We start from the raw sequence: 123,381 nt of genomic DNA on the forward strand, positions 1-123,381 counted from the left end.
GCACGGACATCTTCCACAGCACTGTACAGAGTATATAGTCTTGTCAGAAACTGTCCCTCAGAGGAGTTCACAATAATCCCTACCATAGTCGTGAATAGTCTAGGGCCAATTTAGGGGGCAGCCTATTAACTTATCTGTATGTTTTTGCAACGTGGGAGGAAACCGGAGATCCCGAAGGAAACCCATGCAGACACAGGAAGAACATAAAGGATACAGAATCCAACCCTGAATTGTACACATGGCAGTGGCAGTACATAGAAAGACAAGGCATAGCACTCACAGGTGAGGTGATTAGTGTTGCAGCTGACCTCTGTGGATTTCTACAAAACATGCACTGTTGGTAGGCCTTGAGGACACTGCAGGGGACACTGGAGTACACTATAGAGGCACTGGATAGCTGGAACCCACTACAGGCACACTGGAAACCCAGGTTACATTATAGAGGGCATTGGGGAGTGGACAGTGGAAAACTAGGGCACATTATGGAGATACTGGGCAGGTGAGACACACTATAGGGGACACATTATAAGGACACTGGGAAGCTGTGTTACAACATGTGCACACTAAGATAGGGCATACTATGGAGGCATTGAAAAGCAAGTACCAGTGGCGTAGCTAAGGAGCTGAGGGCCCCGATGCAAGTTTTACAGTGGGGCCCCCCCAAGCACTCTATACATAATAGATACGGCGCACCAAAACCTGCCAATGGCAACTACAGTGTCAGAGGTGCAAGAAGGGGATGGGGAGCAGCTGTTAATGATTACCACTTTTCAATGCATCTATAGAAGTGATTATTATGAGCACAAGACCAATAGAGAGCTAATACTGTAGTTAAAGGGAGGGCCCTTTGGGGGCCCCTTTGGCCCAAGGGCCCCGATGCGGTCACTACCTCTGCACCCCCTATTGCTACGCCCCTGGCAAGTACACAGTAAGTGGGGCATGGAATGCCTGGACACATTATAGAGTGCATTGGGGAGGGGACAGTGGGAATATACAGCACACTACGGAGACACTGTGGTACACACATCAGGCACACATCTGGGACACAACATAAACACACAGAGGCTGGAACACACCATGGGTACACTGGAAAGTTGGGACACACTATGGAGGCATCAAAAATCTAGAACACACTATATGGACACTGGAAAGCTCAGACCCACCATGGACACACTATGGGCACACTGGGACACGTTATAGGCACACTGGGAAACACTATGGCCACTCTGGGAAGCCAGGACACACTATTAATACACCCTCTGTGCACACTGGAAAGCTGTGACAGCGTATGGGCACGCTGGAACGTGCTATGGGCACACCGGGAAGCTGGGACACAATATGGGCACACTGAGAAGCTCTGACACCTTTTAGAGGCAATAAAAAAAATCTGGGAATTTCAGATGCCTGCTATTGGTGTAAATTTGGGCACCGGGGCGCACAAAAATTAGTTTTTCCAGATTTTTCAGCGGGTTGGTGCAGGGGAACGACGGTTAAGGTTAGTTGTGGGGTGGGTGGTTAAGATTAGCCGTGGGGGGGTTAAGGATAACCGAAGAAGGTGGTTAAGGATAGCCGTGGGGGCGGGGGGGTGTCAAGGAGAACCGTGGTGGGGTATCATTAGGAGACACACACAGTGATATTTGAGAAGTGAAATGAAGTTTATTTGATTTACAGAAAGTGCGCAATAACTGTCTAAACAAAATTAGGCAGGTGCATAAATTTGGGCACCACAAAAAAAGAAATAAATTCAATATTTAGTAGATCCTCCTTTTGCAGAAATTACAGCTCCTAATCACTTCCTGTAGGTTCCAATGAGAGTCTGGATTCTGGTTGAAGGTATTTTGGACCATTCCGCTTTACAAAACATCTCTAGTTCATTCTGGTTTGATGACTTCCAAACATGGTCAGCTCTCTTTAAAGAGAATCTGTACTCTAATATTCTTACAATAAAAAGCATACCATTCTATTCATTATTTTCTCCTGTGCCCCTCTGTGCTGTTTCTGCCACTCTCTGCTGCAATCCTGGCTTGTAATTAACAGTTTTAGGCAGTGTTTACAAACAAACTAACCAGCTTCTAATAGGCTCAGCTAAGCATAGTGTGTGAGTCATTCAGAGTGTGCAGGGGGCCTGCAGAGGGTGTGTATCGCTTCTACCAATCACAAGCAGCCCTGCACATTCCACACAATCAAGCCTTAGCCCGACAAACAGGACAGAGGAAAGATACATTGATTTATTACAGAGACAGTGCAGTTAGGAAAGACTGCAGTAAGCCAGAGCAGATTAGAACAGGCATAGGAACTTATAGGATAGAAGAACTAAGGCTGAAAAATTTGTTACAGAGTCTCTTTAACCACTTGCCGACCGCCTACTTCATATTGGCGGCGGCAAAGTGGCAGCCCCAGGACCACGTAACGCAGAATGGCGTCAGGTCCTGGGGCACTCTTTGGCCGGGGATCGCGCGCTGGGATGCGCGCTCATCCGCCGGCAATAGGCTCCGCCCACCCGCGACGTCAACCCGCCGGCCAATCGGAAGCGCCGGCGGGTTGTTAACCCGACGATCGCCGGATAGGAAGCGTATAATACGCTTTGTAATGTTTACAAAGTGTATTATACAGGCTGCCTCCTGCCCTGGTGGTCCCAGTGTCCGAGGGACCACCAGGGCAGGCTGCAGCCACCCTAGTCTGCACCCAAACAAACTGATCTGCCCCCCCCGCCCACTGATCGCCCACAGCACCCCTCAGACCCCCCCCTGCCCACCCCCCAGACCCCTGTTTGCACCCAATCACCCCCCTAATAACCCATCAATCACTCCATGTCACTATCTGTCAACGCTATTTTTTTTTTATCTCCCCCCCTGCCCCCTGTGCCATCCTGATCACCCCCCCACCCCTCAGATTCTCCCCAGGACCCCCCCCCAGACCCCCTCCCCCTGTGTACTGTATGCATCTATCCCCCCTGATAACCTGTCAATCACCCATCAATCACCCCCTGTCACTGCCACCCAACAATCAGCCCCTAACCTGCCCCTTGCGGGCAATCTGATCACCCACCCACACCAATAGATCGCCCGCAGATCCGACATCAGATCACCTCCCAAATCCATTGTTTACATCTATTCTCTCCTCTAAACACCCACTAATTACCCATCAATCACCCCCTATCACCACCTGTCACTGTTACCTATCAGATCAGACCCTAATCTGCCCCTTGCGGGCACCCAATCACCCGCCCACACGCTCAGATTGCCCTCAGACCCCCCCTCCCCCCCTTATCAATTCACCAGTGCATTAATTAAATCTGTTCTTCCCTGTAATAACCCACTGATCACCTGTCAATCACCTATCACCCATCAATCACCCCCTGTCACCCCCTGTCACTGCCACCCATCAATCAGCCCCTAACCTGCCCCTTGCGGGCAATCTGATCACCCACCCACACCAATAGATCGCCCGCAGATCCGACATCAGATCACCTCCCAAATCCATTGTTTACATCTATTCTCTCCTCTAAACACCCACTAATTACCCATCAATCACCCACTATCACCACCTGTCACTTTTACCTATCAGATCAGACCCTAATCTGCCCCTTGCGGGCACCCAATCACCCGCCAACACGCTCAGATTGCCCTCTGACCCCCCCTTAGCAATTCGCCAGTGCATTAATTACATCTGTTCTTCCCTGTAATAACCCACTGATCACCTGTCAATCACCTGCCAATCACCTATCACCCATCAATCACCCCCTGTCACTGCCACCCATCAATCAGCCCCTAACCTGCCCCTTGCGGGCAATCTGATCACCCACCCACACCATCCGATCGCCTGCAGACCCGCAGTCAGATCACCTCCCAAGTGCATTGCATCTGTTCTCTCCTCTAAACACCCACTAATTACCCATCAATCACCCCCTGTCACTGCTACCCATCAGATTAGACCCCCATCTGCCCCTAGGGCACCCAATCACCCGCCCACACCCTCAGACCCCAGCCCTGATCACCTCGCCATTGCATTACTTGCATCTATTCCCCCCACTAATCACACCTTGAGACACCCATCAATCACCTCCTGTCACTACCTGTCACCCCCTAGCACACCTACCCATCAGATCAGGCCCTAATTTGCTCCGTGTGGGCTCCTGATCACTCGGCCAAACCCTCAGATCCCCCTCAGACCCCCTTCCGATCACCTCCCCAATGCATTGAGTGCATCTATTTTCCCCTCTAATCACCCCCTGAGAAGAGCTCTTCGTCTCTGGTTCTCTTTAACTCACACCACAGATTTTCAATTATATCAGGTCTGGGGACTGAGATGGCCATTCCAGAACGGTGTACTTGTTCCTCTGCATGAACGCCTTAGTGGATCTTGAGCAGTGTTTAGGGTCGTTGTCTTGTTGAAAGATCCAGCCCTGGCGCAGCTTCAGCTTTGTCACTGACTCCTGGACATTGGTCTCCAGAATCTGCTGATACTGAATGGAATCCATGCGTCCCTCAACTTGTCCCTGACAAGATTCCCAGTCCCTGCATTGGCCACACAGCCCCACAGCATGATGGAACCACCACCATATTTTACTGTAGGTAGCAGGTGTTTTTCTTGGAATGCTGTGTTCTTTTTCCTCCATGCAGAACGCCCCTTGTTATTGTTATTTATGCACCTGCCTAATTTTATTTAAACAACTATTGCACACTTTCTGTAAATCCAATAAACTTTATTTCACTTCTCAAATATCACTATGTGCGTCTCCAATATGATATATTTAACTGACATTTTTTATTGTAACAACCAACGATTTATACAGGAAAATCATGACGATTAACAAGCAGTGTTCTCCCCAGAATTTTTTTCCAGCCGGGTGGCATGAAAAAGTAGCCGGGTGGCAAGAAAAAGTAGCCGGGTGGGGCGTGATAACAGAATGCAGGGCCGGCGCTTCTCTGCATACAGCAGAGGAGAAGATGAGCCGATGACAGCCGGGTGGTCACCAAAACTAGCCGGGTGGAGCACCCGGCTAAAAGAGCCTGGGGAGAACACTGACAAGGTTGCCCAAACTTTCGCATCCCACAGTACATACCGCAGAAAAATGAAATTCACAATGAAAAAGTGCAAATTGTTTTATCGCTACAGATTTTTAATCTCCTAAAAGTACCTGGTGCTATTTTCACATCACATCAGATGTAGTATAGTATGACAGAGCAGTGTTGGCTGGTTTTTGGAATTTTTCTGCAAAGAAAAAAATGTATTTTTTACACATTTATTCCAAATTTTTATCAGACATTTGTTGAACTTTGTTCATTGTAAACACAATTCTACGGCACTCTTTTACCAAACTTCGCTCACAAAAAAAATGTGACTACCAATGGTGGTAATTTTTCAAACTATATACACTTCATTACCGCACAGGCAGGGGCATAACTAGAGGGGATTGCAGGGGAGCCTAGAGCTGTTTTGGGGCCCAACTACTCACCTTCCCTTCCTCTGATACAGGGGTCCATTCTTGCAATCAGGTGTTTTTGTGGCTACACATGTTATGGGTGTGAAGATCATGATGGCCACGCTTGTTGTAGGACCCTTGTGAGATGGGCCCCAAGGCCATGAAGGGCACCAACGGGAGGCAAGGGAAGGGGTGTGACCATTAGGGGACCCCATGAATTTTAGTTGGAAAGCGCGAACACACCTTAGACACACTGAGAAGCTGGTAGACGTTGGGCATGGTCCACAAAGCTTTTTCACCTTATCTATGTTACTTTTTTAAGCTCCTTAGGGCTGATTCACACGGGCGTTTTTGTGGCATTTAAGACGCAGCGTTTTTGGGATCTACCGCCGTCCCATTTAAGTGAATGGGAGCGTTTAGAGCTGGCTTTTGCAGGCTTTCATGAAAGCCTGGCGGTAGATCCCGGCGTTGCGTCTAGTCTCAAAAGCAACATGTTGCTTTCAGAGGCGGTAAACGCCAGGAGACAATAGCAGAGACCAGAACTGCTAGCCTCAAACGCTTCCCAAAAAGCCTTCAAAAGCTAGCGTCTAAACGCTGGCGTTTGAACGTGGCGCCGAGCGAAACCGTGTGAACCAGCCCTAAGTGCACCAGAGACCTCTAAAGTAAAGATTTGATACTTACTTGGGGCTTCCTCCAGCCCCATAAACCCGTCTGAGTCCCTCGCCGTCCTCCTGCAGTCTGCCATTGAGCCGTGATCAGCCCCGGTAACTGGCTTAGTCTGGGCTTTCTGCGCATGCGCAGTAGACCCGTACTGACGCGACTGAGCAAGTTACCGGAGCTGATTGCGGCTAAACAGCAGACTGCGGGAGGATGACGTGTGACTCAGACGGGTTTATGGGGCGGGAGGAAGACCTCTAAATCTTTACTTGAGGTCTCTGGTGCACTTTAAGAGCAAAAATACAATATAATTACAGTAAGCAAAATAATATTAAAATTAAGTTTAATCAGGAACCACTTACTTTGAGTGATGTTTTTGCTTGTAAATGTGCTGAAAGGTTATTTATATCAATTAGGTGATAAATAAGTCATTCATGAGAAATTTTGTGAATAGAGCCCATTATAAGGGTTATTGATCCACTACAGATTTTGGGCATATAAACATTATGTAGAGCAGTTGGAGCACTGGGAAATGGATAGTGGAATACTAGGGCACACACACTATGGAGAAGCTGAGGAGATAAGACATCAGGAATGTAGAGGGCGCTGGAATGTTGCCACTTTCATCACACCCACCGTATCTTCTTCCATCGCATTTGCTTACGCCCTTACATCATTCAGCATTGCATACACCACTGACTGACTGTACTGCGCAATATTCTATCGTGCCTCCTCCTCCTCCTCCAGCTCTTCTCAGCATTCCCACATAGGAACCTTTCCCGCCCTCTCCCATACCACGCCCTCTGCTCTCTCCGATTGGTGCAGATCATTGATGGACAGAGCAGAGGTAGTGGGCAGTTCTCGACGGGCGTTGATCGAATCAGATCTAGGGGCGTGTCTGTAACCAGGAAGTGTGCGCTGCTGGTGGAACAGGAGCAGCAGGACGCGAGGAAGAGGGGTGAACATCATGAGTTCCCCGGTAAGTGGCCCTCTGTTGTACTGTGTAACTTTGTTTTCAGTTTAGCATACGCATATTAGAGCTACAAGTGCCAGCGTGCCCTGCTGACTGCCTGTGGGGGCATCACCCCCCCCCCCCCCCCTGACTTACTCATTTCAGCTTCATTATTATTATGTTATCATAGATGTATAGAACGTTTCCACATTTTACTTGTAATGTCAAGATCTGATGGTTTGTTGTCCTCCGCTTAAGGTGGCTACTAACGGTCCAATTTCTAGCGAAAAATCTGTCGAGCGACCAGAAATTCTGATCGGATTGGTTGTAAATAATCTCCATTGATGGACACAATCGATTACGAACGATTTAAAAATAATTGTACGATTTTGGTCAAACCAAAATTTGGATTTTCTTGTTGGTTGTGATAGATCGGAAGCAAAGATTGGTTAGTTGGTGATGTAGTGAACGATTTTTCTTCCGATCAGAATTATCTGATCGCTCGAACGATTTTTCGCATGAAATTGGATCGTTAGTGGCCACCTTTAGGGCCCTTTTCCACCAGCGCAAATCGCAAAACCGCAAACCGCTAGCGATTTTACAATCGCTACGGTTTGCTTTTTAACATAGGAATCGCGGTAGGTCATTTCCACTACCGCGATTCGCTTTTGTTGGGAACGCGAACGCGCGGCGGAGCGATAATTGCCGCGATTTTGCTATGCAGTGCATAGCATAGCAAAATCGCGGCCGCAAACGGGGGAATCGCCGGTTTTGCGATTCAGCAATCGCTAGCGTTCAGCATGAACGCTAGCGATTGCAGGTGGAAAAGGGCCCTTACAGTCTGAAGGTGGCCACTAACTGCACTAAATCGTTTGAGCGATCAGAAATTCTGATTGTATTGGTTGTAAACAATCTCCATTGATGGGCACAATACATTACAAACGATTAAAAAATAATGATTGTATTTTGGTCAAACCAAAATTTTGGTTTTCTTGTTGATTGTAATAGGAAGCAAAGATTGGTTCTCTGGTGGCGTAGTGAATGATTTTTGTTCTGATCATAATTATCTGATTGCTTGAACGATTTTTCACTAGAAACGGGATCTTTAGCGACCACCTTAATGGTGCCTGTACACAACGATAATGGCTAGATTTGACCAAGAGAAATCTCCCTCTGATTGGAGAAAGATCTATTGGCTAACCATACACTGCAGGCTGATTCCTGATGATTTCAGCAAATCTTTCAGGAATCTGCTTCATGACGCCACCTCTGCTGCTGTCCCCCTAATTGTTTTATGTGCCGCCCAGAGAGCCCATGCCATTTATACTTTACCTTTCTGCTGTTCTCAAGTGTCGTCCGTTCTGTATTGGTGACTACCGGCGTATTGCGCGTGGGGCACGTGTGGCGGCACACACGCGCCCCACATGTATTATGCCGGTAGTCAAGTGGGGTGCCAATGCAGAGGCACGGCAGACACTTGGAACAGTGTGATAGATAAAGTATAAATTCACGGGCTCCAAGGGGGCACATAAAACATTTGGGGATACAGCGGCCTGGAGTTTCTCATTGCGTTCGTCCACAATTAACACCACACACCCGATCGATCACGCCGGTTGAGATTTCCCGGCATGTTCATTTCGCGCGATACATTTGACCAATTTTGGTTGAATAGTTGAATATTAGGCATGCTCCGGGCAGCACTGATTTTCATTTGATAATAATCATCAAATCGGGTGGTCGATTAGCCGCCAAATCGACAAATGTATGGCCATATTAACACCCTACTACAATCTGTGATTAATTTTGGTGAGAAGCCATTTAGCCCATCAGTATACTTTTAGGTTTTGGGCATACATTTACACAAAAACAAGGAATCTTCTGGATAGTCTGGAGGCTTCTTCTGCCTACATCAAGCCAATTTCAGTGCTAGGACCTTCTGAACCTATTCGGGGAGGGCTTGACCAATAGGTTCGAGAGGCCGCACTCCCGTCTGTGAATGTGTGGCCACGCTGCAAGTGCAACACTGCCTGCTCAGGAGCTTGGAGCTGCTGGTGCACTGCTTTTTCCTCTGTGCGTGAGTGGCTCTGTGCTACTGCGCAGGTGTGGGGCATCAGTGAACCTGCGCAGTGCTGCCACGCTTGTTCACAAACAAGAGTGCAGCTGCAAAGAAGAGGAGGGACCTGGTGATCAGCAGTGGGCTCAAAAAGGACTGGAGAGGCCTCTGGGGGATCCACAGGCTTCCCTCTACTGAACAAAGTATCTAACGTTTTATTTTTTAAGGCTACTTGTAATTAAAAGAAAAAAATGGCCCAAATGGGTATGTACCTAGGTAGCGGGAAGCCTCTGGATAATCCAGAGTTTCCCCAGTCTTCCTCCTCCTCCATTCCATTTCTGAGACACCCCCCCCCCCCTGCAACAACAAGGGCTTGTCAACGGAATTCACTCGCACTACACAGGCGTCAGGACAATAGCAAGGAGCTTAACGGGCTTGGCTTCTTCCGCCAAGCATTAGTGACACCTCCGTGCCCATCGTTTCAGGCTCGGTTCCCACTTGACCAGATGCAAAATGGACACGGGAAGTACATAAACATTTTGCGTGTTCCAGGCGTCTGAAGCAGTCGCCGCTCACGTGTTCCGCTGCTGCTTGGTGCCACTCTTTCCCTCTATATTAACCATGGAGGCCAGCAGGAGCATGGGGCTCTCCATAGGCTGCATTAGGCCAGTTCTCCCTAGCAACAGGGAGAATTTTCATTGGTCCACCTTGAACTCTGTTGCTGAGGATTCCCATTAGTCTTTTGCAGCCCAGTGGGGATTCCCATGCTTCTTCTCTGTGTACAGGGAGCAGTGGGCAGCGAGACGTAGCACGGAGCAGACGCATCCGCCTCCCTGGGACTATCGCGGACTGCACAGACGTGTGGTCCACTTACTGCAACAGATCCTGCAGATCCATTGCAGATTGACAAATGTGAACAGCTCCTATTTATAAAATAGGAGCTGTTCCCTGTCCATTTAGCAATGAACAGAGAATGGACAAAAAAATGTCTGGTCTCTGCTCACGTGGGAACAGAGTATCAATTCAGCTCTTCCTTACTCCTTGAGCAGCCTTGGGAGCTACTCGCCTCCTAGAGTAGTTCTGAAGATAAGCGCATCAGTTCTGTGCACAGTATGGATGTGCTCTTCTTTGGAACTTCCTGGGGACACAAGTCGTTCCAAAGGTTGTCCAAGGAGTACCGAAGATCTATTCCTTCACTGCTAGCTTCACATGCAATTTTGTTTTAAAGTTTTTATTGCTTTGTTTTACAACAGTGTAACATGACAACCCTAATTAATGTTATCATCAAATATCCTCATATACATTAGTCACGGGTAATAACAATATAACACCTATGAACGTAAATAATAATTGAAACAATGCTGCCAATGTGAGCTTAGTTTTTTGCTCCGGAGGACTATAGCCTACTTTCTGGAGCATATATTAACTTGGATAGGTAAACTGGTCCAGTGGAACAAAGGACCAGAAAGTCATAAGACCTTGGTGATATGCCGTTTGCAGAATACCTAGAGGAGGTGGGTCGAATCTGTTAATAGAGAGGAGGAAGGAGTGAAAGGTTAGAAGCGAAGATAGGGAGTCCATCTCACAGCCTCATTATCAAAGTGCCATCCAATGAGGGGTGTTCCAGTTTAAGCCAGGGATCCCAAATTTACTCAATCTTCTTATGGGTGTCCTTCAGGATGCTGGTCAGTTTTTCATTGATCATTAAGGAATTTATCCTAGATTTGACTTCCCCGAAATTAACCAAGGGTTTTTACCAGCTTCTTGCATGGTCATAGTAGCTACCGAGAAGACCACAGTGGCCAGTTTGTTCGGTGTTTCTGTTAGTATCTCTATTTTCTCGTGTAACAGTGCTTGCCAGGTATCTTTAGCAATTGTTTTGCGAAAAAGGGAAGGTAGCAATTTGTGTACCTGATTCCAATACCTGATGTGGCGAGAACAAGTCCACCAATTGTGTAGCATATCGCCTATTACCATACAGCCTCTAAAGCAGAAGGGGTTGGATGTGGGGAAAGGAATAGACTGTAGAAATGAGTCCCCGGGTGTTGGGGCAGGGAAAGCAGTTGTTTCTTCACATGCAATTTTGATTGGCCAATCACTGACCAATTTGACCCCCTCCCATGTAGTATGAAGGGGCAACAAATGTTGAATACTATGAACACATTGTGTAAGTATACACTCATGCTACATGGCAGTGATAAAAATGGTCAATCCTTGGCTAGTAAAAATTGAATGTGTGTACCAGACTTGGATGTGTTTACCAGGTACGTACCTTTTACGGATGTCACCTGCCGGGGATCAGGACCTGATCTCCTTGGGCAACATCGCTGGGGCAGGCTGCACACACGCGAAGCTGATGACGCGCTGTATTGCTGTGCGGGGGGGAGATGGAGGGACGACAAGCGGGCAAAAGATCCGCTGTGCAGATCACTTATGGGTCGGGGGCTGCTGTACACACGCCTGATTATAAGCTGCGGCAATCAATTTCAGCCGACTTAAGTCAGGCGTGTGTACGGGCCTTGAGCGTTATCTTTCGGCTACACAACTTTATCTTCCAGCTATCTGCTGTGCCTCTGAAAAGTCCTTGGAACATCTGATTGTATACACATGCAGGGACCGGGACTCAATGCCTTGGGCGACAATGCCTTGGGGGGAGGGGCAGCTGCATGCTGCACTACGGAGAGGCTTCCAGAAGGAGGGGAACACTAGGCTTGGCCAAGATGAAATGGCACTCTGGATCTATTGCTGTTGCAGCGGGGAAGCTGTTTTTCATATTGGAGTGGAAACTGCGGCCCATGAGCCATGCCTTTTGAATCCAGCCCGCCGATAGCGTGCGGGATTACTCTCCTCTCTCCCTGCAGAGTTGCAAGCGATACATATTGATGGGTTTAACTCGCCCGATCGCAGCTTCCAGCCAGTCTCCATGACTACAGCGACATCATGTGACCTGCTGTCAATACTTGCCAACGTGTCGCTTAATGCCACTGTGGCCATGAAGATCGGTGCTGTAAGATGCGATTGGCTGAGTTAAATCTATCAACACAGAAACTTTCTGCAAGCAGGGAGGAGAAGAGAGTAGAGGAATGTGAAAAACTTTGCCCACCCCTGCACTTGATTTTGTGCAGACAGCCCCACCTCTGCAGAGAACACTCTAGCCTGTGTATCAGCCTTTAGTAACAATTGTTGTAAGTTGTAATTTTCCTAACTCCTTTCATTTATTTTGTACATGTTCAGTGTAAACTGCCCCATGGCCACAGCCATCAGCATAGCCACATCCATTCAGGAGGCCAACACGGCAGACCCAGGCAAAATGAAGAGGCAACCGACTCAAAACCAGTGGAGGATTACAGCAGCTGGGATGTTGTCAAGGCCACACAGTAAGTATAAGGGGAACTTAGTGGGAAGGGATTGAGGATGCGTTACTTGTAGTGTTCCTGAGATATAAATCATTAAGTCAGCCATCGTGTAGGCTAAATTAACCTTTTGCGGACCGGGCAGATCTGGCTTTTTTTAAGATCTGAGCCGTCCGTGCCCGTTTAAGCCATGTGATTGCTGGGATTGGCTCACAGCAATCATGAGCTCAGGAGCCAATGAAATTGTCCAAGACACGAAAGCTCTGCTGTTGTCAGCGTGACAGCAGAGCGAGCGGGTGCATTGACACGGACAACGGCGGGCACAGTGAAAGCACGCAGCGGCGGGGATGAGTGAGATCTATGCCCTGGCAGGAATAACAGCTCCCAAACACGGCATAGATTTCAATCATCAAGGTCCGGAAGTGGTTAATGAATAACTAGGGGAAATAAGGGAATGAATAAAATTGCTTATTTTTAAAGGACAACCGAGGTGACACGTGACATGATGAGATAGACATGTGTATGTAGAGTGCCCAGCACACAAATAACTAGGCTGTGTACCTTTTTTTTAATTTTGTATTTTTTTTTTCTCTGACTGAAATAGTTAAAAATGAGGTATGCAAGTGTCAGTTTCTGTCTGGGTCAGGACTGGGTCAGACTATAGTATAACCCTCGCTGATAAAGAATTACAGCCATAAAACACTTACCAGTCAATAAATGGCTTCTGAAAGCAGAAAAGAGATAAAAAGGGTCAGTCGTTCATAGATTTGAGCTCTGGCATACATCAGTGAAGGTGTCATTGAGCAAAGACAATGAAACAAATAAAAACTTAGAAACCAAATTTGAATATAAAATAAAACTGGGGTATCTAAAGTGATTTTTAGGAGGCAGAGGATAGATACAATTGTTTTTCTCATCAGTTTATTTTCACCTTCGGATGTCCTTTAACAATATACAATATTAATTTATACATTATTTAGTCAGTGGTTACCCATTGTAAAATCTTTCCTCGCTCCAAATTTATCACATTTATTCTGAAATTTATCACAGGTGGTGGCAACTTTAATCCTGTCAGGTTATCTCTGCGGAATGTTTGTTTACGGAGAGTTCTAAAGCCAGTGAAATTAATGCCTGGTCTCCCAGAATGCTCTTGGAGAATAATTCTGCATTGCTAAGTATAACTGTCAGGGCTGGATACTAGCATACAGCTATACATAGATATAGGAAATGTTTCTGATGCTGAAACCAGGATAATTACCTTTTTAAAAATGGGTTTCCTGAATAATTTACTACATTCTGCTATATGTCACTACATGCTTCCTGCGTTCCGTTAGATGTGCATGCATTCCATTATGCCTGGTACACACAGTGAGATTTTCTGGCAGATTTACTGCCAGACCGATTATTTCCAACATGTTCGATCTGATTTCCATTTGATTTTTCCATAAAAGTTAACGGAAAATAGATCAGAAATCAGATCAGACATGTTGGAAATAATTGATCTGGCAGTAAATCTCATTGTCTGTACCAGGCATAAGAGGGCTCTCTTCTGTGTATCACTATACAGATATACGCATCTAAAGGGATACAGGAAAGCCTCTTTGAGGCCTAGTGCACACCGGAGCGTTTCCGCTGCGTTTTGCGATCTGCTTGCGGGTGCGGATCCGCTAGGGTAATGTATTTCAATGGGCTGGTGCACACCAGAGCGGGAGGTGTTTTGCAGAAACGCATACTCCCGGGCTGCTGCAGATTTTGGATTGCGGATGCGTTTCTGCCTCAATGTTAAGTATAGGAAAACCGCAAACCGCTCTGAAAAACGGCACTTCAGAGCTGTTTTGCAGGCGTTTTTTGTTACGGTAGCTGTTCAGTAACGGCTTTACTGTAACAATACATGAAATGTACTATACCAAAACCGCTACACAAAACCGCAAAACGCTAGCTGAAACGCTGCAGAAAAATAAGAAAAAGCGTTTCAAAATCTGCTAGCATTTTGCGGATCTGCTAGCGGGTTTTGGTGTGCACCAGGCCAGAATGCTTATTTCTCCTGCTCTGTGGATCTCATGGGACATGGGCCTGGCATTGCATTGCATCAAATGGGGAGAGTAGCAGGAGGAGGAAGAGGCTCTTGCTATTGGCTGTCTGCTTTGTCTGTAACTTTGCATGCTGATTGTTAGTTACCAACAGCTCCAGGGTGGTCTCATAGAGTACCCTAGCCAAAGCTTGGGTACAAAATCAGATACTTATCTTAAGAGAGGGAACCCTCGGGATCCTATGAAGGTTTCCCTCATGATTCTGTTGTATCCTGTTGAGGAGCGCGGCCCCCCAAAAGTTTAGCAACAAGGCATTGTGGCTAATCACATCGGGGCTGCGAAGCTCCCCTTTCTGTATTATGGCTGCGCTATAGCCAACTGAGCCCACCCATGCATGCGCAGTAAGCCAGGGTCGCGGGTTCTGTGCAAGTGCGCATGCGCGGGTGGGCTCACACAGCTTCTGCGCGGCCATAATTTAGGAAGAGGAGCTGCGCGGCTCTGATGTGGGGGGCTTCAGAAGAGTGAAGGAAGCCTCAATAAGATCCTGAGGCTTCCCTCTCTTAAGGGTAAGTATCTCACTTTGAACCCGAGGGGAAAAGAGGACTTATGCTGCATACACACTTGAGATAAAAGTCTTTGGAAAATGAAAGATCACAGACCAATCTTACCCCCTTTCATGTAGTATGAGAGCCATACTCTACACAGTCTATTCTATGGAGCTGAACTCCCCATCAGACAGAAATCTTTGCAAGATGCTGCACACACAGATGCTGTACAGACACAAAAGATCAGTATCTGCAAAAGATCTGTTCCTGCCAAAAATCCATTCCTGCAAATTGCAATGATAGTCTATGAGATCTGCAGATCAGCATACACACATGATTTAACTGACATTCATCTGCAGATCAGATCCACCAGGATGGATTTTCAGATCTGCAGATCTGCAGATGAATGTCAGTTAAATCATGTGTGTATGATGATCTGCAGATCTCATAGACTATCATTGCAATTTGCAGGAATGGATTTTTGGCAGGAACAGATCTTTCGCAGATACTGATCTTTTGTGTCTGTACACCATCTGTGTGTGCAGCAGGCTGCAGAGATTTTTTCCTGATGTGGAGTTCAGCTCCATAGAAAAGACTGAGTAGAGTATGGCTCTTATACTACATGAAGGGTGGTAAGATTGGTCTGTGATCTTTCATTTTCCAAAGACTATGGTCTGATGTCTGTATGTGGCCATAGTCTATGAGATCTGCAGATCATCATACACACCTTGTTTAACTGACATTCATCTGCAGATCAGATCCACCAGAATGGATTTTCAGATCTGCAGATGATTGCCAGATATGCAGATGAAGTCTGTTAAACAAGGTGTGTATGAGGATCTGCAGATCTCATAGACTATGAATGCAATTTGCAGGAATGGATCTTTTGCAGGAACAGATCTTTTGCAGATAATGATCTTTTGAATGTCTACAGCATCTTTGTGTGCAGCATCTTGCAAAGATTTTATTTGATGGGGAGTGCAGCTCCATGGAATAGACTGTGTAGGTATGGCTCTCGTACTACATGGAAGGGGGTAAAATTGGTCTGTGATCTTTCAATTTTCCAAAGACTTTTATCTCAAGTGTGTATGAAGCATTAGCAGGGGGGAGGGAAACAGTTTAATTACAACTATTCAAGGCACCTAGGGGGATCATTCTCACTACACTACCAATGGAGAGCTAATCCTGCAGCGAAAGGAGGGACTAGGTGGGGGCACGTCTTGTCCTGGGGCAATCCCATTCTCTGTACCCCCTATTGCTGCTCCACTCCTTGGGTGTATGTGAAAATGAATTTAATTTATCGTGAAAAAAAGACTCTTGCTCATCTCTTTATATTGAATTCATGTGACGAGGAGGTGTACAACTGGATCTATAATTATTTTAGTATTTATATTGCGCCGGCATCATCCACAGCGATGTACAGAGTATATAGTCTTGAGCTTGCAATCTAATCTCTACCGTAGTCATGTCTATGTATACATCGTGTAGTTTTAGTTGGTTGATACTGCTGGTTAGCTGACTTTCTCTACTGTACTTAAACAGTGATCATTGCACATCTGTATGAAATTTTAGGTCTTTGTCCTCTTAAAGTAAACCAGAGATCACGATATGTACAGATTTGATACTTACCCGGGGCTTTCACAAGCCCCATAAACACGTGTGAGTCCCACGCTGGCCTCCGCGGTCTGCTGCTCAGCCGCAATCTGCCCCGTTAATTGCTCAGCTGCAAGGGGCTGGAGGAAGCCCTGAATAAGTAAAGCGGGGGGAGGGAGTATTTTGCTTGATGATTTAAAGATCTGCTGTGCCGGATTTTTAAAGAGACTATACAGCTAAAATTATACATTATATGGTTCCCCTTCTGGCAAAAAGCTATATTGACTTGCTGTGTCTTTAGCTTTCAAATCTCCCCCCTGATCCCTGGAAGCCGGTGCGTAGCCCCATCCCCTTGCAGCAAAACAGTGTTCTCTGTGTCAGAGATACAGAGTACCACAGCGCATGACTGCAAGGAAGCGGGGTTATGCGCTGGCTTCTGGGGCTCAGTGAGGGGGAGATTTAAAGATTAAAGACCCGGCAAGTCAATATAGCTTCTTACCAGAAGGGGATCCATGTCATGTATAGTCTCCTTAAAGGAATACTGTAGGGGGGTCGGAAGAAAATGAGTTGAACTTACCCGGGGCTTCTAATGGTCCCCCGCAGACATCCTGTGCCCGTGCAGCCACTCACCTTTGCTCCGGCCCCACCTCCGGTTCACTTCTGGAATTTCAGACTTTAAAGTCTAAAAACCACTGCGCCTGCGGTGCCGTGTTCTCGCTCCCGTTGATGTCACCAGGAGCGTACTGCGCAGGGTGGGGCCAAAGCATCGGTGAGTGGCTGTGCGGGCACAGGAGTCGATGGTGTGGTGGCCATCGACTGGCCAGTCAGATGAAATCGATACTTAGCCGCGGCGGAGGATCATAAGTACCGGCGTGGGCACAGAGGGCAAGATTTATCAAGAGTGTCTGAGACAAAATATTAGTAGGTTTTTAGAAATCCATGCAGAACTGTCTTAAGAAATCATTAGATTGTGCAGATTCCTTCTTAAACTGTTAGGAATCGGAGGCGTTAGGAAGGTCTCTCAGACAGTGCAGTGTGTGAGGGGAATTGCTGTTACTGAGGTAACCAACACACCTGCTGTATTGATAGCAGCAGGCTCTGTGAGGAATTCAGCAGGGGGGAGGAGCACCTCACAAATCATGTCTAGCCTGCACTCTGCAATCATGTCTAGCCTGCAGTTCTGCATCTGTAGATCTGCTCTCAAGCACTTCTCTTAACTGTAGTGCAGCTCTAGAAATTCATGCTAAACTGCCACTATTACCTAGGATTTAAGAAGGTTCTTATCATGCAGAACTGTTCTCCCTGCTGGTTAGAACAGATTAAGAAGAAAAAACTGTCGGTAATGTGTTGATAAATCTCCCCCAACGAGACTGCAGGGAGCCAGTAGAAGCCCCAGATAAGTAAAAGTGCCTCGTTTTTACTAGATTTTAGGTTCCCTTTAAAGGAATACTGTAGGTGGGTCGGGGGGGGGGGGGGAATGAGTTGAACTTCTAATGGTCCCCCGCAGACATCCTGTGCCCGCGCAGTCACTCACAGATGCTCCAGCCCCGCCTCCAGTTCACTTCTGGAATTTCAGACTTTAAAGTCTGAAAACCACTGAGCCTGCATTGCTTCCGCTGATGTCACCAAGAGTGTGTTGTACAGGCCCAGTATGGTCTGTGCCTACGCAGTATGCTCCTGGTGACATCTGCGGGAGCGAGGACATAGCAACGCAGGCGCAGTGGTTTTCAGACTTTAAAGTCTGAAATTCCAGAAGTGAACCGGAGGCGGGGCCAGAGCATCGGTCAGTGGCTGCGCAGGCACAGGATGTCTGCGGGGGACCATTAGAAGCCCCGGGTAAGTTCAACTCATTTTCCCCCGAAACCCCCCTCCCCCCCACAGTATGTGAGGGTAAACCTATACACACACTAGATTGTCAGTTGAAACATCCCCTAATGGCTGCGTTCTTATTGCTGTACCCAGGTTTATACAGTGGTGTGATCAGTATTCTCAGTATTCTTCTGTGTACACATTACTGTTTACTTTGCAGTATTAGCAGGGCATGTGTTCTTTCACAGGCTGCCATTCCCTGTGCTAGTACAATACATGTGCACTTCCTGGTCTCAATTATGCACTCAATGGGAACATCAGCTGTTTAAATGATTGTTTTCAACAATAAACAAGACCTGGTAGGCTTGGAGTTGTTGGTTGCTCTGTGCGACCTGGAGCCATGCTTTCCACAACACAAATAAAGTGGATCTCCATTGAACTGAAAAATGGCAAGGTTTTAAAGGCAAATTCCACATTTGTTTTAAAAATGGCCATACACATAGACAATACACTGAAGTAGGGTAGAGAGAAGATAGATGGGCACCAGGTGCTTCCAACAGACTGACACTATGGATAGCCTACCACTGATGGTCGTGCTCACGTTCCACACATATGTAACATCCAGTAAGACAGCCGGAGCACCAACTCATGCAATTTGGGTTTTTAGCGCGGCCACGACCGCTTCCGGGGTATTCCCCGCCCCCTTCCGGGGTCGCTTACCGCACAGACTAATCGGCGCTCAGGAAGGTCAACCTATCCGGCGCTGCGCTGGAACAGATGCTGCGAGTGCGTCCCTGGTTACACTGTAACCAAGATAGCGTAGGCAGTGGGGGCTTGGTTCTGTAAAAGAGAAACACAAGAAGAAGAATACCCCGGAAGCGTTCGTGGCCGCGCTAATGGCGGCGAGGAACTGCTAGCGGCGTTTAGACCTGGGGAGTGGTAAGTGTTTATGTTTATCCTATATAAATGTATGCATTACTGTTGCACTTTTGATACTTCTGGTCTCTGAAGAAGCGGCAGTTGCCGTGAAACGGCTGTAAGGCCGGTATCTCTCTCTCCCTATCACCTTTGCTGGATTGCCTGTATGCCTATGTGACTGCCATTAAACCCAAATTGCATGAGTTGGTGCTCCGGCTGTCTTTCTTACTGGATGTTACATAAACAATACATGTCAAACTCTGGCCTGCGGACCTGATTATGACCCGCAGAGCCATCAAAGTTGGCCCACCAGTGGTCTTCCACTTTGCATTATGTTTGGCCCACTCTAGACCACCAGGAAAGCTATATTGGACATGAAGCCCTAGAACACCAGGGAAGCCATATCAGGGGTGGGAGGGGAAAAGCATAAGACACCAGGGAACTGTAAAGGGAGGGAAGGGGCCATTAGATTCCAGGGAACTGTATGGGGTAGTGAGTGGGCCACTAGATACCAGGGAACTATATAGGGTGAAGGAGGACCACTAAACTCCAGGGAACTGTATAGGGGAGGGAGGATGCACTAGACACCAGGGAACTGTATAGAGGAGTGAGGGTGCTGGAGCACTTCTGCTCTGTACAGCCTAGCGCATATCACAATCTAGTCTACTATAATTATTCTCATTATTCCCTGTAATATACAGTACATGTATGGGCACTTCCTACTTACAAACGGGTTCTATTCTGGGAGGTTGAATTCATTTATAAGTCGAGCCATGTGTTGTACTCTGTTAAGTAGATAAACTTTTGGCCTACTCTGGATTTGGACAAATAGTAAAAACCTTTTTTTGGTTTTGTTTTCAATGTGTTTTTATTTAATGTACTTACAACAGTTTATAGAATACTGTAACATGTAACAACAATATGCCATAACAAAAACTGTACTGATGTGTGTACATAAAGACCCCTTTGTTTGTATGCAAGAAACGTTGGTACTCAAGTCATTTCTTAGTAGGGGATTGTCTGTATATTTTTATCAGCCGGAGTGGATATTCCTTTTAAAGTGGGATTCTGCAGAAGTTTTGAATAAAGTGGGGGAGGGGTCAAGAGCACCTGTCAATGTGTTTACTTTTCCCCTTTTTGCTTTTCCAGTTTTTGTACTCTTTGTTGTTGTTCTCTTCCTTTTCATACCATGTCACTGAATACAGGAATTCAGAATATTTCTCTAACGCCAGTGATTGCGTTTCTTATTTCATCAGAGAAGCGTAGGAGGGGTGAATCCTCTTACATGTTCTCTTTGTTGTAATGCTAGTCATAAGCCACATACACGTGCTGGATTGAACTTGGCCAAGACAACTTATAACGAGTACATATTATTTTGGCGCCGCTCAGTTCGTCGCAGACAGAGCCGAATGACTGCTCTCCCTTCTGCCGCTAAACTCGGAGGCGGCATTCAATACTATTCCCTCCAAGTTGTAGAAACTCGGAGGGAGTTGTAATTCGGGGTCCAGCAGCCGCCAGAGCCCTGAATTATCGCTACACAGGGTGCGCTGCATAGCATTGCTGCTATTACGGTGCCCATCGATGCGCGCCGAGATAACCTGCTTCACTTATAACGACTGCCTCTGGCGAGAATCTAGCGTGTGTACAGTGGCCCTGATTAGCAGCTGCCACTGTGCCACCAGCAGTAACAGCCACTCATTAGCAGCCACCATTGTGCCACCAGCAGGAACAGCCACTCATTAGCAGCCACCATCATTGTGCCACCAGCAGGAACAGCCACTCATTAGCAGCCGTCACTGTGCCAGCAGCAATAACTGCCACTCATTAGCAGCCGCCACCGTGCCAGCAGCAGTAACAGCCACTCATTAGCAGCCACCACTGTGCCAGCAACAGTAACAGCTACTCATTAGCAGCCGCCACTATGCCACCAGCAGTAACAGCCACTCATTAGCAGCTGCCACTGTGCCACCAGCAGGAACAGCCACTCATTACCAGCCGCCACTGTGCCAGCAGCAATAACAGCCACTCATTAGCATCTGCCACTGTGCCACCAGCAGGAACAGCCACTCATTAGCAGCCACCACTGTGCCACCAGTAGGAACAGCACTCATTAGCAGCTGCCACTGTCCCACCAGCAGTAACAGCCACTCATTAGCAGCTGCCACTGTCCCACCAGCAGTAACAGCCACTCATTAGCAGCCACCACTATGCCAGCAGCAGTAACAGCCACTCATTAGCAGCCACCAGCAGGAACTGCCACTTGTTAGCAGCCACCACTGTGCCACCAGCAGGAACAGCCACTCATTAGCAGCCACCACTGTGCTACCAGTAGGAACAGTCACTCATTAGCAGCTGCCACTGTGCCACCAGCAGGAACAGCCACTCATTACCAGCCGCCACTGTGCCAGCAGCAATTACAGCCACTCATTAGCACCTGCCACTGTGCCACCAGCAGGAATAGCCACTCATTAGCAGCCACCACTGTGCCACCAGTAGGAACAGCCACTCACTAGCAGCTGCCACTGTGCCACCAGCAGGAACAGCCACTCATTAGCAGCCACCACTGTGCTACCAGTAGGAACAACCACTCAATAGCAGCTGCCACTGTGCCACCAGCAGGAACAGCCACTCATTAGCAGCTGCCACTGTGCCACCAGCAGGAACAGCCACTCATTAGCAGCTGCCACTGTGCCAGCAGCAGAATCAGCCACTCATTAGCAGCCTCCACTGTGCCACCAGCAGTAACAGCCACTCACTAGCAACTGCCACTATGCCACCAGCAGTAACAGCCACTCACTAGCAGCTGCCACTGTGCCACCAGCAGTAACAGCCACTCATTAGCAGCCACCATCATTGTGCCACCAGCAGGAACAGCCACTCATTAGCAGCCGTCACTGTGCCAGCAGCAATTACAGCCACTCATTAGCACCTGCCACTGTGCCACCAGCAGGAATAGCCACTCATTAGCAGCTGCCACTGTGCCACCAGCAGGAACAGCCACTCATTACCAGCCGCCACTGTGCCAGCAGCAATAACAGCCACTCATTAGCATCTGCCACTGTGCCACCAGCAGGAACAGCCACTCATTAGCAGCCATCACTGTGCCACCAGTAGGAACAGGACTCATTAGCAGCTGCCACTGTCCCACCAGCAGTAACGGCCACTCATTAGCAGCCACCACTATGCCAGCAGCAGTAACAGCCACTCATTAGCAGCCACCAGCAGGAACTGCCACTCGTTAGCAGCCACCACTGTGCCAGCAGCAGTAACAGCCACTCATTAGCAGCTGCCACTGTGCCACCAGCAGGAACAGCCACTCATTAGCAGCTGCCACTGTGCCAGCAGCAGTAACAGCCACTCATTAGCAGCCACCACTGTGCCAGCAGCAGTAACAGCTACTCATTAGCAGCCACCACTGTGCCAGCAGCAATAACAGCCACTCATTAGCACCTGCCACTGTGCCACCAGCAGGAACAGCCACTCATTAGCAGCTACCACTGTGCCACCAGTAGGAACAGCACTCATTAGCAGCTGCCACTGTCCCACCAGCAGTAACAGCCACTCATTAGCAGCCACCACTATGCCAGCAGCAGTAACAGCCACTCATTAGCAGCCACCAGCAGGAACTGCCACTTGTTAGCAGCCACCACTGTGCCACCAGCAGGAACAGCCACTCATTAGCAGCCACCACTGTGCTACCAGTAGGAACAGCCACTCATTAGCAGCTGCCACTGTGCCACCAGCAGGAACAGCCACTCATTACCAGCCGCCACTGTGCCAGCAGCAATTACAGCCACTCATTAGCACCTGCCACTGTGCCACCAGCAGGAATAGCCACTCATTAGCAGCCACCACTGTGCCACCAGTAGGAACAGCCACTCACTAGCAGCTGCCACTGTGCCACCAGCAGGAACAGCCACTCATTAGCAGCCACCACTGTGCTACCAGTAGGAACAACCACTCAATAGCAGCTGCCACTGTGCCACCAGCAGGAACAGCCACTCATTAGCAGCTGCCACTGTGCCAGCAGCAGAATCAGCCACTCATTAGCAGCCTCCACTGTGCCACCAGCAGGAACAGCCACTCATTACCACCCGCCACTGTGCCACTAGCAGAAACAGCCACTCATTTGCAGCCACCACTGTGCCACCAGCAGTAACAGCCACTTACTAGCAACTGCCACTATGCCACCAGCAGTAACAGCCACTCACTAGCAGCTGCCACTGTGCCACCAGCAGTAACAGCCACTCATTAGCAGCCGCCACCATGCCAGCAACAATAACAGCCACTCATTAGCACCTGCCACTGTGCCACCAGTAGGAACAGCCACTCATTAGCAGCCACCACTGTGCCACCAGTAGGAACAGCACTCATTAGCAGCTGCCACTGTGCCACCAGCAGTAACAGCCACTCATTAGCAGCCACCAGCAGGAACTGCCACTCATTAGCAGCCACCACTGTGCCACCAGCAGAAACAGCCACTCATTAGCAGCCGCCACTGTGCCACCAGCAGGAACAGCCACTTATTAGCACCCGCCACTGTGCCACCAGCAGGAACAGCCACTCATTAGCAGCCACCACTGTGCCACCAGCAGGATCAGCCACTCATTAACAGCTGCCACTGTGCCACCAGCAGTAACAGCCACTCACTAGCAGCTGCCACTGTGCCACCAGCAGTAACAGCCACTCATTAGCAGCCGCCACTGTGCCACCAGCAGCAACAGCCACTCATTAGCAGCCGCCACTGTGCCACCAGCAGCAACAGCCACTCATTAGCAGCTGCCACTGTGCCAGCAGCAGTAACAGCCACTCATTAGCAGCCGCCACTGTGCCACCAGCAGCAACAGCCACTCATTAGCAGCTGCCACTGTGCTACCAGCAGTAACAGCCACTCAGCAGCTTCCACTGTGCCACCAGCAGTAACAGCCACTCAGCAGCTTCCACTGTGCCACCAGCAGTAACAGCCACTTATTTTTTAGCTGCCACTATGCCAGCAGCAGTAACAGTCACTCATTATTAGCAGGCCCCCAAGCTGCCTTCTAAAATGCTGCATGCAGCGTGCTTACAATTTACACAATTCATTGCAGCGAGAATGGTCTATGGGGATGCATCTGTCGCAGCACTTTGATCAGCGAGCCCTTACTGTTCCTGCTTCACATTTCCAACTACCTTTGGGCTCCTGTTTTCTCTGTCTGCAGTAATCTAGTCTGCCTCTAGGGGTGCTGTAGTTGGATGAGAGCTGTCAGTACTGTGACTGCTTTGCTGGAATTTATAGACACATTTTGTGCATTGAGAAGACCTGCTGACAGGGAGGTTGTCACAGCGCAGACATTCACATCTCTCTGCTGCTGCAGCCCTAGGAACCAGAACACTGACCTCAGTCAGGTGGGAGGCTTCAGCAAAACTATGTATACAAATTGTAATGTTATTGTGATGAGCTGATTCATACACTTGGGGCTGTTTAGTGTTGCGTATGTAATGTATGTCTAGCTTTAGTAGATGAACTAGATGTATGGCATAGTAATGCTTAACATAGCAACCTTAACCTCTAGTGAGATTAGTGTGTTTGTGTTAGAAAGCAGGCTGGGAAAGAGTTGTGCTGGGAGTGGAGAGGGGAGATGCTAAAGGGAACCTGAGGTGAGAGGGATATGGAGGCTGCCATATTTATTTCCTTGTAGACAATGCCAGTTGTCTGGCAGCCCTGTTGATCTTCTGGCATAACCCTTGAACAAGCATATAGCTAAACCAGTAAAACCAGTCAGCTGAGTCGGCGTACCGGATCTGCTGGATGCTAGTTCAGCGTGTATGGCTAAGTCTTAAGGTACATACACACGGCGGATTTCTCCAAACGACCAGTCGTTTGGACGTCAAATCGGGCATGTGTCAAATCGAGCATGTGGATTTGACCGATCCGTCAAAACCAGCGTTATCAGCTGAACGACCGTTTGTGCACACCCGATTTGTCAGCTACGTTGCAGGGAATGTTTCCAAATGGGTTATAAAAATTACACTGTAATGATACTTGTCCTTTAAGGCAGTCTTCACACTTGTGATTTTTGGCTTTGTTCCTCCATGTTTTTTAATATATTTTCCATTCTGCGGTTTGCTTGTACATTGGCTAAAAAATCCATACATACTGGTCAAATTATTGCAGCTGTAAGTCAAATGCCAAACGCAAATTCTGTTACGTCTGAAAGGGGCCTAAAAGGCAACGCCTATACCTGCAATGTTTGGCGTTGTTTTTCTTGTTTATTCATATTAGCAATTCTGCAATTTCTGCCAAAAAATTGTAATCATATGCATAGCGCTGCACACCTTTTCGCTGCCTCTTGCCCAGTGGCGTATTTCCTGCTGCACTGGGATACATCACTGGGATTCCCGGCTTCCCTGACGTATTTGCGTCGTTCCGCGCAAGCAATGCCGCTACTAAAGTATTTAAAGTTTCTGCTTTACCCAGTGATTGCAATTTACCAGTTTTTAATCTTTTGTTTGCCTTTTTCTGGAGAAGAATTGCCCACAGCTCAAGTCAGATGTAATGACATTAGATGTGTGGCAAACACAAATTTGCAAAAAACGCAAATTGCATGCAAATTCTATTATGTGTGAAAGGGGCCTACATCACTGTCGCAGAATGAGCAGCAGATCAGACGCTGTGACTCCACTGGCTGCAGGCTTTTTGCAGGTGTGTGACTCGAACACTACTAAAGCCAAAAGCTCAGCATGACAGCCAGGAAATGTTTATAAGGGAATGAAGATGGCAGCCCCTCCGTATTCCTTTCACTTCAAGTTCTCTTTAACCGCGGTACACATGCTAGATCGCGGTTGTCAGAAATTAACGATAAATGATGAATCGTTTAAAAGTGTCCCAACAACAGTAAGAGACAACGATTATCGTCCACATAGGACGATCTGTCCTGGTGGATTGGTTTAGAAGATAATCATATTTGATCCATTCAAAGTACTTTTGTGTGGTAAATTTTGCACTTTCGGTAACAATCTGTTTGGCAGAACATTGTTTTGCTATCGCTTAATTCAAATGTGCACCAATGTCAGCTTGACACTAACTGTCGGATCACTTGTTTTCAAATGACACCAGTCTAGCTTCAAAGGTGCCGTAGATCTAGCGGTATATGGGCTGATAGATTAAGCGACAGATATCTCGCTGATAGAATCTCTCAAACCCCCCCATGTGCCCCCCAGTGCCCGTTCATAGCAATATCTCCCCTGTCTGGCTGCCGCGAGTCCACCTGCTCTCTTTCCGTATTTGCGCTCCACGTGGCTGACACGCATAGCATGTGCTGTGTGTGTCGTTACATACACCAGTGCTGTATGCAGAAGCTACGTGGGTCCAATATGCGGAAGAAAAGCTGGTGGACTCGCGGTGGCCAGACAGGGAAGATATTTTAATGCACAGGCACCAGGGGGCACAAATATAACATTTAGGGGGACAGGAGTTCCATTGTCGCTTGTCCCAATATCGCACGCGGTTACTGCCACCTACCCAATCGACTAAGTCAGCCTGAGATTTTTCATAATGTCCGATTGATGCATTTGACTGAAACCGGTCGAATTGTCGAACGGGCATGCTTGTCGCAGCACGTGTTTCATCCAATTTGGTAATTATCTAATCAGATGGTCTATTGGCCACAAAATCGCCAGATGTATGACAACCTTAAAGTGCATCCGAGATTAACTTTTACTCATTGCATAATTGTTCCTTTCCTATTGTTTATAGGGCATTCCTCAAGCCAAATACTTTTTTTGTTTTTGTATTAATACTCTAATTCCCTAGAGACTAAACAAGCCTCGCCCACAGATTTTCAGAGAGCCTTGGCATTTTCAGACAGCAAGGGTTTATGGTAGCTCAGTCTGGGCAGGAGGAGGGGGAGGTATTACTAGCCAGAGATTTCAGAGGCAGAGGTGAGGAGGAGGGGGGATTCGTTTTTTTTTCAGTCTGAGTGCTGATGATGCAGATAAGTTTGGTATGTGTAATGTTTACAAACAACATGGCTGCTGTCATTGTATCACAGGAAGAAATAATCCTATTCTATTGAGGCTGTTTGCAGCTAGATTTGCTGTGTAACCTATATAAACTCTAGATAAGTTATATAGACAAGTTACTTGTTATAGTTAGTTTTTCGTCTTGGATCCGCTTTAAAGCCGCATCTACATGCGTAGATGCGGCTCCGATGTTCCTTATCAATCGAGCCGCTGATGCGGCTCGATTGATAAGATCCGACAGGACGGATCTCCGCACCGCCGATTTCCTGCTCGCTCCCCGCGAGGGGCCAATGGCAGGGAATCGAGCGGAAGATAAGCGGGGACGAGCAGGGAATCGGATCCGGGGACGCGGCGGGCACGCGCGGGGACACGGAAGAGGCGATCCGGCGGCTAATCGAGCCGCCTCTACGCGTGTAGATGCGGCTTTAGGCTGCTGTACACTGACATCTTCAATAGATTAGATATTGGCTAGATAAAACCTAGAATCAAATGAAAATGGATTGAAGGTAGTTGACATTGATTGATATTTGGTTGTTTTGGTGATTGAACACTGATGGGGAAAGGCCATTATTTATTTATGAAGCAGGAAGATGTGCGGAGGGCCATATATGTTAGGAAATGCATTCGATTTTAATCATAATAAGATCAAAAATAGGACCATTCACTAAAAATTGCACCCTTAATGGGCACCTTTTAGGTTGTCATCTGATCAGAGCGTAGGAGAGTCAATTAGCCCCAATCCGTGTGACACCCACTGCCTCTAATGTACTTGCCAACTAGGATGGACGGGGGCATGAGAATAGCCCCCGCTGTGCGGCGTGGAATTGTACCAAAGAAAGAAGTGAGGAGAAGGACTAGTAGCGCCATCACAAGCAAGTAAATTATCACGCTTTGCTGCTCTGCTCTATCTGATGGCGGGAAACTGTTATACTGTGTTTTGGAGGTGGGGGCGTGTCTTCAGGGTTTTGTTGGGGGGGGGGGGGGGGGGCATTAGTGTTGTTGGTGGGCCTGGCAGGTTATAGTTGAGGATGGAATAGATGAATGGAGGTGGTTATATCCAGGATCCAGAGCCCTTCTTCTCTTTACACTAGTCCACTTGTCAGATCTGACTTTAACCTCCTTGCCGGTTATCCCGAGCTCAGCTCGGGGTAACCTGCGCAGGAGGATTTCTCAGGCCCCGCTGGGCCGATTTTTCTAATTTTTTTTTTCCTACACGCAGCTAGCACTTTGCTAGCTGCGTGTGGTACGCGATCGCCGCCGATTCGCCGCTACCCGCCGTGCCATGGCGACCGGGGAAGCCCAGCAGGAAATATCGTTCTGAACGGGATTTCCTGCTTACTCTGATCGCCGGAGGCGATCGGAGTGGGTGGGGGGATGCCGCTGCTTAGCGGCTATCATGATTTAAAAAAATAAATAAATAAAAAGTGCTGCGCTGCCCCATTGCCGTGGGAATTGGACCGGCAAGGGGGTTAAAGTCTGAAACACCTGATCTGCTGCATGCTTGTTCAGGGGCTATGGCTACTAATATTAGAGGCAGAGGATCAGCAGGGCTGCCAGGCAACTGGTATTGATTAAAAGGAAATAAATATGGCAGCCTCCGTATACCTCTTACTTCAGTTCCCCTTTAATACTGTATAACACTATATGTATACACCATATTAGTGATTAATCTATCATTTCTGTTCACCTACCCAGCTCTGTTAAACCAAACACAATGCCAGAAGATGATTCAGATCTAAATAGACTGTGAAATGTACATGGTCTCATTATGAACTCGTTATGCTAATGTTCATTTATCATGTGTTAATATGCCTTTGTACTAGATTTATCTGGGCAGGTGTTTCATAGAGGTTTAATATTTACTGCTGAATGATTATAGATGACAATAGGCAGTCCATAGCAACAGGCTACACACCAGTTACTTTCTGTGCAAAATGAGTTTGTTCCTAAAAGTGAGTTTTGTGTACTTCCTTGGAGTATATCATATGGTTTAGGGGGCAACAACGTGCATAGCCCCCCCCCCCCCCCCCCCCCCCCCCGTGCATAGCGATCAACAACAGCACCTCAACCAGTGGTGATCAGAGACCTTTCTTCTCAGCTCCCCTAGTGCCGGCTTCTGCTGATTGTGTCATCAGCAGAGGGAAACAGGGAGGGGAGAGGACTCAGATCGCCACTGGAGCCGAGGATTAGGTGTGCCGTGCCGCCGCTACCTATACTTTTCCACAGGCATCCAATCACATTGCAACACGAACGCAGGCTGCTGAAGTGAAACCGGCCTCGGGTGACCCAAGATGAAATTCCATAGGGAAATTCCACTAATGTGATTGGATGGACAGCACCCTCTGTACCACTTTTTGTACCACTTTTATCACCTGAAAATTTTCAAGAACCACCAGTGTGCCTGCACGGCGGATTGGACCCGATCGGGCTCGGCTGTTTCTGCCATAGCCCGAGCGGAGAGCCGCTACTGCGCATGCACGCACGCCAAGGAGATCTTCGGCGAGTCCCAGCACTGGATTCCCTCTACTGAGGAGGAAGGTGGAAGCCTCTTTAGGATCCAGAGGCTTCCCCCTCCTGAGTGAAGTACCCCCCACGAGAACGTTTTCTTACAGGTACACTTTGAATTTAGCGGTAACCTTGCGCTGGACACGGGGTAAGCCGCCGCGGAGGATTCCTCAGGCCCTGCTGTGCCGATTTGCATAATTTTTTTTTTTTTCAAACACGCAGCTAGCACTTTGCTAGCTGTGTGTTTGCTGCGATCGCCACCGATGCGCCGCTACCCGAAGCGATACAGGCCGCCCCCCCCCCCCCCCCCCCCCCCGCATACCCCTTGCGCAGCCTGGCCAATCGCCACCAGGCTGCGCTATGGGGTGGATCGGGATTCCCTGTGACGTCACGACGTCGATGACGTCACTCCGTTCGTCGCCATTGCGACTGGGGAAGCTGTCAAGGAAATCCCGTTCAGAACGGGATTTCCTTATGGGCAAGCGGCGATCGGTGAGTACGAGGGGACGCCGCAGGGAGGAGGGAAGCATGTAGCTAGCGCTAGGCTAGCTACATGCTAGAAAAAAAAAAGGTGAAAAAAAAACCTCCCGCGGCCGCGCAGCCGCACATGTCATACCGCCAGGGAGGTTAAAGGGAACCAGAGAGGAAGCACCCTTGTGTATTTTACCATGTATATCAGTAAGAACATTAGAGAAAACACTTACCATGCTCTCTGTTTCCTCCTCACTGCTAAAAGTGTCTGTTAACAGCAGTCACAAGAATCCCAGACTGAGCAATTAAATCTGGCTTTGCTGGGAATGATTATTGCTGAGTCATTATAGCAGAGCCACAAGGGGGCAGGCTTGGGCTTGAAATAACACCACAAAAGACAGACTTAGCTATAATCTTTCTGCAGCAAAGCTAGACGGACCAGCCTGACTTCTCAGTCGGGGATTCTTATCAGACGTGATAACAGTCAGATTACACAGAGAACAATGAAACAAAGGGCAGATTAGGTGTTTACTGTCATGTTCCCACTGATTTATAAGGTAAAATACAAGAGGGTGCTTCATCTCTGGTTCTCTTTAAGGAAATTAGATTGCCATTATTAGCAATCTGTAGGTAGATTGCCAATATACTGTAGGTAGCCTTTTCAGTTTCTCCATCCCCCCTGCTTAAATATAGGTAGCCTCCCCTCACCACCATAGAGCTGGGCAGTGACTCACCACAAAGTTCGGCTCCCCCTCACTTGCTCCTCACGCTGTGCTGCCCTGCGGAATAGTTCAGATATCAGATCATCGGAAACCCGGCCGCAGTGAAGGTGTGTGTGTGTGTGTGTGTGTGTGTGTGTGTGTGTGTGTGTGTGTGTGTGTGTGTGTGTGTGTGTGTGTGTGTGTGTGTGTGTGTGTGTGTGTGTGTGTGTGTGTGTGTGTGTGTGTGTGTGTGTGTGTGTGTGTGTGTGTGTGTGTGTGTGTGTGTGTGTGTGTGTGTGTGTGTGTGTGTGTGTGTGTGTGTGTGTGTGTGTGCTTGCACGCTTACATGCATCGGTTATAGGTGAGTTGTGAGGGACTACAGCCCATTATATTAACGGACTTGGTCCACCTAGTATCTATATATTGCTGTATATTCGTATGTAGCCCGCCTTCCCAAGTGATGCTTAGCTTAGGCTGTTTAGCAATGCAAGAAAATATAATTCCAGAGCATTCTGGGAGACCAGGTATTTTTTCTACTGGCTTTGGAACACTGAGTATACAAACATTCCATAGAACTGCACCTGTTAGAACTAAAGATGTCATCACCAGTGATAAATTTCAGAATGTAAATCAAGGAGAGGAAAGCTTTTACAACAGGCAAACAGTGATAAAATAATCTTGTAAAATAGCATGCAATGTTATTCCTTGTGTTATTTTCAGTACAGTTCCTCTGTAAGTAATGCTAGCATCATTTTACATGTCCATATTTATACAGCACTTATCTATTACCATTTGCATTAAAGGACATCCGAGGTGAAAATAAACTGATGAGATGAACAATTGTATATATCCTCCTATTCCTAAAAATGACTTTTTCAGATATCCAACAGCTTTACTTTATATTTAAATCTAGTTTTTAAGTTTTTACTGTTCCATTGTCTCTGCGCAATGACATCTTCGTTGACATATGCTAGAGCTCAAATCTATGAAATATTGACCCTTTTTATCTCTTTCCTGCTCTCAGAATCCATTTACTGAAAGGAAAGTGTTTTATGGTTGTAATTACTTATCACTGAGGGTTATGCTGTAGTCTGACCCAGTCCGACCCGAACAGAAACTGTCACTTGCATACCTGATGTTTAATTCTTTCAGGCAGCGAAAGAAAAATAGGAAGTAGGATCCCAGCCTAGCTATTTGTGTGCTAGGCACTGTACATACACATGTCTATATCATCATGTCCACATGTCACCTCGGTTGTCCTTTAAGCTGCATACATTTGCTCATTTTTTTCGCCATCAAAAAATGTTTCTTGCCTGGCTATCATGCTAATCCTTTACTTCCAATTACTTTACTGCCAGAACGAGTATGCAGATCCGGTGTTCTGACGCCACCTGCTGGCTGAATGTATTTTAGGTGTGACTGACTCTGCTGAAGCCAAAAGATGCACTGCTCCCTTTTGCAGGCATGGCATCTTCTACACTCTTCGGTGTATGTTGATAAAGTTTACTAATTTGGACCGACCTTTTTTCTTTTTCCTTCTGTCTGGGTATGGCCATCAAAGATTTTAATTTTAATTTTTTATTTTTTTTAAGCCAAAAGATGATCATGATGGCCACACATTTAACAAAATAGAGAGAGAGGGGCGAATAATAATGGCAGCTTCCATGTTTCTCTCACTGCAGTTCCCCTTAATGTTAGAAATTATACAGTGTCTTTGTGTTTCAGGCACGGCTTGGCTGATCGATGCAGAGAGCTGGTTGAGGCTGGCTATGATGTCCGACAACCCGATGCTGAGAACGTTACCCTGCTGCACTGGGCTTCCATTAACAACAGGCTGGACCTTATCAGGTGGGTACTGGGAGGGGGAGTTTGTGGTATACAGTATCTGTGTATATAAGTAGGGAGGAAAGGTGGACCTGTACTCTTAAGCTGTGTTCCCACAAGAGTAGAGAACGGGCATTGTTTGTCCTCTGCTCATCACTAAACCGACTGTGGAAACGTAGCCTGAACGGCTTTCTGGGAGACTGGCCTGGAGCAAAGCTGCAGCAAGGGCCATATAGGCTTCCAGGGGTTGGAGGAAGCCCCAGGTAAGTAAATATTATTTTTTTTTTTTTTTTAATAATTCTCAGCTGTATCCTTTAAAATGGTAAGTAACCCCTAGTTACACATACCATAATGCATTCAGAAGCAAAATACATATTGTAGATGAAGGTCAAATTTGGAGGGAGCCAATTTGTCTGTTTTGGTGATGTGGTAAGAAACCGGACTGCCCAGAGGGAACCCACGCAGACAGAGGCCTAGTGCACACCAGAGCGGTTCGGCTGCGTTTTGCGATGCGGCTGCGGATACGCTTGGTCAATGTATCTCAATGGGGTGGTTCACACCAGAGCGGGAGGCGGTTTGCAGAAACGCATACTCCCGGGGTGAGGCATTTTTTGGATTGTGGATGCGTTTCTGCCTCAATGTTAAGTATAGGAAAAACGCAAACCGCTCTGAAAAACGCCTGTTCAGAGTGGTTTTGCTGGCGTTTTTGTTACAGAAGCTGTTCAGTAACAGCTTTACTGTAACAATATATGAAATCTACTACACCAAAACCGCTACACAAAACCGCAAAACGCTAGCTGAAACGCTGCAGAAAAAGAAGAAAAAGCGTTTCAAAATCTGCTAGCATTTTGTGGATCTGCTAGCGGGTTTTGGTGTGCACCAGGCCAGAAAGAACATATAAACTCTGCAGATAGCATCCTGGGGAAGACTTATACCGGGGACTCCCAGGACTGCAAGCGAAGGTCGAAAGGGAACCGGGTGTAAAGCATGATCTGTGCACTGCAATGCCCAGTAATTGGCACAGTATAATGAGTAAATATGGCCGCCCCTTGCTTTATTGATCTGTGTGTATGTGTAGTATACAATGATATAATGTAAATGACTGGTGTATACAGGGTGCTGATGGTTTTTCTTTCATACACAGGTATTTTATCTCCAAGGGGGCTGTCGTGGATCAGCTGGGAGGTACATTAAATTCTACCCCTCTTCACTGGGCTGTCAGGTAAGTGGCGCTCTCCTGTTCATATTAGTGATTGTGTTGCCAGCAGAGCTGTGGAGTCAGAGCAAATTTTGGGTACCTCGAGTCTTAAAAAAATGTGATGACTCCTAATAAATGTAAAGGGATTCCGAGGTAAGAGACCTACGGAGGCTAACATATTTTTATTTTCTTTTTAAGCAATTTCAATTGCCTAACTGTCCTGCTGATCCTCTGCCTCTAATGCTTTTAGCTATAGACCCTGAACAAGCATGCAGCAAATCAGGTGTTTGTGACATGTCAGATCTGACAAGATTAGCTTCATGTTTGTTTCTGGTGTTATTCAGACACTACTGCAGCCAAATAGATCAGCAGGGCTCCAAGGCAACTGGTATTGTTTAAAAGGAAAGAAATATGGCAGCCTCCATATCACTCTCACCTCTGGTTCACTTTAGCTTCTTAACCACCGCATCACGCTGATGGGCGTGAACGCGGAGGCTCCCCGGGGACCGCGTAACACCAATTGGCGTTAAGTCCTGGGGACGGAGATTGCAGGGGATGGCTGGTGCCGATGCACACTCATCCCCGCTTGAATGATGGAGCTCTGCTCCGTCATCAGTCTTCCAGCAGATCGCCGTTAGGAAACTGTTAGACAGCGAAACTGCCGTCTAGGAGGATCCAGGCAGCGTGGGAAGATGGCAAGGGACCCATTGGCCTGAAGGGGGCTGGAGGAAGCCCCTGCTATGTAGTTAACTTTTTTTTTTTTTTTTTTTTTTTACTCATTTCAGGTACACTGTCTTTTTCAGATGGACGGCAAAAGATCACATTTAACACGCCGATTAGCTACTCAATTGCCAGTAGTAAGCACTTTCTGGCTGCAAAATAATGCAACTGAATAGCAGTGTTTGTAATCACAAGCGTGTCAACCTAGCTTAGCCAGACCTAGATGAAATCCTCTTCCCTCGTTCAGCCTTTCCTTCCCTGGACAGTTTTACCTCTCTGGTTACAAAACTAAAAATTTAGCAATTTCTGGTTTTCTCATTTTAGTTTTAAGTCTTTCCCCATCCTTTCATTCCCCACTTGTGTTTCAGGTGACTAAAGCCTAAATATAGTTGCAGCTTCCTCCTAATAGCTGCCTCGCCCTATGAGCTTTCTGTTCAATCGTTACACAATCAGTCAGTAGTAGACATACAAGATTTCCTCACTAGACCGGCTTCTGTGCTGCATTTCCTGTAAGATGAGCTGATGAGCCCTGCTTATCTCCTATCAGCCATCAAGTAATGTAATTACCAGCTGCTGTTGCTTCTGCTGTGTGCATGGAAGCCAGAAACCTGTACCTGCTGTACTTTCACAATAGAGTAAGCCATTGCATAGAAATTATTAGCCAATCAGATTGTATGGAAGGCAGAAACCTGTACTTGCTGCACTTTCACAAGAGGAAGCCATTGCATAGATCATTATTAGCCAATCAGATCGTATGGAAGCCAGAAACCTGTACCTGCTGTACTTTCACAATAGAGTAAGCCATTGCATAGACATTATTAGCCAATCAGATTGTATGGAAGGCAGAAACCTGTACCTGCTGCACTGTCACAATAGAGGAAGCCATTGCATAGACATTATTAGCCAATCAGATTGTATGGAAGGCAGAAACCTGTACCTGCTGCACTGTCACAATAGAGTAAGCCATTGCATAGACATTATTAGCCAATCAGATTGTACGGAAGGCAGAAACCTGTACTTGCTGCACTTTCACAAGAGGCAGCCATTGCATAGACATTATTAGCCAATCAGATCGTATGAAAGGCAGAAACCTGCACCTGCTGCACTTTCACAATAGAGGAAGCCATTGCATAGACATTAGCCAATCAGATTGTATGGAAGCCAGAAACCTGCACCTGCTGCACTTTCACAATAGAGGAAGCCATTGCATAGATCATTATTAGCCAATCAGATCGTATGGAAGCCAGAAACCTGTACCTGCTGTACTTTCACAATAGTGGCAGCCATTGCATAGACATTATTAGCCAATCAGATTGTATGGAAGGCAGAAACCTGTACCTGCTGCACTGTCACAATAGAGTAAGCCATTGCATAGAAATTATTAGCCAATCAGATTGTATGGAAGGCAGAAACCTGTACTTGCTGCACTTTCACAAGAGGCAGCCATTGCATAGACATTATTAGCCAATCAGATTGTATGGAAGGCAGAAACCTGCACCTGCTGCACTTTCACAATAGAGTAAGAGATTGCATAGACATTATTAGCCAATCAGATTGTATGGAAGGCAGAAACCTGTACCTGCTGCACTGTCACAATAGAGTAAGCCATTGCATAGAAATTATTAGCCAATCAGATTGTATGGAAGGCAGAAACCTGTACTTGCTGCACTTTCACAAGAGGCAGCCATTGCATAGACATTATTAGCCAATCAGATTGTATGGAAGGCAGAAACCTGCACCTGCTGCACTTTCACAATAGAGTAAGCCATTGCATAGACATTATTAGCCAATCAGATTGTATGGAAGGCAGAAACCTGTACCTGCTGCACTGTCACAATAGAGTAAGCCATTGCATAGAAATTATTAGCCAATCAGATTGTATGGAAGGCAGAAACCTGTACTTGCTGCACTTTCACAAGAGGCAGCCATTGCATAGATCATTATTAGCCAATCAGATTGTATGGAAGGCAGAAACCTGTACCTGCTGCACTTTCACAATAGAGGCAGCCATTGCATAGACATTATTCAATCAGATTGTATGGAAGGCAGAAACCTGCACCTGCTGCACTTTCACAAGAGGCAGCCATTGCATAGATCATTATTAGCCAATCAGATTGTATGGAAGGCAGAAACCTGTACCTGCTGTACTTTCACAATAGAGTAAGCCATTGCATAGACATTATTAGCCAATCAGATTGTATGGAAGGCAGAAACCTGTACCTGCTGCACTGTCACAATAGAGTAAGCCATTGCATAGACATTATTAGCCAATCAGATTGTATGGAAGGCAGAAACCTGTACCTGCTGCACTGTCACAATAGAGGCAGCCATTGCAAAGACATTATTAGCCAATCAGATCGTATGGAAGGCAGAAACCTGTACCTGCTGCACTGTCACAATAGAGTAAGCCATTGCATAGAAATTATTAGCCAATCAGATTGTATGGAAGGCAGAAACCTGTACTTGCTGCACTTTCACAAGAGGCAGCCATTGCATAGATCATTATTAGCCAATCAGATTGTATGGAAGGCAGAAACCTGTACCTGCTGCACTGTCACAATAGAGTAAGCCATTGCATAGACATTATTCAATCAGATCGTATGGAAGGCAGAAACCTGTACCTGCTGCACTGTCACAATAGAGGAAGCCATTGCATAGACATTATTAGCCAATCAGATTGTATGGAAGGCAGAAACCTGTACCTGCTGCACTGTCACAAGAGGCAGCCATTGCATAGAAATTATTAGCCAATCAGATTGTATGGAAGGCAGAAACCTGTACTTGCTGCACTTTCACAAGAGGCAGCCATTGCATAGATCATTATTAGCCAATCAGATTGTTTGGAAGGCAGAAACCTGTACCTGCTGCACTTTCACAATAGAGGCAGCGATTGCATAGATCATTATTAGCCAATCAGATTGTATGGAAGCCAGAAACCTGTACCTGCTGCACTTTCACAATAGAGGCAGCCATTGCATAGATCATTATTAGCCAATCAGATTGTATGGAAGCCAGAAACCTGTACCTGCTGCACTTTCACAATAGAGGAAGCCATTGCATAGACATTATTGTCAATCAGATTGTATGGAAGCCAGAAACCTGTACCTGCTGCATTGTCACAATAGAGGCAGCCGTTGCATAGACATTATTAGCCAATCAGATTGTATGGAATCCAGAAACCTGTACCTGCTTCCCTTTCACAATAGTGGCAGCCATTGCATAGACATTATTAGCAATCAGATCAGTTATGTATGTGAATACTGTATGGAAATTGCACCACAAACATCTGCTGTAATCCTGTGGTGTAAGCATTGTACAGACACTAGTGGGAACTCAGTCGAGGCATTCCAGATTTTTAAAGTCTCATACACACATATGAGGCAAGTTGTGCAGCCGGTATCGGTACTCTATCCCTAGGCAGAGCCGACACTATACAGACTCGTTGCTATGTGGGGTGGGAGGCCGATGGAGCAGTGCACAAGGAGTGTCACACTGTGGGAGGGGGTGAGTGGAGAGAACGAATTGATCCTTGAGGCTGATTGTAGGCCGGGCCATCGAGGTGGATCGGGAGCTGCTCTACAAATGCTATACTACCAGAGGCGGTCGTTATTGGCCATCTTATCATCCAAGTTTCATCTGCTTTGTACCATTAAATGAGGAGGCTGCCAGCTTCATTCTCTAATAAACTATGCCAGTTGTCTGACCTCTGCGCTGATGCTCTGCCTGTGATACTATAAGTAGCTGGCTTAGAATGAGCATGCGGATCAGATGCTGCGACTCTCTTGTGACTCAGCTGACTGCATGCTTGTTACAGGTGTGTGACTCAAACACAACTAAAGCCAAAAGCTCAGCATAAAAGTCGGGCAACTGGCATTGTTTATAAGGGAATAAAGATGGCAGCCTCTGTGTTGCCCTCACTTAAGCTTACCTTTTAAAGGACAACTACCAGTTGCCTGGCAGCCCTGCTGATCTGTTGGGCTGCAGTAATGTCGGAACACCAGAAACAAGCATGCAGCTAATCTTGCCAGATCTGACAATCATGTCAGAAACGCCTGATCTGCGGCATGCTTGTTCAGGGTCTATGGCTGAAAGTATTAGAGGCAGAGGATCAGCAGGATAGCCAGGCACCTGGTATTGCTTAACAGGAAAAACATTAAATATGGCAGCCTCCATATCCCTCTTGCTTCAGTTTTCCTTTAAAGGAACGCTTTCAGGCAGGTGTAAAGAAGGCAATAAAATTCATATTTGTCCTACCCTAAATTCAACCAGATAATAGACGCTGAGGTGTAGAACAAGGAGACAAGACTCCCCTCCCTTTATGCATGGACAGATTCATTTGGGAATGTATTGCGAGCAATGCTAGGTACACGCAATGCAATTTCCCATTAGATCGACTGGTTGAAAAGATAATTTCTTTTCCCGATTTGATAAGGGTATCGATTTTGTGCAGTAGTGATCTGAATATCCATCCCGCTATCGTTTGGGAGGTGATAGGACATTTCAGAAATAATCGTGTTAATACATTGATCTGATGGAAAATTTCATCGTGTGTACCTAGCATAAAGGTTTTCCACAATTTGGTTAATGACGCTATGACTGATTACATAGAACAGAACATGCTGCAGCCAAGCTGTGTGTCTGTACAGAAATCATCCCTAAAACTATTACCCAGAGCTACTACCAGTGATCATTTTAGTTAAGTCAGTACAGGATGTTAGTCGACTATATAAAAAGAAAGCACTTCACATGGTGCTCCATTTATGAACATCATACCAGAAAGTGCATATATCCTATATTTTCATGTGTGTATATTGTACTTGCACTTATATCTTACTTGCACTTGGAGCACGGTGTCATATTAAAGTGGGATAAAACTCTGACATAACATTCAATAAAAATGTGTTTCCCTACTTTGTATTACCCATACAGTTATATTTGCTTTTGTTCAGAAGTGATGTTGTGTGTTTACAAATTCCCAAAGTACAGTTTATATGCTCTGAAAGCTGCCATTGCATTTTATTGCATAGCTGCTGCATTTATACAGTATATGAAAATCTATCTAGTGATCACTTCTCAGCTCTTTGTTTCTCAGCACAGCTCAGTTACGACTGTTTGCTAATGTTCACTTAATGTATCTGACGAAGGAATGTAAACAAAAGATAATTTTATCACCTCTTGGGATGGGGCCAGAAGTTTTCCACTGAAGAACAAAATGCTGTGTTTAACTGTTTGAATGCTGCTCTGCTACAATATTTTTTTTTTTTTTTTTTTTTTTGTGGTAGTAGATTTTATGCTGTAATTCAGGGGTGCCCAATAGGTCGATCGCGATCTACCGGTTGATCGCGACCGCCTATTTGGAACGGCCGCGTCATGCAAAATTTTGCGGCTGGCAGCTGTCAGAATCTGCTGCCAGCCGCTGGTCAATCGGAACAAGAGGTGGAGAGGAGAGGGGCGGTACAGCGGGAGAGGAGGACGCCTGGCTAACTATACTGAAGGTCCCTGCACCTAACTACACTATACCTGGCTAACTATACTGAAGCCACCCACACCTAACTACACTATACCTGGCTAACTATACTGAAGGTCCCTGCACCTAACTACACTATACCTGGCTAACTATACTGAAGGCCCCTGCACCTAACTACACTATACCTGACTAACTATACTGAAGGTCCCTGCACCTAACTACACTATACCTGACTAACTATACTGAAGGTTCCTGCACCTAACTACACTATACCAGCTAACTATACTGAAGCCACCTGCACCTAACTACACTATACCTGGCTACCTATACTGAAGGCCCCTGCACCTAACTACACTATATCTGGCTAACTATACTGAAGCCACCCACACCAACTACACTATACCTGGCTAACTATACTGAAGGTCCCTGCACCTAACTACACTATACCTGGCTACCTATAATGAAGGCACCCACACCTAACTACACTATACCTGGCTACCTATACTGAAGGCCCCTATACCTATCTACCTATACTGAAGGCATGTATACCTAGCTACCTAAATGTTGGTAGATCTCCTGGACTCGGCAAATTTTAAAGTAGCTCACGAGCCGAAAAAGTGTGGGCACCCCTGCTGTAAATAGTCTTTTTGAACAAGGAGGAAATGCTGACTTTGACACCACTTTAAATATTTGTATTTTTGCTCTGCAGGCAGGGAAACCTACAGACAGTTATCCTGCTGATGAAATGTGGAGCTGACCCAGGTCTGATTGATGGAGAAGGTTACAATGGTCTCCATCTGGCTGTCCTGTTCCAGCATATGCCGATCATAGCCTACCTGACTGCAAAGGGCATGGTATGTATAGCTTTTTCCTGCACCGTAGCGATCCCACAACTGCCTCTAGCACAACCGTAATGTCATAGGACGGATTCTGTAACTGGCGATTATTCTGGGGTGGGGCATAGTGCAGACGTGACATCACTTCCTGGGAATCTATACTCAGTAATGACAGGCTCTCTCTTTGCTCGTACATTTGGAGTTTAAGGCTACTTACACAGTAGGATGTTGCGTTTGATGCGACGTTAAAGTCGCACAACGCGGCCCTAACGCAACGCATATACACTTTCACAGTGCGACTTTAAAGTCGCACGTTATAAAATGTATTTACTATGGAACAAAAACGGGGCATGCGGAACATTTTAAAAAAGTGAAAAAAAAAAACATTACTGAGCATGTGCAACACGGGTAACGCAGCAGATTAATTGCTAAAAGCACAGCATGCAGCACATTTTAATAACTCTACACGTTACACACTAACGCAACATGTGCACTGTGAATGTCGCACAGGCTTTGCATTGCTGTGCGTTACTCTGAGTTAAAGTATTTGATAACGTGCGGCTTTAACGTCGCACTGTGAAAGAGCCCTTAAACTATTTGAGTACACAGGTAAAAGCGTGTTTGTCTTTTGTTTTTTGTTTTTTTTGACGAGTGCTCAGCTTGGTTAAATGTCTTCCAAGATTTAGTAGATTTCAGTTTGAAGCAAAGAGAGGAGAAAAGTGTGTGTGTTTTTTTTTTTTTTTTTTAAGGAAAACTTTTTGTGCTCATACCTAATGGTTGATGCACACTGGCTGCATTTTGTGCTGCGTTTGCATTCAGAAAAATGCATTCTCCTTCACTTGAATGAGAATGGCGGAAAAATCTCCACAATGGATTCACAATGAATTATGCCTTGATTCTCCTTCACGTGAATGAGAATACGTTTTTCAAAACCAAAACGCTAACGCAGCCAGTGTGTATCCACCCTAAGTGCAGCTTTTTAAGTGCATTCTACAAGAGGTTATATTGAATATGTTTCAAAAGGTGGCGGACCACCATCCACGGCAGTGTCCACAGCGCTCAGGAGTGGCTCATATCATTCTATGACAAAACGGCTTATGTACGAAAAAGTCATGCAGGTGGGGTTTGTGCATTGTGGTAATGCATACCACAAACCCAGACCTGGTGGAAACAGGCATAGGATAACAGGCCCATACTTGCCCATATGAAAAAGCATGTGCATGTCCATTGGTCTGCTGCCATTCACTACAGAAAGGGCTCCTGCAGTGCAACTAGTGTGAACTGACCCCTAGACCTTGGACCCACTAGAGTGCTTTCAACAGCGATGTGGAATCAACGATCAGTGGCGATTCCGAAAATTGCTATAGGAAAAATCGCAGTAGCTCTGCCTGCAGCATTTTGCTAGCAATTGGGATTCAATGTTTAAGCGGACCTGAACTCAGAACTTCCTCTCTGCTCTAAAAGATAAGCAACAGCATAATAACCTTTAAGGAAACACATTTTTGTTACAGCTAATATAAATCTGCAGTCTGTCTATTTCCTGCTTTCATTGAAGCAGACATAGGGTTAACATACTGTGTTAACAAATTAGCTACTCTGCCCTGGCAGAGGAGATTCTTGAATCCTGAGCTGACACAGCTGAGAGATCAAATTACAGTTATATTAGTCACAGATAAGGGGGAATTGGACCATCTAAATTCTCTAAATACATCCAATGTGGATTTCTCTGTTTTCCTTCTATCCTGTGCAAGAGCTCCGGTCCACTTTAAGTAGAGCATCACTTCAAAACCGCTTTTCATTCGTTGTACAAAAGCGATTTTGCTACCTGAACCCAAAGAAAAGAAAAAAAAATGAAAGCACAAATCGCAATCAGTTTTGAAGTCACTAGCACAAAATAAAAATCACTATACAAAAAAACCTGGAATTGCTGCTGAAACCACTTTACAAACACTGAGCGATTGCAATCTGTAGTGGGTCCCAGGCCTCAGAAAGCAGTACCTGCCCACTCAGTTCAGGATTATAAAAAAAAAAAATTCACAGGATTTTCTCTTCATTCCAAACACTAAAATGTATGTTGTTCCTTCTGCTAATCCATAATGTGATCTTCTTTTAGAGCATTGATATCCAGGATATGAATGGGATGACCCCGCTCATGCTGGCTGCACAGAAGATTATTGGGTAATGACTACATTTCATTGGCTTATTTGAGGCAGGTTTATGTTTACTTCCATGACTGATCTGATTTGGACAGTGTTTGTTTTTTCCCCCAAAATTGTTCATGAGGAATTTAAAGGCTTGGTTCCAACTTCAGCGGATACAAAATGGACACGGTTCATTTTGCATCTGCGTCCGCCTGTTCGAAGCCATCACCGTTCACGTGTCCCACCGCCGATCTTTCCCTCTGTACTCGGCCGGGAGGCCAGCAGGGGCATGGGGCTTTCCATAGGCTGCATTAGACCAATTCTCCCTAGCAACAAGGGGAATTTTCATTGGTCCACCATGAACCAATGAGAATTCTTCCTGTTGCTGAGGATTTACATTGGTCTTTTGCAACCCAGTGGAGAGCCCCATGTTTTTGCCGGCCACCGGGCTGTTCGGAAGGGACTGAGTGGTCGCGGGACACGTGGACTGTAGCCCAGGGATGATTTGTTCCCCCGCAGGCTATATGGTGGAACAAATCCGCCTGGCCCTAGATTATGGCGGACTGCACAGAAGTGTGGCCGCTTACTGCAAAGGATCCCATCAGATCTGTGGCAGAGTGACAAGTGTGAACGCCTTCTATTTATAAAATAGGAGCTAGTCACTGTCAGTTTTACGTTGAATGGAAGAAGGACACAAAATGTCTGTTCTCTTCTCAAGTGGGTACACAGCCTTAGGGGTGCGTACACACGCCGCCCGTCGGGGATTGGGATCCGAAGCCATTGGGCAACATCGCTGGCTGGCCTTTAGACGCGTGTCAGCTATGTAGCTAATGATGCGTTCTGTTGCTATGCAGGGTTTGGTAGAAGCTGTACATGCTTGTGTACCGGTCTAAAGGGCCCATTCACACGTTTATCACTAATCGCCAAATCAACGGCGATTGCTAGTGCTTTTAAAAGCGCTAGTTCAATTAACCACCCTGGCGTTCAGTTTCCCCAGGATTTCCGTGCAAAAAGTGTTTCAATTAATTTCCAATAATTTGCAACCATTTTTTTTTTTTGCAACCAATTTTTTTTAATATTAAATTTAATACAGATTATTGTATTGAATTCAATAAAAAAAAAAAGTGTTTTCTGCAAGATGTTGACGCTGTGTGACCCTGGTGTCATCAACGCCGATCAACGGGGGACATGATCGCTGAGGAAGAAGCAAAATCCGCCAAGGGACATGGAAGAAGACACTGGGGAAGCCATCAGAGGTACGCGACGAGGGATGAGCATGCCAATGGTGAGTATAAGACCCAGATGTATAGGTAGAAGATGTGCAGCCAGGTATAGTTAGCCAGATGTGCAGCCAGGTATAGTTAGCCAGATGTGCAGCCAGGTATAGTTAGCCAGATGTGCAGCCAGGTATAGTTAGCCAGGTATATAGTGAGCCAGGTTTTTAGCCAGGTATATAGCGAGCCAGATGTTTAGCCAGGTATATAGCGAGCCAGATGTTTAGCCAGGTATATAGCGAGCCAGATGTTTAGCCAGGTATATAGCGAGCCAGATGTTTAGCCAGGTATATAGCGAGCCAGATGTTTAGCCAGGTATATAGCGAGCCAGATGTTTAGCCAGGTATATAGCGAGCCAGATGTTTAGCCAGATTTATAGGTAGCCAGATGTCCCCCTCCCGATCCTCCCCCCCCCCCCCCCCCCCAGCACGCTGTGGGTAGCGATCTGTGCTACCCACAGCGTGCAGAACAAGCATCCAGCCACCCTAGGGAATCCCTGGGCAGCCAGCGGGGCAGAGAATGTGCGGGGGATCCCCCTTGTATGTGGAGGCTGTGCTGGCGGGGGATCCCCCTCTGTGCGGGCGGGGGGAACCCCTTTATATGGTGGCTGTTGCGGGCAGGGGATCCCCCTCTGTGCGGGTGGGGGGATCCCCCTTCTATTGTGGCTGTTGCGGGCGGGGGATCCCCCTCTGTGCGGGTGGGGGGATCCCCCTTCTATTGTGGCTTTTGCGGGCGGGGGGATCCCCCTCTGTGCGGGTGGGGGGGATCCCCCTTCTATTGTGGCTGTTGCGGGCGGCCTATCGGGGGGGGGGGGGGGGAGGAGATCGGGAGGGGGGACATCGGGAGGGAGGGGGAGGAGGGGGATAGGCTGCCCGCAACAGCCACAATAGAAGGGGGATCCCCCCACCCGCACAGAGGGGGATCCCCTCGCCCGCAAAAGCCACAATAGAAGGGGGATCCCCCCACCCGCACAGAAGGGGATCCCCTGCCCGCAACAGCCACCATATAAAGGGGTTCCCCCCGCCCGCACAGAGGGGGATCCCCCGCCAGCACAGCCTCCACATACAAGGGGGATCCCCCGCACATTCTCTGCCCGCTGGCTGCCCAGGGATTCCCTAGGGTGGCTGGATGCTTGTTCTGCACGCTGTGGGTAGCACAGATCGCTACCCACAGCGTGCAGTCAGGCATCCAGCCATCCTGGGGAATCCCTCTGATAAGAAAAAAATGCAGCCGGCGGGGCAGAGAAACAGGAAATCTCCCTGTCGGCATGGACGAGCTCAGCTCGTCATTAACGTTTTTTGCAAGTTTTTGCTGGACGAACTCAGCTCGTCCATACCGCCAGGGAGGTTAAAAGTATATGGCAGTGATCTCACTGCTGATATGGCTGGCGATTCGCGGTAAACACAAACAGTGCAGGCATCGCCTTTTCATAATTTTTGCGTGATCACGATTAAAATGTTAAAGAAACGTGAATCGCCATCACTTAAAAAGTGCAGTGAAAAATTTGCATTTATCACGTAAAATCACTGTGGCAAATCGCTACCACTAATTGCTAGCGGTTTGCAATCCCCAGTGTGAATAGACCCTAACAGTATACCTGAACTCAGGAACACTTTACCAAATAATATTATTCTACTTTGTTTATATAGTGATAACATAGTCTACGGTACATAGTCATGTCACAAACTGAGACCTTCAGAGGTGCTCACTGCCTAAACGTGGCCTAATCTATAATCTGATTCGATACATTTATTTAATTGGGATTTGACCGGGAGAAGATGCTGGAAAATCTCGCCCCGACATGGTCAATCAGTAACAATGTGCGATATCGTGGCAACCGACGAATGGGACAGACCCCTGGCCGCTGTCCCCCAAATGTAAATGTGCCAGCGCATTCAAATCTCACCTGCTCCAGCTGCTGCGACCGTCCAGCAGCTCCCAGTCTCCTTAGCTGATCCTCTCGAGCGCTGCCAGGTGCATGTGTGTGATGTCACACAAGCACCAAGTGCTATACCTAGCCACCACATGGTGGGAAGCAGCAGACGAGTCCAGGAGCAGCTGGAGTAGGTGAGATTTGAATGCACTGGGGTGGGGGGGAGGGACGGGATCACATAAACATTTTGGGGGACTGCTCTTTAGAATCAGAAAAAAGTACAAGCTACTGCAGCAGAGTCCCCGTTATCAGTAATCCAGGCAACCGGAAGTCTCAACTAACCGACATGCCTGAAGAGATATCAGGGATTTTTGGATTTGCTGGCAGGCTGTAAACTGCTTACCGAGCCTCCTGCGACGTCTGGCAGCCTTTCTGTACCTCTTCGCAGCCTCCTCCATTCGTGCTCGTAAGTCGGAGTGTCCCCTGAACTGATGTCAGATGACATGCTGGCTTGTGTGCACGGGGGAAGCCAGAAAGCTGCTCGGAGCCCATGAGGAGATACAGGAAAGCAGCTAGATGTTGCTGGAGGCTTGATAAGTACTTCAGGTGGGAGACTTGTGCTATTTCGACCAGCAAGCACATGTATCCAGCATCAGGCGATCACTGCTGGTGCCGGATACTGGGGATGTGCTGTACAAAGGAAAGGATACACATAAGCAGCCATGGCCTTGTGTATTTCTTCAGGGCAGCAAAATCTGTCATGCCTTCTAATTGGACCTGGAAGCAATTTTGGACTGATTACATTTTATTGATGTTGTAAATTCAGTCTAGTACATGTGGTTAAACTGGCTGGCCACTCCCATCTTTTTACTGCACAAACTGTTTCTGTAGCAGTTACGGTATTACTTAGTCCTCAGTATGCTGATTTTGATTGGCTCAATTTCAAGCATCATACAATTTGCATACAGGCTGGAATTATTTGCATCTCATTGACCAACTGACAGCCTATGTTAACCACTTGAGGACCTAGGGCCACTTTTTTTCCATTCAGACCACTGCAGCTTTCACGGTTTATTGCTCGCTCATACAACCTACCACCTAAATGAATTTTGGCTCCTTGTCACTAATAAAGCTTTCTTTTGGTGCTATTTGATTGCTCCTGTGGAAAGTGTCTACTTTCCAAAATGGGGTCATTTGTGGGGTGTGTTTACTGTCCTCGCATTTTGGGGAGTGCTAATTTGTAAGCACCCCTGTAAAGCCTAAAGGTGCTCATTGGACTTTGGGCCCCTTAGCGCAGTTAGGCTGCAAAAAAGTGCCACACATGTGGTATTGCCGTACTCAGGAGAAGTAGTATAATGTGTTTTGGGGTGTATTTTTACACATACCGATGCTGGGTGGGAGAAATATCTCTGTAAATGACAATTTTTTAATTTTTTTTTTACACACAATTGTCCATTTACAGAGATCTTTCTCCCACTCAGCATGGGTATGTGTACAAATACACCCCAAAACACATTATACTACTTCTCCTGAGTACGGCGATACCACATGTGTGGCACTTTTTTGCACGTTAACTGCGCTAAGGGGCCCAAAGTCCAATGAGTACCTTTAGGATTTCACAGGTCATTTTGAGAAATTTCGTTTCAAGACTACTCCTCACGGTTTAGGGCCCCTAAAATGCCAGGACAGTATAGGAACCCCACAAATGACCCCATTTTAGAAAGAAGACACCCAAAGGTATTCAGTTAGTAGTACGGTGAGTTCATAGAAGATTTTATTTTTTGTCACAAGTTAGCGGAAAATGACACTTTGTGAAAAAAAACCAATAAAAATCAATTTCCGCTAACTTGTGACAAAAAATAAAATCTTCTATGAACTCACCGTACTACTAACAGAATACCTTGGGGTGTCTTCTTTCTAAAATGGTGTCACTTGTGGGGTTCCTATACTGTCCTGGCATTTTAGGGGCCCTAAACCGTGAGGAGTAGTCTTGAAACAAAATTTCTCAAAATGACCTGTGAAATCCTAAAGGTACTCATTGGACTTTGGGCCCCTTAGCGCAGTTAGGGTGCAAAAAAGTGCCACACATGTGGTATCGCCGTACTCGGGAGAAGTAGTACAATGTGTTTTGGGGTGTATTTTTACACATACCCATGCTGGGTGGGAGAAATAACTCTGTAAATGGACAATTGTGTGTAAAAAAAAATCAAAAGATTGTCATTTACAGAGGTATTTCTCCCACCCAGCATGGGTATGTGTAAAAATACACCTCAAAACACATTGTACTACTTCCCCCGAGTACGGCGATACCACATGTGTGGCACTTGTTTGCAGCCTAACTGCACTAAGGGGCCCAAAGTCCAATGAGTACCTTTAGGATTTCACAGGTCATTTTTGTTTCAAGACTACTCCTCACGGTTTAGGGCCCCTAAAATGCCAGGGCAGTATAGGAACCCCACTAATGACCCCATTTTAGAAAGAAGACACCCCAAGGTATTCTGTTAGTAGTACGGTGAGTTCATAGAATTTATTTCTTTGTCACAAGTTAGCGGAAATTGATTTTGTTTTTTTTCACAAAGTGTCATTTTCCGCTAACTTGTGACAAAAAATAAAATCTTCTATGAACTCACCATACTCCGTACGGAATACCTTTGGGTGTCTTCTTTCTAGAATGGGGTCATTTGTGGGGTTCCTATACTGCCCTGGCATTTTAGGGGCCCTAAACCGTGAGGAGTAGTCTTGAAACCAAATGTCGCAAAATGACCTGTGAAATCCTAAAGGTACTCATTGGACTTTGGGCCCCTTTGCGTACTTAGGGTGTAAAAAAGTGCCACACATGTGGTACCGCCGTACTCAGGAGAAGTAGTATAATGTGTTTTGGGGTGTATTTTTACACATACCCATGCTAAGTGGGAGAAATATCTCTGTAAATGACAATTGTTTGATTTTTTTTTTACGCACAATTGTCCATTTACATAGAAATTTCTCCCACCCAGCATGGGTATGTGTAAAAATACACCCCAAAACACATTATACTACTTCTCCTGAGTACGGCGGTACCACAGGTGTGACACTTTTTTGCAGCCTAGGTGCGCTAAGGGGCCCAACGTCCTATTCACAGGTCATTTTGAGGCATTTGTTTTCTAGACTGCTCCTCGCGGTTTTAGGGCCCCTAAAATGCCAGGGCAGTATAGGAACCCCACAAGTGACCCCATTTTAGAAAGAAGACACCCCAAGGTATTCCGTTAGGTGTATGGCGAGTTCATAGAAGATTTTATTTTTTGTCACAAGTTAGTGAAAAATGACACTTTGTGAAAAAAAAAAACAATAAAAATCAATTTCCGCTAACTTTTGACAAAAAATAAAATCTTCTATGAACTCGTCATACATCTAACAGAATACCTTGGTGTCTTTTTTTCTAAAATGGGGTCACTTGTGGGGTTCCTATACCGCCCTGGCATTTTACGGGCCCAAAACCGTGAGTAGTCTGGAAACCAAATGTCTCAAAATGACTGTTCAGGGGTATAAGCATCTGCAAATTTTGATGACAGGTGGTCTATGAAGGGGCGAATTTTGTGGAACCGGTCATAAGCAGGGTGGCCTTTTAGATGACAGGTTGTATTGGGCCTGATCTGATGGATAGGAGTGCTAGGGGGGTGACAGGAGGTGATTGATGGGTGTCTCAGGGGGTGGTTAGAGGTGAAAATAGATGCAATCAATGCACTGGGGAGGTGATCGGAAGGGGGTCTGAGGGGGATCTGAGGGTTTGGCCGAGTGATCAGGAGCCCACACGGGGCAAATTAGGGCCTGATCTGATGGGTAGGTGTGCTAGGGGGTGACAGGAGGTGATTGATGGGTGTCTCAAGGTGTGATTAGAGGGGGGAATAGATGCAAGCAATGCACTGGCGAGGTGATCAGGGCTGGGGTCTGAGGGTGTGGGCGGGTGATTGAGTGCCCTAGGTGCAGATAGGGGTCTAATCTGATAGGTAGCAGTGACAGGGGGTGATTGATGGGTAATTAGTGGGTGTTTAGGGTAGAGAATAGATGTAAACACTGCGCTTGGGAGGTGATCTGATGTCGGATCTGCGGGCGATCTATTGGTGTGGGTGGGTGATCAGTTTGCCCGCAAGGGGCAGGTTAGGGGCTGATTGATGGGTGGTAGTGACAGGGGTGATTGATGGGTGATTGACAGGTGATCAGTGGGTTATTACAGGGAAGGACAGATGTAAATAATGCCCTGGTGAATTGATAAGGGGGGGTCTGAGGGCAATCTGAGCGTGTAGGCGGGTGATTGGGTGCCCGCAAGGGGCAGATTAGGGTCTGATCTGATGGGTAACAGTGACAGGTGGTGATAGGGGGTGATTGATGGGTAATTAGTGGGTGTTTAGGGTAGAGAATAGATGTAAACACTGCGCTTGGGTGGTGATCTGATGTCGGATCTGCGGGCGATCTATTGGTGTGTACAATTTCTCCACTAACTGCGCTCCTGGGATTCGCACTACAATAGGATCTATTAACGTGGTGCGCTCTTAAATATCCGATGTAAGATAATTAGGAAACAAAAAGCATGCAAGTAGCGCTCCAGATCTCAAAGAAGTCCACAATCAAACCAATTCAATGTCCATTACGTGTCTGTCGAAGTCCCTTTAAACACGACACCTTGGATCATCTAGGTCTTCCTGTATAGACTCCGTTTTAGGATCAACACGATATACCACCACCACTTCAATATCCCAATGGACCGTGATGAAAAATAGCCTTAATACACCACTGGCGAGCGCCGTGACACACCCCCTCCGTGTCCACACTCACCCAATGGACCTCCTTAGGTCTCCGGAGGTAAGATTTAAAGCCAGTGGGGGTTAATACACATTATCAGAAATCCGTATGCCTCTCCTCAATCAAGGTACTGCGGGACTAAGAAAGCTCAATAGTATAAAATCATTTATTAAAAAAAAATTCTAAAAGCCAGATTGCACTCACACTTAGGAGACTTGATAACAGCGCTTTATACAGTGTTGGGTCCCCGGGTGACCACTCCGCTGATCATCGCCTCAAACCTCCACGTCCTGAGTAACTTCCCTGGTATTTCCGTGTTCGCCAGCAGCGTCCGACGTAGCTCCGCCCTACGCGTTTCGTCAGAGATCTGACTCATCAGGGGCTGACGTCAGACGCTATGCCGGCATTTTTATCCCTTGGGCATTCCTAAACCAACTTTATTGTACCCTCACTCATGCAAACAGGAAATTCTCCTGCGCATGTGTACAGTCCTCACTGATCTTACTGGGCTCAATCAACCCTCCCCTTCGTACTCACTCACCAAATAGACTCTGATGCCAAGCGTCGTAAAGACGCACCATAACCTCTGCCTATAGAGAGAATGCCGTTCCGGAATTCCGCCGCTATCTTCCAAAATGGAAAATGCAGCGCTACGTTCCACCGCTTGTGGAATCGTCTGAATTACGGTTTTCAGCTATCATCAAACAGAGTGATCACTTACAAATACAACTAATACAGCATTTTTCTATGCCTACCCTAATATGCCCTCCCTCCTATATTAATCATTCCTAATAAAGCAATTTATATCAAATTCCACATTAAGACCTCTTGGAACCAGGGTATCTAGATTAAAAATCCACATCCCTTCTTTTTTAGAAATCTCCCTCGTTTTATTAAAACCCCTCCATGAACCTCTTAATTTCTCCACTCCACAAAAGAACATTCTACTTGGATCACACTGATGTTTCAATTTAAAGTGCATAGACAAACTGTGTTGCTCAAAACCCTTTTTAATATTATTTATGTGTTCTCCAACTCTTTCTTTTAATGTCCTGGTGGTGCGGCCCACATATTGCAAGCCGCAACTACACCATATTACATACACCACCCCCACGGATGCACATGTAATAAATTGCCTGATTTTATATTCTCTCCCATTAGAGTTTGCTTGGATACTTACCTTTCTCCCTCCGTTCGATTCTCTACAACCCTTGCAACTCCTACAAGGAAAAAACCTGGGGTCTGCCACCCCACAAATTCGATCTATTGGTGTGGGTGGGTGATCAGATTGCCCGCAAGGGGCAGGTTAGGGGCTGATTGATGGGTGGCAGTGACAGGGGGTGATTGATGGGTGATTGACAGGTGATTTACAGGTGATCAGGGGGGATAGATGCATACAGTACATGGGGGGGGGGGTCTGGGGAGAATCTGAGGGGTGGTGGGGTGAGCAGGGGGCAGGGGGGGGGGATAAAAAAAAAAATTAGCGTTGACCGATAGTGACAGGGAGTGATTGATGGGTGATTAGGGGGGTGATTGGGTGCAAACAGGGGTCTGGGGGGTGGGCAGGGGGGGGTCTGATGGGTGCTGTGGGCGATCTGGGGCAGGGGGGGGGGTGAAATCGGTGTGCTTGGTGCAGACTAGGGTGGCTGCAGCCTGCCCTGGTGGTCCCTCGGACACTGGGACCACCAGGGCAGGAGGCAGCCTGTATAATACACTTTGTAAACATTACAAAGTGTATTATACACTTTGTATGCGGCGATTGTCGGGTTAACATCCCGCCGGCGCTTCCGTATGGCCTGCGGGATGTTGCGGCGGGTGAGCGGCGCCAGGCGGAGGCAGAGGATCGCGTCACTGATGACGCGATCGCTCCGCCCATGCCCCTACAAGGACCGCCGCCATTTGTCAATACGGCGGTCCTTGCGGGGTCCACTTCCCGGCCGCCAATTGTATATACGGCGGTCGGGAAGTGGTTAATATTAAATGTTAAAATGTAAAGTAAGGCTTACAGACCCTCCAACACAATATAAATGTAAAACTATGGTAGGGCTTAGATTGTGAGCTCCTCTGAGGACAGTCAGTGACATGACCATGTATTCTGTAAAGTGCTGCAGAAGATGTCGGCGCTATATAAATAGACAATAATGACAATTACTATTATTACCACCTGTGTCCTTAAAGGGCAACTTAAGTGAGAAGAATATGGAGGCTGCCATATGATCCTCTGCCTATATTACTTTTAGCTATAGATCCTGAACAAGCATGCAGCAGATCAGGTGTTTCTGACATTATTGTCAGATCTGACAAAATTATCTGCATGCTTATTTCTGGTATGATTCAGACACTAATACACCCAAATAGATCAGCAGGGCTGCCAGGCAACTGGTATTGTTTAAAGTGATCCTGTGCCGAAGCTTGGGATCAAAATGGGATACTCCCCTTAAGAGAGGGAAGCCTTAGGATCCTATTGAGGCTTCACTCCGTGCTCCGATGTCCCCTGTCACTGAGCGCAGCTCCCATTCAGATCGGAGCCCCTCTCTCTTCTCAATTAATTCGTCCTTTAAGGGTCCAGTTAGCTAGTTTGTATAAGAACCTTTAGAGGTATATTCTTTGTCATGAGCATTTACCTAGTCCTATACTGTTCATAGGAATAATCTGTATGTATAGAGCATATGAAGTCAGCAATCTGCCTTGTTCTAATGGTATTTTTTTAATGTTTTTCAGGATGGAGCCCACAAACTTCCTGTTGAAGCTGAACCCCTCCATCAATCTTGCAGATAAAGTCCATCGGAACACGGCACTGCACTGGGCTGTGACCAGCAGTAACATCAATGCTGTGGATCTGCTCCTGGAGGCCGGAGCCAGCATGGATGTAGAGAACGCTAAGGTGAGAAACATTCATCCACACCCATAACACCTAATCCTGCTAACACCCAAATGAGTCCGGACATGAGGGAAGACAGATATCAATCTGCTGCCAAACAAGCCCTGTAATCACTTATGACACAGGCACTGCTTTCCGTTTTCCCAATCGGCCTTGGACGTTCTATAGTACAACATACAAAGATATGTATTATTCATGAACAATGACGCTATAACTGCTTCATACTGCAGAGATGGAAATGAGGATATATATCTGTTATTATGGCAGTGATAATGGCATGTGTGCTTGGTATCGGTTTATCAGCCACTTTTCTGGATTTTGTGAGCATTGTTGATTGCTGATTTTAGGGGTCCTTATGGCTGTAATACACGGGTCGACCGGTGGCTTGATTAGCCGCCGGATCGACCCCAGCCGCGTCCCCGCTCATCCGCGCGGATCGATCCCCGCTGAATATTATCATCTGGCCGGATCAGCTGGTCGATACACGGTACAGAAACGTACCGTGCATCCCCAGCATTAGGGACTCTTTATCATTTCCCAACCCATTTGCTGCCTAACTTAATTTTACTTAAAGAGAAACTGTAAGCAAGAATTGAACTTCATCATCAGTAGCTGATACCCCCTTTCCCATGCAAAATCTTTTCCTTATCTCAAATGGATCATCGGGGGGTTTGTATGGCTAATATTCTGGTGAAACCCCTCCCACATTGTGATGTCTGGACCATGGTCCTGACAGTTTCCTGTTTGTGAACCTCACTGCATTGTGGGAAATTGCTATTTTGGCAGTTGGAAACAGCTGTAAACAGCTAACGGCATCCAATTCCACTGGCATCACCTGCCAGCAGTAAAAATGTCACCATGTGATAAATGTCAGAATGACTAAATCATTTATACGTAACTATTGTAAAAATTAGCTTTTTTTTTTTTCTTTTACATTATTTTCACTGGAGTTCCTCTTAAAACCTTTTTCATATAACTAGGTAAAAATATACATTTATGAAAATCAATTGAAAATAAAGTTGAGTGGACTTGCCTCCAAACAACCACAATATCCTTAAGAAGGCAAAACTCTTATTTCCATAATGTGTTTCACAGACCGATACTCCTGCTTCATCAGGTATATATTGAGCCTAATGGTTGGGAAAAAGAGACTCAGCACCGCCACCTACATTAGTGCCAGTGCTGATTTTAACCACTTGCCGACCGCGCACTCATACCGCGCGTCGGCAAAGTGGCAGCTGCAGGACCAGCGACGCAGTACTGCGTCGCCAGCTGCAGGCTGATTAATTAGGAAGCAGCCGCTCGCGTGAGCGGCTGCTTCCTGTCAAATCACGGCGGGGGGCTCCGTGAATAGCCTGCGGGCCGCCGATGGCGGCTCGCAGGCTAAATGTAAACACAAGCGGAAATAATCCGCTTTGTTTACATTGTACGGCGCTGCTGCGCAGCAGCGCCGTAAGGCAGATCGGCGATCCCCGGCCAATCAGCGGCCGGGGATCGCCTCCATGTGACAGGGGACGTCCTGTCACTGGCTGCACAGGACGGATAGCGTCCTGTGCAGCCCGGATCACCGGGAGGGAGAGGTAGGAGAGGGAGGGGGAGAATGTCGCCGCGGAGGGGGGCTTTGAGGTGCCCCCCCCCCGCAACTAGCCTGCACGCAGGAGCGATCAGACCCCCCCTGCACATCATCCCCATAGGGGGGAAAAAAGGGGGGCGATCTGATCGCTCTGCGTGCCCTCTGATCTGTGCTGGGGGCTGCAGAGCCCACCCAGCACAGATCCCTTCAAACAGCGCTGGTCCTTAAGGGGGGGTAAAGGGTGGGTCCTCAAGTGGTTAATCTATGTTTGCGCTCCTTAAAGTATACCTGTCGGGAGAGGGTGGGACTGGAAATGCCCCATTTTGATATTTAGCTCAGTAGAGGAAAGCCTTGGATAATCTAGAGGCTTACGCCATCCCCCTCGCCTCCACCAATGCAGCGCTGGCACCCCCCCCCCCCCCCCCCCCAACCTCTCCGATGAGCTTGTCAAGTGGTGCGCGAGGCTGCGCTCCTGTTTGTCAATAAGTATGGCCGCACTGCTCAGGATGACTCAGGGCTGCCACGCTCCTTCACATATGGGAGTACGGTCGTAAATTCCCAGAAAGGTCCAGCGCTGGAGCGGTCTCGAGGTGGGCGGGGGAAGGCTCTGGAGGAGGCAAGTCAGGTGTGTACACCAGAAACAAGCACGCAGCTAATCTTTAGATAATGAAGGGCTAAAAGTTTTAAAGGCAGAGGATCAGCCAGGTAACTAGTATTGCTTAAAAGGAAATGAATATGTCAACTTCCATATACCTCTCACTTCAGGTACCCTTTAAGAATCCAGGGCTGCTGCAGTCAGAGGTAATTCTCACTCATAACTAATTATAGTTAATAAGTCATGCAAGGCTGAGAAAACAACATCTGAGTGCAGGAAATAGATAAAGTTAAAGAGAAACCGTAACCAAGAATTGAACTTCATCCCAATCAGTAGCTGATACCCCCTTTCCCATGAGAAATCTTTTCCCTTTCACAAACGGATCATCAAGGGGGCTCTGTATGGCTGATATTGTGGTGACACCCCTCCCACAGGAAACTGAGGATCATGGTCCTGGCAGTTTTCTGTCTGTGAACCTCGTTGCATTGTGGGGAAATAGCTGTTTACAGCTGTTTCCAACTGCCAAACGAACCAAGCGGCAGCTACTTCCAGTGACATCACCTGCCAGCAGTAAAAATGTCACCATGTGATAAATGACAGAATCTAAATCTGAGAGGAAGGATTTGACAATGGGCAAACTCTGACTAAATCATTTATACATAATTATTGTAAAAATGAAGCACTTTTTTATTACATTATTTTCATTGGAGTCCTCTTTAAGTCCAAGATTTGTCTGTATGGGAGCTGAATAAACATTAAAAGACTAAATTTAACGTTGTGACTGTTTCGAGTTCACGAGGGAAGTTTTTCAACCTGCAAGTCCAAAATAAGATTCCAGGAAAATCCTATTGAGAATTAGGACTTTTGATATACAATTGTTTATCCGTTGTTAAGGTTTGCTTTAGTTTAGGCATGTACATTTCGCTTAAGGTTTGCATTGAACTCCTTGTACATTTAAACTATAAGCTGTCATCTCATGTGTACATTTACTGTGACTTTCCGCAGGGAGAGACCCCTCTTGAGCTTGCTCAGCAAAGCCGAAATCGCATCATCCTCCATATTCTGGCAAGCGAGGCCAAAACCAGAGCCAGCCGGAACTCCCGAGTCTTAAAGGTTCTAAGGAAGTACGAGGTCAGTGAGGCTGTAATTGATGTGGGGTTATCTGTTTGAAATGATCAAGATCACCAAGCTTAACCACTTATGCCATTCGCAGTATTATATCTATGCCCCACAGTTCCCGCACAGTAGCATAGATATACGTCCGTCACTGTAAACAGCCGCCACTCGCTCCCATGAGAGTTCTAACCACCGCCCATTAGCCTGGAGATCAGTGAATGGGATCGCAGATTGCAAATCTCTCACTTCTGGCTCCTCATTTTTGCACTTCTGGTAACGATCCAATCAGAAAACCATTGTTATGACCTCACTGAATTCAGATGTGCACCAAGGTCATTCACTCGTCACAGTAGTTGGGGATCGCTCGTTTTATGATGACTGCCGTCTAGCATGAGCATTAGAATTTCAGCCCTGACGAGTTGCAGCAGACGTGAAGAAGAGATTTGTGTTGACCCTTGTGGTCATGAGTCCTTACCTAGTCATATCTTTGTTTCCTGGCAGACCTTGCTGGTGGCGGTGCTCTGCGTTCTCCTCCTGGGGGGCATCGGGTACATCCTGAACTTGCACACCGACTCCTGGCTGCTAAAGGGGACGCTGCTCGCCCTGCTGACAATCGGATCTCAGTTCCTGGCCAGGTTGGTCTTTATTGTTTCTTGAATAGTTTGTGGACAACACCTTCTTCTAAAAATGTGAAATTTGGGCTGCTTCTCGTGTTGTCTGGAGTACAACTGCCTACAGTTACTTATGCCACTGGATCTTTTCTCAGTATTTCATTGCCACCTGTAGACCTCCCGGGTCATATAACAAGTGCAGGTGACATAATCACTCTGCCCCACTATACCATGTGTAGCCTCCTCCCCCCCCCCCCTACTCCACATAACTCCCCCCCCCCCCCCCCTCCTTCCTCCTCATAACAAGCTCAGCCACCTTTTCCCTACCCATGTAACAAGTGTGGCCAGTATATTGTTCCCCTCCCCCTACAGGTGTGACCAACATGAATTTCCCCTCCAGAATAAGTGTGGCCAGGTTATTTTTCACCCCAACAAGTGTGGCATATCACCCCCCATGCCTTCTCCTCCTCAGTCACAAGTTTGGGCAGTATATAGGGATGGATTTACCATAAGGCACTGTAGGCACTTGCCTACAGGCGCCTGATGTTGTAACGGCGGCTCACTTCCCTCCCTGAGTGCCTCTTTTCCTCCTTCCCTATGCAGAGTCCTGGTGAGAGTGTAATGAGAAGTTAATAACTCTGCTCTCGGCACACCACTGATGAGATCTCCCTTCAGTCAGGGGCACCTCTAGCTACTTAATATTAAGGGTACATCTGGCTATCTAAGGGGCACCGGTAGCTACTTAAGACAGGCAAGGAAAGTAAGGGAGAAGTGACAGCTGGGATAGCCAACCCAGTTGTGGTGCAGTTTAGTGGGGGGGGGGGGTGGAGGTTAATGGAGGGTGAAATCTAAGGTGCAAAGACATTTGTGCCTATAGGCTCCTGTGAGGTAAATCCAGGCCTGGCAGTATATCAGTAAAAGTGTGACCTGCTTCTCCACCTCCAACCCCCTATCAAAAAAACAGGCACTTCTACCCCAGACTGACAGCTCATTCACAGGGCTGGATTTCTGGAAAGGCCACAAAGGCTCAGTCCTCTGGCGGCTGCAGCCCAAGGGGCACCTGGGCATGAAGGAGGGGTTGCTACATATGAAAGAGAAGACTTAAATAAGAAGCAACACATGAAAAAGGGATGCTCAAGGGAGCGGTTTATGAAACTGGGGCTGAATACATGGAATGATTCACATGAAATGGGAGGGGCGCTGCTGTAAATGGGGAACCACAAGATACTTGGCCTAGGGACACACAAAGTATAAATCCAGCCTTTCTCACCCAACACAAACCAGCTCATTGGAGCACCAGCTGATTACCTGCTCCAGTGCAGGGTCTTTCACGCTCTTCTGCAGCCACCCGCTGACACACAGCACTGTATAGCTCCGAGGCTATACAGAAGAAACAGCCCAGCGCAGGAGCAGGTACATGGCCTGTGCTCCACTACGCTGCTTTGCATTTGGGAGGTGGATGGCAGTACTGCTAGAAGGGGTGGAAGTGGTCCCTACCCTTCCCCCTCTGGCTTTTGAAGGTTTTCTCACCCAGTAATTATACTGTTGTTTTGAAGTACAAACCATTTTAAAAAAGTTTCCCTACTTAATTCTCAATCCAATGACTCTTCTTGAAGTTGTCCTCTTAACCCATTAGCAATTTCAATAGAAATATCTTGCTAAACTCGAGATAAGTGCCCTGCTTTTGACCTCAGTCGGCAGAACTCGTTGTGCTGTACATTCTTGGAATGCTTTGATCTCTCTCTGCTAGCAGAAAATATAGAAACTGAAAGCAGAAGTCCTCTGTCATTAACTCACACTGCCCCCTAGTGACAAGTGGCCATAAATACACATTACAGCAGTACTAATTAGAAACAAAGGAAATGTAACCCATAAGAAAAAAAGTGCTAAAGTAAATAAGCCTGAAGCACTTGCACGCCACAAAATAAATTGGCTGCTAAAGGGTTAATGGTTTGTACTGTTGACACTTAAATTTGGGCCTCTCCTTTGTTTTCTTTCCTCAGGCGATTTGTGGGACCGACCAGCCAGAAGCACTTTCCTGCAATCCTCCTTGTCAGCTCGGTGTTCTGGATGTTTATGACCTGGTTCATCCTTTTCCTTCCTTATATCCTTTCTAGTGTGTCTAATAATTCATGTTACTATATTCATAGAAAGGACCATCGGGTGTATAAAGCACAAAGTCTCTCAATTCTTGTGGTACAAAAATATCAAAACATCTTTATTGACACAAGTACAAAAATTCATTTTAAAAAAGAGGAAGTCTCTGTAAGGTGCTCCTCATTGGATAGTCGCAGGAATATGCAATAATAGCAAGAGCTTAAATATTCAACAATATATCGATTAGCGGTATATAAATTGGCAACGACACGCTCGTTTCGGGCATGAAATGCCCTTCGTCAGGCCACTGTATAAGCAATTTCTATATATCCTGTTGGCGACATATGGCAGGTATATGAAGAACCATGCGGCTAGAAGCAGGAGTGCTTCTAGCCGCATGGTTCTTTATATACCTGCCGTCAGGATCGTGTGATATGCGTCTGCTAAGCCAGATGCTGTTTTGGTCTCTTGCTCCTGCCATATGTCGCCAACAGGATATATAGAAATTGCTTATACAGTGGCCTGACGAAGGGCATTTCATGCCCGAAACGAGCGTGTCGTTGCCAATTTATATACCGCTAATATATTGTTGAATATTTAAGCTCTTGCTATTATTGCATATTCCTGTGACTATCCAATGAGGAGCACCTTACAGAGACTTCCTCTTTTTTAAAATGAATTTTTTGTACTTGTGTCAATAGATGTTTTGATATTTTTGTACCGCAAGAATTGAGCGACTTTGTGCTTTATACACCCGATGGTCCTTTCTATGAATATAGTGAGTTGTCTGGGGTGAAGTGGATCACACCAAAAGGGACTTTATGGTTTTCTAGTCTTTCTTCCATTTATTAAAAAGACACGCTCCCAATTATAATATTATCATTAATAATTCATGTTGCAAGCAATTTGTATGCTACTTTGAATCGACAGGAAGTTCATTTAATTGTCCCCTTTCCAAGCTGCGTAAAGTTTTCATGCAAGCCATATCTCATTGGCTATAGTGTAAAGGTGATACATTTTTTTTTTTCATATATTTCTTTTCAATTTGAGAATTCTCATTAATTTTTTTCCAGAACGATTTGTAGCCGTTTAAAACTCTGACCATAATATTTCTCCCACTTATGAAAAAAAAAGATTGAAAACTTAAGAAATTGATTTGGTCTTTCAAAAATCTAAAAAAAAAAAAAATTATCCATTTTAAAGAGGAGCTTCAGAGTGAAAATGAAAGTCCGGCAGCCTGCAAGTAAAGGAAAGTTACTGTAGTGAATAGCTTGGCATTTTTCTCTGCGGAGAGAGTGGAGGCGGGGCCAGGTGCCGGGAGTCGGGTGATGCAGGGACTTCGGGACGGCATCGTGAGACGAGGCTTCTCGGGTAAATATAACTTTCCTTTACTAACAGGCTGCAGGTTTTTCATTTTTGCTCTGGAGGTCCTCTTTAACTTATGGCTTTTTGCAGCCCCCTGGAGTCATCCTGTGTGCGCTCCGTCCTTCCACAACCCCCGCAACTCTGGCTGGCCATGCGTTTCCTCATTGCGTCCCTGTGCACAACAGCGTTCTGTGCATTACGCAGTACAGGAAAATTGCTACTGCGTATGCACAGAGTGCTTCCTGCAACGGTAGCGTAATCGGGGTATGTGCGGCTCGGGGCTGCGCATGCGACTGTCCTGTGACCTGCCAGCTCTGAGGGGGTTGCCGCTGCTCGCTTGAGGGAAGGATGGCGTGAGCAATGTATGACTCCAGGGGCTGTAAGAAGCTCCAGGTCAGTTAAACTGATTTTTTTTTTTTTTCAGCTAAAATAACCGTATAAATCAGGAAATTGACAATCTACACTACACCATTCAATTTTCAGAGAAATTCTTTAGAAAAATCATTCACTCAAGTTATAGCGATAAGAATGGGAAATTAGATTTTTTTTCAGTTGAATAGGGAAAATAAAAATTCAGATTTTTCTGTGCAAGCCATCATTTTTATTGAATACAGTAGATTCCGGGTTAACAGGGCTGGTTATAGACTTTTTGCTTCCTAAGCCAAACTTGTGAGGATGCACCCCACCCCGATTTGGAATGATCGCACAGCACCCGACAATTTACTCTGCTGCATTTAATGTTCTCGCATGACATGCTGCAGCTCGACACAATCGCACAGGATGGCTGTGAGTCTGTGACAAACAAACTGCTCACCCTCTGCCACTCCGTTCCTCCTCAGGAAGGTACACACAGTACAAAAATGCTGCCCCTGAAATCTCTGCGTCTGATGCAAATGTTTCACCTTGCTTCATGAGAGAACCGACCCTGCCAGTTAACCGGAATGCAGACAACTGGCAGTCTCAACCGGCATGCCTGGCGGAAGACAATTGGGGCATCCCTAACTGACTGCACAGTAGTGTGCAGTAGAAAATGCTTATGAAACCTCTGGCGGAGTCCTTTTCATGTCTTGCAGTTTGCGGCATCCTCTTACGGCTCCCTGGCATGTCGCCTAACCCGCATCTGGTCACATGATGCATTGGGACCATGCAAGGAGGACACGGCAAAGCAGCCAGGAGCTGCGAAAAGTGACAAGGACGGTGTCGGAGAATTTGTAAGCAGTTTCTGCTGTACTCCACTGTGCGGGGAATCCGGTGAAGGGAGGTGAGTGTTATTTTTTTTTAATGCCGGTTGCTTGAGAAGTCAAGCATGGGCTTTAACATTAAAGAGAAACTCCAACCTAGAATTGAACTTTATCCCAATCAGTAGCTGATACACCCTTTTACATGAGAAATATAATGCTTTTCACAAACAGACCATCAGGGGGCGCTGTATGACTAATTTTGTGCTGAAACCCCTCCCACAAGAAGCTCTGGGACCACGGTACTTTTGGCAGTTTGTTACAATGTAACAAGGTTCACAGACAGGAAATAGCTGTTTACAGCTGTCTCTAACTGCCAAAACAGCTAGGAGCAGCTACATAACCTGCCCAAAGTAAAAATGTCACCATGTAATAAATGTCAGAATGTAAATCGAGGAGAGGAAAGATTTTACAATGAGCAAACACTGACTAAATCATTTATACATAATTATGGTAAAAATAAAGTACTTTTTTTTTTACTACATTATTTTCACTGGAGTTCCTCTTTAAGGCGCGCTGATGTGATAGCAAAGATTAACAGGAGGCTGCTTGCGCTATTTAAAATAACCAGAGACGAAGCACCCTCTTGTATTTTACCATATATATTAATGGGAACATGACAGCAAACGCCTACCCTGCTCTCTGTTTCATTCTTCACTGCTTAATCTGCCTGTTATCAGCCCTGATTAGAATCCCCGACTGAGCATTCAGTCTCTATCTTTTCCCGGAATGATTATAGCTGAGTCAGTCTTCTGTGATGTCTTTTCAAGCCCAAGCCTGCCCCCTTGTGGCTCTGATTTGCTGCTATTTATCCTTGAAGCAGCAAAGCAGAGCCACAAGGGGGCAGACTTGGGCTTGAAAAGACATCACAGAAGACTGACTCAGCTATAATCATTCCGGTGAAAGCTAGACTGAATGCTCAGTCGGGGATTCTTATCAGGGCTGCTAACAGGCAGATTTAGCAGAGACGAATGAAACAGAGAGCAGGGTAGGTGTTTACTGTCATGTTCCCATTGATATATATGGTAAAATACATGAGGGTGCTTCGTCTCTGGTTCCCTTTACCCACAGTATTACTGACCTGTCTAAGGACGAGAATAAGGCTCTAAAACGGGTTGTCTTTTGTGCTTGTGGTTTTTAGTTATTGTGTTTATGACTTTCTGCTGGAAATTGGGATCATCCCTAATGCACATACTAGTTGTATTTATTATCAAACTTTTTATCCTTAAAGAGAACCTGTACTGAGCAAAATTATTTAAAATAAACACATGAGGTAACTTCAAATGAACATTACATAGTTACCTTGCCATCAGTTCCTCTCAGAAGCTCACCATTTTCTTCTTACAGTGATCCCTTCCAGTTCTGACAACATTTTGTCAGAACTGAAATATATCAGTTGCTGTCAGTTATATATCAGTTGCTGTCAGTTACAGCTGAGAGGAGAACTGATGTGTCAATGTTTCCCTATGGCTCAAGTGGGCGATGTTACAGTTTAACTGTGTGCTGACCAGAAAGCTGTTATGGGGTAATAGCCATTTTCAAAATGGAGGACGGAGAATTCCATTGATCACAGTGGACAAACAGGGTGCAGGAGAGGAAAAATAGATTGAGGAGTAGACTACACAGGAGGTAAGTATGACTTGTGTATGTTTATTTTGTCTTTTAATGTTCAGGTTTTCTTTAACTCTTCTCGTTCCTCACATTTGGCCCAAGCGACTGTCCAGGTTCCATTTGTACTGAGCATCTTCCTGCTTTTGTATTATTTCTACAAAACATGGAGGACAGACCCCGGGTTCATCAAAACCTCTGAGGAAGAGAGAAAGCAGGTAAGTCGGGGAAAAATAAACACCTCTCTGATTTTTATTCCTTTGAGCACCAGAATACAGAGATCAGATTTGCCAAAGAGCAGAAGCAATGGTGATCTCGGTGTTGTACAGACGCCACAAGTATTACAGAGCTCCCTTCCCCAACTGAAACCTCCGCTCTGCTGCATACAACCTTCTTCTGTCCTACGCTAGAATCATCTCCTCACACCTGCAAGACTTCTCATATTGTTTCCAGTACAGGAAGAGTAAAAAAACTTCACTTGTTATCTATGCAAAAGAGCTTCTCTGAGCTCTCCAACTGATAAAGATATCTGACTCTTTAGTCAGAGAGCAATGCTATTTTCTGAAGCCCTTATACATCAAAGAAACAGTGAAAGACAACTTCAGATAGGGTTTTACTGCAGAGGAGTTCAAAGGGTCATTATCTCTGCTTGTTTCATAATTTAAAAGGCAGAGTGTAGTTTGTAACTGCAAATATTAGAGAATGAGCCAATGTTATAAAAAAAAGCTACCGGAAAATAAAAATATGAGACTCTCTTCTTTGCTACTAATGTTCTATTAATTTATCTATTCTACACATTTCATGATATAAGTTTGGGGATTTTTTTTCACTTTAGTGGCACTTTAAAGGGAAACTGAAGCGAGAGGGATATGGAGGCTGCCATATTTATTTCCTCCTGGCGGTCCTGCTCATCTCTTATAAAGAGGAACTGTAATGACATATATTAGGATGCAGTAAATGTATTCAGGATACCCAATTTTATGTAAAATATTCTGGTTTCAGTATCAGGAACACTTCCTATAGCTATCTATTGCTGTGTTTTGGTATGTAGCCCACCCTCCTACTGAGGCTTAGCCTAGGCTGTTTATCATGCAAGCCTTTTGGTAGACCAGAGATATTTTCTACTAGCTTTACAGGAACATTCCACAGTGCTGCACCTGCCTGTACTAAAGATGTTGCCACCTGTAATAAATTTCAGAAAGTGGGAGAGGAAAGATTTTACAATGGGCAAACACTGACTAAATTATAAATTAATATTGTAAAAAAAAAATTCTATTCATTATGTTATTTTTTCTACAGATCCTCTTTTATAAGTTTACAGGGGAAAAAAGTTTCTGAAGGATCCACTGTGACTTTGATTTGTGTTTTCAGACAATCATCACGCTGGCGGAGGCTGGGTGTCTGGATGTCCGGCTGTTCTGTAGCTCTTGCCTGGTATGTTCCACCTCAGTATCTCCGAGCTTGTTATTAAACCTAAACTGGCACTATTAAGCATTTATGCTGTGACTGTATGCTGGTTTTGTTTTCCTCTAGTTATCGGTTTAGATCAGGGGTCCCCAAACATTTTGGGTAGAGGACCGGGTCAACATACTTCAGACAACTGGGGGTCCGGAGTATGCATAAAATGATGTAGAAGGCTTTGCAGGCCAGACAATGAAGCATACCCAGGGGTGACAAGCTGCAGTCCAATTGGACAGCAGTGTCACCTGATGTGGAATTTGATTGGAAACCAGCAAATTACTGCTTTCTGGCTTCCATGCGGATAGGTGGTGCCAGCACTGATATTCCTGGGGCTGTGGAGTCGGGAGTCGAGGAGTCAGAGCAATTTTGGGTACCTGGAGTTGGAGACAGTGGTTTAACCCTCCTGGCGGTTAATTTTTTCTGCCAATTAGGCAGAAATCCATTTAAAAAAAATAAAAATTTGTTTCATGTAAAGCTACCAGAGTGGTAGCTACATGAAACACCACTAGAGGGTGCATGTGTCCCTCTAGTGCAATCGTTGCCGGCATCAATAGTAAACAGGGGAACGCGTATAAAACGTGTTCCCGTTTGGCTTCTCCTGTCGCCATGGCGACGATCGGAATGACGTCAGCTGACGTCAGACGCCTCCGATCCAGCCTGTAGTGCTGCCTGGAACTCATTGGTCCGGGCAGCGCAGGGCTCTGGCGGGGGGGGGGGGGGGCCTCTTCCGCCGCTGCGTTGTACGTGCGGCTAGCAAAGTGCTAGCTGCGCGTACAGCACTTTGAATGGTGCGAATCGCCCCAATAGAGGCTGAGATATCCTCCTGCGCGGCATAGCCCGAGCTCAGCTCAGGCTTACCGCCAGGAAGGTTAAGTAAACTGAGGAGTCGGATGATTTTTGAACCAAATCCATACCCTTTGTAAAAATTAGACTAAGCAATTTTGAGTACCTGGAGTCGGTGGTTTCATAAAAAGAAGAGTCGGATGATTTTTGTACCGACTCCACAGCCCTGTGCTATTCTATATGCAGACCACCAATATTTAAAGATGTAGCTGACCGCATCTATATGTAATACTTTGTGTGTGGGGGGCCAGTAAAAAAAGCCCCAGAGGCCACATTCGGCCCGTAGGCCGTAGTTTGAGGACCACTGGTTTAGAGAGTATCCAATAATGGAATAAATTTGTTGTTCCCACTGTCGTAAAAATATCCTTTATTTCAATTATAATCCGGGGGGGGGGGGGGGGGAGCGCTGGGTATGCGCAATTGTGGTTGCCTGCAAGGATCAGGATCCAGTTCCTCAGGTGCCAGTTTGGTACTGTACAGACACATTGCTTGCTTATAGGTTGGTGCCACTTTCTGTTTTTGGAGGGAGGAGGATTGCCAATGCTGCTGGCAGCCGACTTACGTTTTACCCCCAAGTCAGAATGAAGTGGGAGGCTTGTGCAGGATCTAAAGCAGGGGTCAGAGAACTTTTTGGCTGAGAGAGCCATAATTGCCTCATATTTTAAAATGTAATTCCGTGAGAGCCATACGATATGTTTCAAACTGGGACAGTGCGCATGCACAGCAGAGGGCTCACTTCCCTGTTGCCATGGTGGCAGCGGAAGTGTCACACGTCTTCAGCTTCTCTTGGGTTTCAGCAACATCAGCAATTTGCCCGAGAGCCAGTTCGGGTGTTTCAGGTGAGGAGGAAGTGGGAGGCTTCTGCAGGATTGGGGGGGGGGGGGGGGGGGGAGATGTCAGGTAGAAGTGGGAGGCTTGTGCAGTATCGGGGGGGGGGGGGAGATGTCAGGTAGAGGTGGGAGGCTGGTGCAGGATCCAAAGGCTTCCCTCTTCTTGGGTAAGTATCCAGTTTGTTTATTTTCATTATTTTCACCTATGATACAGTTTATTGGTTTATGTTAAAGTTGCATTTGATTTCATTATGACTGATTTCAACTTGCATGCATACATTATATAAGCGATATAAAGTATTGGCTGTGTCCATGTATGTGTTGGAAGCATTGTAGTTACACTGTATGCCTTCCCAGGTGAAGAAACCGCTGAGGTCTATGCACTGCCACTCCTGCGGTTCCTGTGTGGCCAGGTTTGACCAGCACTGTATATGGACCGGACATTGTATTGGTGAGATTATGTGACTGACATAAGTAGCAAGAACTTCTGTGTATATTATATGGTCTCTGTTATCCAGGCCAGCACAAGCAGGGATTGCTAGGTGCCAGATATGTGTAATTTCCGATTGCTTGAGAGTCCAAACAACCGGTGCCTAAATTTAGCACTAACCCCCCCCCCCCCCCCCCCCCACACACACACACACACACCACCACCACCCCCCCCCTCCCCTCCCCTCCCCTGGACACCACTTACCAGAGCTCCGGCCCCCAGTCCTCTTCACTTCCTGCCGGCAGCTTTATTGCATCCTTTGCACGGCTCTTGATGCATCACGTGACCCGAAGCAGGTCAGGTGACACACATCGGAAGCCTATGGAGGATGCAGCAGGCAGCTGTTGAAGTTGTTTGCTTTATTCTTGCTTTCAATAATTGTCAAACTTATGTTATTTGTACTTTTCAGGTGCTGGAAACCACCACTATTTTCTGCTCTTCCTCTGCGCTATGGCATTTTTTGGCCATTGGATGATCTACGCCTCTTCTATATGTAAGTTGCTGTTTTTGTTTAGATTTTTTTATTTTGCACTTCGCTTTGTAAATTGTATAGATTTTTTCATCTGTTTGCATCCTCTTTCAATCAATGAGCTGGGATGCTATCAACTCGAGAAGAACACAGAAAAAAACGCAGCATGCAAGACTGATTCAAAATTGGAATTGCATGTAAAATCACAAATCTGAATCGCATATAGTGTGCAAGAGGCCTTAAACCTGGGTCTCCTGTGTCAAAGGCAGTTAGGCCTCGTTCACATCATATGCGCTTCCATGCGCATTTGGAAGCGGGTATGATGTGGTGAAACGCAAGAACGGCAGAAGGGCATAGACTGCCCTTCTGCCGTTTACATCTACTGCACTGCGCAGCAGTACGATGCGCTATGATGCGCTTGCGTACTGCTGCCTGCATTTTGACCGCAAGCGCAGAGCTGATCCCATCACGGTCAATGGATTGGATCGGCAGCGCAGCGCGTAGCGGCGCAGATGGCGTGCGATCATGCGCGTTGCGTTCTGATCGCATGGCCGTCTGCGTCGAAGAGATGTGAACGAGGCCTTACACTATCCAGTCAACAGACTGTGGACAAGATGAAAAAGAAGAATGAGTGTTAAGGTGGCCACACACGATACAATAAAATGATCTGATTTTACGGCAATTCGATAAATTCAATCAGATTTCCTAAGAAATCAAGTTTTTTGTTTTGTTTTGTTTTGTTTTTTTTTAAATCGAGATCCAACCGGATTTCCCCATTTTTTTTTCTTTTGATATAAGTTGATTGGGAATGGTGAATTTTTCTGATCAGTTTTTATGAAAATTGAAAGGTGTAGGGTATCTTGTCAATTTCTTAATATAGACTAACCTGCAAGCTCAGGGTGAACCAGAACTCCTAGGAGTGTGTAAGGGGCTAGAATGGTCCTAAAAGACCCCTTACTAAAATGCTATGGAAAACAAAAGTTTGCTTTCTTAAAACAGAAAGAATTTGCGATAATTCAGGTTGGAGTGAGCTTGAGATGTCTCCTAGTGCATCATTGCTGAATATATGCAAATCAGCAACACTGGTTAATTTGCATATATTCAGCAGTGATGCATTGTGGGAGACATCTCAAGCTCACTCCAACCTGAATTATCGCAAATTCTTTTTTAAGAAAGCAAACTTTTGTTTTCCATAGCATTTTAGTAAGGGGACTTTTAGGATCATTGTAGCCCCTCACACACTCCAATGAGTTCTGGGTCACCATGAGCTTGCTAGGTTAGTCTGTACCTCTCGGTGTTTCAAGCCCTACTCCATAGAGCCAAATGAATCCATGCCATGCACTGAGGAGGATCAGCCAATCCGAAACAGTCTGTATGCATGTTGGATTATTATGGCTCTGTACAAATTAACAAGCTGACGCATCATTGCATTCCAGCGGTTCTGGAGGTGTGTTTAGCTTCCATGGGCAACAATGGTTAATTTGCATATATTTAGCAGTGATGAATTGTGGGAGACATCTCAAGCTCACTCCTACCTGAATTATCGCAAATTCTTTCTGTTTGAAGAAAGCAAACTTTTGTATTTCTTACACCCAAGCAATTTTCACAGTTTTCAGTCATTTTTTTTCTTCATAAGTCGTGAAAAATTGAACATTGGTCAAATTTTTTTAATGTTACAATCAATCAAAAAAAATGATTGTAATCCTTTAAATGTAAAAAAAAATTGTATGGTGTGTGTCCACCTTTTTAGCCATGAAATTTCTAATTGTCCGTATGCATTTTCTAGTGAACCTGTGTTTGAAGAGGCACTGTAGTGGCTTATAGAGAAGAATGCAGTAAATTATTCAGGATACACAATTTTATGGTTATTTTCCTGGTTTTGGCATCAGAAACACTTACTAGAACTATAGATTGCTGTATATCAGTATGTTGCCCCACCCTCCATGATGTCACAGCCCAGGCTGTTTAGCTATGCTGAAATCTCCTCCCAGATCATTCTGGGCAAACATGCATTATTTTCACTGGCTTCAGAATTCTCAGAAACCAGCATTCCGCAGAGCTGCACCTGACCGGACAAAAGATGTCACCGCCTGTGATAAATTTCAGAATGTAAGGAAAGGAGATATTTTACGATGGGCAAACTCTGAGTAATTTATAAATGAATATTGTAAGAAAACAAGCAGCTACATTATTTTCACTACAGTTCCTCTTAAAATATGTGTAGAGTGAGGCTTCTGATTCTGCCCCTCCTTCTTTTATGGCTTTTTTCTAAAGTGTTCCGCAGCTCTGTGGCTGAAAAACTTCAGAACACTTTGGATAAAGATGGCCGCTGCAGTCTTGCTGCTGTAGGGGCGGAGTATCAGAGCTTTGATTTACTGGCGGTGGGTGGGTTGCTGCTGCTGATACCCTCCAATCCTTGAGCTTTGCATTAGAGAGACCCTGTAACGAAAAAAAGAAAACCCTCTGGGGGTTACTTACCTCAGGAGCGGGAAGCCTCAGGGTCCTAATGAGGTTTCACCGTCCTCTGTAGCTTGGGGGAATCCAGCGATGGCTCCCCCGAAAGCTCCTCGACAAAGGCTGACAAGACAGCGCAAGCAATATTTACCTACCACGATCCTCCGCAGACTCACTAGCAGCTTTTCGTTCGGTAAGGCAGAAATAGCCAAACCCGATTGTGCCCGCTCTACTGCACAGACGCAAAGGCCTCACACCTGCGCAGTAGAGCTGATTTGATCAGATTCGGCTATTTCCGCCTTAACCCGAATAAAGAGCCACTCGTGAGCCTGTGCTGGATCAGTCTGTAAATATTTACCTTGCCGCTGTTCGGGGGGTGCCAGGCTGGATTGCTGGGAAACCGGAGGGTTAGGTAAGCCTCGTTAGGATCCAGAGGCCTCCCGAGGTAAGTATACCCCTGAGGGTTTTTTTTCATTACAGGTTTTCTTTAAAGGGTTTCCACATTATATAAAATAAATACTCTCTATGTGTACATTAACCCTTTCAGGCTAACCTGTGGTATTTTGCCTTCCATGCAGTCTGGGTCAGGGAGTGCTCCACCAGTATACAGAAGGATGGCGCCTGGGGGTTTGTGATGGAGATCATATCGTGCTCTCCGTGGGTCCTGTATATCTTCTTCCTGGTTTGTTCCGTCACCATCTGGTCCTCCCTCATGCTTCTAATGCAGCTCTTCCAGGTAACATAAACCAGCAATAGTACTGTTATCGGTTTATTTTACCCAGCCTATCCTGGCTGAGCGTGTGGTCATCCTGTCTGTTTTGATGCTTCGGTATATGTGTGGTCTGTTCAAACTATCTCTGTGTACATGTCCTGCTTTGATGATGGGGAGGATGTCACTACCCAGAAGGCTAAGCGCACAAGCCTTCATTTATACAGCGGACCAGCATCATGATGGGGAGGGGCTTGAGCTTTAAAGGTGAAATACCAGGAAATGCTAGATTTTAATGTCAGATATACTGGGTTTCCACCGATTAAAGTGAACATAAGCTACCCGCCAGTGTTGAGCTTTTCAGATCATCTTTAAAAGTGTCCAATCTCTTCTAGATCACTTGAGTGTCCAGTTTGAGGCTACCCAATCATTCACTTGGATAATAACTTGTAATAATACAAGTAAAATCTTACATGTTTGTGGAACTCATCACTGCTCCCTGGAGTTGCCTGGCTCTTGCACCACATTGAGATGCGGTCAAAGCTTTATCTCAGATCACTGGTGTGGAGTCTTCCAATGATCCCACCTATTATCTACTGCATAATTCACCCCCCAGAATGGGGAACTATAAAAAAAAATCTTTATCGAAACATCTAATGAATGCAGCTAGAATAATGGTCGCTTCTCGTTGGAAATCTGCACATGTCCCCCCCAGTATGGCTACGTGAAGTTAAACCTGGAATAAGTTGAGGACCTGACAACAATCCATACATAAAAGGAACAAACCATTCAGTTGCTTTGGAGGCCCTGGATGGAATATTTGGAGTCAGAGGATGACAGGAGTCTGGTGGAGCAGGGCTCTAAGGGGGCAGTAGGCCCCTCCTGACATTGACTTAGCGTCTTCCTGTTCGAGGTTAACACCCTCTCTGACTTACTTCTATGGGCACGTCGTGGGGCCCTGTCTCTGCCGCTCTATAGTCTTCTACTCTTTTTCTTTATCATTCTCGTCGTTTTCTTCCCTCTCTCTTCCCTCTCTCAGGCCTAGTGCACACCAAAACCCGCTAGCAGATCCGCAAAATGCTAGCAGATTTTGAAACGCTTTTTCTTTTTCTGTAGCGTTTCAGCTAGCGTTTTGAGGTTTTGTGAAGCGTTTTGGTGTAGTAGATTTCATGTATTGTTACAGTAAAGCCGTTACTGAACAGCTACTGTAACAAAAAACGCCTGGAAAACCGCTCTGAACTGGCGTTTTTCAGAGCGGTTTGCGTTTTTCCTATACTTAACATTGAGGCAGAAACGCCTCCGCAATCCAAAATCTGCAGCAGCTCGGGAGTATTCGTTTCTGCAAAACGCCTCCCGCTCTGGTGTGCACCAGCCCATTGAAATACATTACCCTAGCGGATCCGCACCCGCAAGTGGATCGCAAACCGCAGCAGAACCGCTCTGGTGTGCACTAGGCCTGAGAGCACCTGACCTGCATGCTTGTTCAGGGGCTGTGGCTAATAGTATTAGAGACACAGGATCAGCAGGAGAGTCCGGCAACTGGCATTAAAAAAAAAATCCATATCCTTCTCAGTTTAGGTTCCCTTTAAAGGGGAACTGAAGAGAGAGGTATATGGAGGCTGTCATGTTTATTTCCTTTTAATCAATACCAGTTGCCTGGCAGCCCTGCTGGTCTATTTCTCTGCAGTAGTATCTGATTAAAACCAGAAACAAGCATGCAGCTAGTCTTGTCAGATCAGACTTATAAGTCTGAACCACTGAAACACCTGATCTGCTGCATGCTTGTTCAGGGGCTATGGCTAATAGTATTAGAGGCAGAGGATCAGCAGGGCTGCCAGGCAACTGATATTGTCTAAAAGGAAATAAACATGACAGCCTCCATATACCTCTCTCTTCAGTTCCCCTTTAACAGCCCGCTTATCTGTCTGAACCTATGGTTTCTGCAGCTGTTGGATATTTTATTTTGCTGTTAGGTTGAAGTGTCACCACCTTCCTTTGATCTGGCACTGGTCGCCATTACAGTTTGTGTGCTTATATATATTCTTCTCTTGCCTGTTTGACACACTTTATCACTTTATGATTGGTGCCGAGATGTTTGTATTCTAAAATGTCTTTTGATAAATAATCTTTAGAAAAAATATTCTATGTTCTCTTTGTACAGATCGCATTTCTCGGGTTGACAACACAAGAGAGACTCAACCTTCAAATGCAGAATAGGTGCAGCGCTAACAAAGTGTCACTGCGGAAGTCCATCTACAAGTAAGTGACCCCACAGACAGTATATCGGGGTACATACTGTAAGTTCAATGCAGGCTCCACTTTTGTTGAAAAGGATGAAAGTCTAATTCCACAGAAGTCTTGTGTTTTTTAGTTTTTATTAAAAGTGACCTTCCATTAAAGTTAAGATAAAAAAGGGGATACAGAGAGCCCAATATAGTATAGTAAGTTGTAAAACTAGGGTAAGCACAGCAGAGTATGACAAACCAGGGTTACCACAAAGGCAACCACTGTGATAGCAGGTGCCGCTCTTTGTAGATCAGAAAGATGGGAAAGCACCCCTCCACCAAGGGTGGACGAGGCAATGTACTGAGATATAGAACAGTGGGCGTATGTGGCATACTGTCGCTCAGTTCATTTTGGCGCAGGGTGAGCCAAATACTATTCCCCCTCCGAGTGGTCGTAACTTGGAGGGAGAAGTTATTCAGGGTCTGGCAACCGCCGAATCCCCTAATTACCCGGGCGCAGACAATAGTATTACTGCTATAGCCATGTCAAGCTTTGGCGCTACTTGGCTTGAGGTGGGTGAAGAAAAGCCCTGCATGGCTACTTAGGAGGTAAGTCCTCCAGTACCTCCTCTATTTAAACAGTTTTTAATTGTTTTTACACTCTGTTGCGCATCTCAGTACATTTCCATTACAGTTGACAACCAGCTAGTTTTCTTCTAAAAATTTCCAGCACATTTCGCTTCTTTGCAACCACGGTAACAATATAGTGTTTGGTTTACAGGTAGCATTGTTTGGTGTAGCTTGGCAGGTGAGGTTTTTGTCCCTAGGGTTGTACATGTACAGCGGACAAGGGGACATGATCTGCGTATGGAGGAAAAAAGGTTTTGCCATCTATTTAGAAAGGGGTCCTTCACAGTGAGAGTGGCTAAAATCTGAAACCTCTTACCTCAGGAAGTAGTTATGGCAAACTCTATCTGCATTTAAAGGGAACCTTAACTGAAGGGGTTATGTATGTTTCCTTTTAAACAATACCGGTTGCTTGTCAGTCCTGCTGATCTCTTTGGCTGCAGTAATGGCTGAATCACACACCTGACACAAGCATGCAGCTAATCCAGTCTGACTTCAGTCAGAGCACCTGATCTGCATGCTTGTTGAGGGGCTTTGGCGTCGTCCTGTCTCTGAGGCTGGGTCCGTGCTGTGCACATGCGCAGTAGCAAAAATCACTGACCAGCTACACAGAGACAGCACACGCAGGGACACCGACAGGGGTTTTATTATAGAGGATAAAGACGCTCATTGAAAAATTTATACAAAGATGATGACCAGCCTCCCTGCTCACCGTACACATTTTGACAGTTGGACGGAGCAACTGCCATTCACTAAGTGCAATTTTGAAAATAAAGAAATCCCTGTGATACCTCCCCCCATCCGCCCCCCCCCCCCCCCCCCCCCCATGAGGAGATGGGTTAGTCCAAAACCTGTCGGTTCTGTCAGATTTCTACTACCTACTGTAAATGACAGCAACATAGGAGAAAAGTAACTTATGGCTCATTTTACTCAAGAAGAAACATACTTATTTGTATATGTTTACATGTATTTTAAATGTTAAGATTTTCGCGACAGAGGTCCTTTAACCACTTAACGAACAAGCACGCTGATAGGCGGTGGCTGGTCGCATGTGGGTTTCCTGTCCGTTCACGGCGGGGGGCTCCGTAAACAGCCTGCGAGCCTCCGATCGTGGCTCGCAGGCTAAATGTAAACACGCGGGGAAGTAATCGCCGGTGTTTACAGCGTTCGGCGCTGCTGTCACAGCAGCACCGTAAAGGATATCGTCGATCCCCAGCCTCTGATTGGCCGGGAATCGCCGGCATCTGATAGGCTGAAGCCTATCAAGGGCGGTACAGGATGGATCGCTGTCCTGTACCGCCTATAGTGAGGAGTGGAGAGAGGGAGGCGGTATAGCGCTGCGGAGGGGGGCTTTGAGGAGCGCCCCCCCCCCCCCCGCTACACACAGCAAGCCGGCGGCGATCAGACCCCCCCCCCCCCCCCCAGCAGGACTTCCCCCTAGTGGGAAAAAAGGGGGGGGGGAAGTCTGATCGCCTTGCCTGCCACCTGATCTGTGCTGGGGGCTGAAGAGCCCACGCAGCGCAGATCTCCTAAAAATGCTGCGGTCCTTAAGTGGTTAAAGGGGGCTTGGATGCTTTCCTTGCATTGAAGAGCATCCATGGCTATAATTAGTAGATAATTCCTGTAATAGTTGATCCAGGGATTTATCTGTCTGTCATCTGGAGTTGGGAAGGAATATTTCCCTTTTAAGGCTAATTGGCCCATGTCTTGTGTTTTTGTTTTTTTGGGGGGGGGGGGGGGGGGGATTTTTTTTTTTTTTTTTGCCTTCCCTGGATCAACTGGGATATGTGCGGGCTTAGGATGATTTGTTTTTCTTTCTGGTTGAACTTGGACGGATGTCTTTTCAACCAAACAATGTTACTGTGTATGGGGCACCCTTAGTGTTTGTATGTTCTCCTCATGTCTGAGTACTCCCTCACATCCCAAACACCATGAGCAGCATGTCCATCATACAAATGGACATGCTGCACATAACTTAGTAGTAAGCTTATTTATCTGGGTTTTATCGATCATCAATTTTCATGTTTGGTTGTTTTCTTTCAGTCGAGGCTGCATTAATAACCTGGCCGACTTCTTTCGATGTCAGTGCTTTGGACTGGTAAAAGCCACTCCCATAGACTGGACCAAGCAATTCCATGGCCTCTTCAGCTCGCCCCAGATGAGGAACGCTCAGGCAGTCTGAAAACTCCCCAACAGGGACTCGCAGCTTCCTATTGCTGGCTCTGCAAGTAAACTGGTGCCTTACTGGAAAACATTCAAGTTGCATCATTGTCTTCAAGCGTCCGTCAGTCCCCACCCTGCATTTAGAAGAAGCAAAGCGCCCTCCTGTTGTTTTAAGGACAACTGAAGTGAGAGGAATATGGAGGCTGACATATTTATCTTTCAAACAATTGCCTAGCTGCCCTGCTGAAATTTCAGGCATCGGTTCTGTCTGAATCATACACCTGAAACAAGGGTGAAAACAAATGCGCACACTAAGTACTTCAGCAAAATGCACATTGATAAAATATCTTATTTGCACTAATTAGTGCACACATGCAACGTTTTAAAACCTCCATTTTGCAGGAAGTGGATAAAGTACCCCTCAACCAAGGTTCTTGTTTCTGATTTTGAGTAATGTTTTATCTGCGGTGCTGTGACATATGCTGCACAAGTATTCACAACTATCCCCGGCACACACATGCCATAGCTCTCCTGGGCACTGTGTGCAATATCGGAAACCATAAGCAAGAAGTGTAAGGGGGCGTTCCTGGGGACGGGTGGAGAAGGGAACTACCACTTCCTCCCCACCCATGGCTGAGCAGTGCAGGGGACACTGAAAGGTGAGGATGGTGAAAGCATAGAAAAAGCGTCAAAAACGGGGGAAAAAAAAACTTGTTCAGGGGTACTTTAGAGAATCTAAATTGAAGAATAAAAAAGCAGTTTAACTTACCTGGGATAAGCCCCAGGTAAGTTTAAACTACTTTTTTATTTGGTTTAGGTAGCCTTTGAGTGACAAGAGATAGACGTGTATTTACAGTGGCAAGCATAAACATACCAATGTTGTGCTCCTTTTCATCTTTCCCTGAGTTGATATTGAGCTTTGCAACTGCCAGTTTTTCACCAGTTGGGTGGTCCCAACTGGACTATAGTGTCACTCAGTGATTAGGAATTATGGCCATAAAATACTTTTGTTTTGGCTAAGAACTGGGCCTCTGAGTGTAGGGGATAGGTAAAGAATAAAAAGAACAAGACAATGGCCGGCTGAGAAAGTTCAGAGGTACTGCCCCTGACTTTGAAGCATAAGGTCATAAGTTTGACTCCCGGGTCAGAGGGGGGGAAAAAGGTCAATAGTTTATATATTTGAGATCTCTGAGTCACGGGACAGTGTTTCATTTAGCGGAGTTAATAAGAAATCTACCTTAAGTTTTTAAACATAATATAAAACTGTGGGATATCTAAAAGTCATTTTTAGGAATAGGAGGATACAATTGTATCTGATTTTAAGACACTTGATCTGCATAGTTGTTCAGAGTTTGTGGCTAAGAGTATTAGCGGCAGATGATCTGTAGGACAGCCAGGCAATGTGCATTGTTTAAAAGGAAATCAATATGGCAGCCTCCATGTCCCTCTCACTTCAGTTATACTTCAGTAATACGGAGGAGGGTTGGGTCCAGTGACTCTCTGAATAACACGGGACATACTGAGCATTCTTTTAGGGTTTCACCACTAGAACTTTTTAAACACCTCCAAAACTTTTACGCATTTTGTAGAAAAATAACAAAAGCTATTAAAAAAAAAAAATTGTACAGATGCTGGAATTGCTGTTTTCACAAACAGAGGTTTTGGTCTGGCAGCTACTGAAAATCTGCATGTTCTGGTGTGCCTTGCCAAGTGCAGGCCGAGAGCGCATGCTGAGGTCTGTGGTCAGCTGCCAGGCCTTGTGTTACCAAAACTGTGCTGTATCATATAATAAACCATTCTGTTGATGTCCTTTTCTGTCTCGGTTTTCGTTATGTTATCAGTTAATTAACAGCTTCATGCCATGGGTTGAATGGTTAAAATGCGTGCACATGTGCTTTAGCAGGATAGTTGAACTTTTACAAACACCCAAATTGCACTCAAAATGCACAAATAGGATGTTTTTAAACGCCCATTTTGGAGGAAGTGGTTAAAAATGTCTCAGGAGGACATCAAAAACACATTCCATTTTTGTAAATATTTTTTTTCATGGGACAACACTGAAGAAAGGACACTTTGATAAAATGTAAAGTAGTTCGTATACAGCCTGTATAATGCTCCCTGCACACTGCAGATCCGTATTCAGATTCCGATTTTCCCTGAATACATTCAACAGAAAGACGGATCAAAAAACGCAGCATGCAGTAAAGATTACAAATCTGAATTGGATGTAAAAAAAAAATTAATTAAAAATCGGAATCGTGTGCAGGGAGCCTAACAGTGTACATTTGTTGTCCCATCAACATACTTTAAGACGCAGCCATTAATATCTAAACTGCTGGCAACAAAACTGAGTACATCCCCTAGTGAAGTATGTCAAAAGTGTTAAAGGGATACCTTAGCTTTCCCTAGATTTCACAACTACATAGTTGCGTGCCCAAGGCTGGGAGCACTCTAAGGACTTGTTGCCGGGCAGCGCCTGTGCACTGCTTGCTGACCCTCCTAACCAGGAAGTGACTTTGGGAGGCAATTACAGCATAACGGAGATGTGCAGAAACATGCCTGCTCCCACAACTACAGTAAGTATTATTTATTGAAGGACGACTCCCAATTGCTTTAAAGAGACTCGGAGATAAAATTAACTCAAGCTCTGATACTTACCCGGGGCTTCCTCCCGCCCCATAAACATGTGCAAGTCCCACGCTGTCCTCCCGCGGTCTGCCGTTCAGCCACGGTGATCTCCGTTATTAGCCTCAGTGACGTCAGTCCGGGTCTACTGCGCATGCGCGGGAGGTCTGTGCATGCGCAGTAGACCCTGACTGGCATCGACTGAGGCTGAAAACAGCTCACCGCGGCTGAACAGCAGGCTGGCGTGGGACTCAGAGCTTGAGTTAATTTAATCTCTGAGCCTCTTTAAGGCCCCATTCACACTTACTAAACGCAAAATGCGACTTTTGCCAGAGTGATATTTCCACGATTTCACGTGGAAAAATCACAGAACACTGCGATTTTGCCGCAATCGCATTTAGCGCTTTTATAGCACAAACGCGATCGCCTGAGAATAGTGCAAGCGACGCGTTTGCCCGGTTTTGGGAGATTTGCAGCGATTAGCGCAAATAGCCTAAGAGTGCGCCCATAGCGCGTTTTGCTGCGAAATTGCGGCAAACGCTCTAGCGTAAATGGGGCCTAAGTGTCAATATTATTTTCCAGCAAACGCTAACAAAAAAAAAAGTTCCTCTGAGAGTTTTTACCTCGGGTGTGGGAATCCTCCGGATCCTATCAAGGCTTCTCCCACCCTCCTGTCCTGTGTCCCACGCAGGGCTGTGGAGTCGGTACAAAAATCTTCAGACTCCTCAGTTTATGAAACCACCAACTCCGACTCCATGTACCCAAAATAACTCTGACTCCTTAGTCTCATACTTACCAGGGCTGTGAATTTTGTACAAAATCATCCGACTCCTGACTCTGACTCCTCAGTTTGTGAAATCACCAACTCGGACTCCAACTCCGGGTACCCAAAATTGCTCTGACTCCTCGACTCCGATTCCACAGCCCTGGTCCCATGGCGGTCTCGCTGTGCCCCTCCAAATAGCGGGATGTAAATATTTACCTTCCCTGCTCTGGCACAGCATCGGCTCTCCGCTCGGAGATAGGCAGAAATAGCCGATCACTGTCAGCCCACTCTACTGCGCAGGCGCAAGTCTCCTGCGTCTGTGTAGAGTGAACCCGACAGAGATCGGCTATTTCTGCCCATTTCCGAGCGGAGAGCCGATGCTGCGCCTGCGCTGGAGCCAGAAAAGGTAAATATTGCACAGCCTGACAAATTGCTGGCTGTGCGTTCCGTGGGCTGCAGCAAGACCGCCGCGGGCCACAGGAGGACGGGGGAAGCCTAATTAGGATCCTGAGGCTTCTCCTTACCGAGGTAAATACCACCCAATGGAACTTTTTGCGATGTGACTTTCTATTATCGTTGCAATCTTATTTTTCTGGATTTGCAATGCAATAGATGTAGTATAAAAGTAGCGTACAGCCTGGTACACACCTTCACTTATTATGATCAGCCAATCACCCAGCATTTTTACCACCTCCGTGTAGTATGAAAACTTACCTACAAAATCTACTCATAGTATTCAAAATCTGTTGACCCTCATTACATGGAAGCGGTAAAATTGGCCAATCAAAATTGAAGGTGTGTACCAGGCTTGCAGGCAAGAACAGTCCTCATTTGGGATATGCCTCTTTACACACTCGATCAGAAGTGCTCACAGAAGCGTAGAAGTAAAAAGTGGAAACACACTACATTTTTCTTTTACACTGAAAGACAAGTGGTTTTATTGAGCAATGGTAAACCATCAGAACTCTGCTTTTTCCAATGATTGTCGGTGATTTAAAGACGATTCCATTCTTCCAGAGCTTAGTCCTCCTTCTGCTCCACCTGTGTCAGGCCTCCAAATCCAATTCCTTTTGGTCCAAAGTTCTTTGCATAACACACTGAGGAAAAGAAATGGATATTACGGTATGGTCATTAACCTCCTCCGGAGAGCGGTGATTGAAATTTACGCACTGTTTTGATGCTGTTATTCCTGCCAGAGAGTAGCTTTCACCTCACCGCCACCACGCATTCTCACCAATCGCGTGGTTATGACGGCAGAGCTCTGTGAGACGATTTAATTGGCTCCTGACCCTGTCATCAATGTAAGCAACTCCCATTGGTTTACATTGATCACATGGTCAGGAGACAAAGCAGCAGAGTTTAAAAAAAAAAAAAAATTATATAAACTTTTCTTGTTACTGAGGATGGTCATTGAACTGCCAGTAATTTTGTGTTCATGCAAATTTTATGCAACTCGGACATGGACCAGTCAAATTCAGTGCCTGCAGCTTTTGTTTGGTCCATTTACATGCTGTGAAAATGATTTCATACTAGGTCACTATCCTACTTAGTATTGATAGTTCTATATAATCCATATATAGCAAGATTCCTTAGTGTACATACACTTAGTAATTAATAAAAGAAATATTGAAGAGAACTGGACCCAGCACTGAGCCTTGTGGGACCATTTTGAGTATGTTAGATTTATTACTACTCTTGTATATCCCTTAGCCAGTGCTCTATTTACATTTGCATGTTTATGTAGTGTGTACATTTCTCATTGTATGCATGTAACTTATTTTCTCTGTGTTTTTTCCTCATTATGGTCAAACCTTTGCAGTAGATCTCTCCATCCTTCTCTGTCACGGTGGTAGAGTCCAGGCTCTTCCCGCAAAACCGGCAGCGGAAACATGTTTTATGCCAGGGCTGCAGGAAAACAAACCAATCATTGTTATAAACTTTCGAACCAGCTGGTTTTGACGCAGCTCTGCCTGTCTGATTAGTAAAACAAAAAGCGTAATTCTGCCGCCGGCAATAGCCGGGGCACAGATAATGTCACCCAATTCTTTCCCCCAGAATATTCCCGGGGACACAAGCGCAATATGTTGGCCATGTGCTTAAGCACACCTCAGAAGACTGGCGGAGAGCAAAGCTGTGGCAAGGGACACATGCACTTCTAGGGGCTGGAGGAAGCCCCATGTAAGTAAAAAAAAAAAAAAATTCTAACCTTCCTGGTGTTTTTTTTTTTTTTTTTGGTACACGCAGCTAGCACTTTGCTAGCTGCGTGTACTGCCCGATTGCCTCCGCGCTGCCCCCCCCCCCCCCCCCCCCCGACGCGCTGCCTGGCCAATCAGTGCCAGGCAGCGCTGAGGGGTGTATCGGGACTCCCTTTGACGTTGTTGACGTCATCCCGCCCATCGCCATGGCGATGGGAGAAGCCCTAATGGAAATCCCATTCAGAGCTGGATTTCCGGAAGGGCTTGATCTCCGGAGGTGATCGAAGGGGGTGGGGGGAAGCCGCTGCACAGCAGCTGTCATGTAGCTAGCCTAGAGCTAGCTACATGACAGCTGCTGTGCAGCGGCTTCCCCCCACCCTCTTCGATCGCCTCCGGCGATCAATCCAAATTTTAAAAGAAAAACAGAAAAAAAAGTGCTGCACTGCCCCCTGGCGGTTTTAATTGACTGCCAGGAAGGTTAGTCATTTGCCTCCCGTATCCTTTAAACTGTGATTTATACTCCCAAAACTAAAATTTCAGTAATTACTCTTAAGTTTACAGTGAAATAGGCTCACCAGCCCCCCGCCCATCACTTTCTCGGCGGCGTAGACAGACTTCCCACATCTGGGACATTTTTCTGTGGAGCCGAACTTCTGTGAAAACTTGGAGGTGTGAGTTGTGGTCGGGGAGCCTTTGGACGGATGGGTCCTGCGGAGAAAGAAACTAGTTTAACTGATTTTCAAAGGAAATTCCATTTTTACTAAACATTTAGCAATGGCATATCAGTGCTACACAAATTACTTTATCATTTACAAAACAAAAAACCCATTCCTGTATTTGCATCCAGCCACACAGTTGCCTGGAAAGTCAAACTGAATTCTGTCCAAATATGGCCCACTCTGTAACATCTGCATGAGTAAATGATTTATGCAGATTAGGAGGCACTGCAGCGCTTCCACACCTGGAGGTAAATACGCCTTATACACGATGGATGCATCTAACAACGCGTGCAAGAGCCGTTCTGCACGCGTTGAATAGCCTGCAGCGTGTCGTCGGGATATTGCGGTGGGACACAATCAGCGGCAGTACCTGTTAATTCACCCGATAGGAAAACACTGGCTCCCGTCGATTAAAAGCTCCCGGGTGCGTCGCACTGCAACGCACCAAAACACAGCGTCACGTGTGAAAGGTAAAATGAAAGTCTATGGACTTGAATTTTACCTTGGTTAATTATTATTATTTAGTATTTACATAGCGCCGACATCTTCTGCAGCGCTGTACAGAGTATATAGTCTAGTCACTAACTGTCTCTCAGAGGAGCGCATAATCTAATCCCTACCACAGTCTTATGTCAATGTATGTATCATGTAGTGTATGTATTGTAGTCTAGGGCCAATTTATTAACATCTGTATGTTTTGGGATATTGGAGGAAACAGGAGTGCCTGGAGGAAACCCACACAGACACGATAAGAACATACAAACTTGCAGATGTTGAACTGGCTGGGATTTGAACCAAGGACCCAGCGCTGCAAGGTGAGTGTGCTAACCACTATGCCATGGTACTGGTTAATGCAAAGTTTCGCTTTTTAACTACTTTATCCACCACTACAAGTAGATCTACGTTCTCTGTGACTCCAACTAAGCCACGAGTTAGTAGATCTACGTCTTGTAGCAGAAGCAGTGCTGTGCAGGATTGGGCTTGCTCCTGTGCACATTTCTGGCACTATCTGATGCAGCACTAATTGGTGAACGGGAATATATGATTCCTGAGCTAAGGAGATTGATTTTTACCATTAAAAATACTTTTATTTTCTCAGTTCATAGTGAAAAATACACTCTGTAGCATTATTTCAGAATCAAATATCTTTACGATAAATTGTGACAGGAACATAATCTAAGTTTTGTGATAAGCAGTAAGAATAGGCAAACAAAATTTGTGTTTTTATCTACAGTAGCACTTTTAATTTTTAAACTGGAATTGGTAAAACTGAGAAATAATGTGGGTTTTTTTTTCTATTTTTTCCTTGTTTTCCCATTAAAATTCATAGAAAACAAAATGAATTGAGGGAAAAAGTGGCATAAAATAAAAGCCTAGTTTGTCTTTAAAAAACAATATATATTTCATTTCTGTGTCAGAAGTAGGGATAAAATTATTTCTGATGAAATAAGGACATAGCTAAACTGTCTAAACTGCTCTGGTCCATAAGTGGGAAACAAGGTCTGGATGCTAAGTGGTTAAGTTACACCGCAGAAAACAGGCTATGCTGTGAAAGAGCCCTGAGACTAGCGTGTGTACAGTGGCCTCCCACCCCCCTCACTGGATCTGCGAACAATCTGCTTGGTTGTATTCAACTTGTTTGACTCTCATTTGGATACAGAAAATTTCTTAACAGTCGCAATGCAGGAAAAGGACAACTGTAGTGAGGTATATGGAGGCTGCAATATTTAATTCCTTTTAAGCAATACTAGTTGCCTGGCTATCCTGCTGATCCTCTGCCTCTAATATTTTTAGCCATAGACCCTGAACAAGCATGCAACAAATCAGGTGTTTGAAGTTATTGTCAGATCTGATAAGATTAGAGCTGCATGATTGTTTCAGGTGTTATTCAGACACTACTGCATCCATATACACCTGCAGGGCTGCCAGGCAACTGGTATTGTTTAGAAGGATATAAATATGGCAGCCTCCATATACCTCTCACGACAGTTGTCCTTTAAAGCGGACCTGAACTCAGAACTTTCTCTCTGCTCTAAAAGATATGCCACAGCATAATAACCTTCATCTCTTTGTTACAGCTGATACAAATCCTAAAATAAATCTGCACCGTTTCTACCTCTTGATTCATGGAAGCAGATATTGTTAACCTCATTAGTGGTATGCCTGACACTGTGTTGGGCATACAGCTGGCTGTCCCCAGGAGTCCCCCAGTATAATTAACTGATCCCATGGCTGTAACAGCTTCAGCTAGCACTAGGCTAGCTAGTAGAGGTGGCCAACATCCCCCCGATTACTGATGATCGCCCGCTAATACATTACCCAGCCTGGATCCAGCGATCAGCGCAGCCTCCCTGCACATCTCCTGTCCTCACTATGGGGAGGATCGGGTCTGCGCATGACATTGGTAAAGCCATGTGCGATCCTCCCTATAGAGAAGAGCAGAGCTGTCCGGGGAGGCTGCGCTGATCGCTGGATCCAGGCTGGGAAGTGCATTAGCGGGCGATCGGGGAGATCATCAGTAATCGGGAGGATACTGGCCACCTGTACTAGTTAGCCTATTGCTAGCTGAAGCTGTTACAGCCATGGGATTAGTTAAAATTATACTGGGGGACTCCAGGCTGCAAAACCTCCTGTGCGGTGTAACGCTCAGGAGATTAAGATCCTGTGTTTTCAAATGCGTTTACAGTCACCTAAAGGATTATTAGGAACACCTGTTGCTGGGAATTTCACGCACAACCATTTCTAGGGTTTACAAAGAATGGTGTGAAAAGGGAAAAACATCCAGTATGCGGCAGTCCTGTGGGCAAAAATGCCTTGTTGATGCTAGAGGTCAGAGGAGAATAGGCCGACTGATTTAAGCTGATAGAAGAGCACCGTTGACTGAAATAACCACTCGTTACAACCGAGGTATGCAGCAAAGCATTTGTGAAGCCACAACACGCACAACCTTGAAGCGGATGGGCTAAAACCTAGGTTCTCAACATGCGGTACGCGTACCCCAGGGGGTACTTCTGATGGGTCCAGGGGGTACTCGGGCTTGATATACTTAACCAAGAATAACAAATTTAGAGATTTAGAAAATTATAATTCTTATTTAAACAACATCAAATTAGTATTTTAGCTAATTAAAAGCAGTAATACATGCTTGCACATTGTTTAGAACCAATTATCATGTACTACGATTAAATATATATTTGTCAAGGGGTACTTGTGATCATGTTTACTATGCTAGGGGGTACTCGATGAGTACAGGGTTTTAAAAGGGGTACACACTTATAAAATGTTGAGAAACACTGGGCTAAAACAGCAGAAGACCCCACCTGGTAACAGTCATCTCCACTACAAATAGGAAAAAGAGGCTTCAATTTGCACAAGCTCACTAAAATTGGACAGCTGAAGACTCGAAAAATTATGCCTGGTCTGATGAGTCTCTATAGTCAGAATTTAGCATAAACAGAATGAGAACATGGATCCATCATGCTTTGTTACCACTGTGCAGGCTGGTGGTGTAATGGTGTGGGGGATGTTTTCTTGGCACCCTTTAGGCCACTTAGCGATAATTGGACATCGTTGAAATGCCACTGGCTACCTGAGCATTGTTTCTGACCAGGGGCGTATCTGGGTAAAATAGCGACACACACACACCACAACCTTGGTCAGACCACCTTGCCCCATAATAACTACTTCTTTTCTTCCAATGATATGTCGCCCTAGTATAAGTTGCGCCCCCCCACCCCTCAAGTATAAGTTGCTAGAGTTAGCCCCCCCCAAGTTTAATTGACCAGAGATAGCACCCCTGTAAAGGTAAAAATAAACAACAAGTGTCAGCGCCAAGGCAGAAGGCGACCGCAGCCGAGAAGGACAATGTCCAAAAGTCCACACAAGCAATGAATATATAAAGTCATCGCAGGTCTATAGTAATACAGCTTTCATCATTTTTTGGTATACAGGATCTTCGAACAAAAGGGTAAAGAAGCAAGGCTTACCAGATTCCAACAACCCACATTATAAGGTTGTAAACGAGTTTGATAGGTGGTCCGCAGAACTTTCAAATGGTGTCGTTTCACCAGCGATGTTGCACACTACAGATTCCTCCGGAATATAGTAGATATCCTGAGATCGCAGAGACTCACCAAAGGGGAGTCCGGTAGGATAGTGACATGAAAGAGATGTACGGCACATCTAAGTGTAAACCGTCTTTATTACATAACAAGTAAAACAATTAAAAACAAGGATAAAGGAAAACTCACATACGGGGCCCGTGCACTGGGAACCCCGAAAAAGTAGCGCGCATAAAATGGTCAATAGAAGACCTCAAATAAAATGGTGCCGCCTGTCGCCTTCCCGACTGGTTTCGCAATCTTGCGTCATCTCCCCTGATGACGCAAGATTGCGAAACCGGTCGGGAAGGCGACAGGCGGCACCATTTTCTTTGAGGTCTTCTATTGACCATTTTATGCGCGCTACTTTTTCGGGGTTTCCAGTGCACGGGCCCCGTATGTGAGTTTTCCTTTATCCTTGTTTTTAATTGTTTTACTTGTTATGTAATAAAGACGGTTTACACTTAGATGTGCCGTACATCTCTTTCATGTCACTATCCTACTGGACTCCCCTTTGGTGAGTCTCTGCGATCTCAGGATATCTACTATATTCCGGAGGAATCTGTAGTGTGCAACATCGCTGGTGAAACGACACCATTTGAAAGTTCTGCGGACCACCTATCAAACTCGTTTACAACCTTATAATGTGGGTTGTTGGAATCTGGTAAGCCTTGCTTCTTTACCCTTTTGTTCGAAGATCCTGTATACCAAAAAATGATGAAAGCTGTATTACTATAGACCGGCGCTGACTTTATATATTCAACCCCTGTAAAGGTAGCCAGGGGTAATTCACCCAGAATAGGTAGCCCCCAGTTTAGGTTGCCCTCCCAGTATACGTAGTTAGAAGTGTCTCCCCAGTATAAATAGCCTTCTTAAAGGGAAGGTTCAGGGAGGGGTTGAAAAAAATAAAAATGCATATCCACTTACCTGGGGCTTCCTCCAGCCCGTGGCAGGCAGGAGGTGCCCTCGCCGTCGCTCCTGGTGGTCTTCGGTGGCCGACCCGACCTGGCCAGGCCGGCTGCCAGGTCGGGCTCTTCTGCGCTCCAACGACGGGTTCTTCTGCGTCCCACTTGGGCGCGCTGATGTCATCAGACGTCCTCCGGGCTGTACTGTGCAGGCGCAGAACTACTGCGCCAGCGCAGTACAGCCCGGAGGACTTCCGATGGCGTCAGCGCGCCCCCGTGAGGCGCAGATTGGAGCGCAGAAGAGCCCAACCTGGCAGCCGGGCCAGGCCAGGTCGGGTCGGCCACTGGAGACGACCGGGAGCCTCTGGAGCGGCGGCGAGGGCACCTCCTGCCTGCCACGGGCTGGAGGAAGCCCCAGGTAAGTGGATATGTATTTTTATTTTTTTCAACCCCTCCCTGAACTTTCCCTTTAACCACTTCACCACTGAGGGGTTTTACCCCCTGAGCACCAGAGCAATTTTCACCTTTCAGCGCTCCTTCCATTCATTCGTCTATAACTTTATCATTACTTATCGCAATGAAATGAACTATATCTTGTTTTTTCCGCCACCAATTAGGCTTTCTTTAGGTGGGACATTATGCCAAGAATTATTGAATTATTTTTTTCTAAATGTGTTTTAATGGGAAAATAGGAAAAATGTGGGGAAAAAATTATTATTTTTCAGTTTTCTGCCATTATAGTTTTTAAATAATGCATGCTACTGTAATTAAAACCCATGAAATTTATTTGCCCTTTTGTCCCGGTTATAAAACCATTTAAATTATGTCCCTATCACAATGTTTGGCGCCAATATTTTATTTGGAAATAAAGGTGCATTTTTTTCAGTTTTGCGTCCATCCCTAATTACAAGCCCATAGTTTATAAAGTAACAGTGTTATACCCTCTTGACATAAATATTTAAAAAGTTCAGTCCCTAAGGTAACTATTTATGTATTTTTTTTAATTGTAAATTTTTGAAATTTTTTTTAATTACAAAAAAAAATAAAATCGGGGAGTGTGGGAGGTAATGAGTTAATTTTTTGTGTAAAAATCATTTATTTGTATGTGAAAAATGTGTAGGGTGTAGTTTACTATTTGGCCACAAGATGGCCACAGTAACTTTTTGTTTTAATGCGACCTCCAAGCTTCCTTCCGGAAGCTTGGAGGAAGTATAAGGAGGCTGGACACGTGAGTTTTTTTCTCACAATGATCGCGCTGCCCATAGGAGAGCAGCGGATCATTGTGGGGCTTAGATCAACGAACGGGAATGGATTTTCCCGTTCATTGATCTCCGGGCGAGCGGGCGGCGGCGTGTTTACTAGCGGCGGGCGGCGTGTTTACGAGCGGGAGCGCGGACAGCGTCGGGTACGCGGAAAGTACGGATTTCTCATTCGTAAAGTTGTTAAGCATAAGTGGTGAGAGGTGTTCCCCTAGTTAAAGAAGTCCCCTAGTATAGGTAATGAGAGGTGTCCCCCAGTATAAGTAAATCCCCCTAGTATAGGTTTGGCAGATGTCCCCCAGTATACGGTAGGTACAAACCCCCCAAATTATCCCCACAGTATAGTTAAAGAGGTGTCCCCCAGTGTAAGTCACCCCTACAATATGGGTAGTGACAGGTGTATAATTATATCCCCCCAGTATATGTAGTGAGAGCTGTCTCCCAGTTGGAGGATGGCGCCCATGGTGCTGTGGTGCCCATGGCACGAGCCATGTCTGCACCCCTCTAGATACGCCTCTGTTTTTGACCATGTCCATCACTTCATGACCACCATATACACATCCTCTGATGGCTACTTCCAGCAGGATAATGTACCATGTCACAAAGCTCAAAATAATTTCAAATTGGTTTCTTGAACATGATAATAGGTTCACTGTACTAAAATGGCCCCCCACAGTCACCAGATCTCAACCCAATAGAGCAGGAGTACCCAAACGTTGTTGTCAAGGGCCGGGTCAACATACTTCAGACTGTTGGGGGGCCGGAGTATACATAAAATGATCCAGAAAAACATAACATTGAGCCTAGGTATTGTAGACAGCGCCTATTAACATGGGCAGCCCTCATGTCTCCCATTTAACCAGAGCAGATGTCATGCCCCCAACACAGCATTTGCAGGTAATATGTCCCCCACCTCAGGAAGAGCAGTTATTATGCTACCAATACAGCATGTGCAGATAGTATGCCCTCCAACACAGCATGTGCAGATAGTATGCCCTCCAACACAGCATGTGCAGATAGTATGCCCTCCAACACAACATGTGCAGGTAGTATGCCCTCCAACACAGCATTTGCAGATAGTATGTCCCCCAACTCAGAAAGTGCAGTTATCATGCCACCAATACAGCATGTACAGGTAGTATGCCCTCCAATACAGCATGTGCAGGTAGTATGCCCTCCAACACAACATTTGTAGGTGGTATGCCCTACAACACAGCATGTGTATATAGTAACCCCCCCCCAACACAGTATGTGCAGGTAGTATCCCCCCTATATAGCATATGCAGATAATGTTCTCCAACACTGCATGTGCAGGTAGTATCCCCCCAACACAACATGTGCAGGTACTATGCCCTCCAACACAGCTTGTGCAGATAGTATGCCTTCCAACACAACATGTGCAGGTACTATGCCCTCCAACACAGCTTGTGCAGATAGTATGCCTTCCAACACAACATGTGCAGGTACTATGCCCTCCAACACAGCATGTGCAGATAGTATGCCTTCCAACACAACATGTGCAGGTACTATGCCCTCCAACACAGCTTGTGCAGATAGTATGCCTTCCAACACAACATGTGCAGGTACTATGCCCTCCAACCCAGCTTGTGCAGATAGTATGCCCTCCAACACAACATGTGCATGTACTATGCCCTCCAACACAGCATGTGCAGATAGTATGCCTTCCAATACAACATGTGCAGGTACTATGCCCTCCAACACAGCTTGTGCAGATAGTATGCCTTCCAATACAACATGTGCAGGTACTATGCCCTCCAACACAGCATGTGCAGATAGTATGCCTTCCAACACAACATGTGCAGGTACTATGCCCTCCAACACAGCTTGTGCAGATAGTATGCCCTCCAAGACAGCTTGCGCAGATAGTATGCCTTCCAACACAGCATGTGAAAGTAGTATGCCCTCCAAACACAACTTGTGCATATAGTATGCCCTCCAACACAGCATGTGGAAGTAGTATGCCCTCCAACACAGCATGTGCAGATAGTATGCCCTCCAACACAGCATGTGCAGATAGTATGCCCCCCCCCCCCCCCCAACACAGCATGTGCAGCTATTATGCCACCAACACAGTGCAGATATTGTGATCCTAACATAGCAAGTCATATGTGAGCCATAAGGTCACCCAATGGCCTACAGAACCCTCCAGCACAATCTCACCCATACACACATGATCTCTGCAGAAACATAAGCAGTACAAACCTCCATTTCCCCTTCGCAAAGGAACCATAACATTCCTGCACAGCACTGACCAAAATACAGTATATGTGATTGTTTGTTACAAGTCATTCTCTCCACCCAGTAACCAGCAAATGACTGCTTTCTGGCTTCAATGTGGATGGGTGGTGCCAGAACTGCTATTCTATATGCGGGCCACCAATATTTAACAATGCAGCGGACCGCATATATAAGTAATACATTTTGTGTGTGTGTGTGTTTGTTGGGGGGCGGGGGGGATAGGGCAGTAAAAAAGCCTCAGGGGGCCGCATTCGGCCTGCGGGCCTTAGTTTGAGGTCCACTGCAATAGAGCATCTTTGGAATGTGATGGAACGGGAGCTTCATGCCCTGGATGTGCATCCCACAAATCTCCATCAATTGCAAGATGCTATCCTATCGATATGGGCCAACATTTCTAAAGAATGCTTTCAGCACCTTGTTGAATCAATGCCACGTAGAATTAAGGCAGTTCTGAAGGTGAAAGGGGGTCAAACACTGTATTAGTATGGTGTTCCTAATAATCCTTTAAGTGAGTGTATCTGCAATCTCTGCCATGACATGTCATGTGACACGGGTGGGATTCAATTATAACTAGTGATTAGACACAAATGAGGGGGCATTAGACAGGCTAATCTCTCTAAATACATACAGGGTGCATTTCTTTCTGTCTTCCTTCTGTCCTGTGCAAGAGCTCAGGTCCACTTTAAGGGCAGTTTTACACTTGTGCTGTGTTTGCAGTGTAACGCCCCACCCCATTGCAACCCACAAAACCACAAACACGACCCTGCGGCAGAGTGTGCTGACAGGGTCATATGTATATTTATTTTATTTTAATTTTTTTACTTACATGGAGCCTCTTCCAGCCCCCATGGGCTTTTATGTACCTTGTTGTGGTCATCCTCCTCCTCATTCAGCTGTTTGGCCTGCAAAATTGGCTGAATCTCCCCAGTTGTACAGTACTGCGTATGTGCTGGCCTGTCAGTGTGCTTCCTTGATGACGCTTCCATGTCCTCGTAGCTGTGCATGCGCAGAATGCTCCCGGCAAAGACCTGTGCTGCCGAGCCAGTACTAGGCAACTCTGCTAATGTTGCAGGCTGAACAGCTGAGCGACCAGGATGACAGTGAGGGATATAGAAGCCTATGGGGACTGGAAGATGCCCCAGGTAAGTTAAAAATAGTATTTAATTTGAGGGTGTATCAGTAGCTGATACCCCCTTTTCCGTGAGAAAGCGTTACCTTTTCTCAAACTGATCATCAGGCGGATCTGTATGGCTGATATTGTGGTGAAACTTCTCCCACAGTGTGATGTCAGCAAAAGGGTGCTGACATCATACTGTGGGAGCCTTGTTGCATTGTGGGAAATAAAAGCTGTTTCTAACGGCCAAAAATGCATCATCTCCTTCCACTGACATCATCTGCCAGCAGTAAAATGTCACCATGTTGTAAAGGTCAGAATGTAAATCAGGGAGCAGAATGATTTTACAAAGGGCAAACACTGACTAAATCATTTCTACATAGTTATTGTAAAAATTAAGCACTTTTTTTCATTACGTCATGTCAAATTACTAAGGTTGTTACCCTGTACACTCCATACTTACTCAGCCACTTCAATGCCAAATCTCTCTCCGGTATCGGTGCTCAGACAGCCGGCACCTTGTCCGTAGCCGTATCCTTTGGGACCGTACTTCCTGCCGTAACAAGACTTGCAGTAGATTTCGGATTCATGTGCTGCCACCGTGGTGCTATCCAGGGCCTTCCGGCACACCACTGCAACGTAGCACAACAAAATGTAATTACATAAGAGTATGTGCATTATATGTGATATATGCAGTATCAGCGTTAAAGGGGTTATGTGGAGTCATACAATAAACAAAAACAGACACTTACCTGGGGCTTCTATCAGCCCCCTGTAGCTGTCATGTCCCACGCTGTCCTCCTCCAATGACTCATTCCCCGCCGCCAGTCCCAGTCTAATCACGCGTGTCACACGTCTGCACGGCCGTGCGCTCCTGCTCACGTCTCCGGGAGCTCCAAGCAAATCTCGTACTGGGCCTGCGCAGTAAGCTCCCGGAGACGCTAGCGGGAGTGCGCATTATTCGACTTGTTAGACGAATAATTGACTGGTGCCGGCAGCGGGGAACGAGTGATCGGAGGAGGACGGCGCGGGACATTAAAGCTACAGGGGACTGATAGAAGCCCCAGGTAAGTGTAAGTTTTTGTTTATAGCATGACTCCACAGAATCCTTTAAGAAATGAAGTTATATTTTCAAGTGGTATTATCATCAAAATCCTTTACAACATTAAACACAGTAAAAAAATAATATGGAACACTGAGGCTGCTCTGATGTCTTTTGAATGCATATTTGCACCTCACTAACGCTGACTGTCATTGCAGGCTGCAGGACAAATTATCAGATATAGTTCTAGAGCAGTAATAAGTGACCAAATAAAGGGGAGAATGTTCTCTGCTTTACCGCTGGGTACAGCAGAAGCTTTTTGACGTCCAGCAATAGCTGGAAGCCAAATTACGTCTTTCCCCCACTATACATGCCGGCCAGGACGGGGAATAGTAATTAACGTCACCTTTACTTGTGCAGGAGCAGGGTAAGCCATTTATCGGTTTTCCCCTTCGCCAAAATCTCCCGGCAGCTATGTTATCGGTACGCAACTGGATTCCCAGCCCACTCTCTATAATTACCATCCCTGGACCGGTTGGTGGAAATGGAACACCAGTGTATAACAACTGTAAGCTACCCTCTCCATCTGGCACATCACAGACGGCTCTCAACTGATAAGCTTACCATCCAGAACACGTCGCTCTGCAGATAATGCCTCCCCGGTAGCTCTGAGTTATTTTTGTGTTCAGCAGCCATGGTGAGTCACCGGCTATCACATCCCCGATATTATTACTGCCCTGAAGCTATGGAAGCTCTGACAGATGAGAGGTTCACTATTCCCAGAAACATTTGGACCGGTTGTTGAACAGGCACAGGAAAAGTTCACGGAGGTTAAACCAGGGGTGGTTGTTCCTTCCATGAAGAAAAATATTGTGTATATAAATATATATATAAATAAATTGTGTGCTTCAGGGCCATAACAACTGGAAGGCAAAAAATGGCGGCTCCCCTCCCCAAATGTCCCCCTTCTTGCGCTCCCTGTCTCCCCCTCCCTAGATGCATGGTACTGCTCCACTCACCTGCTCTCAGTGTTCCAGCGATGGGATCTCCACCTACCCATTCAGCATCCTGTATCCATGGCTACAGTGATGCCTCATGCAGGGCTGTGGAGTCGGTACAAAAATCCACCGACTCAGACTCCTCAGGTTAGGATTCCACCGACTCCAACTCCTTGACTCCGACTCCTCTAATTTGCATATTACAATTTTGTTGATTGAAAGTGTGTAACATGAATTGCATCTCCAACTGCCAACGCTTAGGAATTGTAAAATACAACTGGTGAGAGGGATATGGAGGCTGCCATATTTATTCAATTTTAAATAATACCAGCTACCTGGCTAGCCAGCTGATCTTCTGCCTCTAATACCTTTATTCATAGACTAAAATTAGTCCTTGGTAAGAGTACTTGTAGAAGACAGGAACAAAGAACATCTATCAGGCCCTAGGCAATGTAACTGTGGGTACATGTAACAGTGATGTGCAGGTACTCTGCAGGAGAATGAGGCGATTCTTCCTCTATTACCAGTGGCGTAGCTAGGGAGCTGTGGGCCCGATGCTAATACTGCAGTTGAGGGAAGGCCCCTCGGGGCCCCTCTGGCCCAAGGGCCCCGATGCGGTCGCAACTTCTGCACCCCCTATTGCTACGCCCGTCTATTACACATTCTTCATGCACAATCTGTACCAGGTTTATGGGTGATAGACAACACCTCTGTGTTCAATGTGCACAACATTCTCAGTGGATTTCCTGCAGCTCTGTGGAGAGTGCATATGTAGAGTATAGTACTACTGTGTAACAAAGTAAACCTGAGACAGATGAAATGAAAGTTTTATACATACCTGGGGCTTCCTCCAGCCCCCTTCAGGCTAATCAGTCCCTCGTTGCTACCACCACTATATTTGACAGTGGGGATGGTGGGTTTAGAGTGATGTGCAGTGTTAGTTTTCAGACACACATAGCGTTTTGCATTTCGGCCAAAAGTTCCATTTTGGTCTCATCTGACCACAGCACCTTCTTCCACATGGTTGCTGTATCCCCCACATGGCTTGTGGCAAACTGCAAACAGGATTTCTTATGCTTTCTGTTAACAATGCCTTTCTTTTTGCCACTCTTCCATAAAGGCCAACTTTGTACAGTGCATGACTAATAGTTGTCCTATGGACAAAGTCTCCAACCTGAGCAGTAGATCTCTGCAGCTCGTCCAGAGTCACCATGGGCCTCTTGACTGCATTTCTGATCAGCGCTCTCCTTGTTCGGCCTGTGAGTTTAGGTGGATGGCCTTGTCTTGGGAGGTTTACAGTTGTGCCATACTCCTTCCATTTCTGAATGATCGCTTGAACAGTGCTCCTTGGAATGTTCAAGGCTTTGGAAATCTTTTTGTAGCCTAAGCCTGCTTTAAATTTCTCAATAACTTGATCCCTGACCTTTCTTGGACCTGTCTTGTGTGTTCTTTGGACTTCACAGTGTTGTTGCTCCCAATATTCTCTTAGACAACCTCTGAGGCCCTCACAGAGCAGCTGTATTTGTACTGACATTAGATTACACACAGGTGCACTCTATTTAGTCATTAGCGCTCATCAGGCAATGTCTATAGGCAACTGACTGCACTCAGATCAAAGGGGGCCGAATAATTATGCACACACCACTTTGCAGTTATTTATTTGTAAAAAATGTTTGGAATCATGTATGATTTTCGTTCCACTTCTCATGTGTACACCACTTTGTGTTGGTCTTTCATGTGGAATTCCAATAAAATTGAATCAGGTTTGTGGCAGTAATATGACAAAATGTGGAAAACTTCAAGGGGGCCGAATACTTTTGCAACCCACTGTATTTACAGTCACAATCAGATATGTTTATCTGACTTTAAAAATACGGGGACTGCTTTATTGAAGCAGCACAAGTAACTATTTTTTATTGGTTTATTTCATTTTGTGGACTTATCTGAGAAACAGAACATTTTATCATATTTTCTATTTTAATTACAGTTTAAATTCATTAGGAGTCGGTGCATTTTCTCCTGACTCCAACTCCAAGTACCCAAAAATTGCCCCGACTCCGACTCCACAGCCCTGGCCTCATGTGACCTGTTACGTGCTGCTAGGGTTACATGAGCCTTCGCTGTAGACAGACAGGAAGCATTCCTGTGTGGCTGGTGATTCCATCGCTAATCAGGTGAGAGCAGGTGATTGATGCAGTGCTGGTGTATCCTAAGGATCAGGAATCATCCTGCATTGTTTCAGGTGGCAAGAAGTCTAGTACTGGTCCTGGGATGAATTGTAAATAGATTCCAGAGAATTGTGTTATAGTAAAATCACTTCACTTAGGGCCCTTTTCCACCTGCAGTCGCTAGCGTTCACGCTGAACGCTAGCGATTGCTGAATCGCAAAACCGGCGATTCCCCGAAGTTTTGCGGCCGCGATTTTGCTATGCTATGCACTGCATAGCAAAATCGCGGCAAATATCGCTCCGCCGCGCGTTCGCGTTCGGGTAAAAAACGAATCGCGGTAGTGGAAATGACCTACCGCGATTCCTATGTTAAAAAGCAAACCGTAGCGATTGTAAAATCGCTAGCGGTTTGCGACTTTGCGATTCAGCCAGCGCAAACGCGCTGGTGGAAAAGGGCCCTTAATGTATAACTATACTTTCACCTTGCCTTAGCATTTGAGTGGGGTGCCAAACACCAGGCCACCGAAACTAGCTCAGTGCCAGAACAGCAGTTTCCAAGAGCACTCCGTAGTTGTGTAACCTCGGCCCTGTGTCTGTCAGCGCTGGAGGGTTTCAGTGCAGGCCTCAGCTAGATCCAGTGCTGGTTATCCTCATATATCCTCATTTGTTATTTTGTGACATTTTACTTTTGGATTTGGGGGAAGGGGTTTGAGGTAATGTGCTGAGGCAGGAAGAATAGCAGTTTCTCTTATGAAGAGTTATACTGGGCAGGGGTTTGCTGGGACATGGTAGGGGAAATAGTGTTTTTGTTTTTTAGCGGAGGATTGTGGCTGGTGTGGAGGTTATGAAATTACATTTTCCCAGTGATCAAATGTAGAAAGGAGGTTGGCACCACCAAGTAGAAAAGTAAAAAATTAGCTCTTTATTGATCAGTCATAAAATGACAGCATGGTCAAAAATAAGGCTTAGGCGGCATTTTCCCAGTGATACCCTGGATATTGCAGTGCACTGAAAGCTGTGGCACTGTAGTAGCTATTTGTGATGAAAAACACATATGGGCATCCAGCAATAAAAAACAAGCAGGGCATACGTTTTTCAGGTTAGTCAGGAGTCATCTGATCAAGATCAAATGCTGCACATGGTGAATTGATTGCCACTCAACCTATGGCTGTTTCTGGGACCAGGCCATCCAGGCAAATGCGTGTAGTTCCCACTAGTGTATACGGCATGCTACTGGACACTTTGCATGAAAAGAAATTCTTTTTCGCTATGCAAACCTAAAACAGATTTGGCTGGAGGTAGACGGGTAATTTGGGCGCCACAGTAGGCCATAATGTGAAATACAGCTATAGCGACGCTCACAGAGTAATTTGGGCGCGGGAAATAGCCAGAGTCTAAAATTATGATATAAATGGTGTAAATTCAGCTGCCAGCAATAGCTTTCCCTCTAAATTAAATCTCCGTCTGGGAGTAGGGGAATAGTACTGAAAATAGCTCAGACATTTCCAAGAGGAGGGTGAGCCATCTTTTGTCTTTACCCTGCGCCCACATTTCCCAGCACCTTTTTTCCATGCAGCCTGGATAGAACAAAGTGCAGGAGGTTAACAACCTCTGTCAGCTTTTATTGTCAGGAGGATCTCCTTCATCTTCTGCCTAATGACTGGTCTCTGGATAGGAATGGAGAGAAATTCTCTCAACAAGAGTGGGGACAGCAGTAACAGCTCTAACGTTCTATCCCTACTCTTCCAAAAGTAACATAAAATAATGTGTGCATGAAATAGAGGCAGGGTGGAATATGGGCTGCTGGGAATAACCGATAGTAACAGAACTGACTATCTGCTCTAAAGGATAAGCAACAGCATAATAACCTTTAAAGAAAAACATTGCTTTGTTACAGCTTACAGAACTCTTGCAATAAATCTGCAGCATGTCTACTTCCTGCTTTCATGGAAGCAGACATAGGGTTAACATCCTGTGTTTACAAATAAGCTGCTCTGTCGAGGCAGCCAGATGAGAAGGCTGAGAGATTAAATTACAGTTGAGATTAGTCACAGATGAAGGGGAATTAGACAGGCGAAAATCTCCAAATACATACACAGTGCATTTCTCTCAGCTTTCCTTCTGTCCTGTGCAGGAGTTCAGGTCCACTTTAACCCCCCCCCCCCCCATGGCTAACCTTAACGCACCCCCCCTTCCCCCCCAACATCTAGCCACCCCTCACCCCGTTATAAAAATGAAAATCCTCCTCTAAAAATATACTGTAAAATGTGGACGCCCATGGTGCCTGATAAAAAGCGGGCCCGGGCTGCCCAGAATGCAAAATACGGCTACAAGTAGCAGGTGCTAAAATATTCTGCTTCCAAAACAGTGGCTCTTCATACACACATTTGGGAATAATTGCTCCCATCTCAGCCTTGTAAGGCAGCTTTGAAGGTGAAACATTAGCAAAAAAAACCCCATCAACAACGAAACATTTGCAAATTGCTTTTCTCATATTAGCCTTAAAGCACAAAATCTGTGAAAAGAGTCACAAGGTGGTGACAGCGTAAAAGTGTGGTTGGTGTTTGAAGCTCCCAACGCTATTATGCTTTAAAGTTATGGTTTCATATTAAAAAAACAATTACAATGGGCTCGATTCACAAAGCAGTGCTAACTTAGTACGCCTAAAAACTTTTGGTGTGCTAACTACAGTGCTAAGTAGTTAGCACGGCCACAGCATTTAGTTATCGCGTGGTGTGTGCACGGAACGGCGCACCGGATGCGTCTAAAACGTTGCATTGGATGCGCCTATAAGGTCGCACCGGGTGCGCCCTAATCATCGCGTGGTGCGACGATTCGGGTGCACTGGTGCAATGGTATAGGCGCATCCAATGCGACGTTTTACACGCATCCGATGCACGGCGCTAAACTTTGCGCACGAAGCTTAGCGCGCCATGTTACTTTAGACGTGCTATGGGCTTTTATGGCGTGCTAACTAAGTTAGCACTGCCTTGTGAATCAAGCCCGATGACTTTGGAGAGATCTGTATACTTACTGCAGATGAAACAGGGTTTGTGGAAGCTTCGTCCGTTGCATTGAATCTCCTCAGCATGGTACACAGTCTTCCCACAAGCTCCACATTTGGAGCCCCCACCCAAGTTTGGCATGTTGTTACAGCAGGAGTCTGAAAGAAATGGAATTATTATTTAGAAATGTCTGTAGAATTCTGAACCAATGTCCTTGCCTCTGTCTCTGTAAAGAGTTGGAGGCCACCTCCAGAAGCCAACAGGGATATGGACAGCCCTCAGCCTGATGTCAGCCCTCAAACACCATTAAGTCCCCATAGCAAGCTCCCTTGACTATTGCTACAGCTATGGATCTTAGCCCACACTTAACCTACAAAGCTCTCTATAATCTCTCTCCCCTTTTCATCATCTCACTAGTTCCAGATACCAACCAAACTGCAATCTCCGCTCTGGACACACTTCTATCCTTCTCTAGAATCACCACCTCGCATTCATGTATACGTGATTTCACACGTGCTTCACCCCTTCCCTGGAATCTTCCTCCAAAACACCATCTCTCTCCCACCTTTGAAATCCTTATGCGCTCCCTCAAAACTCTCTTTTTCCGACAAGCATATGCTCTAACGTAGGCAATTCCCCCTTCAACCTCTGGCCAAGTTGTACTCCTTACTAAATCTAACTGAAAACCCACTACCTCTAAATATTGTATACTACCCCACTTCTAGTTTACTCCCTATTCCTTTAGATTGTAAGCTTGCAAGGGCAGGGTTCTCTCACCCTTTTGTGTCTTGGAATGTGCTATACATTTTGTTCATCATGTTACAATTGTAACTGTAATTAGTATGTCTAGCAATTTTGTATAATGTACTAGTATCTTTGTTTTCTGTATACAGCAAAATATATTTACCGACACCCAGTATATATCCCACTGGTGCCGGATATACAAGTATCCGGCACCAGCAGGACTGCCTGATACATGTGCTTGCCAGTTGCCTGAGCAACCGGCCTGAAAAGTACAAGCCTCCCCCCTGAGTACTTTTCCGAGCCTCCAGCGCCGCCTGGTAGCCTTCCTGCAGCACCTAGCGGCTTTCCAGCTTCCCTGTGCACGAAAGTTGGCATGACACCTGATTTACATTGGGTCACGTGACACACCGACTTGTGTGCACAGATGCTGGAAACCAGGCAGGGCTGGTTCTGGACCTTTTGCTGCCTGAGGCAAACTTGTGAGGATGCGCCCCCCCATTGGAATGACCGCACAGCACCCGACAGTTTGCACCGCACGTTATAGCTGTGGTGAGCCTCCAAAAAACACTCTCAGTATAGGTAGGTAGCCAGTTATAGGTGCCCCCAGTATTGTTAGCTGGGTACAGTTGCCCTAGTATAAATTAGCCAGGTACAGTTGCATCCAGTATAGGTTGGCCAGGCACTCTCTTCCCTTCCTGTTCTGCCTGGTGCTGCCCCCAGACTTCTGCCACCTGAGGAAGTTGCCTCACTTGGGCAGACCGGGCCTGTCGCTAGGAGCCCGCTAGGTGCTGCAGGAAGGCTGCTAGACGTGGCTGGAGGCTTAGTAAGTATTTTAAAAGCCTCAAAACCAGGCCAAAACAAAGTCCCAGTTATCCCTCAGGCCTGCCAGTTAGTTGAGACTTCCGGTTGTCCGAGTTCTGGATAACGGGGACTTTGATGTACCATTGTCTGTTTTATTATGTACCCCATGTTTTGTTCTCACTCTCAGAATATGTTGGTGCTTTATAAACCAATAATAATAGCACTCGTGCACATAACATGGCATAAAGAGTGTGACAGAAAGTGAAGTCACCCTAACCTTTTAGCAATCCTCACCACGATCTGATATGGTACAGATGGTACAGATCGTGGCAAGCTAACAGCAGACAATCTGTAATGCTGTGAATACACGGTGAGTTTTATGCGCCGGATCAAGCCAGCGGCTCCATACCGGCGCGTCACTGCTCGCCTGCGCATGCGCGCGGATCGATTCCCGCTCGTCCCTGCTGCATCCCTTATCAGCCGCTCTATTCCCTGCTATTGTCCACCGGCGGGGATCGAGCGGGGAATCTATCCGGCGGGTCATCGGACCTGTCGGATATTATCAATCGAGCTATCAGCGGCTCGATTGATAAGCAAAAAACGAACCGTCTAGCATAATGCTATTGTCCGCCCGCGGGGATCGAGCAGACAGTTCGTTTTTTGCTTATCAATCGAGCCACTGATGGCTCGATTGATAATATCCGACAGGTCCGATGACCCGCCGGAAAGATTCCCCGCTCGATCCCCGCGGGCGGACAGTAGTGGGGAATCGAGTGGCTGATAAGAAATGCCCACGAGGTCGAGCGGGAATCGATCCGCGCGGACGAGCGGTGATGCGTCGGCATCGAGCCGCTGGCTCAATCCGGCGCATAAAACTCACTGTGTATTCCCAGCATAAGAGACCAGAACTGGTCTGTTGGATGGCAGAGGCTCAGCACTACTCTGTGGTATATTATCAGGGCCTCTGTGATGAGGTGTTGGAATAATATCCAGACAGAGATGTGACAGAATGACATTATCATGAGATAAGAACACAGGACAGCCAGACTGGGGACTAAACATCACACTCTAAAATTAGCCTCAGATTCAGTTCTATTACTGGATGGATCAGTCTGGGTTTCAGTTGGTCTGTAAATATTGATTCAAAACATAGAGATGCTCCTGCAATTATTAACTTAAAGGATAACTGAAGTGAGAGGGATATGAAGGCTGACATTTTTCCTTATAATCGCTTCACAACTGAGGGGTTTTACCCCTTCAGCATCTGAGCAATTTTCACCTTTCAGCGCTCCTTACATTCATTCGCCTATAACTATCATTACTTATCGCAATGAAATGAACTATATCTTGTTTTTTTCGCCACCAATTAGGCTTTCTTTAGGTGGGACATTATGCCAAGAATTATTTTATTCTAAATGTGTTTTAATGGGAAAATAGGAAAACATTTGGGGAAAAAAATCATTATTTTTCAGTTTTCGGCCATTATAGTTTTTAAATAATGCATGCTACTGTAATTAAAATCCATGTAACTTATTTGCCCATTTGTCCCGGTTATTACACTATTTAAATTATGTCCCTATCACAATGTTTGGTGCCAATATTTTATTTGGAAATAAAGGTGCATTTTTTTCAGTTTTGCGTCCATCCCTAATTACAAGCCCATAATTTATAAAGTAACAGTGTTATACCCGCTTGATATAAATATTTAAAGATTTCAGTCCCTAAGGTTACTATTTATTTATTTATTTTATTGTAATTTTTATTTTTTTTATTACAAAAAAAAATTTGGTAACAATTTGGGGAGTGTGGGAGTTAATTTTATGTTGTAAAATAATGTATTTGTATGTGAAAAATGTTTTTGGGTGTAGTTTTACTTTTTGGCCACAAGATGGCCACAGTAATTTTTTGTAAATGCGTCCTGCAAGCGTAGGAAGTACGCTTCCAGGAAGTTCATGGAGGCTGGGAAACTGATTTGTTTTCACAATGATTGCGCAGCTTCTCATAGAAGCAGCTGAACATTGCTAGGGGGCAGAGATCAACGAACAGGAATGGTTTCTCTGGGCAATCGCGGGAGCGCGCACGGACAGCGGCGGCGGGGTGATGCGTATATATACGTTCCGGGTGAGGAACTGAAGTCCAAAGGAGCGTAGATATACTGAACCCGGGCGGCGAAGTGGTTAAACAATGCGCATTGCCTGGCTGTCTTGCTGATCCACTGCCTCAGATACTTTTAGCCATAGATCCTGAACAAGCATGCAGTTAGATGTTTCTGACTTAATTTGCTGCATGCTGGTTTCAGGTTTGTGGTTCAGACACTATTGCAGCCAAAGAGATCATCAGGACTGCCAGGCAACTGGTATTGTTAAGCTATTTTTCATCCCGAGGGCAGTACATCTACAAATATGACAACCTCCATGTACTAGCTTATGTCATGTGACGTGTGTGTTGGGGATCAGGGGGAGAGGCAGTGTTGTTGTACAGACGGGTTTTGATGAGGAAGTGTCTGTACACAGCAATAGAGCAACAGGCTCCACATCTCTCCCATAGCCTGTCCCTCGTGCTCCGAGCCTGAAACCTTCAAACGTACTCTGAAAACACATCTGTTCAGACAAGCCCCTAATTTGCTATAGGTAGCATAGGAGGCTCGCAGCTTCATCCGCTAACTCCTTCCCCAATGTCTACAAACCACTACCCTCTAGCTCGCAAGGATAGGGACCGCCTTCTAGTATTTCTGATGTACTTTATTATATGAACATGCACCAGTATTGGTGATGTCTCAAGTTACACATCAGCTATGTAAGTACTTGTATTGCTGGATGTCCTGATTGTACAGAGTTTTGAACTTCTCACGAATCTTTGCTTTTGTCTTTTGTCTATTTGTCTTGTACTATGTACAACACTACGGGAGATACAGCACTCACAGGCTTGTGGAGCACGGTGGTGTAGCTGCTAGCTCTCTCGCTGTGCAGCACTGGGTCCCCGGGCCAGGGCACTATCTGCACAGTGTTTGTATGTGCTCCCCGTGTCTGTGTGGGTTTCCTCCAGGCATTCCGGTTTCCTCCCACGTCCCAAAAACATACAGATAAGTTTACTGGCTTCCCCCTCAATTGGCCCTAGACTACGATAAATACACTACATGATACATACATAGACAAGACTATGGAGGAAACAAGACCGTGAGCCCCTCTGAGGGACAATTAAATGACAAGACAATATACTCTGTACAGCGCTGCAGAAGATATTGGTGCTATATAAATAATCATAATAAAGACAAACACTTATATAGTGCTTTTCTCCTGGCGGACTCAAAGCGCCAGAGCTGCAGCCACTGGGACGCGCTCTATAGGCAGTAGCAGTGTTAGGGAGACTTGCCCAAGGTCTCCTACTGAATAGGTGCTGGCTTACTGAACAGGCAGAGCCGAGATTCGAACCCTGGTCTCCTGTGTCAGAGGCAGAGCCCATTACAACCATTACACCATCCAGCCACTTTATTACACTACATAATAAAAAAAACACTTGCAGTCTCATTCAAACACCTGTAAGAACGTTTTCTAATAAACTTACACTGTCCTGCACTTACTCATTTATTAAAAGAAAACAACAACACAACCCTCAGCAATCCTGACTACAACCTGATATGACCCTGATATGTGCAGTCTTACGCTAGGTACACATGATACAATTTTTGGAAAGATTTACTGTCAGATCGACTATTTCCACCAGGTCCAATCTGATTTCTGATAGATTTTCCATCCACTTCTATGGAAAATCGATCGGAAATCAGATCAGACCTGTTGGAAATAGTGGATCTGATAGTAAATCTGTCCAAAAATGATATCGTGTGTACCTAATGCTGGGCATACACGTCTCGTTTTTGAGCCATTAAGATGGCTGGATAGATAATTTTGGACATGTCTGATCTCCCGCCCGATCGTTTTGCCGCTCGATTCCGGATAGCAGTAAATGGAAAAAGATAAGAAAAACGAGCGGATAATAGAATTGACTGCGGAATCGAGCGGCGAAATAATCGAACGGGAGAATCGAGCGGCAAAAACAAGCCGTATATATGGCCAGCATAATGCTGGGAATACACGCTTCGTTTCTGCCATGCGTTTTTCCTCTTGATCGTTTTTTGCCGCTCGATTCTGCAGTCGATACTCTTATCTTCTGCCCGTTTTTTCTATCTTTTTCCATTCACTGCAATCCGCAATCGAGCGGTGAAACGATCGGGCGGGAGATCAGACATATCGGAAATTATCTATCAAACTATCTAATCACCTAAAAAACGAACCGTGTATTTCCAGCACAAGACTGCACATATCAGAGTCATATCAGTAAATATCAGACAGTAAAAGTGGCTGGAAAGTGTACTGGTTAAGGGCTCTGCCTTTGACATGGGAGACCAGGGTTTGAGTCCTGGCTAGGGTCAGTACCTATTCAGTAAGAAGTCCTTGGGCAAGACTCCCCAACACTCCAGGGTGGCTTCTTGAGCAGCGCTTTGAGTCCAACAGGAGAAAAGCGCTACACAAATGTTCGGATTATTACATTTGTCAAAAAATTGTATTGTATGTACCTAGCATAAGTCTTTATAAACTGTCCATATACAGTAGCCCGTAACTTGTGAATCTCTTGGAGGGACAGTGGCCGACTGGAAACCTGATAGACTGCGGGGGGCTGGCAGAAACCCCAGGTAAGTACAACTCCACTTCTCCCCCCGACTTGGGTATATTTTAATAGCAGAGAATTGTTATGAATAATTCCAGGTTTGCTGGATTAGGCCCTGTTCAGACTATCTGCGTTCCTAGCCGTTCTTACAGAACGCATACAGAAAGATTTTACGCATAGAAACGGCTACTAATGTTTTCTAATGGCCTCGTTCACATGTATGCGTATGAGACTCTCATCCGCATTGCTGCACGCAGTTCTGTGCGTTACGCACAGAAACGGACACAATGAAAGTCTATGGCCGCGTATCAAAAACGCGTACTATTGCGTTTTAGCGTACGTTTCCCTCTGCGGTTCCCATAATGTTTTTTCCCCGGGTCACGTGTGTGTGCAAAACGCAATAGAAAATGCATTAGAACGCAAGAAAAACGCATGCGTTTTTCAACTTGCGTTCCTTTGAATTTATACGCGTTCTACAAACGCTGACAGTCTGAACAGGGCCTTACACTCGTGATATACTTGGAAATCCCTGAGGGCTCTTGCACACAACATGCTATTCCGATTTTTAATCGGTACTGCATGCTACGTTTCTTTTCTTGTCTCGATAGCATCCAGGGAACATCGGAATCGCAAATTGGAATCCCAAATCGGATCTGCAGGGGGCTTAAATTAGGTCAACAATGTGATAAAAAGCAAATTAAACTTTACAAATAATAATTACAACACCCCCCCCCCCAAAGGACACATGTTCACCCCATGCCTGGGTACCGGATCAGGCAGCAGTGTGTCTGGCTGGGGATCACCCACCTGCTCTGCGGACCGCTCCCCCCGGAGTCTCCTCGGCGAGTGTAAGCTCTGTCTGCACGTCGGGAGGCTTTAAACTCCCCAGGAGGAGATTTCCCTGGGTGATGATGGAGGCTGGAGAGCATCTCTGAAATCAGAGGGCTGAAAATAGCTGCTGCTCATTCCCTGGAATAATACCGTGGGGGGGGGGGGGGGGGGGGTAAAACAATGCCTTCTGGAATTCCACTCAGGATCGCAGCCACTTTCCAGCCCGAGGTTCGCGTTACTGCGCACGGCTGTCCATAAACCGCACAGGAAATCCCTGCGGTGGGCAAGGGGTTAATATAGAGCCCGCTAATAATAATATCTGCAGCTGTGCCCGGCCGCCGCAATGCTCGGAATGCCTCAGAAAACGTTTTCCTGGTCTGGCGTGAAATGGAGCTACGGCCAAATAGCAAATTCCATACGAATTACACATAGTTTATGCAGGAAAGTACTCTTGTGGAATGCCCAGTAGTACCAATGCCCAGCTCTGCATGGCTGCAAAGCAAGAGAAGGGTGACAACACTACTGAGTGGCTGAACCGGGCCAATCGCATTCATCGGGAAGTGAATTTCATTGTCCAATTTCCAAATCTGCATACAAGTTGCATTAACTACTATCTGACCGTGCGTCATTTTAAAACGTCCTGTTGGTCCCTCTTAACGGACCACAGGACGTTTAAAAACGTCTTTCACCATAATTGTGCAATGCGCACCTGCGCTCACACCCGTCAGGTCTAGGAGAGCCGCCATTGGTGAAAGGGAAAAAGTATTCCAATCAAAAGTATCCGTAAGGGAAAGATCATGGCTTCAATAAGAAGCCGATGATCTTTCCTGTAACAACACGGTGTGCTTGTTCTAAACACAGAGACTAGTATTTGTGAGGACATCTAGTGGTAAAAAAAAAAATAAAAAAATGTAAAAATAAAAATACACACTTTACATCACATTTTACACCCCCCGCAGTAACCAGAATAAAACACTTGCACACCCCCCAGAAAAATATGCAAGAAATAAAAAAAAATAAACACAAATAGTTATGTTAGGGACTCAGCTTTTTTTAAATTATCTATGGCGTGAGGGTATATTACTGTTATTTTTTGTTAAAAAAAAAACTTAAACCAGAACAAATACACCTTTATTTCAAAATAATATACAGTATCGTCACCATACATTGTACCAGGGACATAAGTTAAAAGTTGTAATAACCGGGACATATGGGCTAATAAAATATGTGGGTTTTATTTACAGTAGCATTGTTTATTTTAAAACTATAGGGGATGGAATTGGAGAAATAGTGTATTTTTTTCATTGTTTTCCTTGTTTTTCCTTTTTAAAAAATGCATAGAAAGTAAAGTAATTACTGAAAACAAATATCACCCCCAAAAAGCCTAATTTGTGGCAAAAAACAAGGTATAGATCATTTTGGTGTGATTGGTAGTGTTAAAGTTAAAGGAGAATGAAAGGGAGGAGCTCTGACAGATGAAATTGGCTCTGGTCCGTTAGGGTAAAACCATTGGGGGTGAAGTGGTAAAATTTGCATGCAGAATTATTAATATCTCATTGACCATCTAACAATCACACTGAAGACTGTATCCTCCACAGTCTCTCACACCTGCAATCCCACCTACCTTACACATGACCTACCTTTTCCTTTACTTTCTCTCTCACCTTCCATAGTCCCAATGAAAACGAATTGGGTGCAGCCGCACACAGGCTATGAGCAGACATTTGGCAAAGGAAGTTCATCTGCAGTGGATACATCCAGTGATAGGACGATAAGGACACATAATTCAGCATGTATATATAAAAAGGAAAAGATTGTAGGATACAGACTGAACTGCAACAATTTCAACATCAAGTCCCACTATCATGAAAATTGTAACCATTAAAATACAAGTCTATGCAGATGTTTTAAGTGAACCAGAGATGAAAGTAAACTAATGAGATAAACAATTGGATCTGTCCCTCTGCTCCTAAAAATGACTCTCAGATATCTCAAGGTGTTTTATATATAAACATTTACAAAGCAGATTTAATGTTTCATAGTCTCTGCTCAATTGCAGTGTCACAAGAGTTCCAGAGTGAAAATACATGAACTATTGGCCTTTTTATCTTTTCCCTTCACAGTAAAAAGCCCAGGTATCTGCTTAGGAAAGTGTTTTATAGCTGTGAATTTGTTATCCGTGAGCCGACTGGGTCCTGACTGGAGAAAACCTGTCAGTTGTCAGCACAGCATAAGTGTCTGTATGCTTGCCACTGTATATGCACATGTCTATCTCACCATGTCACGGTACACTTTAAGATGCACATTTGTCTCAGAGTAAAATGTGTTATAAATTACTTTTTTTCTATGTTTCTGTCACTCCCAGTAGGTAGTAAAAATCTGACAGAATGGACAGATTTTGGACTAGTCCATCTCCTCATGTCACTGTCAAAACATTGTGCAAACGAGTAGTGAGGCCAGCCAGCCTTTCCATAGAGTGGTTTTGTATAAAATAAAGAAAATGTCCAGAATCAGCCCACAAGGAGATGAACTTGTCCAAACCCCGTCAGATCTTTCAGGATTGTTTTCTGCTCTGAGTGAAAGCAACATAGGAAAAAAGTAATGAAAAGAGCATTTAAAACACGTGGGGTATTAGGGGAAGTAGTGGAGGATGAGTCTGTTCCTTGTTCCGTTTTATATAAAAAAATGATTTTGAACGTATTTATTCTCAAACTATTTCATAATTTAAGACAAGACAACACAAATAACATTTATATTGTGCTTTTCTCCTTGCGGACTCAAAGCGCCAGAGCTGCAGCCACTAGGGCACCCTCTATAGGCAGCAGCAGTGTTAGGGAGACTTTCCTAAGGTCTCCTACTGAATATGTGCTGGCTTACTGAACAGGCAGAGCCAAGATTTGAACCCAGGTCTCCTGTGTCAGAGGCAGAGCTCTTAACCATTACACAATCCAGCCATTTAAAAGTCAAATCTTGCAAAGAATTGAAAATCCCCATGTACACATATAAGCAGTACTCTGCTCCCGGACTAAAGCAAACCTGAACTGTACAAAACCACAGAAGACAGACCCTGAACGCAATACCCCCGGGTCCACACACAGTGACCTGCTGCTATTGCTTGTCAGTTGGAAGGCCCAAGGAGGACGTGAGCCTGCATTGGGAAGATAAGCAATGGGCAGAGAAAGAATGAAAATGGGAGTAACAGACGGATTAGATCCACCTCTTCCTGTGGCTTGATATTGGACAATTGCTCTCCACTTTTTTATTTGGCTTTCCCCATTTATATTATGCAGTGCTGTACAGAGTACCGTATAATGTCTTGTCACTAACTGTCCCTCAAAGGGGCTCACACCTACCATAGTCCTATGTCTATGTATGTATCATGTAGTGCATGTATCATAGTCTAGGGCCAATTTTGGGGAAGCAAATCATCTGTATGTTTTTGGGATGTGGGAGGAAACCAGAGTACCCGGAGGAAACCCACACAGACACAGGGAGAACATACAAACTCTTTACAGATGTTGACCTGGCTGGGATTCAAACTAGGGACCCAGCGCTGCAAGGCGAGAGCGCTAACCCCTACGCCACCCTGCTGCACCATGCAACATTATTATTTGTGTTCTGTTTGATTGCAAACACAAAAATGCTGCTAATCATCGGTGGTCCCCTACGTACAAAGATGTTACATTTTAAAGGTTTCTAAGCGGAGTCCTGTGTTATACGTGGAAAGATTATTTACTTTCAGACAACTCTGGATTTGGACACATACAGTAGAATCCCTGTATAGTGAACTCCAAGGGACCCGGCCAAGTACATCATAAATTGTCATACTTAAGCACATAAAGTATACTATTATATTGTATCCTATTTCAGTCAATAAGTGGGAGTCATTTTTTCCTTTCAATGCTTTAGCAGCGAGCACAGACAGTGCCTAAGTTAGATGAAAATGTAGTGCTCAATACGCAGGGATTTGCATGCAATAATCATGCAACAGCTTGCACAAGAAGCACAGGTCTCACCAGGTAATGCGGATACAGTACTGATAGTGTGCTCCTCTGTCCACATTTCTGTGCAGCCTGAATGATAACATTGCAGCCATGCACATGCAAGTCACAGATGCAGGCACGTGCAAAAGGGGGGGGGGGGCACCCCCACCCCTTTTTAAATGTCTCTAAAAAGACCCATTTGACTGCGAAAAGGGAGCCCCGCCTGTGATAAGCTCCTCTCCATCGGGGACACTTTGGAGTAAAGAGGTCCCATACAGGAATCCTAATCATCCCTGCAGCTGTGCGGGAGCAGGTAAGACAGCAGTGACCTCCGTCCACCTAGGACCCACAGTGACCTCTTCCTTCCCAGCACCCACATTGACCTTTCCATCCCCCAATGACACCCTTCCTGTCCCCAGAAGGACCCATCATGACCTCCCTCAGCACCTAAACTAACCTCTCCCTCCCCCAGCACCCCCAATGACTTCCCCCTTCCTGCTGCACCCACACTGACCTCTACTTCTCCCAACATCCACCCACACCCCTTCCCCCCCATAACTGACACCTAGTAATCACACTCACAAGACACCAAGTACCTGCACCCAGGCCTGACATCGCACCCAGTACTCACACCTGCACATACCCTCCACACTATCTGCACCAAGCACCAACTAACCAGTACCCGCACCTAAAGTACCTGCATTTAAAGGGATACTGTAGGGGGGTCAGGGGAAAATGAGTTCGACTTACCAGGGGCTTCTAACGGTCCCCCGCAGACATCCTGTGTTGGCGCAGCCACTCACCGATGCTCCGGCCCCGCCTCCGGTTCACTTCTGGAATTTCAGACTTTAAAGTCTGAAAACCACTGCGCCTGCGTTGCCGTGTCCTCGATCCCGCTGATGTCACCAACAGCGCACAGCGCAGGCCCAGTATGGTCTGTGTCTGCGCAGTACACTCCTGGTGACATCAGCGGGAGTGAGGACATGGCAACGCAGGCGCAGTGGTTTTCAGACTTTAAAGTCTGAAATTCCAGAAGTGAACTGGAGGCGGGGATAGAGCATCGGTGAGTGTCTGCGCTTGCACAGGATGTCTGCGGGGGACCATTAGAAGCTCCGGGTAAGTTCAACTAATTTTCCCCCGAAATCCCCCCCCCCCCCCCCTTCACCCACAGTATTCCTTTAAAGAGACACTGAAGCGAGAATAATTCTCGCTTCAGAGCTCATAGTTAGCAGGGGCACGTGTGCCCCTGCTAAAACGCCGCTATCCCGCGGCTAAACGGGGGTCCCTTAACCCCCAAGTCCCCCCTTGCAAAATTCACAACCAACTTGGTCGTGATTTTGCTCCTCCTGGAGGCAGGGCTAACGGCTGCAGCCCTGCCTCTCAGCGCCGTCTATCAGACGCGCATCGCCGCCTCTCCCCCGCCCCTCTCAGTGAAGGAAGATTGAGAGGGGCGGGGGAGAGGCGGAGATACGCGTCTGACAGACGCGCGTGGGGCAGGGCTGCGGCAGTTAGCCCTGCCCCAATGCGGAAGCGCTCCCCTGCTGTACGGAGGGGATTTGGGGGTGAAGGGACCCCCGTTAAGCCGCGGGATAGCGGCGTTTTAGCAGGGGCACACATGCCCCTGCTATCTATGAGGTCTGAAGCGAGATTTATTCTCGCTTCAGACTCTTTAAAACCCACGTGACACCCAATGCCTACCCATAGCCAGCACCCAGTACAGGCAGCAAATATTTGTACCCATGTCACACCCGGTACCCACATGACATCCAGTACATGCACCCAGATCTCACATGGCACTTAATACCTGCAATCAACATCTGCATGACACTAGATACCCACCTATAGCCAGAACCTACATGGCACTCTTTACCCGCATCCAGAACCCACATGACGACCAATACCCCCCTGGCCAGAAACGAGGAGGGTGGAACATGCGACCACTGGTGACGTGTCCGACTGACTCCACACCATTGAATCCAGCCAGCGTTTCTGTGACAATGAATGTATCAAGCGGATGGGCCCCGGGTGATGGTTTAGGACAGCTGGAAAGCTGGGGGGGTGGGGGGGGGGGCAGTTCGAGGTCCTTTTTTATATTTCCCTCAGCAATCTGGCAGCAGTTTACACAGGAAGAATAGGTCTCACCAGCTGCTGCTTTTGAGATAATCTACGCAAACCTAGAGTAGTGTGCAGATAGCGAGCAGTGTACAAGTGGCTGCCAGCCTGCCCCTCCATTCGCGGCTCATGGGTCTCCGATTGACGTATGACACATGCTCCTGCCCCGCCTACTTTCCACTATAGCTGGGCACAAAATACCACGGGGGCCAAAAAAACCCAATAAACAAACTTTATTCCCATCCTACCTAATAAAAGACAAGTGTCCCTGCGTCCTGTCCCTGTGTCAGTGCATTTGCGCTACTGAGCATATCCTGCACTGACACAGCCGTTGGGACAGGACGCAGGACATGACGCAGGACAGGAGACAGGACAGGAGAGCCAGCCGAGCGTGCAGGTGCGCAAGTGGTGGTGACAAACCTAGAGGCCGTTCTTAAACGGGCTTAGGTCACTAGTATACTTATAATGGTGCTTGACCAAGACATGGACATTTAGTTTACTATAACTGAAGTTTTACATTATCAGAGTTTACTATAACAAGATAATACTGTAGTATAAACTATGTTATGGTTGTTTTCGACTTGCTTTTACTTTGTTTGAGGCTAAGTTCACAGTGGGACGTTAAAGTCGCGCGTTAAAACAGCATTTAACGCAGAATAACTAACTGCAATGAAAAATCAATGCCCTGTTCACAGTGCACATGTTGCGTTGGTGTCTAACGCTGCGCATTAAGTAAAAGTACTGCATGCAGTGCGTTATACACGTTATTAGCTGCGTTGGACTGTTTGCACATGCTCAGTAATGACTTGGAAGCATACTTTTCATTGCCTGTATTTTTTACTGTATCTGCTGTATGTGACGGTAACGCTGCGTTGCCACTTTTTGGGCGCGTTGCATTGTAAGCTTGCGGTGCGACTTTAACGTGGCATCAAAACAGCAACGTCCCACTGTGACTCTAGCCTGAATCTACTCAGATCGGTTTATACAATATTGTAACATGTAACCACAAAAGTAATAAAAAAAGTATTTAATATTTTGTGCATAAAAACGATTTTGTATAAAAATGTGTAAGGGGGACTAACCTGTACTGGCTTTTTCAGAAGCACCAATAACTCGCTACATTTTTATGTTAATGCCATTTCTATAAATGTGAAGTAATTTAATTCAGAAATAATGAAATTTTCCTGGAGAACAACCTATTCACACTGTTGTAACTGGGTCTCTAAATGTCCCTCACAGGGTCCCAATTCAGTGTCCTTACCACAGTTTGGGGCCATTGTTTGGGGGTGGGGTGTAAGCAAATTAACCTTGTATGTTTTTGGGATATAGGAGGAAACTGGAGCACCCAGAGAACACCCACAAGAACCCAGGAAGACCGTAAAGTTTCATGAAGATAGTGACCCGCCTGGTACAAGAAAGTGCTTTTAGCGCTCTAGCATAATAAATACTGTGTACTTACCAGCATTCATAGCAGTCCAGGGTTTTTCTTGTGTAATGAACCCTGTAACAAGCATTCCCAATCTCATTGGCTAATCCAGGGACTGATTAAGCAGTGATCAGACATAGCTTCACAATGCCCCTAGACAGGTTCTCTTGCATATTCTATAGATCAGAGGGAGTCACACCTTGTGCAGCCCCACCGATCTGTTTTCTCTATCTGCATTCCTTATTGATATTCCAGAGATCTCTCCAGGCCAAGGAAAATGTGAGCCGCTCTTGTACACGTAATCAGGGCACACCGCTCCAAGCGCCTGATACAGCTTCATGCTAGTAATTAGGCAGCGCAAAGCATGCTGATGATGACAAGTGCAGCAGCCAATGGCAACACATGGCCGGGTTATTGTCTGGAAATTCTGGCTGGTTTCTACGGGTGATTGCACTCTACCCAGAGGCGCTTGCAGCCAGCTGGCTCCAGTGTACAGTAGAAGGGCCTTAACTCATCTTCATTCTTCTCATAAGAAGTGCAACCATCATCTCCCTCCCCCTCATAACAAGTGTAGCTGTCAGCCCCCCCTCCCCTCCCCACAAAAAGGGTTGTCATCATTCACCCATATTAAAGTAAATGAGAACCGCGTATATAAAAAAGCCAGATACTCACCTATGGAGAGGGAAGGCTTTGGGTCCTAATGAGCCTTCTCGATCCTCTCCCGGTGCCCTCGGTGCAACGCCGTCCCCGGGAGCAGTATTTGACTATTTTGGTCAAATACTGCTCGTTACGCTGGCGAAGGAGGCTTTGGAAAGTCTTTGGGAGTACTCCTGAAGACAGACGGCTCCATGCTGCGCACACGTGAGCGCCCTCTCTCGCACTCGCGCAGTATGGAACCGCCTGTCTTCGGGAGGACTCGGCTCCTGAAGTCCCCCGTGGCGAGGGATTCAAACACGGGAGCCAGCGCTGCACAGAGGGCACCGGGAGAGGAGAGGGAAGGCTCATTAGGACCCAGAGTCTTCCGTCTCCTTAGGTAAGTACCTGACTTTTTTTTAGTGAGACTGATCCTATTTACTTTAAGTGCAACCTTTGAATACTAGTAAAATACTAAATGACAATAATAAAAAGGGTGCCAGGTGTAGCGGATGGTTGGGCTGCCAAGCAGCAATGGCTCTGTTCCACATATGAGAGAGCGGCTGCAAAGCAGCAGCAGCTCCGTCTGCGGGGAGAATGGGAGACGCAGATCGGGTGCAGCAGCTTTCTGGCTCGTACCATTTTCGGTTGCCCATTTACTGCCCTGGTGCCGCCATACCTGATAATAGGACAGAGAAGGCGCCCCAAAAATAACAATGGATGCAATAAGAAAAGATGACTAGCTTACCTATAAAAGAAGGGGCAACTCTGAACTTGCTTTTACTGCGGTTCAGACACTGTTATTTGATCTGAGGAAGCAGACTGTGCTGCATGAAATACGTTATCATCTAAGTGTCTGATTATTAAACAGTATTTTGAAATTGGCATTGCCCCTTCTTTCAGAGCCAGTTCTAGACTTTTTGCTGCCTGAGGCAAACTTGTGAGGATATGACACCCCCAAAATTTGGAATGATCGCACAGCACCCGACAATTTACTCTGCTTCAGTTAACCCCCCTTGCCGTTCCAATTCCCGCAGCAAGGGGACAGCGCAGCACTTTTTTTAAAATATTTTTTTTTAATCATGTAGCAAGCCCAGGGCTCGCTACATGATAGCCGGTGTGCAGCGGCATCCCCCCACCCACTCCGATCGCCTCCGGTGATCAGAGTAAGCAGGAAATCCCGTTCAGAACGGGATTTCCTGCTGAGCTTCCCGGTCGCCATGGCGACGGGGCGGGATGATGTCGGGACATCAGAGGGAATCCCGATCCACCCCTCAGCGCTGCCTGGCACTGATTAGCCAGGCTGCGCAAGGGGTCTGAAGGGGGGGCGCGGCGGGTAGCGGCGAATCGGCGGCGAGCGTAGTATGCACGCAGCTAGCAAAGTGCTAGCTGCGTGCAATAAAAAAAATATGCAAATCGGCCCAGCGGGGCCTGAGAAAGCCTCCTGCGCAGGTTACCCTGAGCTGAGCTCGGGATAACCGGTAAGGAGGTTAATGTTCTCACATGACATGCTGCAGCTCATCACAATAGCACACTGGCTGGCTGTGAGACTGTGACAAACAAACTGCTCACCCTCAGCCACTCCATTCCTCCTCAGTCAGGACATCAGTGTCACCTCCTCCCTTCTGCTGAGCAAGTCAAATGAAACACTGCTGCTCTCTTGCCTCCACCCTCCTAACTCACTGTCAGACTCCTCACACAGCACAACAAGCTGCTTTTCCCAAATGATAACCTTCAACTCACCTGCTCTCCTCTCACTTCTCCTTCTACTCTGACTGCATGCTGTTAGTGTAAACACAATACAAACATGCTGCCCCTGAAATCTCTGCGTCTGTTGCAAATGTTTCACCTTGCTTCATGAGAGAACCGGCCCCGCCTTCTTTTAGAGGTATGCCAGTCATCTTTTCTTATTACATCCATTGTTATTTTTGGGGCACCTTCTCTCTCCCAGTTATAGCTTTTATAGCTCCTCCAGTTTATTAGTAGGTTGTTTTTTGTTCGTTGAACTTGAATAATTGTTTTTACCCTGGAGTGCAACCCGTACAATTGAAGATCAAAGAACCTGGTTTTCCATTCTACACTTGTGAGTACACTGTACTGCTCTCTACTATTACAAGACCTCATCCTCAGTGGCGTAACAATAGGGTCTGCAGCCCCTGCAGGGGGCCCTCTAAGGCCCGCCCAGGGCCGTTTTGGGGGGCAGGAGGGGTCACAGGATGAGGGGAGAGCATTGCCACCTACATCGTTGGGGAAGGGTGCCACTTCCCCCCAGCATCAATCATTGATGCTGAGGGGAGAGCCTGAGGTGAGGGGGGTGGGAGGAGTGCACCCCCCCCCCCCCCCCCCCGATGTAGGTGGCCATGCTCTCTCCTCCCGCTGCGACCCCTCCTGCCCTCCAAAACAGACCTGAGTGGGCCTCAGGGGGAAGAATCCTAATTTTCGCAGGGGGGCCCCCGTGATTTCTAGTTGCGCCCCTGCTCATCCCAGTAGCAGTAGAGTATTGCACCATGTTAGCCAAGAAATTTTGAATCCGAATAATAGCCAATAAACGGTATCATCCTGATTGAAAACTTCAAGACCTCATCCTGACATACTACACCATAAGGGGCTCCTGGTGTTTATGTGTTTATTCTTTTTGTATTCACTAGAAAGTCCTCAGACTCCTTTGGACACGACACACCCCTTCATACCTAATAAAAACATTGTGCAAATAAACAGGCATACTGTCCACCCTTTTTAACCGTTTGGCAACTACCCTCATAACAAATGTAGACATCATCCCCCAACCATCAAAATAAGTCAGTGCAAACACTATGTGCTCAATTCACAAAGCATTACAACATGCGGTAAAACAGAAAACAATTGTCAAATGTCAATTCAGAAAGGCTGCTACCTCATGGAAACCAAAATTACCGACTAGTGAGGTAAAATACCAACTTTTGAGGTAAATTACCAAACCTGTGAGGTAAATGTCACTTCACAAAGGTTAACACATGCAGTAAAACAGGTAAAATACATACCCACATCACGATTTTTCCCAGGACAGGCAATTCTTAGCACAACGAGCAATCGTTTTGCAATTTCGGTAAATGTGCGCGATTAAGCAATGTTTTGCAATGTGCGGTGATTACTACCGTCACAGCAGAACGGATCTTTAAAATCCCTGACGACCGTGCAAAGTGCCGCAATCATTTGAACTCTCGTTCGTACCCGTAGTGTAACGTCACATGTTCCTGCGGGTAAGAAGATGGATCAAGGAACGCTCATTTGTTGTGTTGAGTCGCTGAGTTGGGTGGGTTTTTGCTACAGTGTGCACTTTTCTTGAAATTAGAACAGAATACAAGTATTTGTAATGGTAAAAATTAGGGAGAAAATGTGTGTGTGTGTGGGTTGAGGACATAGATATATTGTATCTGTGGCTACAGTGGTTAAACAATCCCACTCAGAAGATACCTTGCCATGGTCGAAGTCGAGTGCTGCAGAGTTTGAAGGGGAGGAGGGTTAGCCTCTCAGTGTTGACACCATATGCCGCACACTGCGTCAAATCGGTTTGCATGGCTGTTGTCCTAGAAGGATGCCTCTTCTAAAGATTCAACTTAGACTGAATGGATATACAGACCTTTATGCATTCTCTAGGGTCTGATTCTGGTTGATTGAAATATGATTGTCCTTAATATTTGGGCCTTCTCCTGACGGACTGTTCTCTAGCCTACTACTGTTTTTTTATGTATTTACTGTAATTTGACTTTAAGATTTTTGTTCTGTTCTGGAAAACTTTAATAAAAAAGATAATATGTCAAAAAAATAATGCACAAGAAAGCCCACAAACAAGTCAGGAGACTAAGGACATTGATTACTGGAACCATGTCCTATATTCTGATGAGACCATGCCAAGCTTATTTAGTTCAGATGGTTTCAAGCGTTTGTGGTGGCAACCAGGTGAGGAGTCCAAAAACAATTGTAGCTTGCTTACAGTCAAGCATGATGGTGGGAGTGTCATAGTTTTGGCCTGCATGAGTGCTGCTGGCACTGGGGAGCTACAATTCACTAGAACCGTGAATGTCAACATGTATTGTGACACATATAAGCAGAGCATGATCCCCTCCTATCAGAAACATGATAACCTCAAACACACCTCCAAGATGAGCACTGCCTGCTTAAGAAACTCAGGGTAGAGGTGCTGGACAGGCCAAGCATGTCTCCAGACCTACACCTTATTGAGCATCTGTGGGGCATCCTCAAATGGAAAGTGGAGGAGCACAAGGTCTCTAACATCCACCAGCTTCACATAGGAGTGGAAAAGGATTCCAGTGGCAACCTGTAAAGCTCTAGTGAACTCCATGCCCAAGAGAGTTAAAGAGACTCCGTAACAAAAATTGCATCCTGTTTTTTATCATCCTACAAGTTCCAAAAGCTATTCTAATGTGTTCTGGCTAACTGCAGCACTTTGTACTATCACAGTCTCTGTAATAAATCAATGTATCTTTCCCTTGTCAGACTTGTCAGCCTGTGTCTGGAAGGCTGCCAAGTTCTTCAGTGTTGTGGTTCTGCTATACACTCCCCCCTCAGGGGGGAAAGAAACACACAAATGATCTCTTGAGATTCAAAAGGAATGCTGTATACAGCCTGCTTATGTATGGATGTATTTTCTATGTGTGGACATACTTGTACATCAACCTACTTCCTGTTTTGGTGGCCATTTTGTTTGTTTATAAACAAACTTTTTAAAACTGTTTTTAACCACTTTTAATGCGGCGGGGAGCGGCGAAATTGTGACAGAGGGTAATAGGAGATGTCCCTTAACGCACTGGTATGTTTACTTTTGTGCGATTTTAACAATACAGATTCTCTTTAAGGCAGTGCTGGAAAAGTGCTTTTGTTACCAGCGGTTTAGACAACTCATTTGGGACGGGTGCCTATAGTCCCTTTAAGGATCAGAGGCTTTTTTTTTTTTTTTTCAGTCTCTCACATCCCGATCACTGTGATTGGCTCACAGTGATTAGGAACCACTAAAAACAGCTCCTGACCAATGGGAGGAAGCTCGGCTGTCACATGACAGATGAGTTTACTTCCTCCTACAGCAGCGATTGGCTGGGGACCAAGGTAAGCCACAGCGTAGAATCTACACCACATCAGTTAGTGAGCATCAAAGTGTCATATCTTCAGTGTTGTCCCATGAAAAATAATAATATATTTACAAAAATTTGGGGCGTTTACTCGCTTTTATTAGATACTGTATAATGCAGAGGTGCCCACACATTTTCGACTTGCGAGCTACATTAACCACTTGATGACCCAGCCTTTACCCCCCCCTTAAAGACCAGCGCTGATTTCGCTGATCTGTGCTGGGTGGGCTCTACAGCCCCCAGCACAGATCAAACACCAGGCAGAGCGACCAGATTGCCCTCTTTTTTCCCCACTAGGGGGATGATGTGCTGGGGGGGTCTGATCGCTTCTGCCTGCGTGTGGCTGGCGGGGGGGGCACCTCAAAGCCCCCTCCTCCGCAGGATTCCCCCTCTCCTCCCTCCCTTCCCTGGAGATCGGAGGCTGCACAGGAACAGATCTGTCCTGTGCAGCCTCTAACAGGCTCCTGCCTGTCATGTGACAGCGATCCCAGGCCGCTGATTGGCCGGGGATCGCTGATCTAGTACAACGCTGCTACTGTTAGCAGCGTTGTACAAATGTAAACAAAGCGGATTATTTCCGCTTGTGTTTACATTTAGCCTGCGAGCCACAATCGGCGGCCCGCAGGCTATTCACGGAGCCCCCCACCGTGAATTGACAGGAAGCTGCCGCTCGCGCGAGCGGCTGTTTCCTGATTAATTAGCCTGCAGCCGGCGACGCAGATGTGAGTCGCTGGTCCTGCAGCTGCCACTTTGCCGACGCGCGTTATGAGTGCGCGGTCAGCAAGTGGTTAAAAAATTTGCAAGTCTAAATGATCTACCTATGTACAATTCTAGGAGCACACTTGTATATACAGCATGGAAAATGTAGTGGGGTCGGGATCTATCATGACGTCCTTTGCGATCCACCGAATGGGCACCCCTGGTATAATGGAACGATTTTGATACTGGCACCATTACCTTTTGATAATGCGATCATTCAGGCTTAATTGAGGCCATGAGCTTCTCTATTTTCATACAATACAACAGGGGTTCTCAAACTGAGTAGCACAGCATTCATCCCCATCCTTTGCGCAATGCCATCAGGTAATGCAAATTGATATACAATGCGGCTGCATTACCCGACATTTAGGGCCCGTTTCCACTAGAGCGAATCTGCATGCGTTTTCTGCATGCAGATTCGCATAACCAATACAAGTGGATGGGGCTGTTTCCACTTGTCAGGATTTCTTAGCGTTTTTCTGTGCAGAAAAAATCTGCACCGCAGAGCCATCAGAATTCGCACACCGCAAAGCGGTGTGCTAATCACATACAATGTAATGCGTTTTTGTGTAAAAAAAACAATGTAAAAAGCACACCAGCATTGACATGGTTAAAACCGCTTGGCCACAAAACACATGCGAATTCACATCGAAAAACGCATCCGCATGCAAAATCGCACATGCGTTTTCCGCACTAGAATCGCAACGCACAAGTGGAAATGGGCCCTGAACCTTTAGTCCCGGGCAGCTGTGGTTTTAGTTGGACATCAGAGGAGTCGGGGTGGAGCGACGAATCAGCGCTTAGGCCTGGATAGGTAAGGAAAATGGTTTTGCAGCTAATAGAGGTCACTTACAATCTGAAGTGGACGCTGAGGTGATGCTGCATAATTAAAGGGGGTATTGCTAACTGCACTCCCCACGTGGGGAAATGTCTATGTGCTCTACAAAATTGACTCTTCATCCTTGTCATGTTCTTGGGGGGGGGGTTGGAGGTGTTCCTGATTACTTAGAGGGTGGTGCTGCCTAATGGGGAGTCGATGACTTCTTGGATCTGGTAATGCTGCTTAACGTGGGGGTCACTATTTGGATGGGGTTGCTGCTGGGGGAGGAAGGTGGTCAGTCACTGACTACTTGGAGAGGACATTGTGGATCATGAGGGTCACTGGCTACCTGGAGGGGCATGTTGACCATTTGGGGGGGGGGGGGGGCTGGTAACGACTAATTGGAGAAGGGGATGCTGCCTAATAAGTGTCAGAACAGTATTAAACTTGGTCGTTTTCTTGCCAAGGGATGCCTTGAGAAAATGTCAAAGCCATCAAGGGCAGCCCCACCTGAAAAATTTTGAGAACCAATGCAATACTGATAAATCTGATCAAAAATGCAACTGTTCAACAAAAATCGTACAGTTAAGGCACCTTTACTGCAGCCAAGGGATCAGCAGGACAGACAACTGGCATTGGAAAAGTGACCAGTCATGGAAGCCCCCGTATTCCTCTAACCCCTAAGAGTTGTTTCAGTCATCAAGGACAGGCGAACGGCAGAATATCATTTACCAACAAGCTGGAACATTTTCAGACGGTTTCCAGAGCCCATAAAACTGTCCACCCCCCTTGTCTTATATTAAATGATAATACACAGCTCCTTGGTGTACTGAGATCATATAACAGAAGATCTGAAAGGTCACGGCACACACGACAAAGTGTGATATTTAGTAACTTGCTAAATTTGTGGGCTGAGTCATCATCTTCACAGGATCCGGCCGCTATCTCCCCCGCACTCCCGCACTAATAATAGACTGAATGAGATCATGGCCCAATCCGTTCCCCTAAACAAGTGACCCCCGTCTCAATAATCCCAACCCATAAAGTCACCTTCCAGTCCATGTCCAGGCCTGTAAATTACACAATGTGGTTGTCAGAGGACCAAAGGGCAGACTTGTTCACAGCATGGTCATCAAGCCCTTTACATACACAAACCTATAGGGCATGGGTGTCGATCTCAATCACGTAAAGGGCCAAAATTTACAACCTAGACTCAGTCGCAGGCCAAACTGTTTATTACAATTTAACATTTATTGAACAGTTGGGGGCCTGCTCCTCCCCTTCTGCAAAGTAGCCCAGTAGAGCAGGTTAATATTTGCCTGCTGCAGGGCTCTGATCTTTCTGACAGCCACTCACTCTATGCTGCATACCTCTAGCTCCTGCAGTATGTCACATGATCAAGGAGATATGGCAGCACATAGTGTGCGACTCCCAGGAAGAGAAATGGCATCGTTGGAGCAGGTAAATATTACACTGTAGATGTGTGTCTTACCAGTTCCTGAGGGTGAAGGGTTTTTATCCAAATAGGGAGCCCAATGCCAATTTTGAGTGGGGAAGGGGGAGCGTATTGGTGGACTAGGGGAGTGGGAGTCCCATTAGTTATTGCTGCACCCTGGCTCAAACTAATAATGCTTCAATCAGAAACCCCGTCACCGGTGTGCTGCTCCGGACAGGAAGGCAGAGTGCTACTTACAATGGACGAACACTGGAAGCTCTCGAGGGCCACAAATGGCAAGCAGCGCCACGTTCGGCCTTGTGTTTGACACCTGTTCTATAGGGGGTGATAAAATCTGCTGTAAAGTGCAACCACTTGATATATGGCCAAATCTAACATTAGATACATCAG

The 123,381-nt window shown here is 46.1% G+C and overlaps 2 protein-coding genes across 3 annotated transcripts; one reads left to right on the forward strand and one right to left on the reverse strand.

Annotated features, from left to right (window-relative positions):
* Positions 1–6,953: 6,953 nt before the first annotated feature.
* On the forward strand, positions 6,954–78,290 carry ZDHHC13 (zinc finger DHHC-type palmitoyltransferase 13). Of its 2 annotated transcripts, XM_068260261.1 has the most exons (17): positions 6,954–7,061; positions 12,322–12,464; positions 32,739–32,861; positions 33,982–34,059; positions 40,932–41,076; positions 43,172–43,236; positions 53,847–54,009; positions 57,180–57,305; positions 57,792–57,925; positions 59,905–60,005; positions 64,303–64,427; positions 65,581–65,643; positions 67,701–67,794; positions 68,243–68,326; positions 71,335–71,492; positions 73,627–73,724; positions 76,361–78,290. In XM_068260261.1, the coding sequence occupies exons 1-17, from the start codon at positions 7,050–7,052 to the stop codon at positions 76,497–76,499; spliced, it is 1,851 nt and encodes a 616-aa protein (XP_068116362.1). In that variant the 5' UTR covers positions 6,954–7,049; the 3' UTR covers positions 76,500–78,290. The 2 variants fall into 2 exon arrangements, with proteins under 2 accessions (XP_068116362.1, XP_068116363.1); XM_068260262.1 differs by lacking the exons at positions 6,954–7,061; positions 12,322–12,464; positions 32,739–32,861; positions 33,982–34,059 and adding an exon at positions 34,695–34,777.
* A 2,488-nt stretch (positions 78,291–80,778) lies between these two features.
* Positions 80,779–106,768, reverse strand: CSRP3 (cysteine and glycine rich protein 3). Its single transcript, XM_068261524.1, has 6 exons — positions 106,653–106,768; positions 99,665–99,793; positions 92,886–93,054; positions 82,642–82,774; positions 81,683–81,776; positions 80,779–80,968 (listed from the first exon to the last, which is right to left on the reverse strand). Exons 2-6 carry the CDS (start codon positions 99,774–99,776, stop codon positions 80,892–80,894), a joined length of 585 nt encoding a protein of 194 aa, XP_068117625.1. The 5' UTR covers positions 99,777–99,793; positions 106,653–106,768; the 3' UTR covers positions 80,779–80,891.
* Between the last annotated feature and the right edge of the window lie 16,613 nt (positions 106,769–123,381).

This window comes from Hyperolius riggenbachi, chromosome 11, assembly GCF_040937935.1.
Source record: "Hyperolius riggenbachi isolate aHypRig1 chromosome 11, aHypRig1.pri, whole genome shotgun sequence".
NCBI lineage: Eukaryota > Metazoa > Chordata > Amphibia > Anura > Hyperoliidae > Hyperolius > Hyperolius riggenbachi.

Excerpts from the sequence above, each read along its gene's own strand:
- ZDHHC13 (XM_068260261.1), top strand. Across the intron at positions 12,465-32,738 it reads GATGTTGTCAAGGCCACACA|GCACGGCTTGGCTGATCGAT; the intron begins GTAAGTATAAGG and ends TTTGTGTTTCAG. Across the intron at positions 43,237-53,846 it reads GCTGCACAGAAGATTATTGG|GATGGAGCCCACAAACTTCC; the intron begins GTAATGACTACA and ends AATGTTTTTCAG.
- CSRP3 (XM_068261524.1), bottom strand. The coding sequence starts at position 99,776 with ATGCCAAACTTGGGTGGGGGCTCCAAATGTGGAGCTTGTGGGAAGACT. Across the intron at positions 93,055-99,664 it reads CAAACCCTGTTTCATCTGCA|TGGTGTGCCGGAAGGCCCTG; the intron begins GTAAGTATACAG and ends GCTACGTTGCAG. Across the intron at positions 82,775-92,885 it reads TTTGGCATTGAAGTGGCTGA|GACCCATCCGTCCAAAGGCT; the intron begins GTAAGTATGGAG and ends CTTTCTCCGCAG.